Source organism: Antechinus flavipes, chromosome 4, assembly GCF_016432865.1.
Source record: "Antechinus flavipes isolate AdamAnt ecotype Samford, QLD, Australia chromosome 4, AdamAnt_v2, whole genome shotgun sequence".
NCBI classification, from domain to species: Eukaryota; Metazoa; Chordata; class Mammalia; order Dasyuromorphia; family Dasyuridae; genus Antechinus; species Antechinus flavipes.
Window position 1 is genome coordinate 52,341,129 of NC_067401.1, and position 113,353 is coordinate 52,454,481.

Sequence of the window (113,353 nt, forward strand, 5' to 3'; positions counted from 1 at the left end):
GTTACCTTAACTGTTCTGTCTCTGACCCAGTAAAACTAAGGATTATTCGCTCTCGGGTTGTAAATTAGCAAGATAAAAGAGTAGCTCTCCTGACTCTTTTATGGATTTACAATGTTCCTTTAGAATATCCCAAGACCAACCCATGATATCTTTACTTCTTTGTCTCTGGAATTTTTAGGTCTTATGGCTTCCCCTCCCTGATAAAAAAAACTTTCCCTCCCTTTCTCTTCTTTGTCTCCAAAAATGTATTTAAGAAGTTGTTGTTCTTCCATTCATTGCTGGAGAATGGCATCTGGCAGCTGTATGCTGGACGCTGGATTCTTTGGGTCCTCCAGCCCTGGGACCAATATGGATTCCTTGGTCCCAGTATACTTATCTCTGTCTGACTGGATAATCTGAGACATGAGTCCTGTCCAGTCAATCTTACTCTCCCATTAATAAAATATTAAAAACTCTCTAATCTCTCTCCTGCCTCAGTTTCTCTGGCATTACAAGAGCCCTTTACTATCTGGTTTTAGTCTATCTTTCTAGGCTTATCACACATTACTTCCTCCTTCTTCCCCTCCCTCCATGACCTCCACATTTTAGCCAAATTGGCTTCTAAGATCATAGATTCATATTTTTAGATCTGGAAGTGATTTTAGAAGTCATCAAATCCAACTTCTTCATTTCACAGATGAGGAAACCGAGCCCAACAGAATGATTTTTCTACATTTATGCTAGTATAATAAGTGGCAAAAGTGAGATTTGAACTGTTTCCAGAATCTGATGTGCCTTAGTGCCTTTGCTGAAAGACAAGAAACTTTCCCTCCTTTCCTCTCCTAAGAGAGTTCATCATCTCTTAGAATCTTTAGTCTCCTTCAGGTCTTAGCTCTCAGGCAACTACCAGAAACGTTTCTGAATTTGCCCCTCTCAAATAATTGCTTATATACTAACAAGATGCTTTATTGTGTTCCTCTCCCTTCCCCACCCTCTACCTTAGGAAAATATAAACTCCTTGAGGTCAGGGAGCATTTTTAAAAAATTTGTCTTTGTATCCTCAGAATCTATGTGGCACAATGCTCATGGCAGGAATTTATTAAGAATTCATTGGATTGGATTGGGTTAGAAACATATTAGATACTTAATAAATTGTTATTTGACAAATTGGTGAGGAGCAGTGGGATGAAGAGAAATATACACCAGACTTGTAAAGTTGCAGGAGTTGTCCTGTATCTCCTTCCACCTGTTTTTGCTTTGTTCTGTTTCTAGACCAGACTGGTTTTTACTCTCAATCAATAAATAAACATTTAATGAGGGAGACAACAACAACAACAACAACTATATATATATATACACACACACAATCTCACCCTAGCTGAGTGACCATGAACATTTCTTCTCATGTCTCCCAAACTCAGAGCCCTCACTTGTAAAAATGGTTATTATTAATACTTAATAGGCTATAGAAAAGTGAATTATGGCTCCTGTGGAAATTTTTGTTGTCGTGAAGGTGAGCCGCAAAACAAGGTGGGTGGGTGAGTGGGGGTGGGGGGGAAACGGAGTATTAGAACAGGAAAATCCCCATGAAGCCAATTCCTTAGGCAGTTTTTCAAGGGCAGAGACTGCTGGATCTCCCTCCTTACACAGCAAAGTACCAAAAGTACCCAAGATCTAGGGAGGGAGGCGCCCGTTGCCCCTGTGGGAGTAAGCCCCACGTTGCCCCTGGGGGAATAAGCCCCTGCTGGGGTGGCCCCTGAGTTCTCATGGAGGAACAGTCACCTCTTCTATTCAGACGGGCCAGGGAGGGCCCGTCCCTGTAGACGGCTCGGCTCGCCCTGTTCCATTTTCAGCATCTTAGAGGAGGGGGGAGTCGAGCTGGCCCCGGGACAGATCCGCTGCCAAGTTCTCTGGGTAACAGCCCTTGCAGAGGCCTTTTGAAAGAACACTTGAAGCCTGAGAAGTCAGAACTTGTAAACAAAGCAGGATGGCAGTCAGGTGACTGCTCCAGCTGAGCCTTCTTAGACAGCCAGGCTTTTGTAGCTCCCGAGGGGGCCTCCCCACCGCCTGAGTCAGATGGGGTGGGACGGACCACAACTCCAAGTTCACCTTTACATGCCGCCCGCCTACTGGCTCCCCTGCGCTCCCGCCCTCCCTCCAGCCCACTCAGATGCTGTCAGCCTCCCCGGCCAACTTGCTCTTTTAATGTCTATTTTTCTCCCTTCTCTTCTCTCTGGGCAGCCAGCTCCTCTACTATTTACCCCTAAACACACCCAGAGATCATCAAAGTCCGGGCCCAGGGAAGTTTTGTGACTCATTTGTTACTTAGGCATTTCGGGTTTATGGCTGTTCAAGTAGTCTCTCTGAGAAGAGCAATACTGAGCCAAAACAGAGAGGAGAGGGGAAGGTTGGGACTGGGGAGGGGGGGAGGGGGAAGGGAGAAGAAGCGGAGGAGCGGAGGAGGGGGGGAGGGGGAAGGGGAGTGTTAGGAAGGAGAGGACTAATCCTAGCTGTGGAAAAACACCGCGGAGGTGCTGCTGTCAAAGCTGCGACCCGGGGTGTGCGGAGGTTCTAAAAGCAACGGGAAGAGGAAATAATCCCCTTATTAGAACATCAGCGAGGGCCCCCGCATGTACACAGCTCAGCTGAGAAGCAGCTTCCAGGAATCCAATGAGATGTGAGGGAATATTTGGGAGCAGCAAGCAGCTCCATCCAAGCTATGTCTGGAAGGGCAAGGTCAGGTGGAAGGTGTGTAATATTGGGAGGAATTGGGGATGGTCCATCCAAATCAACGGAGATCTTTTGCTTCTTTCTCATTCCTGCCCTTCCCCAAACAGTTGCCTTTGATGGGACTCACTAGATCCTAACATCAGAATTCTGGAGCTGGAAAGGACATTGGACAGCATCTAAATCAATCCCTTTCCCCTTTGCCAGTATCCCATCTAGACATCACTTAGGTGGGGTGCTGTGGGAAGGAGCAGCAAGTTTTGTAGGTCAACCTATTGAAAGTGTTTGGGAGGCTCCTTGAACCATGCAAGCCAATACAACGTAATACAATTGTGTGACTTTATTAGAAGCTCCTGTGTACAGAGCACAGTATTAAGTAATGAGGTAGTAGCAATACAACGATAAAGTTTAGACATAATTCTTGACTTCAAGGAATTTATCATCTGCAGAGTATAAGACACCAACCAGGAGAATACAATATATAATAATATGCACCAAACATATTACAGAGCTTCAAAACAAAGTGCTCTGTGATGTCTGAAAGAGATGTAGTAGGAACTAGAAGAGCTGGATTTACTAGCCTTGGGACTGTGGGCAAATCACTTTACTTCTCAGAGACTATGTTGCCTCATCTACAGAACTGGGAGAATGATGTGGCCACTGATCACCTTCCAAGGCTGTTTACTATGAAGAAAGCACTAAAACTAAAAGCATTATGGAAATGGAAGTGGTTGTTATATTTGGGAGAAGACTTTCTGCCAGTCAATTACCCTCCAAATACTCCTTCCATGTTCCTTGTGTTCCTACTTACTCTCTGAAAGATTTACTTCTATGTTCCCTTAAGACAGAGGCCCTTGCATTGAAACTTTTCATTTCCCCATATGTCTCTAACAATAGTCTGTTGAATTGCATTAAATTTTTTGGAGAGTAACCTCTATTTCTTTGACTGACTTTTAAAAACAAATTAATGATTACTACCTGTGACATTTGTAGGTCACTCTCTAAGTTTGGCTTGTTTTCCAGAGTCTATTTTATTCATAAATATCATTCATTCGGAAAACACTTATTATACAAGTACAATGTGGAAAACTCTCTGCTAGGTAGTGTTTGTGAAAACAATTGAATAAATCAGTTTTTGCCTGAACACAGCTTACTTCTAATTTTCTTGGGGGTTAGGACGTAGACCAAAATAACGACATTATAAAGTAGAATATAAAAAGTATTTTTTAAGTGTTAGCAAATGTTACTGCATAGTTCAGGATGAGGAGAAATCACTTCTAGGTTCAGGAATCAGCTTTCTTTATGAAGTAGATAACCATTTGAGATGAGTCTTAAAGAATGGGTAGGATTTTGGCTCAGGATTAGCTGAGTGAATTTTTTAAAATTTATACCTGAAAGGCAAACCAGGATCAAATTAGGCACTGATTGATGCTTCTGTAAGTATCAATCATTGCCTAATCAGTTGTACATCAGTGAAAAGATTCTAAAGCCTCTATAGTGATTTCTGTTCCTTTAATATGTGTCAGTAATATTAGTTGGTTGTTCATACTGAAATTCTTCAACAATAAATTCTATTTTTATATATCCAGGGGTAGTCAAGGGAGATCTCTTCCCCACCCTAATCCCTTATCTACTGAACTGGGAATTTCCCTTGGAGTAAGTTATGTGTGCTTTGGCTCAGGGAGAAGGGACATAGTCTGGCCACTTGCCAAAGAATAGGCATAACTGGCAACTCTTAATTGGTCTTCATATCTCCTTGTGACTGGGAATAGTGTCTAAAGAGGACTGATAACTGACGTAAATCCACTCGTTCCTTAAGAAGACCAAAACAATTTTTGTAAATAAGGGAGGAAGTAAAGGAAGAAGACTGCTTTCCCTTCCTTTTCTCTGCTGCTGCAATGTTGTCGAACATGGTAGCAAGAATATAGGCTTACCTTGGGGAAGCTGAAATGGGACTTCAAATCCTTAGCTACTTCTTCTATTTTGTCTCTTTCCCTGAGTAGAGGTGATGAAATAATAATGTTGAGAGAAAAGCCTTTTAAATCTTTCTGCTTGCATGAAGTTCACAAGACAGTATTCATTAGTTGTTTTCCTTTGTTCTTAAAGAGGAGCAAAATTATGTTGGAGTCAAGGTAGAGTGTGTCCACTTGTGATTGATCAGACCAATATGAGCTCTACTACAGACCAGGTACAAATGGTTCATGTGAACATTTGAAGTGGGAGACAGCTCTAGATTTGTGCACTTCATGGTTCTTTTGAACTACTAACAACTTCCTGGCTTGCTCATAGAGCAGTGTCTTCTTTGATTCAGGCACAAGATGCTGGGTGGTTCTTTGTCAGTATCTTGTCTTGTCATTCAGATGCTTCCAAAGTTCTTTAGAGACTTTGAGATTGTCCTTGTATTGCTCCTTCTGATCACCACATGAGCATTTGCCTTCTCCGTAAAATAGTCTTTTAAGCAAATGTACATTTGGCATTCAAATACCATGGCCAACCTATCTAAGTTGCACTCCACAGTTTAGTTCAAGAAAGGACTTCAGTGTCTAGTAGCTTATCGTACCCAGTGATTTTCAGAATCTTCTTAAGACAAATGGAAGCGATTCAGTTTCCTGGTATGGAACCATGAAGTCAGCACAACCATTCGGTAGACCTTCAGTTTGGTAGGAAGCCGTTTAACATTTCTTCTTTTCCACATTTTCCTTTGGAGCCTCCCAAACATGGAGCTAGTTCTGGCAATGTGTGTATCAACCTCATCATCTATGTGTACATTCCTGGAAAGTTTATTTCTAGGATAAGTGAACCTATCTATAATAGTCAGAATTTCTCCATTTGCTATGCCAATGGTTCCTCGTGATTGTTAGTGGAAAATCTCTGTTTTCTTGTCTTGTTAGACCATAATTAGCACAAGCAATAGAGAATTGATCCATACTTTATTGTCCTGATCTCAATTATAGAAGCTGCATTGAAAAGACAACCATCTGTGAACTAAAAGTCTCCCTCCATTTTAGTCTTGGCTTGTAGCTTTTAAAACTTACTTAAATAATTTACCATCAATGTGGTAGCTGACCTTGATGCTGTTTTTTGCCTTGTTGAAGGTATCTGACAACACTGCTGAAAACATCATGCTAAAAAGCACAGGAGAAAACACAGAACCTTTCTTCATTCCACTGGCGATGGTAATGTTGAGAGACAGACCTTTTCAGCCTTCTCACTTACACAAACTTCACAGGAGAGCCTAGGAGCAGAGTGGAAGCTGTCTTTGCTTACTCCTTGTAATCCATCGAGCAGGAGGTTCATGATGTCTCACTCACTTATTTTCTTTGACATATTCTATACTGATATCCCTTTTCTCCTTCCTGTCCTATAGAGAGAGGCAAGGACCAACCAGAAATCTTTGGTTGTTCATGTCCTTTGGAATCAGAACAAGTATCTTTTCCAAATAGTGCTTAAATGTGCATGCTTAGCTCCATGGGAGAATGCCTCTCTTGATGATGCTCTCTCTGTCTCTCTGTCTCTTTCTCTTTGTCTCTGTCTGTCTATCTGTCTCTCAATATATATATGGCTATATATTTTTTCTATATGATATATATATATATATACAAAATGTAAATTCATACACACACATATATCAAGTTTAGAGTGTATATGTATATAGCCATAGATATTTTTTAAATGCCTATCTACCTATCTATGTATTTGATCTGGACAGTAGTGCCTAACCCAATTTCTGAAAGATCAGCCTTACTTAAATGTGATTAATTGAAAATAAAGATCAATATGTATATCTGCCACATGTTCATAGGATTTAAAAGTGAAAGGGACTAGTTTTACTCCTTTCTTTTATTTTTTAATTAAATAATTATTTTTTTCTCTCTCCCACTGTCCCTTAACTCCATTATTGTATATAAATGGAGAATTTGTGGCTCATAAAGGTGAAAGGATTTGCCCAAAGTCACACATGTAACAAATAACAAACAGCAAAGAAATGATCTCAGGTTCTCTGATGCTGTAGACCATGCTCTTTCCACCACAAAAAGCCTTCGTCTTTTTCCAATCAGAAACAATATCTGCAATTTAGTAACTCCTAAGTTCACTTGTACTGCTCCTAGTGTTTTTCCTGGTAGCTAAAAGTAACTGATCTCCATCAAATCTGGAGCTCTAGGTTTTATTGCTTGGCTTTTGATACATCCGGCCACCTTGGAGGAAACTTCCCCCTTCTCTCTCCTTCCCTTCCTCCCTCTCTGTCTCTCTCTGACTTTTTCTGTCTTTGTTTCTGTCTCCCTATCTGAATCCGCTGTCTGTCTTGTCTTTGTCTGTCTTCCTCCTTTTATCCCCACTCCCATCCCCTAGAACTTAAAATGGAATACTACAGAGTTTTAAAAATAAACTATAAAATACTTTCCTAACACTGTTGAAAAAACTTTAAGTACTTATAGAAAGTAAGTAAATCTTGGCTCCTCCTGTTAACTAGATTAATCAAAGAAAACAAGGAAATGAGGGAGAGGAAGGAAGTGACCATCTAATTCAGGGCTTCTCTTTTTTTGTGTATGCCATGGACCCCCTAGCAATATGGGGAAGCCTAAGTAAAACAAAATACATAGAATTACAAAGGAAGCCAATTACATTAAAATATTATTTTTTAAAGTTCATGACCTCTAGGTCAAAAACCTCTGAATTCTAGGTAGACTTGGAATTGAATGAAATATTCACTGAATAACGAACCAACTAACTGCCTTTGTCCTTCCTGCTTCATTTAGAAAAAATAGCAAATCTACTTCCTGTCTATCCTTGTGCCCCCCTCTCCCCTCCCCCTCCACACACATACATAAGAAAAATACAGTCAAAAGCAAGATTATGGATGCTTTCTTTTGTAACCACTTGCTGTGCAGTTACAGCCCCAAGGGAGAGGATTTTGTCTGACCAACAGTTTTTATCTTCTTCCTTTAGGCATAAAGGGACCAAAGGCAGAGCTGGGGTTTTTTTTTTCCCCTCATGGGACAAGCTGCTATCACTAGTAAATAATGCTGTACTGGATGCTAAAGTTATAAATTGTCCCTTTTAAATAAATGAAGCCTCCTGGAGTGAGATGGGATCAGTAATGGCCTCTTCCAGGCCTCTCAGGTGCTCTTTCATATACTGAGACAGTCATTTACTGAAGAGTGCCCTAATGGCCTGAAAAAATTAATACACCTGTCAAAGAGCTTCATTTATAAAGCAGAAACAACTTATATGTTCACTGTGTACACTTATTTATCTATCTTATCTCTAGGGGTGGACTCCCCCAGGGAACCACTGGGCACAGACCCAGAAGTCTGCAAGTTACATAAACCTCCAATAGCTTGTGGAGGTTTGTGATTTTCTAGAAGAGGGACTGCTGTTGGGAGGTGGGAGGAAGAAAGAAATAGGTTCTCTTTAGTCCCAAAGCACTTGGTTGCAAGCTTTTTTTTTCTTTTTCCTTTTTTTTCTTCACTATACCTCCCTCCCCCATTTTATTTTTTATTATGTTTGTTTGTATACTGACTGACTGACATGGCTTATCTATCCCCTTACATCATAAACTCTTTGAGGACAGAAATTAAATTTCTCATCTTTGTAACCTTGGTGCCTTAGACAGAATGGAAGCTGGATGATGACTTGTAAAATAGTTTAGAGGAAGGACTCACATTTTGGACAGGGATTGACTTGGATGACATTGGTGATCCGATTTTGCAACTCTGTAATTCATATTAATTGAAAATGGTGGCAGTGCCTTAACAGTGGCTTTGTCTCAGGGTGCTGAATTTGGAGAAAGCAAACAACACTTGTAATCTTGCCACACTGAGGAAAGAAAAAGAGCAAAGTGCTTACTTAGCAAGATTAATTAATCAAAATAGGAAGTGATCATTCGGTTAGTTAGCTGGGGAAGTTCCTTCCCATATCATCCTCCTTGGTGAAGCTTTATGCTTTTGCTTCATTCTTTGACCCCAGGGGCAGCTTATAATACCTCCCTAGTAATAGCTCCAGCCGTAGTCTGTGTCCTTGGAACTCAGAGCTTGGAATTGAAGACTCTTGCCTTGGTTGCAGCTTTGTTTTCACATCCCAGTCCATCCATCTTGCCTTTTCTCTAGTTAAGCTCCTCCAGGGTGGAGTGGATCTGAGTCCTCTTCATGTTCCCCTTTGCAGTGATGCATTGCTCTATATCTTATTGTGACAGACTGCGATTCCAAGGAGAAAAATTCAGAAGCAGGGGCCTGACCCTGGGCTGAGTAATCTTAGAATTGATAGCACAGTTTCATGTGGGACTGCAGATTTAAAGCTGGAAGCATTCTTAGAGATTATTGAGTGCGTGCCATTTGACAGATGAGGAAACTGGGGCCCAGCGAAGAGTGGCTTGTCCAAAGTCACCCTGGAAGTAAATTATGGTCTCAGATTAATCCCAGATCCTCTCTTCCAAATCCAGCCCTTGGGTCCCACGGTGTCCCACCATTCTGTTCACCCTTTCCATTCCCCTTGATAGTCCTTCAGATATTAATTTCCAAAGACAAATGATCAGAAACTCCTAAGTCTTAATTTTCAATATAGCTACTTAGTATTTTCTGTAAACAGGAAATGCCTTGGGAAGTACTAATGAGAACTTATTTTTCATTTCTTTTGAACCTTTAAAAGCCTAAGCAGTTGAGCTGACATTTGTTCAACAACACAGCTAATGAGTTTGAGCTTCACCCTGAAGGCTCTGGCTTTATATAACAAGTATTGGTGTGCTTTGTGCTGCCTAACAGGTGCTTACACATTGCAGAATTAATCTATAACTCATTTTGCCTTGTAAAATGCTTGTCCCAATCAGGGGAGTTGTAAGTCAAACAGTGTGTATTTGCCATTATGGAAAAGGAAAGTATTTACTCAGTCCTAAACCAATATTTAGACACCGCTCTGCTCTGCTCAGGGAGTATGGAAAATTTAGCACCGAGCAGTAGAAAGACAATATTAAAACAGAAGGTGAGGGAGGTGGTGGTTTAATGGTACCAAGAAGGAACTAGGTATCAGGATGGCTTAATTCTAAATCTGATGTTGTTACATGCTTTAGGCCGAGACCGTCCCAATACTAATAGTGTCTTCATACCTATGTCCTGTCTACTTTGTTCATTCTATTAAGAAATTTAATTCCACTTGTTGATTCAATGTGCATAGATCTCATATTTAGAGCACCAACAGCTAAATCAATGTTTGTAAGCTGCCTAAAACCTGTGATTCTGAATATTTTCACACTCTTCCTTCATTCTGCAGAATCTGAAAGGAGATGCACTGGACCAAAGATCATTTTGTATTGTTTCATAGGTTACTATGAGAAATATTTCATCTCTAGTAGTCTAGTAGATCCTGTTTCACTTAAGTTGATTCTTAGAAAACATAGATGTCTGCTGCAAGGACCAAGCTTGATTCCATTCTAGTCTAGTAGAAACTTGTAGTCTTGTGTTCATCTGGCAGAGCCAGTGGGTGGGTCACCTTTATGGTGAAATGTTGGAGTAGGACTTTGTGGAGATTTATCTGGCTGTAGAGGCAATTGTATCCATTCCTCAGCTTCCATGTTGGTAGCCTCATTCCCTTTTCCCTTTACTCAATAAACTCTCCTAGTACCTCCAGTATATATTAGATAATATAAAATATACCATATCATAACATATCACATGATTTATCATATATTCCCTTCTCCTCCTTGTTGTTATTCACCCATGACATTCTATCTTCAGGCTCTGGGCATTTTCTCTGATGGCCCCCATGCTTAGTATCCCTTCCCTCCTTATCTTTTTCTCCTGGCTTTTCTGGCTTCCTTCTTGCACTTCCTCCTCCCATAATAATCTTTTTATTCCTTTTAATTGTTGTGCTTACATTTTGTTGATTATCCCCAACATATTCTGTATATAGCTTGTTTGTACAGAGTTGTTTGCCTATTGTCTTCCCTATTTATTAGATGGTAAAGTCCTTGAGGGCAGGGATCATCTCTTGCCTTTGTTTGGATCCCCAGTGTTTAGCACAGAGCTTGGCACATGATAGGTGTTTAATAAATATTTTTTCATCAACTGACTGCCCTCTGAGTTTTTAAAGATCTTTGTGTTTCTCAGATTCTACGTTGTTTTTTTTAGTATTTGTATACAAACCTTATCATCTCTATTTGCAGAGGTAAGTTTTCACATCCAGGAATGCTTTCTTCTTTGAAACTCCAAGACAATTAATAGGCTAACAAATAATAATAAGAAAATTACACTTTTTTGACTCTTTAATATTTATAAAGTGCTTTATATATTACATGATCTTGCTTGATCAGCATCACTCTGTGATGTTAGTAGTCCAGGTACTATTACCCATTTCACAAATAAGGAAACAGAGGCCAGAGATATAAAAGGATGATTTTGTACATGCCAGATCTGGGATTTAAACCCTGTTTATCTCTAGTACAAATCTTGTACCTTTTACCGGACCTTCCACAGAGAGTTGACATCCAACCTAAGACTGCCTTCCTTATTCTTCAGCTTCCATCATATTTCTTAAAAAGTCTCCCTAATGGGGCAGGGAGGTGATTCAGTGGATAGAGCACCAGCCCTGAAGTCAAATCTGAGTTTAAATCTGGCCTCAGACACTTAACACTACCTGGCTATGTGACCCTGGGCAAGTCACTTACCCAATTGCCTCAGCCCCCCCCCCCAAAAAAAAAGTCTCCCTAGTCAGAGAATTTGTCCCTGACTAATATATGTTACTCTCATTTTGGCCCCAATTTCAATAAGAACAGCTAGCATTTACACAGTAACCTTGAGGTACAGAAGAAGAGAACTTCAAGTCAAAAGGGGTCTGGTTCAGACTCCTGATCTCACAAATGATGGAACTGAAGCTTGCCCAAGATCACACAATCAGTTAGTGGAAGAGCCACGATGGGAACTCATCTTTTCACTCCTAATTCAAATTGGAAACTAGTGGGATAGTTAGTGGTTGTAAACTCCTGAGAGGCCACAGAGTCACTGCAAAAGTTCACGGGAGCACTATGATAAATAAGCAAGCATACCTTCTGTAGACTGATTAATATGCAACAATATGTATTAACTATTTCAAATTCATATGGATGAATATTTATAATTAAAAATAATTTTAAAGGGTCCCTGACATATTTTCTTAATTGATGCTACTAATAAATAACAACATCATGTGGGTATTTGTAAAGTTTTTTGGCATTAAAAATAGTCCTGATGCTAAAAGGGATCAGGAACCTCTGCACTATTGCCTGCTGTCTCTCAGGAGCAGGTTTAGATAGCCTACATGTTAGTGTACCCTTTTTACAGATGAGAAAGTTGAGGCTAAGTAGATAAGTGCTTTTTCTCATGATCGTATTAGTAAACCAAGAATTGAATTCAGCCCTCCTGGAAACAGGAGGAAATAATATTTGATTCCTCTTTTACCTTCTCTTTACTGATCTATTACGTTATCTTCATTTTCAAATGACTGAAGTATCCTTAGAAGAACATGCATAGGCCAGCCTTACAATCAGATAGAGAATTGTACGATTTGAAGTATCCATTCGATCTAGTCTCCTTAAATATCTCCCAGCTATCTAGTACTATGCTAGAAATTCTGCCATTAGAGAGTCTTTCTTTTGGCTCTTGAAAACTTTCAGAATTTAAGATCCCTCAAAAGTAAGGACTTGACAAAGAACAGAGACTAAGATAATGTTTGGGGTAGGAGGAAGGTTAGTCAGTTAGCCAATAAATATTGATTAAGTGCCTACTCTGAGCCAATCGCTGGATTGTACAAGGGATAAAAAGAAAGGCAAAAGACAGTTCCTGTCCTTAAAGGAACTTACAGGCTAATTAGGGAAGCACTTTACAAAAGGAAACAGAAAACAGAGAAGTGGGAGCCAGGTAGAGAGAATGGAGAAGGTATACACAGAGGACCAGAAATGGAAAATGATGTAATGGATATCTTGGGCTCCAGAAATGGGAAATGAAGAGAGAGATAACTTGAACTTGGACCTTAACTTGTGATTCTGGGAGGAGAGGTCTCCTCCTTCCAATCAGAGGGAGGAAAGGAAGCACCAGGGGAGAAGGTCCTGATGAGGTGGGAGTTTAGAGGGCTAACGTGATCTTGCAGAATATTAAGTTATCTCTGGGATAAGAACCAAAGAATGGGAAAACAATCTGTAAAGAGAAGACTCTCCAGGCTTGGATCACTGAAAAGGAAGGCAAGAGAACCAGATAGTGACCGGGAAGTCTCTCTTAGGCTCCACCTCCATGCATCGCATCAGCCGACATTATTCTTCCTGCCAGTCAGTTGCCTGACTTCACCCAGCAATAATCAAACTGAACGATAGCTGTGTGATGAGGAAGAATTTTTCCCATTTGAATCTGAATTGAAGGACAAATGGAAGAAGGGGGGTGGGAGTCCAGTCTGCTAGGCTCCCAAACTGCTTAGTCACAACTCTACTCTCTCTCACAGTCTTTTGCCCTAACATGAGCCCAGGCTTCCCAAGAACTAGAAAAATGGTAGTCAAAGATTAGACTCAACAAGAAAGGGTAGGAATGATCTTCAGCGGCGCGCTGTCAGTTCAGTTACCTTTGTTTTCCTTTCTTTCCACTAGATTACCTTGGGCCCTGGAATAAGTACCTGGAGAGCATCCTACTATAGAAATAGGCTTAGGTCAAACATTACTGTCAATTGTCACCCTTTGTTACCTTCTAGCTCTTTGGGATGGGTAGGAGAAGCCTAAAGCTTCTCCTCAATTTTGCTCTAGCTAGAAAGTGGGCCCCAGTGAACTGTGGGACTGGGCTGAGGCAGCTCGCTGTTGTTTACTGGGCAGACTGGTGGTTGAGCAGTGGAGACACCTCCACCTATTCCTCAAATCTGGTCTGGAGCTTGGAATTTGGAAGGTGTAAAATAGCTTCCAATACTCAGGGAATCCTCTGACCAATAAGAAACCTGGCAAGGAACTGAGCCATAACCTGACTCAACGGGAAGTGGGTGGGTCTTAGCAACACAGAGGTCTTCTAAGGAACCTCTTTTCCTCTCTTGGCTTTCTCTTTTGGCCCCCTTCCTGATGGGTGGAGCAGCAAGCAGCTGGCAGAGGTACTTTCCTTGCAGTTAGAGAAAAACCCAGAAGCAGCTTTTCTCTCTTTGTCTCTTCTATCTCTGTGTCTCTCTCAGATGACCTGCCTGTCTGTCTCTCTCCTTCTCTGTTGGAAAGCCTTGAGGATCTCTTAACAACGCAGGCTAAAAGAGAAGCTAATCCTATTCTTGGTCAGTCAGTCAAAAAACATTCATCAAGTGTGTTCTAGGTGACAGGCACTCTGCTAAGTACTAGGGATGCAAAGCAAGGGAGATAGAGCCCCTGTTCCCAAGGAACTCACATACTCATGGAGGAAGGCACTGGAGAATGATGGGATTGTGAAGGGGACCAGACAAAACTGGGATTTGAGCCGAGGCTTGAAGGGACCCACAGGAGGTCAGAGGCAGAGGCAGAAGTAAGGTGGGGATAGCCTGTGAACAGTTACAGAGGAGAAAGTAGAGTACTATGTGAGAGGAACAGCAAGTAAAGAAATTTAGCTGAATAATGGAAAGTGAAGGGGAGTCTGGAGAGTGTGAAGGGACTATTTAAAGAGCTTGAAATGCCAGAGGACTCTATATTTAATCCCAGAGGTAATAGAAAGCCACTGAGTTTATTTGAGTAAGGGGTGTGACATAGGTCTATGCTTTAGGAAAATTACTTTGGCAGTTGATGGGGATAGATTGAAATTGGAAGAGACTTCAGGCTGGAGGCTGTTGTAGTAGCCTACCTACAAACAGAAGGCTATTGCAGCAGTCCAGGTGTGAGGTGAGGAAAGCCTGATTGAAGACAGTGGCTGTTAGGACATAAATCCATAGATACACACAGTATTGTGTGTGCGTGTGACAAAATTTGACAACAGATTGAGTATGTTGGGTAGGTTCAATGAAGAAAACACCAAAGTTTTTTTTTGAAAGCTTTTAATTTTCAAAATATATGCAAGGATAATTTTTCACCTTTGACCCTTGAAAAACCTTTTGTTCCAATTTGTACCCCTTTCCTCATCCCCTCCCCTAGATGGCAAATAATCCTATATGTGTTAAACATGGTTAAAAAAATATGTAAATCCAATATATTGCATACATATTTATACAGTTATCTTGCTGCATAAGAAGAATCAGATCAAAAAGAAAAAATAAAAAAAATACAAACAAACATCAACAAAAAGAGTGAAAATGCCATGTTGTGATCCACACTCAGTTCCCACAGTCCTCTCTCTTGGTGTAGATGGCTCTCTTTATCACAAGATCATTGGAACTGTCCTGAATTGAATGATACCAAAGTTATCAGTCCAAGTGACTTGGAGGACAGTGGTACCCTCAGCAGTAATGGGCAAACTGGAAAGAGAGAAGAGTTTTGAAAGGGTATATGAGTTCAGTTTTAGACATTCTGAGTTTGAGGTGCTTATGAAACATCTAGTTTGAGATATCCAAAGGGCAGTTGGTTATGTAAAAATGAGAAGGAAGAGAGGTATCAGTCAGGGAGTGTAGACAAATTTTTCAGGGAATTTGGCTGGGAAAGAAAAGTTATAGGATGCTGGTTTGAAGGGATGTTAAGATCTAGTGAAAAATTTGTGGATTTTGTTTCTTTTTTGTTTGTTTTTGCTTTTTTTTTTTTTTTTTTGAAAGTCAACTGGGGCTGTGATTTTTCCACACAATTAGTAAGTGTTAAGTGTCTGAGGTCACATTGGAACTCACTTTCTCCTGACTCCAGGGCCAGTGTTCTATTCACTGAGCCATATTATCTGCCTTGTTATCATAGCTGTTTTAAGAATGAAGAAAAATGGGCATATCTGAAGCTACTAAAGGAGAAACAATTCATAGGGAGAAACTGAAGAGTCCAGAGAGGTAGAATGAGTGTAGTTACAATCTGCTGGGGAAGATGGGAGGGATTGGAACAAATGCCCATGTAGATGGATTGACTTTGGCAAGAGGGACTACCTCATTGTGAGAAACCGGGGAAAGGAGGGGAGAGCCGCAGGTGATGTCAAGGGATTTTGAGATAAAGAGAATGAGAGAAGAGCCAATTCAATTTTAATAACTTCCTTTTTTTTTTCAATTAAAAAAATCTAAATATGTAGTTGAGGAGGAGGAAGAAATGGAGAGGGCTTCAGTAAGAAAAAAAAAAAGTTTAAAAAGGCTTCTGTAGAGAATGAGATGGAAAATCAATTAGTTGAGAATAAAAGAATTGCTGGGCTGCAGTGAGGGCCAGGTGAAGTTGGAGGATTTGAATTTGAAATTTATTCAATACAGTGGTGAGATTTCCTCTAGCTTTATTCTGGGCAAGAAGAAGGAGGGTTGAGACAAAGCCATTCCTGTGTCTCCTATAACTTAGGGTTATTTTGATGAATCAAATTTATGAATCAGTTTCATTGATGTGGGTACTTCCTACCTTAAGATACAACTCAACCACACCTATCTTGTGTAACTCTAGGAAACCCTTTGGTATTGTGAGTAGAGTGCCGGATTTGGAATCCCAGAGATCTGAGTTCAAATACTACCCACTGGATATTAGCTGTGTAAACTGAGCAAGTCACTTAACCTCTCAGCCTCGATTTCTTCATCTGTAATGTGGGAATAATTATAATACCTTCCATAGGGGATTTTTGTGAAAATCAAATAAGATAACATATGAAGTGCTTTGCAAACTTTCAAGTTCTGTGTAGATTTAGCCATTGTTCTTGCTATTATTGTTATGATGATGATGATGATGATGATGATGATTTGATACAGTAGGGAAGGCAAAGAATTTGAAATCTAGGAATCTGGGTTCAAATCCAGATTCTGCTAGTACTACTTCTATTAAATTGGGTAAATCATTCTGGGCCTCAGTTTCCCCTACTGCAAAATGAGTTGGTTGGAATGGATAACCTCTAACATCCTTCCCAGCTCTAAATTCTGGTTCTGTGAAATATTGTTGTTCTACTGGGGAGGAGGGGCTTTCTTTAGGTCTTTCTAAGGATACCAATGGATATGTGCTACCCATGAATCATCTATTACTGACCCACCTTCCCCCCTCCCTCGTCATATAATTCTGGTGTCCTTTTTGTCGTTGGAGTTTCTGTAAGCATTATATTCTATAGAAATCACTTTGGTAAATTTGTATTTTTGCATTGAGATAGAAATTTTACTCAAAGTATTAGAGTTTGTTACTCCTTTTTAGATACTTTTTTGTCTCCAAAAAATTATCTGTTTAACAGTGAAGTTCAGTCGACTTAGCATCCATTGCTAAAAAGATAGCAAGATAACTGAGCAATCTTCTGTATCCAATTTGGTGGGGGAAAAATGTGGTCAGTGTCTTCAACATTGCTTCATAATTTTTTCTAGACTAGGTCTAATGACACCTTGAGCTGTTTTTGTGAGAGATTTGTTTTAAACTATCTGTATTATCTGAAAGGTGTGAATTTGTGAGATAGCTGACCCAGGATTAGACTTACAGATCTGTGGCTGAAGGGAAATATTTTTATTCTGTGCAGATTTAATTGTGGTGATCGGTTTCTTATAATATTAGCTTGCTAATAATACCACACTTTAAGCAACTGAAATAAATGGTCTTATTTCTTTAACATCATTTCCATGATCATTCTCATCATTCGTGGAACCTCAGTCTGGATAATCTCTAGCTGGAGCCCCATTTAGGAATTGATTGATTGACTCATTCAACAAATACTTAATGAATACCTACTATGTGCAAAGCACTATGCTAGATTGCTATGGGGGAAAAACACACACATATAGATATAACATTTTCTTTGTCTTGAAATAATTTAATCCTATTGAGATGATTATATACATGAGAGCATATGGTTAAATTTGTCAGATGAATGGAAAATGAGACTTTGACTAGATCATGTATGAGGCTCTTTTCTAGGTTTTCTGATCTCTGATTCTGATATAGGTAAGAGGTGTTCTAAAAAGATCAGTGAAGAGAGAGGAAATCATTGGTTGATCTATCATTTTGAATTCTTGAACTTTCTTCCTTCTCACTCACTTCAAGCATAATGCATAACCTGAGATGATCTTTTCTTTGTCAGGTAGAATGTTTACCTGACAATAATAGCTAGCATTTACATGACACTTTTAGGTTGGAAAAGTACAAAAAGAGGCTCTGACAGGAGTAGGGTGATATGATTTCAAGGAGTTTTTTGGGATGTCATGATACCTCACTCTTTCCTTCCAATTTCCCTCCTAGAAAAGTTGCCTCATAAACCACAAGGCCAATGACCTACACAGTTATTCCCAGTTTACATCTTGGGCACTCTAGGAAGTCATTTGCCCTTCCTCTGCCATTTACAAAGAATCGATGTTCTGGAACACAATGAATGCTGGCTATAGATCACCATCAGACCAAGGTGAAGTCGGTATTTTAGGCTCTATTAAAGATATTTATCTTGAGTTACCTAGTAACCTGGGGCTGGGTCATTTTCACCCACTCTCCTTCCCCATCTCTAACGTAGAGAACCTGGCCTTTGGCTAGAGTCTGTGGCACAGAAGCCTGACTTCATTAATTATTACAAATCCCGATGTGAGATCAAGCAGGCAAAGGGTTGGCACCAGGACCAATTACACTTCCCCAAGATAAGGAAACTAAACATTTGTTAACTGGGAGCAAACAGTGCTATAAGCACACCCACACAGCCCATCCCCAGCCCAAAGGAGTAACTAATAAATGCCACCTGGACTATTATTTCTGCCCTCACACTGATCATGAATATTTAATCAGTCTCTATGGCCAGCGCCTTCCCTCTGAGATTATTTACATATTTTAGAATTAATTACTCACAAGCTGTCTCCCTCATTAGAATATGAGCTTCCTGAGGGCAAGCAGCATGCCTTTGCCTTTCTTAGGAAGCCTAATGGTTAGCACAGCCTGGAAGATTCTTGTCAGAGAAGGCACTGGGCTTTATGTGCAAAGCAAAACTGAAGAAGCTCAAAAGGAACTGCGGATGCACACATTTAAAGAACCTCCCCCAATTGTTCACATGGACGATTTGTGCCTGACCTGTGGTAGAGCATCCCTAGCTTGTACCAGACTGTTCGGTCCCAGTCGGTCATACCGTAACTTGGCTCTAACACAGGGACATCGTTTTGGTTCTCTTTGAGAACAAAGGACAACCAACCAACCAGCCTTGCACATGGTAAGCATTTAAATGCTTATAGACTGACAATCAACATACATTAATTGTTGTGACTACTCAAGTGGCTACTCCATACTACTTCACTAGCTGCTAGGAATACAAATGCGAAAATGAAATTATTTCCTCTCAGATGGAGTACAGGAGACATCAAGTACCTATAAAACCATTCACAAAACAACTATAAAGAATAAATATATGGATTGTTGCCATCTAGGGGAGGGAGTGGGAGGCAGGAGGGAAAAATCTGAAACATAAAGCTATGCAAGGGTCAATGTTGAAAAATTATCCATGCATAGGTTTTGAAAATAAAAAGCTTTAAAAAAATAAAATAAAATGATAAATTTTAAAAAGAATAAGTATGAAATAGTCAAATACGAGATAGCTTGGAAGGAAGGGAAATAGCAGCAGGGAGATCAGAAGAAACTTTTAATATAGTGATACTTGAGCTCCATCTTGAAGGAGTGGAATTCTATGTGACAGAGGTGAGGAAGAGGTATATTGCAGGGATGGAGAGCAGTCAATCTAAAGTGATGGATTGTTGTGACAAAACCATAATCAGAAGCACACATAGTTCAATAAAGTACATTTTCATATGCCCCCAAATTTATGACTCTTTTTCTCTGCATTTTAATTTCATCCCTTCTGGCAAGAAGTATAAATGGCTTTTTCATGCAGTTTGGCTGAAAAAGAGAGAGAAATATAGGATGATAGACTCCTGTGAGGATTTTGGGGAAGTGGGAGAAACTTGGATGTTCCTAACCTGTAGTTAGGAAAAGATTGGTAATTAGAAGGGGGAAATTATAATGGGAAAAATTGGCTGTAGAAGTTAGTAGTGGATGGGGATCAACAGTACATGTATAGAGGGGGTTGTGTTATAGAGGAGAAGGGTCATTTTTTCATCTAAAATTGGAATAAAAGGGGAAAAAGTAGTAGGGGGAAGAGGATGAAATCAAGAAATTATAAAATGAAGGGGAAGGTTTATCAGCTGAGGAGGAAGGAGGAAGAGGGAAGAGGGAAGAAGTTCTCAGTGTATAGCCAGAATTTATTTTTAAATAAACTATGAGACTTTGCCATTAATTGAGAGGGTAGGAGGAGATAATGCTAGAGGTTTAAAAAGTCAAGAAAAAGTCTGGAATAGCCTTTGTGGAAAGTGGAATAGAGAATCAGAGAGGAAAAAGGTATTGTCTTGTTTCAATGAATGGCCAGTTGAGATTAGATAACATAAATTTGTACTAGATCCAGTTGGAAGAAGCAGAAGGTGGAAGTGATCCAAGGTTTAAGTCTAATGAGTAGACAGGAGAAGGGAGTTGGAATTTGAGAGTAGGAGATAGTACAGAGTTGGACTAATTTATAAATATCATATCTATCTTTGTACCTTTCTTAGAACCTGCCAGTATTTTGCACACAGTAGGCATTTCAAAAATAAGATATACAATGTCCCTAGTAGGCCAATCTATAATATTTTAAGTGCTTACTGTTTACATGTACTATACTAGAAGCTGAAGGAGTACAGTGACCTTAGTGACTGAACCCCAAGCCTGGACAGATGGTCTCATAAAGGACATGTCCTTCACTGAGCCCTTATTAAAAGCACACTTTCTTTTCTTGACTGTTCTGGAACTTCCTGGATTCCAGGTCTAGGAAGGTGGTCATGTACATGATGTAGGAAACACTAAGAAACCCTCCGTTATCAAGGACTTTCCAACATAGTTGAGGAGATGAGGAGTCTCAGGTAGGATCATGAAAAACTAAGAGTATTGAGCCGGAGATGGTAAAAATAGAGCAGATAGCGCAGGAAGCATGTGACACAGTTCAAATTCAGCAAAACATTTATAAAGTAAACCTCTGCACTGAAACAGGTTCTGTGAGAGGTACCTGGGATAGGAAAACAAAAATAAGAAATAGTTGCTGCCTTCAAGGAGCAGCAAATTAAAGGAAAACAAAAGAATTTCAGATTCAGCATAATAAAAAAGATTTTTAAAAAAATCTTGTTTGTATTGAAGGAACTGGAGATGTTTAATGTGGAGAAGACTTGAGTGGGTGAGTAAGTGGGTGAGAGGAAGAAATATGATCACTGTTTTCAGCATCTAAAGTTAGTGAGGAATACGTTGGCTCTGTTTGGCTTCAGAAGGCAAAACAACAGTGAAAAGATGGAAGTGGAAAGATTGCTGCTTTATGTAAAACAATTAGATCTTCCCAAGCAGAATGGACTGCTTGGAATGAAGTGATTTCCATTCCTGGGGGTCTTCAAGTACGGATTGGATGCCTGACCATTTGTCAATTGTAATGTAAAGGGGATTCTCCATCAGGTTGGAAGAGATGCTTTCTGAGACCCTTTTCCCCTGACAGACTCTCCCCCTCCCTTGATATCTCCCCTCACATTTTCAACTTTGATTCTGGACAGTATATTATTAGCCATTTTTACTTTCTACTTCAGTTAGTTTATGAGAAACAGCCTCACAAGGACCCCTAAAAATAGCCTTCCAAAATTGTTGCTGAGGTTAGGACTTTGGGCTCTGTAAAACTAAATTTTCCTCTCTACTATGAGTTCTCTACTTGCCACAGGAAGAGAAGGAAGCACCCTCAAATAGATTTCTCCTTCCTTGGGACTATTTTTAAGAAAGACAATCTTGTCACCCAGCCATCTTCTGATCAAAGGAAATGAGTACAACTAGAGCTGTGAGTCTGGCAGCAAAGAGTGGACTGGCTTCCAAAAAATCCCATTTAATTAAAAATAAAACAAGATATACCGTGTCTGCTTCCAGGAGCGTTTTCCTCCCACCAAATATTGCTTATAATCATAACAGATCAGGGGAAACATGACTGCTCAGGCTCATCCCTTGCATCCTTTATTTCTTTTGGAGCCTGACTCCTGTACAGATTCCTCTGATGAGCTGTTCTTCCTTCCTGACTTCTTTCCCCCATCTCAATACCCACCTTAGAACAATGGAAACAATACCATCATGGGAATCTCTAGTTGTGTATGTGTGTCTCTGGGTGGTGAAAAGATTGCTGAAGAAGTAGCGTTCAGTATATCCTGAAGAAACATTGTGATAAAATTGGAAAGGAAATAAGCATTTTTATAGCATCTACTCTGTGCCAGACACCATGCTAAGCACTTTACAAATATTATCTCATTTGAGCTTTCAACAATGCTGTGAAGTGGGTGCCATTATTATTCCCATTTTACAGTTCAGGAAACTGAGGTAAACCCAACTAGTCAGTTTCTGAGGGCAGTTTTAAACTGGGGTCTTTTTGATTGCAAGTCTAGTACTCTATTCTCTCCACCCCCCAGCTGCCTGGATGTGGATTCAGTATAGTGTGGGACACAAATTGTAGTTCACAGAATCATAGATTTAGAACTGGAAAGCCCCAAGACATCATACTATATTTTATAAATGAGGAAACTGAGGCACAGAGAATTTTAGTGATTTGCTCAGGATCACCCAGCTTAGTGTTTGAAGCAGGATTTGAATTTAGGTCTTCCTGGCTCCAGGTATTATGATCTCTGTACAGTGCTAGCTTAAGTACCTAGTGAGCAGAATCTAAATTTCATTGCATATCCACCTTGGGAATCTGGGAAAATTCCTCCCCTCTCTGGGTTTCCAGTTGTTCATCTAAAGAAATGTGACAACTTTGCCAGATCAAAGCATCTTGAAATATAAATTGAAACCCCATATGGAGTTGTATAACTGAATTTGAAGGTCATAGAAAAATTGACAAATGTAAAAAGTATTAAATATTAATTAAATCTGCCAAGATTTAATTCTTTATAAAATAAACAAATACATCCAACTCATTAGTATGCACATTTCATTTTTAATAAATGGTATAGAATTATATGTATGCCAAAGAATATTTTAAAATTAATTTATGATTATCAGTAAATGTTTGATTTGTATATCTATGCTAGATGACTATATATACGCAAGGTCCTGTAAAAATTTCTCAGGCAACAATGGGTTGCAAGTGGACAAAGTTTAAAAAGCCCTGTGCTAGATGATACCTCTACCTCTCAATCATAGGCTTTTCTGCCTGTTTTTTCTTTTTTTTTTTCCTTCTCAGTTTGTCAGCTTCAAAACAACTTTGGGAATTCATTTCAACAATCAGTTTGTGGAACAGAAGATCCTCAAGGGAAAAAAAGTATCCATGTAGTTACACTATAGATTACATGAAGGAGTATAATGGGTAATGAAACTGGAAATGTAATCTGGAGCCGTGTTGTGAAGGGCTTTAAAAGTCAACAAGAGGAGTTTGTATTCTTTCTTAAGAGGCAGAATGAAGCTCCTTAATTAAAGGAACGACATGGTCATATCTGCGCTTTAGAAATATCAAGTCTCTTGACAAGAATTGTTGGGAAAACTGGAAAACAATCTGGAAGAAATTCAGCTTAGATCAGCAATGTGCATCATATTCAACAACAAAGTCAAAATAGGTGTGTAACCTGAACAACATTAAAAATGAAAAGAAAAACATCAGCTACCTCTCAGCTATGGATAGATGATGAAGGCAGAAAGACTGTTATAAGAGACAAAATTATATAAAAGTGAAAAACTTTAACACAAACACAAGTAATTCATCTAGAATAGGAAGGGAAGCAGTGAACAGGGAGGGAAAAAAATCTTTCAAGTATTTTTGATAAGGATTTTTCATCCAAAACATATAGACAACAAATGTGTATATGTGTTTGTGTGTGTGTATTATATATGTGTGTGTATATATATATATATATTTATACACACACATGCATTTTGTTCAGATAAGCATACATATAATACATACAGAACCACATGCATGCACATGTATATTCAGATATACCTACACATACAGGTGTGGTTACATATGCATATGTATACATATAACCAAAAGTCATTGTAGTCAAAGTATGTGAAAAAATAATTTTCAAAAGACTTGCAAACTATTAGCAAACATAAGAAAGAATGCTTCTAATCATTAATGATAAGAGAAATGCACATCAAAACAGCCATTTGTTCCATCCCATACAAAGCAAATTGGCAAAGATGACAAAATATAAGAATATTATGAATAGTCTATTCTAAAAAGCAATTGGGAATTATGTAATTAAAATGGTTAAAATATTCCTCTCTCTTAATGCAGAGATTCCACCACTAGGTATACCCCAAAGAGGCAATTGATACCCCCTTCAAAAAAAGGGTCATATGCACCAAAATATTTATAGGAGCACTTTTTGTGATGATAAAGAATTTATAATAGATAGATGCCCACTGATTTGAAAATGATTAAAAAATTGTGGTATATAAGTGTAATAGAATATTATTGAGCTATAAGAGGAATGTGAGGAATACTGAGAAGCATTCAAAGATTGATATGAACTAATATGAAACAAAGTAAGACAAACCAGGAAAATGTCAAAAATGGTGATATTGTAAATGGAAAGAACAAAGTACAAAATAATTTAATATAGATATTATAATAGATTATAATGTCTAAGCTTGGCCTGTAAAAAAGATATGGGAAGATACTTCCTAATTTCATTGCAGAATAGCCCACAGGTGTGGAACATTGACTAAAATGGAAAATTTTAAGGTAAATCATATCGTATCCCAACCCTGTCTCTCCTTGCCTCCTTGACCCTATTTGCTGAATGTCCCCATGCTGATAAAGTCTTCCCTCTGTTGATCATCCTATTTATCCTGTAATCCAGCATATTTTATTTGTACATTGTTATTTGCATGTTGTTTCCCCAAAAAAACCTTTTGAGCTCACTGGGAGCAATAATTGATTTTTCCTTATATTTATATCCCTACCACATAGCATCATGTTTGGCACATGGTAAGAATTTAAATAAATGTTTGTTGACTTACTCTTGATTAGTTTTATTAAATTATATTTCTCTTCTTTTAAAAAATTCTTTGTGTGTATATATGGGATTCTGTGTGTATATATGTATTAAGGGATGACTATCTGGAAGGCAGGGAGGGATAGAGGAGGAAATCCATGAGATATAAAAAATAAAAGACATCAATAAAATATATATTTGAGAACCAAATGGAAAAGCAAGAGTCCCTGCTCTCAAAAGCTAACATTCTTTTAGGGGGAACAATACATAAAGGAGGAATCTTCTGCAAATGAAAAAGCTCAATAGCCCTTTAGATGCAGCAGCAAAGGAGATGATGGTTTATCTTCTGTAAAGTCATTTCCATTGCAGGGAAAATCTGTTTCTGATTTTGAACTATTTGACCATGTCAAAGACTGTGGTCAAGAGAATTTTCCTTTCCTGCTCTTCAGGAGCAGTGGCCACTAACCAGATAGAGAATGGACTAAAGGCTTGACAGAAACTATTGCCAAGATCCATCTCTATAAGGAATAAGTCCTTGGATGATGGTTGTGAAGGACAGGGGTGGATAGCAGGGCTGGTGCTCTGGATAGGGTGTTGCTATTTATGGGGCTCTTGAATCCTGGGCCACCTCTACTAGCATCTGAAAGGAGATGATGGTCAGTGGTTTGACCCATCTGACTCATGGTACTTCCTGTATTTTCCTCAGGGTTCCTTGATGTTCCAGTTAGGCTGACTTGGCTGCCCTGCTGATGGCAGTTGGTTGGCAGTTGGTGGTGGTAGGGATGTTGGCTCCTTCTCCACGGGGGTTCCTCCCCTAAATAATGACTGTGGTGGCTGAACTGAAAGCAAGGACATCAGTTTGATGGAATATAGTGTCTAAGAACAACAAGTAAGCCAAGTGGTTGGACCATAGATTACTTGAAGGGGAGTAATGGGTAATAAGACTGGAAATAATTGATGGATCCATATTGTGAAGGCCTTTAAGTCAATCAGAAGAGTTTGTATTATATCTTAAAAGGAAGAATGGAGCTTCTTTAATCAAAAGAGTGATATGGTCAAATCTGTATTTTAAGAAAATAATTAGACAGCTGTGTGGAAGATGGATTGGAGAATAGAAGGGATTTGAGTCAGGGAGACCCATTATTGGAGAGATGGAGGTGAGAGCTGATGAGAATTTGGATTAGTTGAGAGAAGGGAAATAGATCCCAAAGATATTGTGGATCAATTAACAATCAAAAGCTTATTAGACACTTTGAACTAGGCACTATGTTCAACAAAAGTTGGCAACTGATTGAATATAAAGTTGGAGAAGGAAGAGTTGATGGATTCTGAGGCTGTAAACTTAGCTGATAAAGAATAGCGGTATCCTCTAAAGAAATATAGAAAGTTCAGGAAAGGGGAAGAGGTGCAGAGAAACGATGTTAAAATAAATTTTGACAGTGATTCTGAGGGTATAAACTTAGCTAATAAAAGACTAGTGGTACCCTCTAAAGAAATACAGAAAGTTGGGAAAAGGGGAAGAGTTGAAGAGAAAAATGTTAAATGTATATTGAGATTGAGATGAATATAGGATATCCAATTGCTTAGCTATAGGAGGCAGTTGGTGATAGGCAGCTGGAAATTACTATTTTTTTCCTTTTTATTGTACAAAGAGATCTGAAGGAGTGGGGGAAGGGTGAGGATGATGGAATGGGTAGGATGGAAGGTTCCATGACAGTTGGCAGAGGTGATCACCAATTGGTACACAGGATTGGGATCGAAGAAACTCTAGAAGGATCCTCTATTGGAGAAGGAAAGGAAGAAGGTGCCAGGTAGGAAAGTGAATGAAAGGAACAGCCTGAACAAGCTGTTGCTACTCTAAGCTTCCTGCCCATGGGCAAAACACACTGAGGAGAGGAGGAGCTTAAATTTATTTAAAAGAACATAACCATAATTTAGAGGTTTTTTAGTTCTTGCATTTATACCTCCTTATGGAACCGAGAAGAATCTAGGTCTAATTTTGGGAGCTTCTAGGAGATTTGTAGAGGATGGAGTTGTGTCAAGTGAAAGGAGAGATAAGTTTTTCTGGGAAATTAAAAGAAAATAAAGATTTGTGTGGGACAGCCTCAAAGCAATCTTGCAAGTTAGGGAGATTAATTGCTTTATTAAGTGCTATTATATGCTGTTCTTTATTAGTAATAGTTCCCATTTCAGAGGTTTGCAAAGTGTTTTCCTCACACCTAGTAGAGCAGGTATTATTCCCATTATGTGGGAATAATGGATAATAATATGAAGAAATTAAGAGTCCGAAAAAAGGACCTACCTACTGTCACCACATGAACAAGTGTCATAGACAGTGAAAAAGACTTCTATCCAGAGCTCTTTTTATGACATCACACTGTATCATGCCCAGGTCTATGCCTTCCTCCCAATCGAAACTAGTTGGAAATCCCTGCCTATGAGCAGTACTGTCTTATAATTCCTCTGATGGTGGTACAAGGTGTGTTGCTCAGTAAATACTTGTTCATAGATTGGGAAATGAGAGGGAAGCAGAGGAAAAAAAAATAGGAAAATTCAAATCTGCCCCTGGTTTTTGCTTCTTAACATATCAAAGAGACACGAAAGATTTATTGTTGCTTAATCTAGGTTGACCCTTAGTTATCATAGTGAAGGCAAGTATCTAGCACAGATTCTGAGAATTGGTACTGGGTTTAAGATCAGAGTTTGGGAGGAAAAATAAACCAACTATGCTGGAAAGAGATGCTGGGAGATATGATAGATCCTGGAGCTTAACTTCATGTGGAGACAATTCAGTTATTGATTGAGTGCCAATTGTATGCAAGGTACTATTTTAAGCACCAGGTTTAAAAAGGCAAAAATGAAAGTTTCTTTCCTTCAGCAGTCTTTTATTGAGAAGAACAACTTAGACACAGATAATCACGAACAAAATATATGGTTAAGTATTAAAGTAAGAATGGAGTGGGCAGCTAGATAGCACAGTGAATAGAGCATCAGTTCAGAGTATCTGAGTTCAAATCATAACACTTACTAGCAAGTCATTTAACCCCAATTGCCTCACAAAAAAAAAAAAATTAAGGGAGACCAGAACAATCACTTAATTGGAACAGGTAATTTCTGGCTTAGTAAAGTCCTTCTATCAAGCAGGTCAGTACATTCTTTACTACTTAGATCCAGAGAGCTATCCTATGTAGTTAGAGGGTCACACAATCAGTATTTGTCTGATGTGTACTTAATTCAGGTCTTCTAACTATAAGACTAGGTCTCTCCATTACATCATACTGTGTCTCTTATAGAAAATAAAGGCAAAATAACATTGGGGGCTGGGAGAAAAAGAAGCTGTTTTATGGATTAGTCATGTCTGACTTTTCATGACCCCATTTGGGTTTTTTTTTTTTTTTTGACATACTGATAGTAGTTTTGGCATTTCCTTCTCCCCCTCATTTTACAAATGTGGAAACTGAGGCTAACCAGGGTTAAATTATGTCTTGGGTCACACAGCTAGGAAGCATCTGAGGCTAGATTGAATTCATGAAGATGAGTTTTTCTGACTCCAGATCTAGCATTCTGTCCATTGTAACATTTAACTGCCCCTCAGTGAGAAAAGACTTCTGAAAATTGAGAGATCAAAAAAAGACCTTCAGACAAAAGCCCCACTAAGAAGCATCAGCCTAACCTGAATGGAGACATCTGATAATTGCTACCTGTATTTCTGAACTGAGGGAGCTGAGGGTAGGGTACTCCAGTCTGGGGTAGCAAGGGTTCAGAAATCTTCCTCTCTTGTCTCCTGGGTCACCTTGTGATCTTGCACAAATTAGTCCCTGAATCTCACACTGTTCTTGCCGTCTGTCCCTCAGTGAATTCAGATGAGCAAGAATAATGACAGTGGCCAGCTGCACAGGGGAGTGTCCAGCTAAATTAATGCTTGTTTATCTGGGATATGGCTTTGAAGATGAAAAGCCTTAAGTGTTATTTTCCACATTCAGGGAGTGGCACCCCAGAACAAGGCTACCGTCAAAGCTACCGTCAGAGGCTCTTAGAGACAGATGACCAGTGGACAGGGCTAAGATGGTAAATAAGGCTAAGAGAAGCAGGGAAGTGGAAGAAGAAGCTTTTCTAGATAGGCTTGAACTGGAGTTTGCAGCACACATTTTATCCTGAACCATGAAAGAGACAGAGGTGTGGTAGCAAGAGATACAGTGACTGTGTGTGTTTGGAGATACATGATTGTACCAGGCTGAAGAAACATTCCTAGAATCTGAAGTTCTGAAGTTGCCATTGGCTGTAACAATCAATTGATCAGTGAAAAAATAGTTCTTGTGTACCTACTGTGTGCAAGTATTCTATTGATAATGCTGGTTCACATCCTTGGCAAAGTACTTTGCATACATCATCTGATTTGAGTCTTTATAACAGTCCTTTGAGATATATGCTCTTAATAATCCCCAGTTTTTCTTCTTTTTTTGGACCACACAAGTGATTTCATCACGGGGAACTGTGTAGAGGATGCTCCCTCTACATTGTAATTTATATAATCTTAGGGTACTGTCTCAAACTTTGGGAGATAGCTAAAGACCTTTCTGCTTACAAAAGCCCAAGCAAATTTTGAACCCAGGTTTTCCTAATTCCATATCCAACCTCCCAAAATAAGGGTCTTCTAAAAAGGGGTTCTGAGGTCTTGGGATGATTGGGCATGATTCCCCAAGGGTTTGTGACTAACCAGTGGAAGGGTAGGAAGATGGGTCTCATCCCACCTCCTTATTCCTGATGGCTAATCAAAGCTATTTGATTACACAATCCCCCTTTTTGCTCAACCCTCTTACACTTTGTCTAGCCCCACCACTGGCCTCCTGTGGCTTGTGACAGGTGTGCTAGCATCTCGATGGCAGTTATAACCTAATCGAATCGAGGACCCTGAAGCAGCTGAGCAGGCAAAAGTCCCCATCCCCACCCCACTCTTCCCTTCCCCCAACTTGTCTCACCCTCTGCCCACCCCTATCTGCTCCCCAGACTACTTCCTGGCTTCAGCAGGTGCTAGTTTCTGGGATTTGGGGCAATGGCCAAGTGAGTAAGACCCCTTTTTCATTTTCAGTGGGTGAGTAATGAGTCACACAGGATGAATGAACTAGCTTAGATGTGTTGCAATCTGCATAGCAGATCTCAATATTATCTATTCAACTAAACTTAAACCTATTTCTCTTTGGAACTTCCCTATTACTGTCCAAGGCATTATCAACCTTTGCTTCCACTCTCCCCACACATTCAGATAGTTGTCAGATTTTATCATTTCTAGTGCATCATCTGTCAAATCCGTCCCCTTTTCTACTCATGTATCTCACACTCGAATTCAAGCCCTGATTCACCTCTCCCCTAGACTATTCAACGGTCTCACTTCATTTCTCCCTTTTCAGAGCCATCCTCCACACAGCTGCCAAAGTGATTTTCTTCACCATGTTACTATTACCCTTCTCAATAAATCCCAGAAGTTCCCCCTATTGACTTTCAGATCAACTATTTTATCTTTAAAAAAATTTTTTGTCTGTGGAAGCTTTATAATGTACACAGTAAAACTTGAGTTGTTGTTCAGTCATTACTGACTCTGTGAGATTGTGGATCAAGACATAGCCAACACTATCCATGATGGCAAAGATACTGGAATGTTTATCATTTCCTTCTCTAGTGGAGTTAGGCAAACAAAGGTAATCAGTCTCCCCAGGTCATAGTATCTGAAGTCAAATTTGAATTCCTGATTACAGACCCAGTACTTTATCCCTCATCCATCTAGAGGTGTACGTGTGTGTGTGTGTATGTGTGTGACACATACATATATACACATATATACATATATCCATATAGAATTTTTTTTTTTTTATTTATAACATTCATGATTTTAAAAAAGTTTAGAGATCACTGGGCTAGATGACTTTGCTTCCCAAATATCAACATTTAGCATTTATATAGTATTTTAAGATTTCTGAAGTGTTTAAGAAATATCTTATTTTATCTTCAGAATAACCTTGAGAGATAGAGGGTTTTAGATAGAAATTAGTGATTTGTCCAGATTTACATAGCTGGCAAATGTCTTAAGGCTGAATTTGAACTCAGGTTCTCCTGACTTCAGGTCCAGACCATGTATCTCTTAGGTCTCTTCAGCTGCTGTCTCGAAAAAGAGTTCAAATTCCATATTGCTCTATTTAATATGGGGTACAGAAGTGGAGTGCTTTTTGTGATCTTCTGCATTTTTTCTAGATGGCTCAGTAGAGCACATCTGACTCTATGACCTCATTTGGGGTTTTCATGGCAAAGATACTGAAGTGGTTTGCCATTTTCTTCTCCAGTTCATTTTATAGATGAGGAAATGACTTATTCAGGATCACTCAGCTAGGAAGTACCTGAGCCAGATTTAGATTTTTCTGACTTCAGGCCCTGCATTTTATCCACTGTTGCCACCTAATAACTTGACTCAGACCCTAATAACTATGTGATCACAGGCAAGTCATTACTTGTCTCAGGGAATCAATTTCCTCATCTGTAAGATGGGGATAATATTATTTGCTCTACCAGCAGCATTGTGAAGAAAGATCTTAGTTCTATAAAGTGATATCATTTCATGAGTAAAAGCTCATGGGTGAAAAAAAAAATGAATAGGATATAATGGGCAAGACAGTAAAAAGCCCAGCTTAAGGAGAAGAGTCTTTATTGGGAAATAACAGCAAAGAAAATGGGATAGGACAGGGAAAATGAGAGAGGGTTCTGAAAAATACAGAGGAATTGAGATGGGATGCACTAGGAATTAATGAGAGATTATAGGTTTTGAAGCAGAAAAAAATCACATGATAAAAGCAGAGCTTAAGAAGATTAGTCTGGTAATAGTGTATAGGATAGATCTGAGAATAGAGATAGTGGAGGCATGGAGAATCAAGAGACAGGAAATGTCCCTGTATTTGGTGAGAAGCTCATTCATATATAACAAATAATTTCTTTTTTAAAAACTTATATTTATATTTATTTTGTTAAGTACTTCCCAGTTATATTACACAGATTATTAACATTCATTTAAAAAATATTGAGTTCTAAATTCTCTCTCCTGCCTTTTCTGCTCCTTGAAAAGGTAAGTAATATATTAATTATATAAATGAAGACATGCAAAACATATTTATGTATTAGCCATATTGCAAAAGAAAATACACACAAGAAAGCAAAGTAAAAAAAAAAAAAAGGCTTCAATTTGTACTCAGAATTCATCAGGTACATCAAGAATGTCATTTCTCTGGGAGATGGACAGCATTTTTCATCATGGGTCTTTTGGAATTGCCTAGATCATTGTCATAATCAGTAGCTAAGTCTTTCACAGTTATCATCCTCACAATATTGTTGCCATTGTATACAATGTGCTCCTGGTTCTGTTTACTTCACTTTGCAGCAGTTCATATAAATCTTCTAGATTTTTCTGAAACCAATCTGTTCATCATTTCTTATAGCATCGCATTTTCTCACAACCACATAGCACAATTTATTCAGTAATTCCCCAATTGATGGCATGTCCTTGATTTCCAATTCTTTGCAACCACAAAAAGGAGTTGCTATATAACTTTATACAAATGCATCACTTCCCCCTTTTTTTAAATCTCTTTAGGATACATACCTAGTGATGTCAGCAAATATTTCCCAAAGACTTATTTTGGGCAAGTTGAGGAAGAGCCACATAATGCTTGTAGGGCTGATCTTGCAATCAGGAAGATGTAGCTTAATTTAAATACTGTCTCTGATCCAAATTAAGTATATGATCCGAGGCAAGTCATTCAGTCTTTCAGAGGTTCTCACAGGATATACCTGTAAGGTATCAATGACAGAGTAATTATGGATCTGTATTAATGGAGAGAGTTGCATACCATGAGTTCCAAACAATGATGGTTTGTGGTATAAACTGAGGAAGAAAAGGTTTTTAATCCCCAAATGATAGAGAAACAAGAGAAGGTGGGAGCTTAAAAGTCTGGAAATGCCTTTGATCCAATAGTGCCTCTATTGGGTCTGTATTCCAAAGAAATCATAAAAGCGGGAAAAGAACCCACATGTGCAAAAAAAGTTTGTAGTTGCTCTTTTTCTGTTGGCAAGGAAATGGAAGTTGAGTGGATGCCCATTGATCTGGACAAGTCATGGTATAGAAATGTAATAGAATATTATTGTTCTAAAGAAATGATGATTAGGATGATTTCAGAAAAGCCTGGAAAGACTTAAATGAACTGATGCTGAGTGAAGTGAGCAGAACCAGGAGAACATTGCACACAGTAACAGCAAGACTGTGTGATGATCTTAGATTCCTCAGCAATTCAGTGATACAAGACAATTCCAATAAACTTTGGATGGAAAATGCCATCCACATCCAGAGAGAGAATATGGAGACTAAATGCAGATTGAAGCACACTGTTTTCACCTTTTTTTTCTTTCTCATGGTTTTCCCCTTTTGTTCTGACTGTTCTCTTCCAGCATGACTCATATAGAAATATGTTAAATTAAAATTAAGTTAAAATTAAAAATGTTAAATGAATGTACATGTCTAACCTAAATAAAATTTAAAAATTTTTTTAAAAGTCTTGGAAGTCGCATCAGGAAACAAGGACAAGGGGCAGAGGCAAAGATGAGGCACCTGTGAGAGAAGACAGCAGCAGGGCATTTGGAGCTAGCTGTTAGGGAGAGAGAAGGCAGAGGGATGAAAGAAGAAAAAGATAAAGACATTGAGAGACAGTGACAGAGAGAAAGAGATGACACAGAGACAGAGGTACAGAGACAGAGGTACAGAGACAGAGACAGAAACAGGCCACTGCAAGGTAGGCAGAATGTCCAAAAGAAATTAGCAGCAAACATAAGCAAGGAGATACATTTATCCAGCTTTCTATCATTGATGTGCTAATTCTATGGCTCATAGGACGGAGCAGAATCAAGCAGATTGTCAGTGTCAGAACAATGGTATTCCTAGATTGGCGAGGGGGGGGGTGTAATATTTTAGAGGAATGTTTGGAGGTTTACAAGAGCTTTACATATGGGGAAAGAGGAAGACTCATGGCTAGGTGGCTTGCATTCAGAGTGTTGGAGTCAGAGAAAGATTAGAATTCAAATCCTATCTCCATCTAACTGTAGGATCCTGGGCAAGTCACTTCCATACTCTTCCCCCTCCCTGTAAATCAGGAACACCTGTATTTCACAGGTTGTAGGGAGGCTCGAGGGAGATAACGTTTTGTAAGTCATCATGCATTCTAGCTATAAATGGTGGTTATCATTATTGTGTGATGCTATTACTGTGTGACAAAAAAGAAGCTAGAACTCAAATGTCTGTGTTCAGATTCTGGGTCCCAACTTCCTTCCCTGTGACCATCAGGTAGTTTTAACTTAACTCAGTTTGACAAATTAAATTAGGGCCATGACTTGCTGGGTGCTGGATATATGAAGATCAAACCTCTCCCTTCCCCCCCCCCCCCATCCCTAAGGGGTTTACATTCAGTTGGAGGGGAGAGGGATAGGAAAACATTGGGAGAAAGGTAAATTGCAAAGTATGTTATGACAGAAGCAAAGGAGAGATCTAGGTAAGTGTCCTTGGAAAAGATGAGAAAAGGAGACAAGTCTGGCAGTACTAACACCTCTCGGGGGAAATGGCTCAGAGGATCATAGGGTAATTAATTAGCAAGTATTGATTAAGGGACTGTTGTGGCCAGACTCTGGAGACCCAACAAGTGAAATAATCTCTCAAGGGGTTTGCATATATCTGGTGTTAGAAGAGACCTTAAAGGTTACTGGTCTGACTTTTCTCATTGTAGAATTGAGGGAACCTGAGGCCCAAATTGGGGAGGTGATTTTTTCTTAAGAACACCAGAGAACAGGGATTATCTTTGCTTCCTTTTCTAGCCAGAGTACTTAGATATTTCCTGTCACACAGTAGGTAGTTTACAAATATCTATTGACTGACAGGGTACACAGTCATTTTTTCCTAGGACATCTCAGACTGAGTGTACTTTGATGACTTTTAGAAAGAAAAAAAAAAAAAAACCTTTCTCTTTCACAAGAAGTCAATTCTTTTCCCTGGAAATCTTTCAAGGCCCAGAACATTTCCATTTGGGCAGATAAATTATCTCTATGCGTCGTATCTATAGATATCTTTGTCTTTATATCCAAAGACTTGTTATCTCTATCTCTGTATCTCTACACATGTCTATATAAAAACCACTTGGTTTTTTATAAAACTGCAATGAGAAGATTCCCAGACGCCCTTGATTTCTATTCTACCTTCATATTTCAAATGGAAATTTTGTGTTTCTTTGTGCTTTTTTTTTATTCAGCAGAAAGGAGCTGAGCTAGTGGAAGGATCAAGCCCCACACAGCGCTACAGCTGACCAATAATATTACCCCTGGCCAAGTTGCATCTGTGAGCAGCCTGCTTCCAAGGTTGGTAGTAGTACAAGGAGCAGAAACCAAAGGTAATTTTCTTTTCTTTTTTAAAAATTTTTTTAGTAAGGCTTTTTATTTTCAAAACATATGCATGGATAATTGTCAACACTGACCCTTGCAAAACCTTGTTCCAATTTTCCCCTCCCTTCCCTTCATCCCCTCCCCAAACAGCAAGTAATCCAATATATGTTAAACATGTGCAATTCTTCTATACATATTTCCACATTTATCATACTGCACAAGAAATACCAGATCAAAAAGGGGAAAAAAAAACAAGAAAACAAACTGAAAGCAAACAACAAAAAAGTGAAAATACTATGTTGTGATCCACACTCAGTTCTCACAGTCCTCTCTCTGAGTGCAAATGACTCTCTTCATCATAAGACCATTGAAACTGGCCGGCATCATTTCCTTAAGTGATTTTCTTTAAGATGATGTGGGAGTCAGTGCTGGTTGTATGGATGGATCTTCTGGGAGCCTAGAGAGTTTCTTTGAAGGATGAGGAAGGACGACTTCCAACCAGGTAGAAATAATACCTGCCTTCATTCATTGCCTTTTAGTCACACCACCCACTGCAGACAGTCTAAGTCAAAGGCAAGCTGGAATGATGGGTGGGCAAAGTGGGGAACAGAACCCAATAACCTCTGCTCATCTCACTTTGCTTGTTTATAAAATGGGAATAATGATAGCATCTCAAGGTGCTGTTGTAGGGACCATTACATAAGGGCCTTTGCAAATGTCAAGTGCTGTACAAAGGCTAGCTATTATTACAATTTTTTATTTTATTAATTATTTGACTTCAAGCTCCTGGAGGGAAGAAACTGTTTAGATTTCACCTTTGTGCTTCTGTTGCCTGGGACTGTGCCTGAAGTAGCTAGGTGGTGTGGTATGGATTGGGAGCACCAGACCTAGAGTCAGAAAGATCTTGACTTCAATATGACCTCCAACACTTACTGGCTTTGTGACTCGGATAAATTCCTTAACCCCTATTTGCCTCAGTTTCTTCATCTGTAAAATGAGTGTACCCTGGAGAAGGGAATGGCAAATCATTCCTATCTTTGCCAAGAAAACCTTATGGAAAAGTCCATGGGGTTACAGAGTAGGATACAGGCAAAAGACTGGACAACAATAACAATAGTGCAGAACCTGGTATCTAGATGATGCTTAATAAATATTTGTGAAATTGAATTTGTTGAGTGTTAGTACAGTGCCTGGTGTAGATGCTTAATAAATATTCACTGATTGATTGGAAGGAAATGTTCTCTACAAATATAAAATGGACAACCTTGCCCATAACTGGCCCTTCCTAGGCATGCTTTCAAAGGCCTTCAGAATTGTGAGATGATGGATCCAGTCAGGGGCCGTGCCCTTGGGAAGGAAAGAAAGGAGAAGGGGAGCCAAATGGAAGGGAGAGTTGAAAAGGGTTTCTGGAGTTGTTTCCTAGCATAATTGGATATCCTACCACAAGGGCCTGGGAATGCTGCCATCCCAAGGCTTCCCTTCAGGAAGATCTGCTCCCTTGTCTTAGCATCACAAGCATTTGGACCTATCCGTTCATTCATCATTCTTTCAATAAACATTTATTAAGCACCTGCTAGTGCCAGGCACTGTGCCTAGTGCTGGGGCTGTGTGAAGGGGGACCTCTGTGGTAGCCAGTGGTGGAAATCCCTGGCCAGGTTTTAACTGCCCATTTCTTATCTTCTGTTGAATGAACTTCTCTATACTCATGACAAAAATATAGCAACACTTAGAGAGGCACTTTTCCTAGGATAGTAGGTCTGGAACTGAAATGGAGCTTCAAGGTCATCTGCTCCAGCTTTTTTAGCGTGAGGAAACTGAGGACGTGAAGGGACTGGCCTGATGGTGCGGGAATGCCCGAGAAAATGGAGCACGGTTTAGTCTCAGGAGCTGCGGCTGAGGAGCTGAGCGCAGAGCCCTTGGGATGCTGATTCTGACATACCCCTTCTGAGTCTTTTACAGGAGACAGCTTTGGGGTAAAGGGAAAGTACCCGACATGTAGATGAGAAGACCCGAGTTCAGTCTGACTCAGGACCTGGCCCAGATCACCCTGGCTCATTTTCCTCCTAAAGAAAATGAAGACCCTCAAGCTTAAATCCATGATCTTTCCATCTTCTTGCTGCCATAGCGTGGCCTGGCTTATGAGATTTTCCCAGGTTCACTTTCTCAGTGTCTTCGTGAGTATCAGGAAGGGGTTGGACTCTGAGGTCTCTTCCAACTCTGGTGTCTCTCACCTTCCAATATAAATAAACTCTGCAAGAAGAGCTGAATAAAGGAACCCAAGAATGCCAGCTTCAACTTTCCACCACTTACTTTCAAGTTGGTTTCTTCCAGCTTTTATCTGCCTGCAGGCAGCCTCAGGGATGGGAGAGGAGGTGGTACAGCTAGCCCAGGGCTGCCACCTTCCACACCCATAATTCAACCGACAGCAGACCACCCCCTTCACCCCCTCTCCTTGGTGTGATAACAGGGCTCCCATTTGATTAGTCTTGGGTGGTTGTCCAAGAAGTTAAGAGACCATGAAAGATAGGATTGTATGACCTCCACTAAGTTGGCCAGAAAAACAAATGCCCATATTTGCCAGAGCATCCAAAAGTGACTGTTATAAAAATTTCAGATCACTTTGTATGTAGATCACTGAACAAAAACCCAATTACTGCCTGACATAACCCTCATAGATCTGGAGACAATGGAGACCTGTTTTCTTTCCTACAGCACTGACAGGACCATGCTTTCTGTGATTCTAGCACTTCATAACCTATTTCTTGGTTTGTGTTTCACTCATATCAAGTGTTGCTATCTATCACCTGCTTAATAGTTAGATATGAAAAGGGAAATGGCTTGGATGGGCTGGAATGATTTTCTCTGGTTCCTGGGTGATTTTAAGTAAACAAATGTTTTTGACTGAAACAGGCTGAGGCTCTTGAGTCAGAGCTGGTGCCTCATATGTAGTGACTTGAAAGCATGAAAAAAGCTGCCTTAGAGTCAGCAAAAGCTGGGTTTAGATCCTGGATCCTGACACATACCCGCTCTGGGAGCATGAGCAAATGCTTTAAATACTTGGTGCCTGCCCATGCAACTCGAAGACTGTAACTACAAGCAAATTGCCAGGCTACCTTAGGTGAGGGAGGAAATCCTCAGCAGTGAGAAGACAGGATGTCCAGACCCCCAAAATAGAAAATAACTAGACATGCAATCAATGAGTATATGAATAAAAAGCCTAAACAAAATTTCTAGGATGAGCCAGAAAAACAAGCCAAGTCTTGCAGTGAAATTGGCACAAATTCTGTGATAACATCACATTACTCAATATTACTAGCTGTCTTGTCTGTCTGTCTTGTCTGTTTCTCCACACATGTATATATAGATGCATATGCACATGTGTGTATACACAAGTGGCAATTTCAAGAAACATATCATGTTCAGTTTTCCAATGAAACTTTTTAAAAATGACTTAGAAATGTTATATAAGCATACGAGTGATGAACAAATGAATAGTTTGGGCAAGTCTCATAGAAGTTACTTGGTTAGAAAGAAAACCATCCAGGCAGAAATGGGTCTATGATATTGAAAATGGAATAAATAGATGCTTAAATGATTCCGCAAAAAAGAAAAAAAAAACCACAATGAGTTCTTTATTCAACTTAATGATCATGGCCCCTCTGCATCTCATGTTACTAAACTAGACTGTTTTAATCATCTTTAAAATATATTCATTCCAGATTGGCTCTGTCTTCCTTAGGCTTGATAAACAAGTGATGCTTCTCTGGGAAACATAATGTTAAAGAATGAAAATGTTATGAATGAAATCAGATGGCAGGCTTGCTTTTCAGGTCTCAGTTGTTCTTGCATTTTACAGTAATTTTTACACACCCTGCCTTTATATTAGTGTGCTCCAGAACTCCCATCTCTCCTTTGGAGTACCTGGCAGCCTTAGATACAAATTCTTGGTTCCACCCAAGTTGGCTGGATCAGAGTTTCTCCTGGAATGGGCTGAGAGCTTCCCTGTTTCCTACTGAGAACCTCCTTTCTGTGCTTTCCCCTTCCACCTGGCCTTGAAAAGAAGACTCTGATCCAATGGCCCTTGGAAGGAGCTGAGGAAAGAGAAGAAAGAAGGGCCATTCTGCCCAGGACTGAGCCCTTCACCCTGCCAAAGCTGGATGTTTCACATGTCAGATTCCTAGATTCATCAGGGACTTTGATGGTCCAGCTCATCTTAACTCATTCCAGGAAAAAAAAAAAAAAGCTTCAACAGTAGTCACCAGCCTTTGCTTGCAGACTCTTTGTACAGCTGTACAAAGTCTTTTGTCTTTGCCAGCATCAAGCCCAAGTTTGCCTCTGCAACATTCAGGTGTGCCTTGTGAAGCTAAATAAAGCAAGTCTAGTTGCCCTTGTGGGACCAAGAATGAAGGCACCTTAATAGATGGAGCAATGGGCCTAGAATCAGGAAAATCTGAATTCAAATTCAGCTTTAGATACTTACTAGCTGTATAACCCTCTGTGCCTCAGTTTCCTCAACTGTAAAATGGGGATAATCATGGCATCTACCTTCCACGGATGTTGTGGGAACCAAAAGAAATGAATTGTAAAGCACTTAGCACAATGCCTTGCACAGAGAAGGCAACTGACAAATGTTTGTCCCCTTTCCTTTTTCACATGATAGCCCCTCAAGATACTTTCACACAGCTAATGTGTGTTCCCTGAGTCTTTGCTCCAGGCTCAAAATTTGCAGTTTCTTCAACCACACCTTATATGGTACATCTCTGAGTTACCCTTCTCTGTTCAATCTCCTACTTATCAATCTGAAGATAAGAACTCCAGATGTGGGCTGGCCAGGGCAGTGTTCAGCAAATTTGTTTCCTACTATTCTGGAAGTCTGCCTCAGTCAGGTAACAAGCATTAAGTGCTTGCTGAATGCCAGGCTAAACATCTGGGGATACAAAGAAAGGTTAAAAATGTGGTGTCTCACTCAAGGATAATAAAGTCCAAATTTTAAAAAATATTATTTTTCTCAATTACATATTAAAACAAAAGCATTTTTTAAAAAAAGTTTTGAGTTCCAAATTCTCTTCCTCCCTCTCCCTTCTCCCTCTCCCTGACATAATAAGCAATATGATATAAATCATACATGTGTGATTATGAAAAAACATTTCCATATTAGTCATTTTGCATAGGAAGACTTGAACTTTGGAAGGGAGGAAGGAAGGAAGAAATGAAAGAAGAAAGGAAGGAAGGAAGGAAACAAGGAAGGAAGGATAAAAGGATGGAAGGAAGGAAAAGAAAAAAAGGATGCTTCAGTCTAAATTCAGATGGCATTCTTTCTCTGGAGATGGATTGCATGTTTCATTGGGATTGTTTTTATCATTGTATTGCTGAGAATAAGTCATTCACGGTTCTTCATTATACAATATTGCTGTGACTATGTACAATGTTCTCCTGGTTCTGCTCACTTTACTTTGCATCGGTTCATGTAAGTTAATAAGCCATGGTTTAAATTTTAATCTTTTAAAAAGGAAAAATATCAACAAATTCCCTAATAATATGGTATCATTCTTAGAGGATTTCTATTTGCATTGCTTGATTGTGTAGTTTGAGAAAAGCTTCAGCAGACAATTCATCCTAATTTGAGTGGTTCAAACTCTTTAAGGGCTGCATGAGTTGAGAGGAAGAGGATATTTATGAGAACGGGCATAGAAGGTTCCAAACTCTCAGAAGGGCACTTTTGACATCCTGACATTCCAGAGACACTGTGGGTAGTCAGTCCAGCTTGATGCCTCAGGAAATAACCTTCAAGAGCCGTGTCAGCAGTAGCTGAGACTGGGGCTCCAACAATCAGGCCGCATCTAGACATGAACTTGTGGCCAATGCTGTGAAGGGTATTAACCATAGCATGTGTCCCTAAGGGTCTGGGGGGAAATATTTGTACTTTGTTCTTGCTATATCTTTGAAGTCTCTCTCCCTTTGTAAAAGCTGAGAGGTATTAAGTGCGTATATGGAACTTGGGTACTAGTCACTGTTGCTTGCCTAACAGTGGGGTGGGGGTTGAGCCAATAGCCTCAGAGAGACATCCTAAGTTATTTGAGAGTACCCTATAACCTGAGAGGCAGATAGATGCAGCCTGCCTGGCACCGGGAGAATAAACCTGGGCACATGTTTGCTACAAACTGAAGTTATAAAAGTATAAAAAAAAAAACACCACAAGTCACGAAGCCCAGGCCTTTGATGCACTACTCTAAATATTTTACAGCTGAGGAAATTATGGATGAAAGAGTTTCATTAACTTGTCCAAAGCTGCATAGGTCTTAACTGGTTGGACTGGGATTCAGTTTCAGGTCCTCTGAGTTCAAGTTTGGAGGGTTTTTTTTTTTTTTTATAATTTCATATTATGCTCTTTTGATCATAGTGATAGCTAAGGAAAATCATCCTGGGAAAAAAAGTGTCTTGAGGATGTGTTGGAGTTGGAGAATGCTGGACTCAGAGAAGTAACTCAGGAGAGCTTCTGTGGTCATTTGCGTGAATTGTGATTAGGGTTTGGACTAAGCTGTAGCCCTGGGGTCGGCATTAAGGTGAGGGCCTAATAGGCCCTGTAAAGGGATGAATACTTGATGAGATTTAGTGATGGACTAGATAAAACTGATGATCACAAACCAGCTAAAAATTGAATTTAGAGTTTTGTGTCTGTCTGGCAGGATCATGGTGACACTCATAGAAATAGGAGTTTAACAGGGAGGAAGCCTAGAGATAAGTTTGGTTCTGAATGTGTTAAATTTTTGGTGTCAGAGGGATTTCCTTGTGCAAATGTTCAGAAAGCTGTTATGGAGATGGGCTTGCGATTTTGGGGAGAGGATTAGATATATAGAAAATTGAATGCTGTTTGCATAGAAAGAGATAATTGAAACAGGAAAATGAAAACTATATAGAAAAGAGACAACTGTGGGACAGGATTACTTTTCCTTTTCCTCCTAAAAGAATAAAAAGTATAATTCACTTTATTGACCAGATTCCTTATTTTTCACTCTGGTAGATTCATCCTAGTTCCTTTCCTTTTTCTCCAACTGTATAACTACTAACTATATAATTAGAACCCCTGTTCTGGTCAGAAGCACTATATACTCTGATCCATAGTTCATCATAGTATCCAACCATCCAAAAGACAAGATGAGACTCCCTTTTTGGCTTGTTATAGCCTTAACTTTGTTGATACCTTGGGGAAAATTATCTAAAGCTTAGGTGTCAGCTCACATCTAAATTCTCCCCAAAAGAGAAGCAGAAATACACTCAATTTATTTCCTAAGTTCTCAGCAGAGTACAATGATATACTTAAAACAGGATTCAGTAACTTAGAACTACATTATGCTTTACATGCATTGATATAAACTTAAATATAACTGTAAAAAAAAAACTTGTACTTTTCTGGGAGGTTGATACTTAAAATATTAAGACCTGATTATTTGCAGTTTTGCTGAAAAGACATTTTACATTTCATCTTTGCTCTCAACTGTCCCCCTCAAAGTCTTGGTCTTCTGACCAGCCAATGCCAGTTTTTGAAGCTCTTCTGGCTGGGAGTCATTTTCTTTAGGAGCTCTAAGATTGTTTCTCAGGACTCCTCTCAAAATGCAGCCAGTAGCCACTGAGGGTCCAGGACTGGACACACCTATTGCAGGATCGCTGTTTTACCACCTGTATCCAGGAAAGGCAAAATGATGTTGGGGGAGGAAGCAAACATTTATAAAGCACCTATGTGCCAGGAAGCATGCTACCTCATTTGATCAGCAGAACAATCCTGGAAGATAGGTGCTATTATCTGCATTTTAAATTTGAAGAAACGGACTGTGAGGAGGTGGCTTGTCCAGAGTCATCCAACTAAAAAGTGTCTGAGGCAAACTTTGAATTCAAGTCTTCTCCACTTAAAGCCTGGTGGCCCTTTGCCCCTTGGCTGTCTCAAAGCCTATCTTGGCTTTCTCGGCCAAATGCCCCTTCCAGTCAGTTAGGTGCCACATGGGAGCTGTCACCTTTTCTATTGGAAAGAGTCATCCTCTATCTTCCCCCCACCCCCCGCTCCAGGAATAGATTCAAACCGACCTGACGTGATCTACAGCAGGTCCACTGACTCATCTCACTGGCAGATGATCATCTCCAGGGATGAGTCACACTTGGCCGGCCCCAAGTGTCAGCATCTCTAAAGAGCCAAGCCCTTTGATACATGGATAGAGCGCTTTGGAGTTACAGAATAAATTTTAAAATGTTCTCATTTGTTCCTCACAATGCCTAGGAAGAACTCCTATTTTATTGGTACAGATGGGTGACTTGCCCAGGGCCACCCCACTTGAGCAGAAAAGTCTTAAAGGTCCTCTGAACCAAAGGCCAGGATCCTTTTCGTTGCACCCAATCGAGTCCAGAGTAATGTATGTTCTAAACTGAGTCTGTGTTTCTGTGCTATAGGAGCTTGGGTTTGAACCCTGCCTCTGACACTTACTAGCTGGAAACAATGAGCCAATAACCTCATCCAGTTAAGCTGAAGATAATATCCAAGCTTCCTGTTTTCCAGACTGGTTGTGAGGATCAAATGAAAGATCACAGGACCTACTGGGCCCTGAAAACTTGGATACCCCAGATAGGGCAGTGAGGCGTCATTCTTGGCATCGGTGTTTCCCATAAACAAATGGGCTGTGCCAGTGGTGTCAAGCTCAACTGAGAGTTGATCCCTAGAGGAAGCATGTTTAACTTAGAAAATGACAAATTAACCATGTCTCTGGTGTGTTTTAATTTAGTTAAACACCTTTCAATTGCATCTGGCTTAGACCATGGCAAGGAGTTTTGTTGTGAGCTGTCTGGGACTATCTTTGGGTTCTATTATTCCATGAACTTCCACACCTAAGAAAAAGAGATTTATCCTGGGAAACTGGTGCTCCTAAGTGAGAACAGAGTGCATCATGGTTGGAACACATGGGATCAGAGAATAGATTTAGGAGAAGGGACCATCAAGACCATCTAGTTGCACTCCTTCATTTTACAGATGGAGAAATGAGGTCTAGAGAGGAAGAGTGACTTGACAGCAACCAGCTGTGCATCAGGATTCTGCTTTTCTTCAGTCCCAAAGTCAAGCATTTGAAAAGCACTGATCCAGCACGGGCTCTATATGCCAGACCTAGGGTCCTGCCATGTCCAGCTGCCACTCCTCCTTGTCTCCAAAGAGTCCTTTTGCTGTCCCTTCTGGAGCTGTTATCTAGTGGACTCCTTTAAAGGGAATGTTATTGCCCTTTTGTGAAACTGTCCCAGGCTGACATGTTTCTAAGACTAATGGATGCATTTTCTCTTTTTAAATATATTTATTTCATGAAACATATCCTGATTACTCTAAAAACACTTTTAACATTGATTTTTAAAAAGAGTTCCAAATTTCTCTGTTCTTTCCCTTCTCCCTCCTTGAAGAAAACAATATCAAATCAATTATATATTTGAAGTCATGCAAAACATGTTTCCATAATAGTTGCAAAAGAAAACATAATAAAAGCAAGAAAAATTATGTGAAAAAAGTCTTATTTCAATCTACATTCAGAATTCATTGATTCTCTAAAGATAGATGGGTCCTTTGGAATTGTCTTAGATCTTTGTCTTCAACAGATGTAATGAATGCTTTTTCAGAAAAAAAATTAAGGTCTATAGCAAATCTGGATGATGGTTTACTCAGGCAATTTTAAAATGTTCCATATTTTACATTCCTCCCTGCTCACAGAAAGGTCCCTAGGCCTTATTCTTGATTGGGAAACCAGGCTGTGTGCATGGTTCCTCTATGTGATTGTCATTTCCTTATGTCTTTGAGAAGTTGCCGTTAATCACTGTTTTTCATTCACCTGTTTAGCTCTCACCACACCTCCAATAGAGAGTACCCAGGCCATACAAACTGCTTTGGCATTTGGCTAAGCTTTAAGGAGCTTTTGTCCTACATTTGTTCCATCGTCACAAAAAGTACCTGTCCTCTTTGCAAATGTTTAGCAAATTTTAATATGCTATAAATTTAAACTCAGTAATAGAGGACTTTGACCTGCAGTTTACTCAATAAATGTTCATTGCTGAAGATGCTATCCTCACACAGACTGCAGGATCAGCTAATGGGTGTGTATGTGTATGTGTGTATGTGAATTTCACGATGACTTTTTGGTCCTTTGATGCCCTCTAGGCAGCTGCCTCTGGCTCTTTAAATTCCGCTCTGGGACCACTTCACTAATTGACTTCTCTTTAAGAAAAGTGGGCTTGGACCAGATAATTTCTGAGATCCCTTCTGGAAGTAAAGTGCCAGGATTTAGTGATTTGAGAACTGGTTTGAGAACTCTTTTCCTCGCAGAACCACTCAGGAAGCAACTCAAAGTGTCTTGATTAGAGATCACTTCTCCACTAAGCCATAGGAACTTAGACAACAGGAGAAAGGCACAGGGAGAAGCTCAGTAATGTAGCCTGTGATCTCAAGGTTAATTCCTCACTGGTTTGGAAGATACCATCCCCATAAATGGAAGCGGTGGTAGTAGTGTTATTTTTGCCAGAACTCCAGGACTTAAATGGAATTAAGTTGTCTTGCAGAGATGGGGAAGGGAGGAGAAGGAGGGGCCTGGAGTCTTGAGCTGGCAGTGTGTGTACTAGAGGTCCAAGTTCAGATGTGCTTGCAGTCAAATCTTGCCGTTCCCTTCAATCTTTTCATTCCACACAATGAGACTGTTGTGCAACCAAAGCCTAGGAGAAGGCAACTGCATTTCTGGAATATTGATGGGCAGTGTCCTCTTGAACCCATGAAGTCATTCTCTTGGAGACATTCACTGGGGCACAAAGGCTTCACCTGTAGATCTTTAAGATTAACATTTTCTAGAGAGCAAAGTGTTAGAGATCCTTAGAGCCATCCACCCATCGATTCCCTCAACTTAATGAAAAATCGTTGATGGAATAACCCGAATGGACAAATGTCTTAGCTAGTATTTCTTTTTTCCACATTCTCTCTTCTCACACATGTGTACATATGAATATCTACATATATATGTAGATATATGTATATACTACATGTACATATATTTTATATATAACTTTAACTATGTGCTTTTTAGATCTTCACTAAAGTAGTTTTCCAATCCCTTATCTTCATATAGAAAAGACCCTGGATTCATAAAGGTTATGCTAGTAGGAAGAAACTAAGGTGGTGCCTACCCAACTGGAAAGTCTTCCAAAATGGGCTAGTATTGATTACCAAACTCAGATGATTCTAGCTTTTAGTGATCCAGACACTAATCTTATAGAACCACGAAGCTGCTGTGTATTTCTTCCCAACGAAAAGATCTTATTGCATCTTCTATTCATGACTTTTTATCATCTGAGTTGATCGAGCCAGTTTTTGAGAAACTTTTCCTTTTCCTTCTCATTGGGCAGGAAAGGGAACGAACATTTAATTAGTATTTACTATGTGTCAGGCACTGTGCTGTGCTTTTAAAAAAATGTCATTGGGAATATTGTATTTTTTTCCTTCTTAATGTGTGGGAATGGAAGGAGAAAAAGAATCTGAAAAAAAAGTCATCTCATTTGATTCTCAAAACAACCCTGTGAGTAGGTGTTATTTTTCTCCAATTTACAGTTGTGGAAACTGAGGCGAAGAAATTTTAGTGATTTCTTAGGATCATACAGCTAGTCAATGTCTGAGGATAAACTCAGGTCCTTCTGATTCCAGACCCAAGGTTTCTATTTCTATCCTCTGTACTACCAGCTGCCTCATTGAAATAACTTTTATGTCTTCAGCGTTTAATTCTCAAAAACTTCTTGTCCCTCTTTGGTTCACATTTCTTCCCTCTTCTCCAATATTAGACCTTTGGATTATGACCATCTTTTTTTTTCTCCATGCTCTAAAATCTGTTCTTCACAAAGAGAATTTGCATATTAAAGTATGCCCAATTGACCTTTCCTTTTCTGATATGAAATGGTCGCTTGTCCCCAAAGTTTTTGACATTTTTACTTTTGGAGCCAGTCCTTTTCTTGGAAGTTAGAATCAAGTCCAGAATAACAATTCTCATTATCATTTGATTTTACCCTTTGAAAAATGAAATTATCATTATGGCAAATCATGAATTTCTCAGCTGCTTTGATTTTGGAAGAGGAAAAAGCTCTAACATGTGGGCTTCCTTGATGTTTTCCCATCCCTATAACATCCTGCCTCCTCCATGCCAGATGTGATCTGTTTCTCAAACTCCTCAACTAATTACTTCTCTTGTCCAGGTAACCTATAAAAACATACTCTGATGAAATTTGCCACTTTTTTTTCTTTATTCTATCCTGATCTAGTTATATTCAGTCTACACCCCAACTTTATCTTTTCTGTGGCTTTTAAGTAAGATTATCCTTTTGGATTCAAGTTTTAGTTGTGAAACCCATCCCAGATGTAATCATGTGTTTGTGAGGTATTAAAGTAGATTTTGAGAAAGTAGGGACCACATGTTGGTTTTAGTTCAATTTTATATAGTACCATGGATAGAAATACATCTAATTCTTCTGAGAATCCCTACTGTTCTCTATGCCTACTATTTGTTGACTTTAATTAAATGCTTTCTGAAACTGCTCTGGCCTTATCTATCTTAGGGGAAAATTTCTAAAGCAAAGTTGAAAACTCAGCTCAGTCTCTGTATGAATAACGTTTTGTGTTTGTTTCTAGGACAGACTGGGTCCTGGGGAAGTTTTATGAAAAGAACTGCCCATGGGGGGTATAAGCCCTTTAGTGGTGGGTGAATACAGTGGCCATGTCTCTGAATCTCCTGTCTGGGAAATTCTTGTTGCTTTCTTGTTCCAACTTCTGAAAATTTTCTTTTTCCAGGAACTATCTGTTGGCTTCCTGTTATGGTTGTCAGCTACCCAAGGTGGGATTGTGAAAGAATGGCAGTGCTCCCACAAGCCATATGTGTCTCTACTTCTTTATATTAGAATCTCATCAAGGGCATATTCCCCAAGGCTTATTCTACAGCTCTATTCCCCTGACAGTTCTAAACTGCTTTCCCCTATGGACCTCATTCTTTTCACCTGGATCATAATTCAAGTCAGAAAAGAGCTTCCTCTTTGAAAGCCTTCAGAGAAAAAAGATTAGGGAGGAAGAATCTAGCAGGAACTGATCAATTATAATCACCAGATACTGCACATAGCACAATGAGCACCTTTAAACCAAAGAAGGAAATCAGTGCTGCCTCTAGGAGTTTATAATGAATTTAAACACATAAAAACACTGACATGTCTATGCAACGCTTTCAACATTTGTCCTCCTTAATGCAAATATAAGCCCAGTGCTCTTGAAAGTGTTACACTAAGACTGAGTTATTTATAAAAGAGATATACTATGGTTTTCCAGACCTGGGGTTTTAAAAATAATTCCCCTAGTAAAAAAGAAAAACATTGCATTGAGGCTATAGCAGCAGGGTCAGGGGACAAAGGATATAGCACATAGAGCTTCCATGCCTGGTGAGACCTAAGTTGAGTTTGTAAGTGGAAAGAATACTTTGGAGTGTGATTTAATGAGTATAGAGAAGAGAGGGTGAGGACTCAGTGGAGACAACAATAAAAAGTGGAGCCTCTGATGAAGTCAGCAAATTTGTCCTTCAACACTTAACCACCTGTGTGATCCTGGGCAAGACACAACAACTGTCCACCTCAGTTTCCTCAACTGTAAAATGAGCATAACGGCATCATTTGCTTAGGTTGGTTGTGAGAATCAAATATTTATAAAACAATTTAGTACAATGCTTGGTACATATTATTAGGTGCTTAATAAAAAATGCAAATAGGGCAGGCAGCATGAAGATATATTAAGCACATATAAGAAGCATATAGAGTTAGATGGCAGATCAAGGAGGAAGAAGTATCAGGAAAGGCTTCTTCCTGTACAGGGTGACATTTGAAAAGCTGAGTCTTCAAAGGAAGCCAAGGATTCTAAAGTGGAAGGTGAGGAGGGAGCATCCTAGAATGGGGAACAGTTAGTGCAAAGGTGCAGTGGTGGGAGATGTAGTGTTGTATATAGAAGGAACAGCAAGGTGGATGTCGCTGCCTGACGAGAGTGGATGGAAGTAAAATGTCAGAAGATTGAAAAGATAGCGAAGGGCCAGATTGTTATGAGCTTGAGGTACCAAACTGGGGGGACTTTATATTTGATCCTGGAGGTAATAGGGAGCCATCAGAGTTTATTGAAAAGTGGGATGACATATTCATACCTATGCTGTAGTCAAATGGCTTTGGCAACCAAGTGGGGGAGAATGGATAGGATCAGGAAGAGACTAGAGACTTTGTGGTTGTCTGGGGAAGAAGTGATGAGGGCTTCAACTGGGCCTGTGACATTGTGAAAAGAGGTAGAAGGGAGACATTTGAGGCAAGTTGAAGAGGAAGAACATGGCAAGATTTGGCAGCTTAATTGACTATGTGGGGTGAGTGTGAACTGAAGATGGCTACTGAGGTTGCACGCCTGAGTGACTTGGCTGATGGGGACACCTTCGACAAACATAGAGAAGTTCAGAAGATTTGGGGGATAAAGATGAGTTCTCTTTTTAGATATTCTCAATTTGAGCTTCCTGAGATCTGGGACACTATCAGAATAAAAAAACCTATCTCCTGTTGTAAAGTGGAAGGAAGGAAGAAAGGAAAAGGACAAAGGAAGGAAAGGAGGGAGAAAGGAAGAAATGACAGAGGAAGGAGGGAAGGAAAAGAGGGAGGAAAGAAAAATGGAAGGGAGGGAGAGAGGAAATAGGAAAGAAGGAAGGGAAGGAAGGAGGGAGGAAGGTAGAAAAGAAGGAAGGAAAAGAAAGGAAGGGAAGGAGGGAAGAAGGGAAAGAAAAGAAATATGGGAGAGAGGGAGGAAGGAAGGAAGGAAAGGAAAAAGGAGAGGAAGAAAATCTGTGCATCTTTCATGCACAGCAATGGGCGCTGAGCATGATTTTTGTGGTTTTATTTAGGCGGTAACGGCTTGTTGACCACAAATGCTCCTTCCAGCCTGAAAGCAGCCACACAGGCTGGAGGGAGGGTGTTTGTTTTTCATAGCGAGAGTGGGCTCCCTGTCCCTGAGCAAGGACAGATCGGTATTGATTCTTGCTCTGCAGCAGAGGTAGTCTGAGCAAACAGGGCCACCCACAACACCCTGGGAGGTTGGGTTTCAGCTGCCGCTGCACCTTGCTGCGATGTGGACTTGTGGGGCGCTCCCTCCCCGGGCCTGCTGCTCTCAGGTGGCTCTGCGTCCTTGCCAGAGAAAGAGGAGGTCGGGCTGTCGTGGAAGGTCTTCCGAGTCCAGCTCGTTTTGTGGCGGGGGCCACAGGCAGAGTGGCTGCAGGGGTGACCTTTCCCAGGGCCTGGTGTGGGTCACAGTTTAAGAAGCAAAGGGAGCAGCGTTCAGAGAACAGCACAGACCTGTGGGGGGAGGATGGGCCAGAGTGTCTTATACTGATGTTGTCATTGATTTTTTTGGCAGGGGGAGAGGAGGATGGTTTACAAGTGAGATTTTCTTAGATTATTTTTTTAGTTTATGAATATAAATGTATCCTGAATATATGAATTAATGTGATTCAGCCTCCAGAGAAAGATGAGTCGTTACAAGTCAGGTAGTACTTTAACTAGCTGGTTTCTGGGAATAGGCAGCAACCATGGGCATGGGTTTAGAGCCATCTGATCAGAGATAATGAGTCAGATTTCCCCTGTGTTTAAGATCTTCTCTGATTGGTTGGCTGGTACCTTAGGAAGCCACACTGATGCTGACCACAGCGAGGATAATAAATATAACTGATAGCAAAAATAGCTCACATTTATATTGTGCCTGAAGGGTGGGGGAATGCTTAATTTGGTGAGCTACAGTATTATGGACTTAGGGCTAAAAAGGAACTGCAGAAGTCATCAGGCACAGGAGCTCCCTGGGTCAGAAATTCTGCCTAACTGTAAAGGGCTGGGTGCTTCCTTGCATTGTAGGAACGGCTTTACATGGGTAAGAAGCAGGATAAACAGCACTTGGTGGGCAGGGGCTGGGCCCAAGAGGGGCCTACAATCTTGGAGCATGAATTGATTCTGCTTCTACCTTTGCACAGATGTGAGAAGGATCTCCCATGTTTCATCCATATACATGGATGGGATCTGCCCTTTGCCTCTCAGTGACTCAGTTGGTTTCATTCTGCTATAGTCAAAGGGATAGGCAAGTCAGTCAGCAAGCACCTATCAAGCACCTACTATGTGCCAGGAACTGTGCTAAGCACTAGGAATACTAACCCTTCCTCCCCCCCCCCAAAAAAAGTCTTTGCATTTGAGCTCTCATTCTAATGTTTGTATTCATCCCAGGTGCTATAATTTCCAGATTCAGGCAAGACTCACTTGAAACAGAAAGCCATCTTTTTTTTTTTTAATCTTTGCAGAGATTTTTCTTTATTCAATCCAATACTTTAAAAAATTAAGCATCTTGTTGTCTAGAGGAGGGGGGAGGGGAAAGCCATCCTTAAAAAAAAAAAAATCCAATTTATTTTTCCATGAAAAGACTTCTGCAAATTCTCAGTCTTCTATACTCAGCTATCTAGCCCTTGGTTGAAGGCTTCTGATAATAGGGATTCTCAGAACTAGTGAGCCATTTCTTTTCTGAACATTGTGCAAGGAAACCTTTCCTTAGGCTGAGCCAAAATCTTTTTTTTTTTTTTAATCACTTCCACTCTTTATTTTAATTCTTCCTCATTGTGGTAAACAATTAAGTCTGATCCCTCTTCCCAGTAACACTATTTCAGATAGGTGAACATTGCTGATGTGTGTGCCTTTACAAAACACTCCCAGTTCCTTGAACTGATTCTCCTGTGTCATGATCTTGAGTCATTATCTTTATTGCCTTCATCTGCATACATGTCCTTTCAAGGATGTGCTGCTCAGAACTGGCTGTGTTAACTGAACACTGGAAGTATTCTAGCATGTCCTCCAGAACCGTCACCTCCCTCAGGCTGGGCTGGGCGTTCTATGGGCATGTGTGTGAATGAAGCCTGAGGTTACCCTAGATTTTTGGCTGCCATATCCTCTCGCCCCAGAGCTTGAAAAAGTAGCTGAGAGTCAGTTTCTAAAAGCGTCTCATTTATAGCTTAGGGAACAGGTGAGTGACAAGAGGCTCTGCAATAGTCTTCCCCACATTCAAGTCAAGAGATTTATTTCTTCTCTGCTTTCCTCTCTTAGCTTTCTATTCTAAGACCTAATGAATGAGAAGTTACATGTTTGCCAACTGCCGACCGATTGGGCAACATAGTGGCTATCACTTGCCTCAGTGGAGTCTTAGAGCTCACTGCTGATATAGATGGAAACCCCCCCCCCCCCCAAGGAGGAGACGATTGCCTACGTCTTTGCTTGGGACCCCATAGCTAATATTTTTTTCCTGCTGCCTAGAGAAATCAGGTAATGGGTAGAATCCACAGGCCTGAGGAAAAAATGAACTGATTGGTATCTGAGAAGTTATCTTTAAGTTGTCAGTATCTTTGCATATTGTGTGGCTAGTTAACTGGGTAGTGTTTATGATAAGAGCTAACATTTACATAGCACCTACTGTGTGCCAGTTGCTTTATACACATTAACTAATTTTTTCCCCACAACAACCCTGTTGTTCTCTCCATTTTACAGTAGAGGAAACTGAGGCAAACAGGTTGAAATGACTTGGCCAGGGTCAAGTGGCTAGTAAGGGTCTGAGGCTGGATTTGAAATCGGGTAGCACAGTGGATAGAGTTTTTGATCTAGAGTCAGAAAGACTTCCCTTCCCAGATTCAAATCCAGCCTCAGCATGATGTTGTAGTAGTAGTAACCTTTAAAGCCATGGATTTCTGAAGGCCGAGAGCACTGGATTCGGATCACAGTTCTGATACCATGGCTGAGTTTCTAAATCTGTCTGAGCCTCAGTTTTCTGATCTGTAAAATGAGGGGATTCAACCAGGTGGCAGAAAAGGTGCCTTCCAACTCTTAAATCCTGATGATCCTGAGACTGAGAGAAACAATTCTAAACATTTCCCAGAGTATCTCCTTACCTGGCTGCTTTAGGAGACTGTTGATTTGCTTAATCTCTGGCTGGAAAGAATGCTGTGAATGACATCAATACATGGTCACTTAATGGGAGCTTTCAGAGGAGATGCAGGAATGGGGCCATTTTCCTTTGATAAAGGCCGCCCTAAGGTATAATTATGGGGAGGGCAAAGGGACCCTCAAGTCCCATCAGCAACATTAACTAAAGGAGTTAAATACCAACTAACAAAGTAAAAAAATAATCCATATGAGCAATTTAACTCCTTTTCCTCTACAATATTTTATTCTTTTAAGACTGAGTTTATATGGAAAGTGGTTCTTGGTTGATTAGGAGCAATCAATGACAAGTCATTTAGACTCTCTGGTCCTCAGTTTCCTCATCTGTAAAAAGAGAGAATAGTATTATATGGTCTCTTATTAAGATCTTTCCAATTCATTCTTTGAGTCTATAACCCTGTAGTTTATGACTAAGGTCTTGGAGAGGGGCTTTAGGAGTAGAATTAGAAAAGGTTGCCTACAGAGAAAAAGAATGCAAAGACTAGAATTTAAAAAATACCCTCTCCCCCCAGGTTCTCTGTGGTTTCAGTTATAGTGGGGTAGACTTCGTCTATGAATGAGAGAGAGAAAGGGAAGTGACAGGAAAGTGTTAAAAGATATGTTGGTATCTGGATAGGGCTATTTAGGTGGCTAGAGGAGTTCTACTTTGCAAACCTAATCTGTTTTGTTTTCCCTTACATTTTATTCCTGAATTCTTAACTGCAAAGGAAACAAAATTCACAAATTAGAAGTTCAACCCAGTTATAAATTGGATCCATGACCCTTTCTGAACACTGATTTCTGAAAAGTGCCCAGAGTTACAGCCATTTTTTCTCTGAGAGCTTTGTTTTCTCTGGATTGTATGTAAATTTACCACTAGAAGATAATTTTAAGGGGATCTTTGGAAATCACTGTTCATTATTGGTAGACCCCTATAATCTCACACTCTGCACAAAATCAGGTCATCTTGCTATGGCAGGCCTCTGGAAAAATGGATTGTCAAACAAATTGGACATTTACCAGCTTGGAAGAGTGGCCTAGGACACAGAAGGAGCCTCATTCTAAAAGTCTAGGATCTAGAACCTGCTTAGATAAGTAGTACTTACAGGTTGAACATTTGGATTTAAGAAAGCTTTAGTGGAGAGTTGGAGAACATTGATAGCTAGTAGTGAGAAGAGCTGTGCTGAGAGACAATGTATGATTCTGGCATCAAGGTCAACTTCTTCATGGAAAAAGAGATCAGATATCCAAGTCAGTGGGTCTGGCTATAGACCAGCTCCTAGAGAGCAGAAGGTTATCACAATTCTTTCCTAGATTCAAGACAAGTTCTAAACAGCAAATTGTCTCCTTTCAGTGGAAAAAAAAAGCTCTCAGTCAAACTGAGAAGAAAACTGGTCTTGACTTTTTCAACTGTTCTGATCTTCATTCAGTGAGGAATGAGTCAAAACAAAAGTAATGAATTAAATTCAGAAAGATCAGAGAAACTGCAAAGTTCGGGGCATGAAAGGGTCAAAGAGTCACCATTTTGACTTCCAGAAGGAAATCCAGAATCTTGTGTTTGGTGTATCATGATTGAGGAGAGTAGGAGGTATGCACAGGTGGGTTTGAGGAGGGAGGAGATGATAAAGGCAATGATTCCAGGATTTTTTAAAAAAGCATTGTTCCACTACCAGTTGCCCCAAACAAAGATGATACTTAGTCCTTCCTGAGTCATGTGCAACCCTGTGTAAGGACAGAGTGGGACTTGGTTGTCATATTGTATTGCTGCCCATACTGACTTTGAAGTTCAATAAGCCTCCAGATCTTTTTTTACATCTCACACTTATAAAAGTGATAATTAAAAAGGAAAAAAAATAAGCCTAGGACTTTATATTTACCCCTACTATGTTTTGCCTTACTAGATTTGACTTTACATTCTAGACTGTCAGTATTGTTTTTAATTTTGAATTAGTCATACAATATGTTAGCTCTATCATTCAATTCTATTTTTTTCCTGAAAATTGATGTTATAAATATCATCATCTAAATCATTGACAAATATATCAGAATCAAGGAAAAAATCCAAGTTGACAGCAATCCATTAACTATTTTTTAAGGTTCAGCCATAACCCAGTTTAAAGTTCAATCTAATTGCATGAATGCTGAGCAAATGTTCCTGTTTTATTCCAAAGTATAGTTGATGGATGTAGCCAAATGTTCTGTAAAAATCTAGATAAACTATATCTAAATCCTTTTTCTGATGCTCTATGGTAACCTTAGCACAAAAGGAAATGAGGTTAGTCTTGCATGACCTTTTTTGATGAAGTCATGTTGGCTTTTTGAGATCATTCTTCATTTCTAGATGAATTTAATATTCCAGATATGGGCTGGCCAAGATAGAGCATATTGCATCAATAACTTTCATTGTTCTGGGTTATGTTTCTATAAATTCCTTGAGGAAAGGGACTGCTTTTCATTTTTTGCTTTTGTATCATAAAGCCTTGTTGTTTAGTTGTATCCCACTCTTTGTGACCCGTTTGGGGCTTTCTTGGCAAAGAGAGTGGAGTGGTTTGCCATTTTCTTCTCCAGATCATTTTACAAATGAGAAAATTGAGGGAAGCCCAGGGTCACACAGCTAGTAAGTATCTGAGGTCAGATTTGAACTCTTGATTTAATGCTCCTGGCCTAATAAGTCTATCCACTATGGCACCACCTAACTGCAATAGGTAATATATGCTTGGTTGAATTGTTGAATTGAAATGGATATTTTAATTGTTGAATTGAAATGGATATACTTCATATTACCGATTCATATGGCTTTATACCATTAGTTATACCTATTCAACTTACAGAGCTTATTTTATCCAGATACAAGATTTTATATTGAATCTTTTTCAATTTGGTTTAGTCCAGAACTCTTACCTTGTTGAGATCCTGTTTAATACTGATTAATACCTCCAGCAGAGGTGTCAAACTTTAGGCTCACAGACACTTGCTTTCCAGCAAAATTCCAGAGTGTGGCTTGAACCAGAAGAAAAGATAAGTGGGAAATGTGACAAAATAAATTAACATACTATGCAAATGATGTCAATTTGTAGTTTTCTAAATCAGTATGTGGCTAACAGGGATCCCTTTCTGTTTGAATTTGACGGGGCAACAGTTCAAGCTTCTCCTCCCAGCTTTGTTTCACCCAAAGTTTGGCACACAAGCTCTCTATGCCCTTACCATGGAAGCTGTGTGGAACCATGGAATGGGCACTGTGTCCCTGGAATCAGAGGATCAGGGTTCAAACCCAGCTTCTGACACTTGGGTGGTCTTGGGGTGGGGGATGAGGAAGGTGAGGTAACTTTCTAGGACATTAAGTTACTTCACTTGTAAAATGAAGTTTCAATGAGACTGAGAGCTGACAGGGACCATATTTTGCCTTTCTTTGTATTTCCAGCACTTAAAAGGGTGTTTGGCACATAGTAGGTGCTAAATAAATGTTAAATTATCTACTGCAGACACTTAGTAAATGTTTATTGACTGACAGACTGATTGTGTACATGATTTTTGAGGTCACTTCTAGCTCGAAGTAGCTCCTATGATGTACGCCATTAATAAAAATGCTGAAGAAGTAGTTCCTTGATGTCTTCAGAGTCCCTCTGGGGCTTCTTTCAACTTACCTGAGTCTCATTACAGTTCCTAGAGGAATAATAATACTAATGATAAGAGTTAACAACATTTTATGGAGTGCTAACTATGTACCAGATATTATGCTAAGCATTTTGATTATTTTCTCATTTAATCCTCCCAGCAACCCCCGGAGGTAGGTGCTATTGTTGTATTCTCCTCTGTGATGACCGCTTATTTAAAATCAGCTGGAGTCAGGAATTCAGGTTAAGGGAAAAATCTTCAATCTTTATTCTTTTTGAGGTGAAGGGGGATTGCGATAGCAATATGGGCAGCTGCGACAGGAAGCCAGCCAGCAGAGGTGAAGGGGCAGATGAAGGGGGGGTCGGGATAGCAATGGAGCAGCTATGTCAAGAAACCAGCACACAGTCTCTCTTTACGCTTCCCTCTCCACTCCCTTGCCTCCACCCACCAAAATCATCATTTCCTATACAACACATCAGGACTTGCACAAAGAGTGGGCAGGGGCCATTCTTTCTCCAAGCATATATATTAATAGAGTATGGTCCAATTGCTATTTAGCCTCATGTGCTTGGGACCTCAGTGCATCAACTCAAGTCTCAGCCCATTACACTCCTCCTCCCTTGTACAGATGAGGGAACTGAGGAAAACAAGCAGAGGCTGTCACTTGTCTAGGATTATACAGGAATCATTAGAAGGTAGATTTGAACTCAGGTTCAAGTGTTTCTTGGATCAGTGTTCTATCCACTGCCTTACTTTGCTCCCCCTTTTAGGAATGAGATCTCTAATATTTTACATGAGGCCTAATACATTCCTAGAGCACAAGACTGGAGAGCCAGGGAGACCAAGGAAAGGATCTTGGTCTTTTCTGACCCAAATAGATCTCTCGTCTGGAAAGATGTTACTTTCCCAAAGCTGAGAATTCATTTTAATTACATTGTTTCTACATTTATCCAAGAAGTTTCTACATTTGTCTGGAGTTTAGTTCTTAAGTCAACAGGCCAAGCTTGAATAGGATATTTCATTGGTCTCTGAGACACCGGGATGAGATTTCTCAGGAGGTGTCCTGAGCCATCCAAGACAGAAAGTGGTCTTGTGTCCTTCCTCCCTCTTCCCCAAAGACAGCATGAACTCCTAGCTTCAGCTCTCCTCCCATCACTCTTCTAGATTTAATTACTTCATAATATGCAAAAGCTCAGCCTCTCAATTTAATCAGCTTCAGTGTAGAGGGAAGAGATTCTTGGCAGAAGCTATTGAAGAGAAAGAATATCCAGATACCAGGGAAAGCTTCAGCTTTGCTGCTGCTTCGTGGGTTTCCCCAGGCCAAGGCAAGGCCATACCATAACCTCCTTCTTTGGGAAGATCTTCCCTCAGTGCCTGAAATACTCTTCCAAGTTCACTAACCTGACTATTTAAATTTAGAACAGGAAACAGATGCTAGACCAGTACGGAAGCTTCTGCAAAGAAGATGGGGATTTTGATGGCAACTTTGCCAAGGCAGATAAGCAGGGTCTGAACAGCTTCTTTTGGCCTTTTCTAAATTGCTCTGGAGCTAACTGTTCTGGGTGGCCTGAACTTGGCTCTTTCTGAGCTTCTCACTCGTGATTGATAGGGGAAGGCAACTTTTAAGTTAAGTCTTTTGATGACCTGTATTTTCTCAACTCTCTTAACTCTCGACCCCTCTGAGATCATCTTTCTGCTCAGACTAACTTTGTCATATAAGAATAAATGAATGAATGAAAAGGCATCTATTGAGCATTGCTCTGTGCCAGAAAGGAATACAAATACCAAAGCAAAGACAGTGCCTGACTTCAGGCTGCTTCCATTCTAACACAGGAAGAAAAGACACACATAGGGATGGATGGCCAGAGAGAGGCGTTTTGGTCAAAAAAGTCCTAGAATTGGAAATAGAGCCACAGGGGAGTAGATTGCCTTCTCAGAAACACGGGGAGAGTTGATCTATTCATGATTCAAGAATTGGAGGGCTGCTGGTGGGGAAGTATGAATATGGAAACAAAGCTATTGTTGAGATGATAGCTAGTAGGGAATGAATAAAGTGTGGCTAAGGCCTGCCTGGGCCAGGTGAGGCAGTCATCAAGAAGGACAGTGTGGACTTCTGACAGATGAAAAGACCATCTCGGAGATACACTAGCAAAGCTTTTATTGAGATGTCCCAGGAGTAGGTCATCAAGGAGCATTGTATGAGCATGAAGCAGCCCAAAAACTGAGGAATCACATCATGGGATAGTGAATAGATCAGAAGACTTGAGTCCAGGATGAACTTCCCTCTCACATTTACTAGCTGGGCAAGCTATTTAAATTTTCTGGGACTCAGTTTTCTCATCTGTAGCAGAAGCTGGACTAACGTCTCTTCATATTCCACATTATTAGGGTCCTATGTGTGGGGTCATGGCGGGAGGGGGCTGGCCAAGCCAACGCCAAATAATGCTCCAGCCCAGACTTAATTCCAGTTCTATGCGTTGTGTTAGCTAGAGACACTACTTTGAACTGTTGTCATTTTCTAAGAGGAAACAGTAGCCTGACCGACCTTCTATACAGCTGTAATAGAGACTGCAAGTACAAAGTACTATCTGGTGGCGACTGCTTGACCAGAGACACCATCTGGGCCCATGAGGATTTGCCTTTTGGCATGCTTTCATTCTGAAGAAGATGGGAGGATGTGGGCTAATTTGTGGCACATCTAATTGAATTAGAAATGATTGAATGACTAACCTCCGAGAGGAGTTATCAATTGGCTGATTTTAACTTGGCATTTTTGTTAATGGTTGTGACCCACCAGCATTGTCGTCTCTTGTGATGGCTCCCAGAAGGGGAGCATAATTCTATTATCTATCTTAATACAAATCAGGTGCTGTTTGGCCTGGCTCCCTATCCTTTTTAAATAAACCCTACTACCCATCAGCTGGAACTGAAAGTTAGTACAAAAACCACCTACTTCTTAAGTTCTATAATTTGATCATTTTGTATGGTCTGGGAATGACATTATAAATATCCAAATGGCCCTTGGCAGAAAAAAAGCTTCCCCCACCCCTGCTATAGGGGAATGCCCCAACCCATGAATCATGGGAAGGCTGGTCTCTACATTTCAAAAAGTACAGGAAGAGCATGGTCTGACTTTGCATATGTCCCAGTATCCTTAGATTGTAAGAATTACAAGAAGGAATTACGTCTCACAGTGTCATTCTCCTGTGTATTTTTGAGATACAGAGTGATGAAATGTTGACATTATGGCTTCTGTGGGGGGGATGTGGATATTTCCTGCTTCTTCAAAGAATGAGAATATCTTAGGGAGACTGTATTATGGGAAGGTCTCATCCAAAGTCAACCTAAGCAGTTTTCACTTTTTTGGAAACTCAGCAGGAGTACCCCAAAACCAACAGAGCTCAACAACCCAACTCCAATTTTTACAAAGGGCTCTTACAACTCCAACCTACCAGCACAAAGGACATTTTCTTGGAAATAGTGTTCCTCAGAACCTGTGGGAAGAAGGCTGGCTTTTGAGATTCTTCAAGATGAGTGCTCAGCTCCTAGTAGGAAAAGCCCAACATTTTACCCATCTTATCTCCCTTCCATTAGGTTACTGGCTCACAAAATATAGCTATATAGTCCTGGAATGTGATTTCCTCATTAAATCATAGTGTTCTCTGTTTTTAGAAGGCCTTTTCCTGTTCTTCTCTGGTAAAATCTGATCCAAGTTTGAAAGTCTGACAAATAAATGGGCTAAATAAATGTGAAGATTTCCCTGGTTCTACCACCCCATCCCTATCTGAGCAATTGATGCTTCCTCCTTGGACCTCATCAACATTATGGCTATCCTCTTCTCTAACCCGCCTTTCAGACAATCTTCCCTGTTTCTGTGGAGGGTACCCCAATCTCAGTCACCAAATTCAGTCTTGGGATCACCCTAGACTTTTTCCCTTTTTCTTGCCCTCTCCAATCAATTGCCAAGTCTTACCAATTTCATCCTCATATATCTTGCATTTATTGCCTCCTTTCTATTCATTAAACAGCATTCCAGTTTAGGTCCCATTATTTGTTACTTGGACTATCCAAGAGGCTTTTCCTTGCCTTCCACAACTGTTAACGAACACTTTCTCCTCTAAGCTTGCCTTCCATCAAGTGTACTTACTGATTATATCCTCCACATACACATACACACATATATAAGATGCCCATGTATGGATATGAATGTATCTCTGTGTATATAAATGTGTGTATGTATACATAGAACAGTCTTCCACATTAGACTGTTAAGTGGGCAGGAGCTGATTTTGCTTTCTCTTTGTATCCCCAGAATTTATCATGCAGTTAGTACTTAAGAAAGCTACCTGTTGATCAACTGATGATAAAGTACTGACCCAAAACCTTTCACTCCCCTGGTTGCTTCTACTATAGCCAAATAGGCTAACTTGCTACTAGAATTTGAGGCTTCACCTCTCAACCTCATGTCTCTGTGCAGGCTCAACTTTCACACCTGCTCACCTTTGGCTATTGAAATTCTAACTTCCTTTTCTGCCCAGCTCAACTCACCATCTCCAAGCTTCCTAGAGGAAGTCTTTTCTGATGCTCCATCTTTATCCTCAGATTTTCTTAATCTGTTTACTTGTTGCATTTCCCAGTAGATCGTCTGTAATATATGAAATGGTTTTGGGAGGAGTGGGTAGGAAATGTCGCCTATATTCTCAGCAACTAATAAAACTGCGTGCAGTAGGTGCTTAATAAACACTTGCTGAATTTAATTGCATATATATAAAGAAATGTTAAGCTCTAAGAGAGGCTAAGATAATACTCTGTCCAATCTTTCTATCTTTGCTAGGGTTAGAAAAGCATTCAATACGTGATAGGTAATTAGCAAATGTTTATGGGGTGAGTTTATAAGATTCATACGGTGGCCATTGGGTTCCAGTAGAACCTTTGTAGTCAGAATCTGGAACTAGGTCTTAGGGAATGCAACTGTTCTTTCTTTCGATATTACATGGACAGGAGAAAAGCTAGTCCTGGGGATGCCATTCAGTTGAAAATAGACAATTCTACTTTTTTCTTGGGTATGACAAGGATAAATGGTTTTTAGAAAATGAGCAGGTCTACACACTTCTGATCTAGTAAGAGTCAGTACAGTAATCTTGAACTGGAAGATTCAAGGAAGGAAGGAGGAGGGCAAGATGGAAGCTGATCACTGACTTAGGGAGAGGGAGGGGGGCTCATAACACTCTTGCAGATCCCGGAAGATTTCACTTGGGTCTATCTTCCGTTTTCTATTTCTGGCTCTGCAGAAGTTTCATCCTTTTGTCCTGTCACTAAGAGCTGAGACCTTCATCCCCATCCCCTTCCTTTTCCCCAGCCCCCATCATCATCTAGCCTTCCCGTGGCTCCCAGCAGATGTTTCCACTTTGCGGATTGTTCAGAGTTCACATCAGTCATTTGTTCCACTTGTTCTGAAACAACGGGCAGCATTATTGGGAGGAAACAGAGAGGATGCCAACTCTGGGGACAGCACAAAAAGCCCTAGTCATGGGCAATGGGCAGGAGGGGAGGCCGAACAGCCACTGTGATGGAACGTTCCCATAGCCCTGACTCCAATCAGGGCCAATGACACTTGCACCAGGCTCCCTTCTCGGCCTACCCCAAAATGACAAGAAGGACCTTTTGGGCCATGGGGCACGATCGTTTTTGGTGAGACTTGAGAGCACATGGAGTGTCTGACTTGGAGAAGGATAGGTGGGTCACAAACCCAGATCCATGTCCTTTCTGCTTGTGACCCACGGATTTGGAACAATCCTTTCTGTGCATTTTTTTCCTAAAATGGGAGGAACAGCCAATAGTGGAATGAAGCAATCAATTAATTAACAAACATTTGTTAAGCACTTACTCTGGGCCAGGCACATATGGGACAATGGGACAATGATCAAACATTCTCTATGTTCAAGGACATGGCTGTTCTATGAGGGCAATAAGATATGTGTATATAGTGACATACAAAATATAAACAAAGATGAGGTCATTTTGGGAAGGAAGCTGGAGGGAGGCGGCCATCAGGAAGGACCTCTGGTCAGAAAGTTGGGCTGAGCCTTGATGGACTTCTAAGAGGTAGAGTCGAGAAGTCTTTTCAGGCATGGGAGAAGAAATAAAAGGGGGAGTTATGAAGAATCTCTAAAAGGATCTAGGGGAAAAAATGCAGTTTGCTTGCATCCTAGAGTATGTGAAGTTCTAATAAGTGGTTAGAGCCAGACATTTGACCCTAGAGGTAATTTAATAGGCAGGATCTGGAGTTAATTGAATAAGAGAGTGACAACATCAGGTGATAGTTTAGGAAAATCACTTTGGCAGTTGTGTGGAGGGTGGACGGACAGGAGAGACACTGAGGCAGAGAGATGAAGCAGGAAGCTACGGATTTAGTGGAGGCAAGAAGTGATGAAGACCTGAACTGGCACAGAGACTGGGTGAGTAGAGAGAGAGAAGTTATAAGTGGTAGTGGAAGAATTGACAATACTTGGCAACTGAGTTGGATTTAAGGGGTGAGGGAGAATGAGGAGTTAAGGATGACCCTGTGGTTTCAGAGAATGAGTACTTGGAGCTGAGGAAGGAGACTGCTGAGCAGACTGAAGTTTGTCACTTTTTCAGGAATTTGCCTGTTCTTCATAGCTATCCACTATCCCATGCCATAGCCCAGAGGTGGCCGAGTCCCAGAGGGAGATGCAGGGTGCCCTGTGTGAACCCCTAAGAGAACAGGAAGGACCTGGGAGTGCTGATAATTCCTTCTAGCAACCTGGTTTTTTAAGTATTTATCTTCAGTGAGATTTTTCCTTCTGGGACTCCCACAGTATTGAAAACAAAGGGACTGGCGACAATCGATGCCAGTTGCACGGAACAGTTAACATCTGGGAGGAGAATTATGGCTCTGAATGTCCCTTTGTCCACTGCCCCCCTGGCTGAGGCGCCAGCCACTGGGCTCTTTGGAGTGTCCATCCAGGGGCCCCGCCTGCGTTTCCTTGGCATGTCACTGAGGAGCAAGGGGAAGCACTCACTTCCTGTCAAAGGCAGGGCAGGGAGAGGAAGAGAGGACTGACTTTTCAAGGACTCTGGACACTTTCATTTTCTAAAACCATCAGCGGAGTGGGTCCTCTCCTTTGGGAGGATGACCATTACTAGAACCTGCCCAGGGGGTCGCCCGTCCAGATCTGGTGAGGGCTGCCCCTTCCAAGCCCAGGAAGCCTTGCCTTGCGCTTTCAAGGGGAGACAGACACATGGGAATGCTGGCCAAAGGGGCTTCCGACAAAGGCAGGGACTGCCTAGGCCTGAAGCCTCATCTTGCCGGGTGAAATGCTCGCTCGGCAACCACTTGTGCATCCGCTGTGTGGAAGTCTCTGTGCTGAATACCTGAGGGTGCAAAGCTGGATCATGCAGAGACTGAGCTCAGGCTTGCATTTCTAGAGATAAAGCTCTTAAGTGCTTTCCTCCAAAGAGCTCCAGAAGATCGGTCAGTCAATAGGCAATGACCATGTGCCAAGCTGAGCACTTGTATCTTTGTATTAACCTTAGTTTGTCATGATGTAAAAATAAAACAAGAAGTAATTAAGAGAAATTTATTGAGCAGGAAGTGAAACCCTACCTTATAAACCTCAAAATGATAGACCCTTGGACACCTGGAAGCCATTGACCACTGTTGGGAAGTATGAAGACTGTACTCATTTTTTATATGTGGAAAGGATATATATATATATATATATATCCAATTTTGCATCCTCTGGGTATTCAGCACAGAGACTTCCACACAGTGCTCAGAGTAGTGGAATAACTCACAATTCCTGATTTTCAAGACCTTAAAAGCTAGTGGGGGATATAAGACAAATACAAAAGTACAAATACCAATTATAAGTGCATGAAAGGGGTGCCCAATTATAAGTGCATATTTATAGGGATGGGATATATATATATATGGAAGGATAAAGGTCTTTGGGAAATATAAGGAAGTTGAATTTGTCTATGTTATTTAATTGTGTCTGACTCTTGGTGACTCCATGGACCATACTGACTTGCCCAGAGTCATACAGCTAATAAGTATTTGGGGGTAATTTTTGAACTCAGATCTTCCTAATTCTATTACTGCCCAGCTCTATCACAAATCACGAAGGGCCTCTATAGTTTGTCTAGCTGAAGGGAATCAAGATGTTTCTCCTGGAGCAGGTGGCATCTGCACTTAGAACCATAATTTACAAGTTTCATGTCCAGGGCAAAGAAATCCAGTCAACAAAAAGTCATTAAGTGCTTACTATGTACTCGAGGCTATGCTCAGCTGAGAATACAGACACAAACAGAAAGAAGGGATAGTTCCTGCCTTCAAAGAACTTACATTCTAATAGTGAAAGACAATATAGAAAAGCTGGAGGGCAGAAGGAGAGAGATTTATGAAAGTACCCAGTAAGTGGGTAAAGAAAGTCCAGAGGGTAATGAGACAGGGCTCTCCTGGTTTTCCTACTTAAATGAAGGTTCTTAGAGGAGTCATCCAATCAGAAGGAGAGGCAATAAGCACCAAGGGTACTTCCAATAGGGTTGGAGAAGCCTCCAAGATGAGGTAGTATCTGGAACACTGGTAGTGTTCCAGTAGAAAAAATCTGGAGTGTAGCTTGGTAAGGAATGAGTGTTGGGATTATAATTTGTAGTGTAAAAATAATTTTAAGAGAAATTCAAATGAGAGATTAGGGAAAGCCTGGGATACAACCTTCTTCCCATCCCCCAGTCCCCCTTCGGGGAGACCCTTGGACACTTAGCCCTTCCAGCTGGAGTCATTGATTTCTACCTAAGTAGGTCAAATGGGCAGGGCCAGGTCTGGGGGCCTTATCTGTGGTGTGGCTAGAGTGGAATAAGGCAAAAGGAGAGACAAAGGACATTGGTTACTTCCTATTTTAACTAATTATTGGGTCTAAGTGGGTATTAAACTCAGCAAATCCTAGCTAGTAAAAGATTGGGAGGGCTGTCAAACATGTCAAACATATAAATGTAACAAATTACAAAATGAACATGCTGTTCACATTATTTGTACACCGTACATTCTGATGGCCTGGTGGTAAAGGCCAGATCTGACTTTGTCAAAGGGAGCAAGAGGCAGATTAGATTATGGGGGAGTGCTTTCCAAAACACCAGAAGAGAAGAAATACTAGAAAAAAATTAGGAAAATAAATTAGAGCCAGATTGGAAAGGGTCTTGAATTGGAGGCTAAGGATATGTTTTGGATTCCATTTAGTAGGCAATTAAGAGCTATCCTTGAAATAAGCATTCCTGAAATTTGGAGAACTTAGATCTGGGAATAATATCATTACATGTACTTGGGACCATGGCTAAAGAGTACAATTAAAAGTTGTCCTTGGATATTGATATTTCAAATGTTGCCTTAAAAACTATTCCCAGCATTTGTCCCAGAGATTATTTACCATCAGATTTCCTTGTGCTCAGACTGAGCTTTCCAGATGTTATTCCTCCTGAATCACATGTGTAAGTTTAACCCCAGTCAGTTTGGGGTCAGGACAATCTAAATATACTTCTTTTATAGATGTGAATATTTAAAAATTATTACTGGGAGGGAGAGAGAGTGAGCTCTTGAGTGTGTGGGAATCTAGGATAAGATGAGAAGCTTTGGATGGTAGGTAGCACTTGGAGCATTTAAGTTGTAAATTCAGGAAGTATCAAACAAACCATCTACTATGCACAGATGCTTGGGTATGAACTGGAGGAGATGGCAAAGTTTAAATAAAAAAGAGACCCTGCTCTCCTGGAGTTCAATCTAGCACATTAAAAGAAAATAACATATATATACATATGTATATATGTATATATATATATATTTAATGCAGAATAAAATACTGAAAAGCATATGAGAATATAAAATACTATCTGGACTCCGAGGAGGAAAGAGATAATATCACAGAAAGAATCATGAAAATAAGGGGCCATGGATTAGATGAGTAAACTTTGAAAAGGTGAGGCAGAGAATAGTGTTCTTGGTGTAAGACCATAGACGTAAGATTTTCTTTTAGAGGAATTTAGAAGTCATCTTAATTGAATCCCCTCCTTTTATAGAAGAGGAAACTGAATCACGGAAGCAGAGACTTACCCAGTGTTTCATGTGTAGTAAAGTAATAGAAGCAAGATTAGAGCCCAATTTTCTGGATCCCAAATCTAGTTCTTTTCCCATTGTAGTCATGCTTCAAAGAGATCAATCATTTTGAGCAAAGTTACAAAAGCAGTTATTTATGGGATACATGTAAAAGAGCCTTATTCAATTTTTTTTTGCTCTTTTTTTTTTTTTTTTTTTTTTTTTTTTTAAAGAAGAACAATGGATTACAAAAAATAGGACAGCTTCAGAGAAAAAGGCAGCTCAGGGAAGTTGACTGGGGGCTATTTTATTGAAAGAAGGAAGAAATGAAGGAAGTTGTGTAGGCAGAAAGCAGGGAAGAAAGACCCGAGTCAGGCAGGGTTTGAGTGATTGCAAGAACACTGCTGACTTGAGAATAAGAAATGTATCTGAGTCTGTCCATAAAGGACTTTTCTACCAAACTGAGCAAGGGGAATATTAACTTAAGCTAGGGCCTCTTAAACTTTTTCCACTCTTGACCTTTTTTTGCCCGAGAAATTTTTATGTGATTTGGGCCACATAGATATGTAAAATAGGTATACAAATCAAACACTTAATGATAATAAATCATAAATTCATGATGCCCCACATTCAGTGCCATGACCCCACATGGGATTGCAAACCATGAAGCTTTGAACTAACAAACTACTTGGGAAAAGTCAGATCTGTATATGACCTCCTGCTAAACTGAGTAATGTTTAACTGAGTACATGTGACTTAACACATTTTTGTAAACAGCGTCCAGCTTAGTGGAATTTGGGAGTGGCAGGTATAGTTCCTCTTGTTTGGGATACAATTCCAAAAAAACGGTCTGGGAGCATCAGGGAATGGACAGCCACGTGATAATGTAGGAAAACTTAAAAAGCCGCTATCTTATATGGGTGAAAAGTCACAGATTCACAGAATCGTTGGCTGAGAGTTAGGAAACCAGGAGTTGGACACAAGGCTAAAACCTCAGAGACCATCGAGTCCAAACAATACTTGTATAAGAATCACCTCTTTATTTTTCAATGCTTGTACAAAACTGCAAAGATTGAAAAGCCCGTTTTGGGGCAGCTCTAATCCCTTCTCCTTCCTCGTATATATTCCATCTATATCCCCAGAAGCAAGCCCCAGTTAGCTGGCTAATATTTTAGAGTTTCAGTTTAATACTCCATAAATCTCTTTTACTTTCTCTCTGGCTTATCAGGATTTGGAAAAAGGGCCTGGAGCACAAGAGTGGAAGTAGGAACATGATGCCATCTTGTGGTCAGTGATTAGAATAGCTCTATGGCGAGCCCTTTTAATTTCCAAACTTAATGGGGCAGTTTTTGAGCCTGGGTGACTGGCAGGAGGATGGTAATAGGATTTGGGGGGAAAGATGAGCTATGTTTTGGATGTCGAGTCTTGAGATGCAAATTTGATCTTCAGTCTAAGATGTTCAAAAACGGCAGTTGATAATTCCAGACTGGAGCTTAGGAGAGAAGCTTTTTAAAAGATCTGCAAATTATATTCATAGAGATGACCAGGGTCAGTGATCAAGATGTGCTGGAGCCAGCTCTAGCCAGCTTCAAGAATCCATTATTAATTTTTTTTGGGGGGGAGGTGTGTATTCAGAAATGGGCAGTGGTACAAATCAGGACTTGATTTATTTCTTTGTTGCTTATCTAGATTTAAGAAAGTGCTAATAAGGAAGATTAAACTTAAAGTGTGGGTCTACATTCCTCTTCCTGTTATAGTCCAGTTATTTTTACTAGCACACTTCCAAGGTGCTCTATAAATATTGCTTGAACTCAGCAGGATTGTAGTAGAAGGTTGGGGGGAATAAAATCATCACCAGATGCAAAGCCTGGTGACTGCAGACTAGGTATCAATATAATTCATTAAGGTTTACAAAGTTCTTTCTATCCATTATCTCATCTGAGCCTAGCTATATTAGCTCTGGTTGGGTGTTTCTTAACCTCTGCCTGATCCACTTTTTTTTTTTTTTTTGGTGGGGGGAGACCTGGGAGAGGAGGTGGAGAAGAGGTATGCTACTACTGTGAGTTGGGCCAAATTCCTTATACTTCCTTACACTTTTGAGTTCTTTTCTTTTCTGCTACAACTCAACTTTCATCATATATAAAGTAGGAATAAAAATAGCACCTATTTCAAAGGGTTCTTAAAAGATTTGAATCACTGTATATAAAAGAACTTTAATGCTTTTATATTTATATTATATGCAAATATTAGCTATATTATTATAATTATATACTGACCTCGTTTCCTCTTCATATTTTTTGAGGGGTTAGGAACCAGATCAAGCATTTCTTTATGAGCCTCTCTCTTGGTTTAGGGTAGAGAGAATCCAAGGCATAAGAGTCCTGAAATCAACCCTAAGGTAGCTGTGAATGGTCTCCTTTTTTCTCAGGACAGAAATTCCTGCTAATTCAAGATTTTATAATTCTCATGTCCCTTTCCCAAGTCTACCCAGAAAATAACTTACATCAAAGGTCCCCACACATTTTCCTGCCCTGTCTTCCTCCTATCAAGTTTAAATACAGTCACACTAAAGACTCTGTGAATAACTGGCCTTCTGATAATTGGAATTAATCTAATGATACAGCAGATAGAGCATCAGGCTTGGAGTTAGAAAACTGTGTTCAAATCTGACCTCAGACACTTATTGGCTGTGTGATCCTGGACAAGTCACTTAACCCTGTTTGCCTCGTTTCCTCATCTGGAATAGCTGGAGAAGGAAATAGAACACTAGCTTGGTATCTTTGCCAAATGGCATCCCAAAGAATTGGACACGACTGGACAGCAACAACATATAATATCCTAGAAAGAAAATGCCTCAGGACAGTGACCAAAGAGGCCTTGGCCTGGAGATCCTGGTTGCAGCTTGAAAGGCAGGGGCTGTGGACCCTCCATTTTTTTGCTCTCTACAAATATGGTCTTAAAGACCAGGACACCTGGAAATCTTAGAAAGCAAAACAAAACAAAACAAATCATTGCACACAATGTCTCTTCATTGCACACAAGTTTATAAAAAAAAATGCTTATTTAGCTTCCTTAAATTAAGGAAGTTAGAAAAGAGGGAGAATTGGGGGAGGTGTATAATGAGTTTTGTTTGGGAAATGCTGCATTTATGATGCTTATGGTATATCTGGTAATGTTATTGCCTGTCTTTCATTCTGAAAGAAAACCATGATATCAGGGAGGGGATGCCATGACATGCAAGTGAATCGGATTTGACTGAGGGAGGCTGGTACAAGGTTACATGCCTCACTTTCCCCTCCAGATACATTTGGATCCAGGGGCCAGATTTGTAGTTAGTGATATTGGACCAGACTTCAGAAGAGATACTAGGGCTGACTATGTAGATCTGGGATTCATCTTCATAGAAATAGAGTACATTAATAAGATCATCAACAGAGAGAGTATTGGAGAGATGAGAGAAGTGAGCCCAGATAAGAGTGTATGAGGGACATGAATGATGATCCAGCAAAACAGACGAAAAAACAGTTGTATAGGTAGGAGAAAAAATAGAATGCCATCTGGGGATGACCAAGTATCCAGGAAGAGGAAATGGTCAGTAGTGTCCAATGATCAACAAAGAAGAGGAATGAAGAGAGATCATTTTTACTGGTAACCTGATTGGTTGTAAGGATTATTGGTAATTTTAAGCAATTCAGTTAAGTGATGAGGACAAAAATCTGATTGAAAGAGGGCAAAAAGTGAGAGGAGAGGAAGTACAAACAATGTGTATAGACAGATTTTTTTTTTAGGAGTTTGGCTATGAAGAGGAAAGAGAAATGGGACAATAATTGCTTGAAAGGGTGGTAAGATGAAATTTTCAGATGACACAAAGAAAGCTGAGAGGGCTAGCTTATACATCCAGCCATACAGACAGCATCCAAAAAAGATCTTTTTTTTTTTGCCTTTTAAAGTTGTGCTTTATTTTTTAAGTAACTAGAATTTTTTTTCATTCTTCTGTCTCTTCCACTATTTCATCACTTCCATCTGCAGTTACATCTTCTTTTTTTTTTATTAATAACTTTTTATTGATAGAATGCATGCCAGGCTAATTTTTTACAGCATTATCCCTTGCATTCACTTCTGTTCCGATTTTTCCCCTCCCTCCCTCCACCCCTTCCCCCAGATGGCAAGCAGTCCTTTACATGTTGAATGGGTTACAGTATATCCTAGATACAATATGTGTGCAGAACCGAACAGTTCTCTTGTTGCACAGGGAGAATTGAATTCAGAAGGTATAAATAACCTGGTAAGAAAAACAAAAATGCAAGCAGTTTATATTCATTTCCCAGTGTTCTTTCTCTGGGTGTAGCTGCTTCTGTCCATCTTTGATCAATTAAAACTCTCTTTATCGAAGAGATCCACTTCCATCGGAATACATCCTCAAACAGTATCGTTGTTGAGGTATATAATGATCTCCTGGTTCTGCTCATTTCACTCAGCATCAGTTCATGTAAGTCTCGCCAGTCCTCTCTGTATTCATCCTGCTGGTCATTCCTTACAGAACAATAATATTCCATCATATTCATATACCACAATTTACTCAACCATTCTCCAATTGATGGACATCCTTTCATTTTCCAGCTTCTAGCCACTACAAACAGGGCTGCCACAAACATTTTGGCACATACAGGTCCCTTTCCTTTCTTTAGTATCTCTTTGGGGTATAAGCAAAAAAGATCTTAACAGGTTAGAATATTAGACTTAAAAAGTAATTCAAGAGAGTAAAGTTTTGCACGTGGGTTTAAAAAAATCAATGTTGCCAATTCAGCATGAAAGAAGCATGGTTAGATAATAGTTTATCAGAAGAGGATCTTGAGGTTTTAGCAACTTCAAACTCAACAGAATGGTGATAAGGCAGCCAAAACAGCTGATACAACATGGACTTGATTACAAGAATCATCGCTTCCAGAAATAAGTGATGGGCCCTCCTTATTCTGTCCTGGTCAGATCACATCTGTTCTGGATTGCAGGGTTTAAGAACACGGATCAACTCGAATGTCCAGATGAACACAACCAGTAACGTGAAAGACCTAGAAGCCTTGCATGTGAGAATTGGCTGATGAAATTGAGGATGTATGACTGGAGCAGAGGAGACAAAGTAGAGATGGGGGCAGGGAAGGGAGGAATGCAATAGCTGTGTTCAGAATCTGGAAAGGTTGTCATCTGCAAAAGATTAGACATGTTTCTGTTTGGTTTTAGAGTGCAGAGCCAAGAGTAGTGGTTGGAATTTGTGAAGACACATATTTTGACTAGATGTCAGGAAAAAAATTCCCAATAGTTCAAGATGTTCAAAAGTGAAATATGCTGCTTCAGGGAGTGTGGTGAGTTCTCTGTCATTGAGGATCTTCAAGCAGAAGTTGAATATCGACTTTTCAAGTGTGTTGTCATGAAGACTCCTTTGAGGTGTAGGTTGGAATGGATGGCTACTGAGGTCTCTCTTAGTTCTCATGGCCTGAGTTTGTGTGATCCTTATTGTTACTATAGCAATAACTGTCCCTTTGACCCACATGTGCCAAAATGTTTGTGGCAGCCCTTTTCATAGTGGCAAGAAACTGGAAAAGGAATGGATGCCCATCAGTTGGAGAATGGCTGAATAAATTGTGGTATATGAATGTCATGGAATATTACTATTCTGTAAGGAATGACCAGCGGGATGAATACAGAGAGGACTGAAGAGACTTACATGAACTGATGCTGAGTGAAATGAGCAGAACCAGGAGATCATTATACACTTCGACAACGATACTGTATGAGGATGTAATCTGATGAAGTGGATCTCTTCGATAAGAGAGCTAACTCAGTTTCAATTGATCAAAGATGGACAGAAGCAGCTATACCCAAAGAAAGAACACTGGGAAATGAATATAAACTGCTTGCCTTTTTGTTTTTCTTCCCGGGTTATTTATACCTTCTGAATCCAATTCCCCCTGTGCAACAAGAGAACTGTTCGGATCTGCAAACATATATTGTTTCTAGGATATACTGTAACCTATTCAACATGTAAAGGATTGCTTGCCATCTGGGGGAGGGGGTGAAGGGAGGGAGGGGAAAAATTGGAACAGAAGTGAATGCAAGGGATAATGCTGTAAAAAATTACCCTGGCATGGGTTCTATTAATAAAAAGTTATTTAAAAAAAAGAATATACATGTATAACCAGAAAAAAATTAGCCATCATTTAACCTTACCATCTATCTTTAGCTAGCTTCCTTCCATCCAAACTCTCAGAAAGTGATTGGATTGTCATGTCTACTTACTCACTCCTATTCACTTCTCAGTCCTTTGCATTTTGATTTTGAACTTCACCATTTAATTGGAACTATTGCTTCTAAATTAAGGTCCCTATAAGTTTTTTATTCTTGCCTTTTCTGCAGTTTATAATTGTTGATAACTCCATCCATTCTCCCTTGGTTTCTGTGAAGCTATCCATTCTTGGTACTTATCCTACCTGTCTGCTGCTTGCTCCTTTTCATTTTCCTTTGGGTAGGCCATCATTTCCTCTTCCGACCACTAAAAATGAGTTGTCTTCCAAGGTTTTTCTAGAGTTCTGAAACTTTGCCAAATCAAAACCAACCTCACTGACCTACAGTTTTTGAACCCTTTATTCTTTAGCTAGCTTCCTCCCATCCAAACCCTAAGAAAATTAATTTAAATTAAATTTATCAAATAATTAAGATTTTAATTAAAAATGTAATAATGGGTACTTTTGAGAAGTTCGAATTAGTTCTAGGATACCCTGAAATTGAGGCTTCAAAGATCCAGTGACTTGGCTTATGTCACACAGCTAGGATTTTAGCCAAGGTGACTTGATTCCAAAACTGATGCCACTACTACCACCAAACATTATAGTATAGCTTTTCATTGGCACCTGCACAGACTCTAATAATGTTTTCCTATAGCTCTCCTTGCCTACTTTCTTCCCCCTATCTTTCATGTATGACTACCCCAGACATAATCCTGATGCCTAGATCTGATATACTCCTCCTCCAAACTCTTTCAGTGGCTTCCTATTGTCTACTAAATGAAGTTGATGTTTTTTAATCTGGAATCAACCAACAAATATTCTGTGTCTGCTGTATGTATGCACTAGGTCCTAGGGATACAAAGACAACCAGTCTCTAGTTGAAACAATCTCCTTTGGAGACAATATATACATGTATAAGCATATATAAAATAAATGTGTATGAAGTAGACACAAATTAAATACAAGATAATTTAAAGGGAGAGATTTTGGCAGCAGGAAGGCAGGGGGCCAGAAAGACTTCCTTTAGGAGGTAGACTTTGAGCTGAGCTTTGAAGATTTTATGAGATTGTAATGAGAATGAGGGACAAATTGAAAAAAAAAACCAAAAAACCATGGAGATGGGAGATGGAGTGATAGTGTCACATATAAGGAAAAACAAAAAATGTCAGTTTTGGGTGAAGAGGATTATTGTATAATAAATAAGGCTGGAAAGACAGGTTGGAGCTACGCTGTAAAGGGCTGTAAATGCTTTTGATTCTAAACATACTACAAAGCCTTTGGGTTTATTGAGCAGAAAAGTGATATGTTCAGACCTGTGCTTTGATAGATGTGTGGAAAATGGATTGGACAAGGGGGAGATTTGACCAATAAGGAGATGGTTGCAATCATTCTGTAAGAGGTACTGAAGATCTGAAATAGAGAAATGGCTGTGTGAGTGAAGAAGAGGAGGGAAATGTCAACAATGTTATGGATGTAAAAACAAAAAAAAAATTGATTGGATGTGTGGGGTAAGGGAGGAGTGAGGAGTTGAGGATGATTCCAAGATTGGGAATATTAGTGACTGCAAAAATGGTCTTATTCTTGACCCAGGATACCTTGATTACAGAAGTTAGGGAAAGGGATTAGTGGATAGGAAATAATGAGTCCTGTCATGTTGAGTGGCTATCCAGTTTGAAAACATCCAAAAACCAGTTGATGATTTCCTTGAGCACCTGGACCCTTTTCACTATCTTGCTTTTCAACTCTTTAATCTGTTAGCTTTTCATTAGAGTATAAACTCTTTTAGGATTCTTATGCATTTATTATGTATTTCAAACTCTTTGAAGACAGGAATCCTGTCTCATTAAATCCTTGTATTTTTCGCAGTGTCCTGGAACAGGACTCTGAACATAGTAGGCATTTTGACTATATTTATTGACCAGAAATTCTCTTGCAAAGTCAGCAAAAAGCCAGGAATTCTATTTGCCTCTTCTTCCTCCTCAAATCTAGACTCATGCCCTGTTTTACCCTTCCCTTAAATCCCTGATGGGGTTTTAAATACACAACAATCTCTACATCAACCTCAGCTTCTTTCCTTTCCCAAAATCTTCTCTCCTCCCCTTTGGGCTTCAGACTGAGATCCTTCTTGGCCCAATACTTCCTCTTGATTATCTCACTTCCTGAAATGCCACCAAAAGTAGAGCTTATCTTGATGGAGCTTGAAGAAAAGTCTAAGGGTTTTAGTAAACAAAGAGCTCGAGACAGTCAGTTTGGATAATAAACAGCAATAGCTTTGTAGAGTCACGCTCTGAAGACCATAGTCCACAAAGAACCTTCTATCAAGACTTCCAGGATACCCTAGAGAGGGATATATGGCTTTGCTCTTCAGTGGATACTCTGTAAAGATCAGGGTGTCTCCAAGAGTTCTCTCCAACGGCAAGGAAAAGAAATGGGTGAATTATGAATCTTGACAATTGCTGACCTTGGATTTCTGGGGAAGTCTTTTAACAGAACCGATATCTTAGTAACTGTTTCACCACTTCCAAGTGGTTCCTTATTCATCTCCCAAATGGAAAAAATGCTTGGAAATGACATGATTACTCTGACATCTGGGAGTATAGTATATATCATTGTAGAGATTGTCATTGGACTTTGTGCCATTGTAGGCAACGTGCTTGTCATCTGGGTGATCAAGTTGAACCCAAGCCTGCAGAATACCACTTTCTATTTCATTGTGTCTCTGGCCTTGGCTGACATTGCAGTGGGTGTGCTGGTCATGCCTCTTTCCATTGTGATTAGCTTGGGCATCGTCATTCACTTCTATAGCTGCCTTTTTATGACCTGTCTGCTGCTGGTCTTTACCCATGCCTCCATCATGTCCTTGCTGGCCATTGCTGTGGACCGCTACCTGAGAGTCAAGCTCACGATCAGGTACTATTCACCTTCCTGTGTGGTGGATTTGGGGAAGGGAATGGGGATTTGGGAGAGTGAGGTTGCTATGGGGCATGAGGATGGCATCTTGCAAAGCTCCACTCTGGGACTATATAGAAAATGTGGTACAGTGGTTAGAGCATGTAATGTGTAAAAATGTGCTGACTTTAGAGCCTGTGTCTTTGGTCAAGTCACTTAAACTGTGACTTTGTAAGTCACAGTTGCTTTATAAAATGAAAGGGTGGGACCAGATGGCTTCAAATCTAAAGAGCTTCCAAGTGACATTGAAGGTGAGGGGAGGGAGAACTAGAACTTTTCCCAAATGTCTAGTTTTGTTGCTTAAGCATAAATGAAGTTCTTCTCCCTGTCCTCCATCCCCATTCTCAGTCCTACACTTTGTTGTCTGTCTGTTCATGATGGTATTCCCTATACCTATTTTAAGGGCAGAGTGCATTCTTTTTGTCTCAGCTCTGTTCTCACAGATTGGCTGGCTCCCCAATCAGTGTATCTTCTACTCAAAAGTTTCAAATTCATATGAAATGTTCTAGAATTTTTAAGTGACTGCACTATTTGCTCAGGCCAATATTAAAGGAACAAAAAGGTAAGGAGACAGAATATGATGCTAATTGGTCTCCTGCCATAAAAATGCATCTTTTCTCCCTTTCATTCCCCAACTGGCTAAGTGGTCTCACAAAAAAGTTTTAATTTGTGCTTTGAAAATGTATCCCTTAAACCAGATTCTTTCCTTCTGTCGAATGTTTTAGATCTTAAGTTGTAAGAAAAACAGTGGAAAAATCCAAGAGGAAAAGTCAAACTTCCTCAAGAGATCAGTTGGGCTCCATCTCTTGGTTTGTTTTTGAAGCATAATTGATTTATTTTTATATTACATTAATTCTGAATATGCTCCTATTTTCTTTCCCAGCAAGTTTTACCTAGAAATAACCATATAAGATGCAGCTTGTGTTTTGCATAATATGACTCTCAGAGTTGTTCCCCACTTGGCAAATGAGAATAGTATATTTTCTTACCTACTTCCTTGGGCCAAGCTTGGTCATTATACTCATATACTAGTTGCTTGCCTTTTATCGGTGTTTCCATTTCCATTGTTGCAGTCATTATTTATGTGTTTTGTTTTTTTTTTTTGGTTTTGTTTGCTTTACTTGGCATCAGTTACTCTGTTTTTTGACATTTTCCAAATTCCCCACCAGATTTATCTTTTCTCATGGCACAGTAATAATTCCATTGCATTTGTGTTCCACAGCATGTTTGACTAATTTCCCAAAAGACACAGTGCTGTTTTCTACATCCCTCTTTCTTATGAAGATGAGAAGTGGGAGTGGAAAGCCCCCTACTGCCAAAATAACTATTGCATTGTTCCTGTCAGTTCTTCTCCCCTGACTAGAAACTCAATCCTTTCACCAAATACAGCAGACAAAAGAGTTCTTAGAAAAAATATCTTTATGAATTTTGGAAATTTCTTGGAATGGAGCTATAAGACTTAAAGATTAAGTCCAATCTCCTCTTATTACAGATGAGGATACAGAGGTACTGACAAGTGATGGTAGTTTTCTTAAAGTTACACCCGTTATGAACTGTCAGAGTCCAGGCCCTTCTGGCTATAGAGCCAGTATTCTTTTTGCAACACCTACCCTGCAAATGTTCTTGTGAAACCATTGGGCTAGTTCTCTACCCATTCAAAATGTAACTCTTGCCTCAAGGAAATATCTTCAAAGAAGATTTGGAAATTTTTGTTCCAACCTACTCTGTTCCTCCTGCTCTTATATCTATGTTGTTCAAGCATGGAAACAACAGACTGTCAACCTGTTATTGAGCATCATCTAGACTATAGTATATCTATATTGTTTAAGCATGGAATATCAACCTGCTCTTGAGGAAGTTCTGAGGATAGAATATTCAGTCTCCTCCCTCCCCTTTATCTTTTCTGCTTTCTATCCTCTTTGAATTTTCTGCCTTAAAATCATCAGTTCTTTCCCCTCCCAACAGATATAAAAGAGTGGTTACTCAGAGAAGAATATGGATAGCCCTGGGATTCTGTTGGCTGGTGTCTGTCCTGGTCGGGCTGGTCCCCATGTTTGGCTGGAATGAGAGACTGAGCCCAGGGAATTCTGGAAATACCAGCTCCCTTGCATGCCGCTTCCGCTCAGTTATGAGGATGGACTACATGGTCTATTTCAGCTTTTTCACCTGGATTTTCATCCCGTTGGTCATCATGTGTGCCATCTATGTCGACATTTTCTATGTCATCCGGAACAAGCTCAGACAGAATTTCTCTGGCTCGAGAGAGACTGGTGCATTCTATGGGAGGGAATCCAAGACAGCCAAGTCCCTGCTTCTCATCCTCCTCTTGTTTGCCTTTTCATGGCTGCCTCTGTCCATCATGAACTGTGTTTCTTATTTCTTCCCTAAGGTTATCATAGACCAAAATTTGCTCTGCTTGGGCATCCTGCTATCTCATGCCAACTCCATGATGAATCCCATTGTATATGCTTGCAAAATAAAAAAATTCAAGGAAACCTACCTTTTGATCCTCAAATCCTACATCCTACATATACCATCTGACTCCTCGAGCACTGAGCAGACTTCAGAATAGAAATCCTGGAAATCACAATTGTCCATTCCCTTGTTCTCATCATTTCCTTTGTTGGAGATTGAGGGGGTCATTTGGCTCATTTACATCTCCCCTTCTGTCTTTGCTCTACAGAGGACTGTACTCTAGATGGCAGCTAGTGAAAAACTTAACCACCTGTACTTTTTTTCTCCTCTGAGCTTATGAGGGAAGTTGGAGCAATAAGTACTAGAGATTGCTCCATTTTTTTATCTGTAAAATGGGAACTACAAGACTCAGTGGATGGTAAACATGTTGGACAATGATTGAGTTCTGTACCATTGTATCTGCCCTCCTCCTGTTCTTAATAGGACTGTTCTTAATACCTACTGGGAAAGATGGGAGGGAAGTAGAATGAATAGAATGATGGTTTGAACTACTGAGTTAACTTGTTGGTATACATGATCAAATAAAAGATGATACCTTAATATGTGGCACAGCAACTTGCCTGGGGACGGGTTGCCTGAGACATAATAGCACAGCTAGTTGCAGCTAGCACATGATTAGCTTTTTAAAGGAGGGCCCTATCATTTTGTCTCCCTCCCCCAAAAAAAGAAAAAAAAGGAAGGGAAGGAAGAAGGAAGGAAGAAACGGAAGAAATGGAAGAAAAAGAGAAGAGACAAGGACAGAAGAAGAGAGAAGAGAAAAGGGAAAACAGGGAAATTGAGAGGAGAGACAAAGGTAGGCAGAGGAACAAAGGTAGGCAGAGAGACAGAAAGAGAAAAGAAAAAGAGTGGGAGTTTCTTGGTCCTCTTCCCCAAAATATCTGGCTCTTTATTCTTGGGTTAAAAGAAGTACATTTCAATTTCTGAGCCATTTTCCTATGTTACAAACCATAGGATAGAACCTCTCTATTACAGTGTAGCTCCTACTGTATATTTTCATTTTTCATCTCATGGAAGATTAATTTTTGAATTTTTAAAAAATATCAATCTAGCCTCAGATATTTATTATATCTGTGTGTCTGTGGGCAAATCATTTAACCCCATCTCCTTAGTTTCCTCATCTAAAAAATGAACTGGAGACAAAATGTCAAATCACTCCAGTATCTTTTCCAAGAAAACCGCAAATATGATTGAAAAGAACTGGATATGACTGAAATGACTTGGGTAACCACAACAATCCTGAGGGGGAAGGGGAAATTTATTAAGGTAGGTAGATAGGTTGTCACAAAGTTGTCAGCTTAAGGTTTTGTGCTATAATGGAAAGCCCTGGATTTTGAAATTAAAAAACCTGAGGTTGAATCCTGGCTTTACCATTTAGTTGCTGTAAGAATTCAGGTAAGTTACTTCTAGTCTTAAAATCCTAAGATCCCTTTTAAAGTCCTGCGATCCCATTGGCCTGTTAACCTCCTGAAGAAGAAAATAAAGCCTGGAAAGGTTAAGGACTTGCCTGATGTTACATAATTATTATGGGTAAGATTTGGACACAGTTGGTGCATCCCTCTGTACCATGCACAGATTTTTACTTTCATGTTAAACTTACTTTATTGAAACAAGAGACTAAAGAGCTTTTGATTAAATAATAGAAAGAACACTGTTTTTTTTAGAAACCAATTCAAGTGTGAAAATTATACAAAGAGAAAAACAATTACTTTCTAATTTAAAAGCACAGAAACCTGAAAACAGATCTTGCTCATTAATATTTAACCATTAAAATTCATTTTAATTGTTAGATAAAAAAGGCAAATAATGCCTGTTTTAAAACAATGAAATTGAGGGCAGATTTTTCACATGGATACATACCAAAGTCCCAAAGCATAATGTACTAGGAATTAAGCATTCAAAAACAAAAAACAAAAACCAATTCCTGAACTTTCCTTCTGCGTAATATGTAAATAAGATCCTTCAATTCACACCATCCCTTGATAACTTTCCTTCTCTCTGATTGGATGTTTTTCTGAGTAGGTACTGAGTTTTTTCCAAATGTTCATTTGAGGAGGGCACCAAGGCTAGCCATTTTTTCATGTTCAATTCATCAATACTTACTTGAATTTATTTATCATGCCCCTGAGCTATACATATACCTTCTCTCCACTATCCACTCCTTTCTTCCTCATTTTTCAACTACCTTCCTCATTTTTCAATTTCTTTTTTTGTATTGTTTATTCCAAAAGAGTTTAAGTTTCTCGAGGACAGGAACTATTTTTTTTTCTTTTTATCCCCAGTATTTGGAATAGTTCCTAGTACATAGTGTTTGTTGACAGATTAACAAGATAATTGAAGAGGGAGGATAAAGATGACTGAAAAAAGCTTTCCTTTTGGAGATGATACCTAAGCTAAACCCTGACTGACCATAGATTTAGAAGAGTAGCAAAGATTGCATTCAAGGGATGGGAAAACAGCCTATGTGACAAAGTCACGGAGTTAGAAGATGAAATGTCCAGTTTGGGCGACAGTTTAGCTGGAAGGTAGAATGCATGAAAGGAGGAGTAATGTGAAATAAGTCTCCAAAGCAAGAGGAAGCTATATTTGTGGGAGGCTTTAAATGTCAGACTTATGGAGATATGGAGAAAGAGGAAAAAAAAGAGCACTTATGTGCTATACGTTGTGGTAAAGGCTCTACAGATATTCTCATTTGATTTAAGGAGCCTGTATCTTATCCTAAAGGCAATATTGTTGTTGTAGTTTGTCCTTCTTAAAGATGACCATGCTAAAGATGACATGCCAGTGAATTGAATTGAAGTGAGGGAGGGTTGTGCAAGGTCATCTGCCTCACTTTCTCTTCCAGTGCCATTTGAGTCCAATGGCAAAATATGGACTAGGATGACTGGAGATGGCCCTGGATGCACTGGGAGCCTAGAGGCAATAAGAAACTTCTGAAAAAAGATTTTTGACCAGTGGCATGAAATGGTACAATCTGTCTCTTAAAAAAAAAGGTTGGTTGGAAACCATTCCCCAATTGATATGTGATCAAAGGATTTGAATTTTTAGATGAAGAAATTAAAACCATTTCTGTCATATGAAAAATGTCCTAAATCACTGTTGATTAGAGAAAAGCAAATTAAGATAAATCTGAGGTACCGCTACATACCTCTCAGCTTGTCTAAGATGACAGGAAAAGATAATGATAAATGCAGGACATGTGGGAAAAGTAATTTCTAACTAATGCATTGTTGGTGGAGTTGTAAATTGATCCAGCAATCTCTCTACTGGATCTGTATCCCAGAGAGATTATAAAAGGGGGAAAAGGACCTCCATGGACAAAAATGTTTGTAGTACCTTTTTTTTGTAGTGGCAAGGGACTGGAAATTGAATGGATACCCCTCAGTTGGGAAACAGCTGAATAAGTTAAGGAATGTGGTCATAATGGAATATTATTGTTTTATAAGAAATGATAAGCAGACTGATTTCAGAAAAGCCTGAAAAGATTCATATGAACTGATGCTAAGTGAAGTGAATAGAATCAAAAGAACTTTGTACACAGTAACAACAAGATTATGTGATGATCAACTGTGATGAACTTAGATTGTGATTCAAGACAATTCCAATAGAAAGTGCCATTCAATCACCTCCAGAGAGAAAACTATGAAGACTTGAGTGTGGGTCAGAGCATAGTATATTCACTTTGTTGTTGTTTGCTCTTTTATTTTCTTGTGTTTTTTTCTCTTTTGGTCTGATTTTTCTTGCACAGCATGATGAATATGGAAATATATTTAAGAGTATTGCACATCTTTAACCTATTATCAGATTGCTTGCTATCTGGGTAGAGGGAAGGAAGAAAGTTTGGAACACAAAATTTTGCAAAGGTCAATGTTGAAAACTATCTTGTATTTATACTACTATTTTAAAAAGATAAGTAGTTTTAAAGGAAGAAATCAAAACTTTCAACAACTATAAAAAAAGGTTTGGTAGCTGTATGGAAGATTGATCAGAGAAGATACTTCAGGCAGGAAAACCAATTAAAAAGTTGTTATAACAGTCTAGGCAAGAGGTGATGGGAATGGGGAAGACCTCCCAATGACTGACAAAAGTCCCTCTATCAAATCTTGCCTTTTGCTCCAGAACACTTTAGAGAAGAAACTTCATGTTTCTCAAGGACCATTGAACACTTTTTTTTAAACAATTAGTAACAAGAGTTCTAGAAATGGAGCCAAATGGCAGGGTAAGGCCAGGAAGCTGCTGGAGCTCTCCCATTTTCCCTTCAAAACCACAAGAGGTGATGGGAATGTATGTGAGAAACATATAGATAAAAGTGACAGGAGGCAATTGAGAGGCATAAAACATAGAAAGTTGTAGTGTTGTAGCACCAGACTTGGTGTCAGGAAGACCTGGAAAAGTCACCTTTATGTGCCAGAATCTCAGTTTCCTTCTCTGTCAAAAAAGAGGCTCAACTCTATGGCCTCTTAGAGTACCTGCAAGCTCAAAACCTGTATTACTAATAATCTCCTATGGAACCAATCAAAATGCATTTATTAGGTGTCTACTAAATACCAAACACTGTGCTAGGTGCTGAAGATATAAAGAAAAGCAAAACAAAACCAAAAATGAAACTCCAACCCCCACCCCAAAAAAGACCCTCGTGAAACAAAAAATAAATTTAGGCCTTGTCCTCATGAAGATCACAGTCTAAAAGAAGAGAAAACATGCAGTAACTATATCCAAAGAAGATAGAAAATTGGGGGTAATTATCAGAGAGATGGCAAGGAAAATTGGGAAAAGGCTCCTATACAAGGTGAAGCTAGGAGGTAAAGAGATAAGTATTTTAGGTATGGGAGACAGGGAAAGTGCCTGAAATGAGAAAATGGAGTGTTTTATGCCCATTATGCCCCACACTGAGGGTGGATGGGTCTGCCTTCAGAACAGAGGAAGGTAAGATTTATATATCGAGAGAATGTGTTCTTAACTTAATGTTCAATTTGTTGAAAGGTTGAAGAAGATTCATGCAAGTATCTGAAAATTATGGATAGATACAAGAAGTGAGAAAGACATTATGGCAATACAAATAATTGGAAGTACTAAAGATGAGAAAATTTGAAGTATTCAGAAGAACTTCAAATATGTGTTTCTGCTATATTTCTTCCAATAAAATCCTTTGCTTGGTTTGATAATGCAAACAAAAAAAAATCTAACATTTCTAGAGGGTTGACATGATGGTAATTGCTGTTTTCTACTTCAAAGAATTAGTCATATGCAGAGAGAAGGTGACAAAAGAATTTTCTAAGGATTCAAAGGAGTTTTCATTGGATTTAGAGGTGGCAAGAAATGTGGGAGTTTTTGTTTTTGTTTTTACTGTGCAAATGAGGAAGTTTGGATTAAAGTTATGACACTGGCCGAGGTGTCACAGATAGTCTAATTGTGCATTTGGGCTGGAGAGCGGGAGGCCAATTGGGAGGCCATAGTTACAGTTGGGAGTGCGAGAAGGTTTGGATGAGGACAGTGGCAGTGGCAGCAGCACACTGAGCAGCACTGCCATGTGCAAATTGTTCAAGGCACTTTCTCAGTGAGAGAGTACCTTCTAAAGTTTGTTTCGAGGAGGAAAGAGATAGGGCTCCTGCTCACATGTGTCTGTGTTCCCTTAAACAGATCCAGCCGTCTGCAGAGGCCCAGGAGTCCCTGGAGATTGCTCTTTCATCATCTTTCCTTTCAGGGGGTTGCTTCTTGAGTGATGCAGCTCTTCCTGATGCTCCTGAGTGCTCTTTTATCAGGTAAGAGGCAGGAAAGGAGCATGTCAGCACTGTGACTGATGATGGGCTCAGGATGCACATTCTATCTGCAGACTATAAAAGGGAGGGTCCTTATTGCTCCTTATTCCTATCTCTGATGAGGTTAAATAGGGGAAGGAATTTGAAACCATTAGTCAAAATGAGAGTAGAGAATCTCTCTTTTTCTGCTCTGTAGGCTCCTGGCATCTGATGTTAGTACTCACATGCACAAAAAATAAAACATGCTTCTCAGAAATGGAAGCAGCACTGGATCTAGAGTTTGGAAACGTGGTTTTTAATCTTGGCATCGATGCTGTTCAGTTGTTTGTGCGATGGTCTACCCAGCCTATCTGAACCCCATTTTAAAGTGAACATGTTCATTTTAAAGTTCTCTTATGGTTCAAAGTCCCCTCTATATTCATGCCCTTCAGGGATCCACTTCAGAACTTCTGAGACGTGCCACTCAAAATGAGCCCCACATACAACAACTTGAGAAGGGCCAACAGGCTACACTAGGCAGGGTGATGCTAGACTGAGGTGAGGGATGCTTTGGGAGTAGGGGACCTGGGTTCAAATCTCGGATCTGCTATTCATTAACTTTATTGTATCTTTTTAAAAAATATTTTTCCCAATTACATTTAAAAACAACTTTAACATTTTTTCCCTTCTGAATTCTGAATTCCAAATTCTTCTCCTTCTCCCTTCCACCTCGTTGAGAGGGCAAGCAATTTGACAAAGATTATATATGTGGAGTCATACAAAACACATTGTTACACTGTACTTGCTAACTTTGTAACTTTGTGCCCAGTTATTGAATTCCTATGAATCCAATTTTAACATCTGAAAAATGATGGGGTTGGACTTGATGTCCCTTTTCAAAAACTGATCTTTTCACTGTTATTTTTCCTTCTGAACTCTGTTTGGGGGAGAAAAACTTTTTTTGTGTGGCTCTATCACTAGTTGATAATTGCTCTAGAGTACTTTTTACTCTACCACCAAACTTTTTACATATTGAAATTCAAACTAGGGAAACAGTGCTGGCTTCTTTGCACATATTATTTTAAACTTTTTTCAGTGACAGGAAGAAAAAAAAATCCCCAACCTTTTTCATTTCCCCTTTCTATGACAGTATGTGAAAGAGGCACTATCTTTTTTTGTCTGTGAAGTTAAGAACTAGGAGGATGGTGAGGGGACAATAGACAGTACATGCTTTTCAAGACATAATATGAATTTTTTATGTACTCTGTCTAATAGGAAGTAATGGTTCAAAGTCTGGAAAAGGGTTTTGGCCAACACATATTCAGAATAAAGGCAGAGATAAGAGGGAAATAAGACAACAATGACTTTGTCTTATGGGGTTTACTTTCTCTTCTTATTCTTTACATGGGAGATCAAAAGAACCTTGGAGTTGAGAAAACTGGGTGACCTTAGGTTAGATCTAGAGATTTGTTGGCAAACTCTTAAAACTGATGCTACCCAGGTGCACTGTTGAAATTATACATCAAGTGTAACATAGATATTTTTTAACATGTTTAGCATATATTGGATTACATCACATCTAGGGGAGGAAGCCAGGATAAGGGGTTGGGGAAATGGAACACAAAAGTTTTTCAAGGGCCAATGTTGAAAAATTATCCTTGCATATGTTTTGAAAATTAAAAAAAAAAAAACCTTGATGTATCATCAAGGACAGGAAAAAAAAAATAAGGAATTTCTAACCTTAAGTCAGAATGAGCCAACTGATAAAAGAGGCCAAATACAGATGGGCAAACTATATAGAAAATAGACTTGGCTGGAATGCTGTAATAAAAAAAATCATTATTAAAGGCAGGAAAAAGGTACTGAATGATTTGTTCACAGGGAGGACAGGCCCTATTATGATGCTTGAAAGGATGAAATTTTTTTTTTCCCTTACAGATGCTATAGTCATGGATGGAAAGGTCAAGGAAGCCTTTGTACAGGATAAGGCTTCTGTCACCTGCAGCTATGACCCCTACTACAAGAACTATCCCAAATATTGGTGCAAAGGCTATTACCGTAACTACTGCAATGTCATTGCTTCCACACCTAACAGCACCAACCGAGTGTCCCTGAAGGACACAGGAATGCAATTCATCATCACTCTGACATGCCTTACCAAGGAAGATACAGGGTGGTACTGGTGTGGTATACAGAGAGACTACGCCAGTGACTACATGGATTATACAGAACTGATTGTGTTTGATGGTGTGAAAGACACAGGTAGTCTTGGGCTGAAAAAGAGGAAGCATCAGGGGGAAACCCATATGCTCAGATATTGGTGTGGCAAACACACAATTGGACCAACACTCTAAATTGCTTTTAGTAGCATTCTTCATCTCATTCATTCAATAAATATTGAGAGCTTTATTATGTGCAAGGCACTCTGCTATGCTCCCAGGATATAAAAAGAGAGAAAATGCACTCCCTGCCCTCAAGAGTTTATAATTTAAAGAGGGAGACATGTAAACAAATATATGCAAAGCAAGTTATGTACAGATAAATAATAATGAAAAGAGGGAAAATGTTGGAGATAGGAGGGGTTGGGGAAAGCCTCCTGTAGAAGATGGAATTTTAGGTGGGGCTTGAAAGAAGCCAGGGAGGTCAGAAGTCAGATTAGAGGAGAATGAACATTACAGCTATGGGGAATGGCAGAGAAATTGCCCAGAGTCAAGAAATGGAGTGACTTGTTTGATTAATAGAAAGGAGGCCGGTGTCCCTGGATTAGGAAGCACTTGATGGGATATAAGGCATAAGAAGACTGGAAGGTAGGAGGGGACTGGGTTCTGAAGATTTTGAAAGCCAGAGAATTTAGGAATTTGGACTTCGAAGTGATAAGGAGTTATTGAAGTTTATTGAGTAGGCTAGTGACATGGTTGGACATTTTACATTAGGAAGATCACATTTAGTGGCTGAATGGAGATGGATTGGAATGGGGAGAACCTTGAGGCAGGCAGCACCTTCCCTTTCCTCCTCTCCTCCTTCTTTCTCGCCCTCTTCACAGCTTTTGCATATTTCAGGCATGTGATAATAAGGGCCTGGACCAGAGAATGGGTCACATTAAAAATGTTGAAAAGATGAAAATTGAAAGGCCTTGGCAACATCTTAGATATGGGGTAGTGGGTGGCAGTGGTGAATGGTTGTGAAGAATCCAGGATGATTTTTAGATTGTAAGCCTGGTGGGATCTCCTGGTGGGGAGCCTCCCTAGGCTGAGAAGATAGTGTTGCCCTCTACAGTAATAAGGAAGGTAGAAATGGAACAGGGTTTGGAGGAAATATCCTAAGTTCTGTTTTGGATATATTGAGTTTGATATCTATTGAACATTCAGTTCCTTATGTCTGAAAGATAACTGGAGAGACAAGATTGGAGGTCAGCAGAGACTGAAGTATGAAAGGTAGATTTGAAAATAATCAGCATAAAAATTAAATCCACAGAAGCTGATGAGATCATTAAGTGAAGTAGTATAGGAGCAAAAGAGAAAAGGACCCAAGACAGAACCCTGAAGGACACTTAAAGTTAGAGATAGATCTGTAGGAGAATTCAGCAAAGGTGAGTGAAGGAATGATCAATACCTGGGAAAAAATTAGACAGTGATGTTCTGAAGCCTAGAGAGGAGGAGGAAACTGTTCAACAATGCCAGAGGCTGTGGAAAAGTCAAGGAGAATGAGACTTGAGAAAAGGTCATTGAATGTGGCAACTTAAGAGATCGATGGTAACTTAAAAGAGAGCAGTTTCAGTAGAATGATAATGCTGTAAACCAAATTATAAAGATTTAAGAAGAGAGTGAGAGGAGAAAAAGTGAAGGATTTGAACTACAATTGGCAGAATAGAGAAGGCAGAGGAATGGAAGAATTTCAGGTTGGAGGAGGACTCTTGGGCAGCATGGGAAAGAGCAAGAAAGTAGGCAAGGAGAGAGAAAATGAATGAACATGATAGAGCGGGCCATCTGTCAGAGGAAACAGAATGGAACAAAATTAATTGAACAAGTAGAGGGATTAGTCTTGTTAGAGTAAGATTGCTTGATCTTGTGAAATATGTAGAGGAGGAGAAAATGACAGAAGACACTTAAGTGATAATAAGTGAAGAGACTAGGGAGTTCATGGGCAAATGGCCTCAGTTTTATTTGTAAAATATGTGACCTGATTCTCAGCTTAAAGTAGGGGGAGGAAGACCCATGAAGGTATTGAGAAGGGATTTGGAAGAGGAGTTGTGGAGAGTGGAATAGTGGTTGCTTGCCAGGCAGCCGTGAAAATCCTAAATTTGTAGTGGACCCATCCAGAATGGTTGAAAATTTTTTTTCCACCTTTGTTCCATGGAACTATTAAGGAAAGCTGAGCTCTGCATAATCAACACTTCTGCGTTTGTTGCTGCAGAAGACTTGTCCCTTGGACATCAAGATCATCAATTTGATTAATCTTAAAGAAATTAATTCAGGCTATTCACTAGAAGGTCAGATGCTGAAGCTTAAATACTTTAGCCACATAATGAGAAGATGGAACACTGGAAAAGACCTTAATGTTGGGCAAGATTGAAGGCAAACTGAGAAGGTGATAGCAGAAGATGAGATGGATAATGTCATGGAAACAAAAAACATGAACTTGGACAGACTTTGAAAGATTACAGAAGGTAGAAGAGCCTGACATATTACTGTCCATGGGGTCATGAAAAGTCATAGGTGATTGAACTACAACAAAAACAATATTTATAGATGTATAGATGTATATGTACATACATACATATGTGTGGTGGATTTGGGATAGCAATAGCTAAGCATTAAGTATTTTGGAATTGGGTGTATTGGAAGATTGATGATCAGAAAGAGCTTTAAGGTTGCTAATTGAAAGCTGTTCTTCCAAGTTTGGCCCTGAATACTTGAAGCCTCAATGGCCAGTCCACCTAGGGATGATTGGGCTCTGAAAAAACAAAACACCCGATTTATGCTGATTGTGTGAGTCCATTACCTATGTAATGGTTTAGCTGGGAAGTAGAAATAAGCAACTGACTTTCACTTTGGTTACTTAGCAAATTCTTAGTAGATGAGCCAAGTTAGGGAGCAGAGTTAAAGTCAGAAAGTTGATGAAGACACTAAACTGAAACAAGGCAAAACTCATCAAAAGTGACCCAGTGTTTCTTCTGGCAAGTCTCATTTCTACTTGGGGAGGAGTACATTTCCAGGGACAATAGCTCTAGGAAGCTCTGTGTCGGTGCTTCTCCTATTTCAAAGTCCCTAACTTGTGATTAGAAGGACTACTCTCTTCAGCTGTTGCTGCCTTCTGATCATTTCCATTCAAGTATGAAACACATGACCCGGTCTGATGGCATCTAACCTTCACCACACAGATGGGTGCTGATAGTCTGCACCTTATTATAGCTAGTACTAAGCAAGCATGGAAGCACAGTGCCTGGCACCTAGTAATCACTTTGTAAATTGGTCCTTCCCTCTCTTCTTTGTCCCCATGAGCTGTGTGTGCTGCCTGCTCCTTCATGGTGGGCATAAGGAAGACCCCTGGGGGACAGCATTTGGCTCCCAGGGCTTCTGATATATTATCCTTCTCCAAAGCACTAAGTCCAGTGCCAGTGCACCCAGGACACTAAGTTTGTTGTGAGCTGAGTATTTGCCTCCAGGCAAAGGGAGGCCTTGGAGGAAAGTAGCACACACTAATGTTAAATATTTTTTGATGCAGACCTACAAAGGAAACAGAACAGAACTTGCAAGGATGGCAGTTTCGGCTATAGTGGAAATCACAGCAGGTGTGTCAAGAGCTTAAGGGAAAAGAAGGCATGAAAAGATTTAATTCAAACTTGAGGTCATAGGTTTAGAAGTTAGAAGAGAACTTAACAGATTGTTTAATTCAGAGAATCCCTAAAGGGTCCTTGGATAGATTTAAAGGGTCTGTGAATTTGGATGGGAAAACTTAATCTCTTTGTTGAGATAGAATTGATTTCCTTATTTGTAATATGATGTGTTTTGTTTCATATATTTAGAATTTTTTTTTGAGAAAAGTTCTAAATTGCATCAGAATGCCAAAAGTGGTAGGATTGGGGAGTAAGATCTGTGACTCAGAAAAATGGTTAAGAATTCTTGCCCCTGTGGTCCTATTTCCTGTTCCCTGCTGGTTCCCTTATTAAAAATTACTTGTCCATAGTCATACTGTAGAAGTAGATTCGGGATCTGAACTCGTCATTTGATATCAGATCATGTATTTCCCAAGACATTCCCTTCTAACTAGGCAGTCTTAACTTGCCTAGATTGTAAACTCCTCAAGGATGGCTATTGTTTTCTTTTCTCATCTTCTCAACCCCTAATATTGTAGTCATGTGTATAACTGATAAATCAGGTGATTTCTTTTTTTCCTGAAGGCCTTGTGATTTACAGGAAACACTCAGAGCAGACTTGGTTTGGGCATGGTGGGGTTTAGAATGAGGGGTGGAAGTGAAGATGGAGATGTCATGAAAAGGGGAAGCAAAGAATAAACATATTAGTGTGTTGCCATGAACTTTTGAATGAGGTAAGCACATTTTTTTTTTCTTTAGAAGAACATGTTACCAGCCTGTACTCCCTTTGAGGCTATCTGTCTTGTCCATCTGCATCCTGATCATGGGGATGGGGATCATCACCACTGCGATTATTTTACTCAGGAGGAAAAGAATTAAAAAATATAATCGGGGTAAGTAGTTGGGGGCAGGGGTAGGGGAAAAGCGGAGAAGCTCTATAAGTACTCTGGCGAATGGCTACCACAACAAAGATTTGGCCCCCAACAGATTAAAAGACCTGATCAAGGCAACCGGTGAGCCAAGGACAATGGCAGGTCCTGGGTATTTTAGCTGATTCCATGGGACAATAATAATAGCACACTAAAGTTTGCAAAGGGCTCTCTTTACATATATTCATTTTATCATCACAACAGCCAAAGGCTGTCTCAATAGAAGAGCTAAGGGAGGAGTTTCTACCCTTGTCTAGACAGAGTTGTTGGTTCCCTTTAAAGAAGTCCCAGCCCGTTCCAGTGGGGTGATTTATTCCTGGTAATATTGCAGGAATGAAGATTTTCAGGGTCCTTTTATGCCTCCAGACTGAACTTGTGAGCAGGTGGATGAGGAAGTAACTCTGGGCTTTGGCATCCAGAGTTCCTATGTTCTAAGGTTTCCTGTGTCCTTCCATAGGTAAAGTCCTGATTAGACTCGGAGATCACAGCCTTGGACCGTCTCCTATGATACCCACGCCCTTGGTAAGCTGCCAGACTTGATGGTCTATTCCCAGCCCCAGCCTGGCAGGGCCTTTTTGCATGGGCTTGAGAAGTTTCTCTGTTCCTCAGCAGAGAACAGGTATTAAGGCCCTGACCGCAACGGGGCCTCTGGGGCACTCCAGCTGCAAGGTTTGCTTCTGCTTCCACTTAAGTTGCGATGTGCCCCAGAACTATTTCTGGATTTTCAGTTAGCACAAAATTCTTCAGTGTCAGAAAGTTCTAAAAGTAATTTGTCTTCTTTTTACATATGGAGACACAGAGGGAGCATGTAGGCAAGCCTGGGGGAACCAGGAAGCCCTCTCCGGTAGCCCCATTAGTTTATCATCCCTCACATAAAAATCCTCTTGAGCAAGAGAAGCTTGGAAGCAATGTCTAGCAGCTCTTGTAGATTAGCTGTGCAATGTTTTTCCTAATACTTCTAGTATTTACAGAGGAGAGGAATAACTTTAAATGGAGCTGTGAACCTGGAGGCTGACTAATCCCAATAACCCAGAAATAGCCTGGCCTGGATGAAGAGGCTCTAGAGAGAAGGCATTCATGTTTTTCTAGTAATGAACCACATAATCAGAAATCTGTATTTATGCAGCCCACACAAATGTAATTTTAGAATTAATTACTTTCAACTTCAAGGATAATTGCTCATTGATCTAACCCTACTACCATCCAGTTACACAGCTGTAGTGTACAAGTCATTGGGTGCTGATGGCCTGCTAAATCCTTTGTGCTAGCTAATTTGATCAACTAAAAAAAAAAAAAAGCTTAGGTGATTTAGGATTAGGAGAGCTGAATTTGCATATGACCTACACTACTTGTTGAAGGCTAGTCTGTAAAAGCTGCAGATATACATTGGGGGACAGAGACTAGTTAGATTGAGACCCCCTCTATAGAATTAGAAGTGATGGCAACTTAACATGATAAATCCCCTAGATATCTGAAAAGAAAAACTCCTCAAAGGTTTATTTGTAGCTGAATGATAAGAACTGATACTTTTAAAATGCATCAAGATCTGCAAAGTGCTTTTTATGACTTATCTTATTTGAGCCTCACAAAAACTTTTTGGGGTTATTATTACTCCTCTTTTATATGGAGCCTGGGAGAGGTCGGGTGATTGCCCCTTGTCACAGAAGCAGAAAATTTGGAGGCAGGATTTGGGGCTGGCTTGTCAATATTCTGTCCACTATGTTACTCTTTATAGTAGGTAAGCCCTAAGCATGTTTCAATTTATGGTTTTACTTTATGCTATACTTTGGGTTCAGTAACTCTTCAGTTACTTCCCAAAACTGTTGGTCAAATGAGTTCTTAGCAGGCAAAGGAAAAAGGAAAAGGCTCTGGGCTTCCCTTCTCATCCTTTATTGGGCAGAGCTGGGGATGGAAGACTTGACCTTTCTCAATTCTTATAAACAGAATTTCTAGTGATTGTCCAAGGTCATCGGGATGGTTTAGCTACAGGCCTTCTTAAACTTTTTCTATTCCTAACCTCTTTTTGCCAGAGAAATTTTTATGGCATCCCAGGCATATAGATATGTGCAACTCCCACATTATTATGTGACCCCCCTATATAAGGTCATGACTCACAGTTTAAGAAGCTTTGATTTAGCAGAAAACTCAAAAGGATTTTCAGTGGCTAGGAGAGGAGCTCTGAGTTCTCTCAAGCTCGATCATTAATCATTAATTTCATTGAGACCTTGAACAATCTATGTAAGTCTGATTAATCACCTGTAAAAAGATGGCATTTTAGCATTCTCTATTTTACTTCTAGACTTGCTACAGGTGTTCTCACAGAATCCCAGCCCATTCTTTCCCCTGGATCTCATTTTAAACATTCAACAAAGATTAATTAAATAGCCACCATATGCAGAAGAATTGTGGGCTAGATGCTGAGGGAAATACAAAGTTTAGATCAGACAAGAGTCTTTGCTGTAATGCAGTTTCCAATCTGGGGAGTATGAATGGGCAGTAGTTGAGTGATATAAGGAGTAGTGCTTAATAGCCATGACTTGTTTCCCCAAACTCTGGCTATTAAAACCCTGGAAATTTTCTGAATGAACTCAGTTGAATGTTTTCTCTTCAAAACCTAATAATGCATCTATCTATATAGCAATTCAGGGCCTAAGCCAGAACAATTCAGAACAAGCAAGGTTTTTCTTGAATGGATTAAGCTGGAAAAAAGTAGCCTCTGACAAGTCCTGAGAATTTTGCAAATTTGCAAATTCATTACCCTTAAAAGATATGTGCAAAAAGTTTGTAGCTCTTTCTTCCTAGTGATAAATGATCTATCTCAACTCAACCATCTCTTTCTTTCCCCAACAAAGTAGATGACTCCATGAAGTCCTCCTTGGGCCAATCGATGATGCAGGAAAAGACTCATGGAAACAGGTGTGATAGAAGATTTCTCAAACAAAAATCAGAAATAAAATAATGCCATAGCAGAATCACATAGTAACTGGCCCAGATCTCAGGAACTGATATCAATCTCTCAGCCTTTAATTCCATTTGCAAATGATTGTAAGTGATTGTATGGCTATAGGTAAGCAAAACATCCTCAACAGGCCTGCAACCAGAGAACAACTCAAAGACCTCTCTCCTTAGGTGCTTAGAGAAGGGCAAGGGGGTGAACTCTCATTATTGGACCTATAGGGCCCAGGACAAGGTCTAGATTTTCTCTGTATGCCTTTAAATTCCTGGATAAAACTGTAATGTACTGAAAGGTATAACAGATTTCTCTAGGAACCTCAGTAGGTTATCTCAATAGAAATTTTCCTGAAAATAGCTCTATGAACCCCAGGTAGGATGTCATAGAACCATAAAATTTTAGAGGTGATTAGGAATCAACCCTATCTGGAGTGTAGGTGATGGTGTTTAATGGGTCATTTAATTGTTTTATTAAACTTTTTTAGTGTGCAAACTTCTTTAGGAGGGCACCAGCTTTCATCAGAATTAAAAGGCATTGCCTTTGATGAGTGAAATACCTATAAGATGTGCCACAAGTAAATTATAAATTCATTCTGGAAACAGAATTAGAGATATGGTCACATTACAAACATTATTAATACCAGGGGACGTCAGCTTGCCAATAGCTTAAAATTAAAGGCATTGCTTTTGATGCATGAGATACCAATAAGTTATGTGTCACAAGTAAATTATAAATTCATTCTGGAAACAGAATTATAAACATGGTCAGATTACAAACATTAATACCAGTCTGCCAATGACCTAGAGAAGCTTGGAATCAAAACCTTCTGGTCAAATGACCCACCAAGGTGCCTAGGATTCCATTTGGCTCTCACAGAACCAAATAACAAAAAGCTAGAGGAGGCTGGACAAAGCTCTGATGTATCAGGGAACAGTTTTAAGAATGATTCACTTGAGTTTTTGAGCTAGAAATTTTCCACTCCTCATAGGGTCCAATCTTACCCCAGGTCCCACAACCACAGAGAAAGAGAAAAGGAGGGAGGCCTTTCTATATACGGGCTTGGTATGGTCCTGTGCTTTATCTCTTTATAAGGTATGGAGGATGAGGAAGAGGACGTCACCCAAAGCTCCCTTGCTTAAACAGCTCAGCAGAAAAAAGGAACAGTTATGTTATCCTCCACTGCCATCATGGGGCCAGTTGACTTAGTTTATGTTCCTCTTTGCTGCATACTGTTGAATTTTCCCAAACCTGATTTCCATCATGGTGGCCTCTTCTCTGCCTAAGAGTCTACTATAAGAAGAAAGGTATAATGATTTTTACCCAGGTTTTCTCCTATCTTTTTTCTCCCTCAGATTCCTAATCCCTTAGAAATTGAACTTAATCCCATTTCTGGCTTCTGTCTTTTCCTTGCCATTGTGGCAACTGATGCCCTTTCCTGAGGGTTTATAATCTTTTGGGGAAGAAAAAAATGAGAAAAAACAAGGTTGTACCAGGTTTCTTTATTTGGAATTTCCCAGCTGCTCCTCCAAAGTTATTTTAAAGGATTAATTGAGCTCACAGAGCTTTATATGCTGTTTATAGCTATAGCAGTCTACATAAGAGACACAGTCCCTACTTTCCATGGTCTTACAGATGGAGTCAGAACCAGAGAATCAGCAATCCCTTCCATGGCTAGAGAATGCTTTGTCTAGCAGCTTTTGAAATTATTAGATTAAGTATTTAAATATGTCATAACTATACAGGAATTGTTGGGATTCACAGAATGAAAGGGACTAAAATCTGTAAGAGAAACAGTCCAGGGCTAAAGCCATCAGCTCTAGTGTATCTCCTCACTTCCATTGCTAGGAAGGCTGGTTCAGGTTTGCACTTTGATTTTTGCATAGACAATGGAATCTGAATCTCCATCCTGGTGCTGGGCAAAGTAGACTTTTTCTTCTGAGTCTTGGAGAGACGTGTCCACATAGGTAAGGGCTTCCTCAGTGGTGGAGCAACCCTGTAGGGTAGACATGGAATAAGAGAAATGAGTGAGATTTAATTTGAGTCTGGAGCCATGAAAACAAAGGGATATTTGGTCATCAGAAAGCAGAGATCTGGAAAGCATTGGACTGAAGGGTTAAGGCCAAGTAAAGATATCAGAAGGGGTCTTCCTCAAATCCTCTGCCTTAGCATCCAAGAAAATACAAGTTGCTCCTGCTGCTGGTGCTGAAAAGTCTAGATGGAAGTGTTGGCGCCCAACTTGTCCATTCCATGCAACAAATAAAGGCACTTTGAAGTTCAATGTCGTCTAAATGGCAGAATGCTCTTACCTTGTGGCAAGGGTCTGAGGTCTGGGAAATCTGCTGGGAGCTCCTGGTTGGGTCTGTCAGAAGATCAAAAAGAGACCCCTCACAGTTGTAAAAAGCAGCAGCTATCTCCCCTCTAGCACATACTTAGGGCTATAGTGTGAAATAACAGGACTAAGAACCTCAAATCTGAATATAGTAGTGAGAGAGAAAGCAGGTTTTTTTCCCCAATAATTCACAAAAATATTGAAGTATTTACTATATGTCAAACACTAAAATAAAATAGTGGACATAGAAAGGCACAGTCCCTGCCTTCACAGAACTTTCTGACTTTCTATATTCCAAAATCTTTCTCTCTCTCTCTCTCTCTCTCTCTCTCTCTTTCTCTATATATATATATATATATATATATATATATATATATATATACACACACACACACACATATGTATAGATATATATAGAATTATATATATATATTATATATATGTAATTTACAACTGCTGCTTTATGGAGAAAGAAGGGTCTTTGAACCCCTCTTAAGGACCACTTACCTTTGGAACAGTTCTTCCTGATGAAGCAGACAATAACAGTGACCAGAAGTGTCAGAAGAACCCCAACAAAAAATGCCACAAGTAAGTAGGGATATATTCTGTTTTGGCAAAGAGGGAATAAATTGAGTCCTTGGAAATCCCAAGCCCCTGTTCTCCAAGCCAGAATGTAGCCTTGTCTTACTATAGCATAAAATGTGAACATTATTCATTGAATTTAACTTTGGCTTGTTACCCTAATCTGATCTCTCCCTAGTATTAGTCTAGCATTAAGTACATACTATGTACCACCTTGGTACTAAGCACTGGGGATGTATGAATGACAATCCCTGCCCTCAAGCAGCTTACATTCTAATGGGAAAACTATGGAAGTTGGGAGGGAGGAGGTCTAGAGAATGAAGTTCAGGTAATAAGGAAACTGGTGAAAAATTTCAATGTCCCTTTCCTCTTTGAGGTATTATCTCCCAGTACAAAATAACATTCTTGACCCCAGGTAAAGAGGATCAAAGATCAACTTACTCATAGAGATCATTTTTAGGAGTTGGGCAATTTATAGTATCACAGGATGGAGATTCTGCTGTTATAGTATCACAGGATGGAGATGCTGCTGTACTCTGTGGTTTTTCTACAATGGAATATAAATACGTTAGGGAACCCCTTGTCCCTCAGAAGTTGGCTGCAGGCGAAGACAATGCAAGTAGAATTGGGAAATGGGTTAGTAAGTATTAGTAATTAGTAGATTCCAAATCCTGGATCCAACCCCACCCCCAAATCCAACAACATACCATCTTAGACAATGTTAGAGAATACACTAGATTTAGGAAGCCCTTATATTCCAATTTTGCTCCAGATAATAGCTATCTGGCCCTGGACAGGACATTTGAGCTCATTCTGTCTCAATTTTCTCATCTGTAAAATGACCTTACTAAAAAGAGTTGTTAGGATCAAATGAGAAGCATGGAATTGTGAGCCTGTCTTAATGTCAACTGTTTTAAAAATTTACAAGCATTGTGCCAAGACAGAGTTTTGTCTTACTGAAATAACTTGAATTTATCCTTATCACCCTAATCTGATCTCTTCCACCTATCACTGAGTCTTAAGCCACAAATTAAGCACATGAATACTATGTAAGTACATTCTATTTTTATAAAACATCTATGCAAATAAGCAGCACATAAGTTCATTTAGACTTTGACTAATGCTTAGACTTTGACTAATGCTGCCTTGTATCTTTCATACTTTGGCTGACGTGGGAAAAGAAAAATTTATGTGTGTGTCCACAATAAAATATACACGTGTGTGTATATATATATGCCAAAGACTAATGCAAATCTTACTGAACCAATATATATCCCTCAACTTGTTCACCTATTTTGGTTGTGGATGGACATTTAACATTTATGATAAAAACTTTATTACATACTCCCAGATATATCTGTCCTTAATCCTATCTCCAGAAGTTTTCTTTGATCATCACCCCCAAGTCTTCAATCTCAATACCTTTTCCCCTACTGTTTACAATACAAACATGCCCAAGTTCTAACCTTTAAAAACCTCAATCTAATCTTGGCCCTGTTATCTTTCCAAGCTTTCTCATTCCCCATCATCCTTGGTCATCCTTTACTTCTGGATTCTCTTCTACTGGGGTTTTCACTCCAGTTCTTCCCATCTTATCTGATTGCTAAATTCTTTTTTTCTGGATTATCAAGGCATTACCTAACTTTGGAGATAAATTTCATTCTTATCCCCAAACTCATCTCTCATCCCGATTCCCTGAGGAAAACAGCATCCTAATTCAAGTCGAGACATATAATTGCTCTCCATCTTGTCTAGTTCTTTGTTGTGCCTTCACAAATTTTGGGCATTTATCTCCACTCCCACAGCCTTTACCCGGCTCATTCTCCATAATAGCTGCCTCACCCTGTTCACTTTGCCTCAGCTGTCCATCTTAGTCATCAAGATGGTTTTCCTGATTTGTACCTCAAATTCTAAGGGGGGCTCTATGATCTCCAGAATCAAATATAGAAGTCTTAAAACTGGAAAACTTCTGGGACAATGCGTCTGAATCTTTGATGAAGTTCTTACCCTATGGCCTCTCTTTGCTGTTGTTCACAACACATTCTTTGCACCTCTGCTCTGGCTGACCCGTTTGCCTGAAATAACCCTCTGGAGTTCCCAGTTTCCTTTTGAGACCTATAATGTATATGCTGCTTGGGTGCATGCTAGATAAAATCTGAGAAAAGCTGCTGTCGATTATATCCCTAGCACTTAGAAGTGATTCGGAGCTGTGTGTGTTCCAATTTGGTTGTTCCTCATCAGTGCCGAGTCTTATTATATTCATTATACTCCCAAATATAATTCTCTTTATCCTCCACCCGCTATGTTCGTTTGCCAAGTTCTGTCAATTTTATGTTCCCCAGATCTCCCCCCATCTGCCCCCCTTAATTCAGTCATTTTAGTGTAGGCCTCTTCACCTCCTGGACTAATGCACTAACCTCCCAAATGGTCTTCAGTTTCTAACCCATCCTCTACATAGTTGCCAAAATATGAAGAGAACATATATCTCTGATAGTGATGCTTCTTTGAATCCCTGGGATAAGTCTTATCAGACCACCTCAATTTTTCTAGAATGATTGTACATGACTTCCCCCTCATATACTCTGTATTATATCTTAACCTACTTTTCCATGTGTTTCTACAAACTTGATTCCCATGAGTTTCCTTAAACTCAGAGAATCCCTAGTTTTAGCTCAGTTTACCACCTACCATCTTTAGTAGGCCTTTTTCTGATTTCCTCATTTGTTCCTCTTTCCCTCTCCCTCTCTCTCCTTTCTCTCCTTCCCTTCCTACTTTTTTCCCTTCCTTTTCTCCCTTCCTCCCTCCCTCCCTCTTTCTCCTTCCCTCTCCCTCCCTCCCTCCCTCTGTCTCTCTTGGTCTCTTGTCTTTCCATCCCATCCCTATCCCTGCAATTACTTTGTACTGACTCAGAATATATTCTGGATTTCTCTTACATTTTATTTCTCCTCAGTAGAAAGATCTTGACGACAGGAACTTTTTTTTTTTTGTATTCCCAATAGGTAATATAGTACCTATTCCAGACAAGTAATAAATGCTTGGTAAACTGAATATAGTCAAAACTCTGCAAATTATCTGCAGTAACAGAATGGCATAATGTGGGTGAACCATAAAGAACAAATAGTTATCAAGATGCAAGTTTTCCCCCTTTTTGGTTAAGGAAAGGGACATGTGCATTCTTAATAAGGTTTTAATAAAATTGAATAATTTATGAATTAAAAATGACTTAGTCCTAAGTCTATTCAGATGTTAAAATCATGGGAGATTAGAATTGCAAGCTAAAAAAAAAAATCACCTGGTCCATCTCCTTTTACAGATGAGAAAATTTTTGAAGTTGTTGACTCACAGATCAATTTAAAGAGGGAATAGACCTCAAGGATCATTTAGTGCATCCAACTTGTCTTGGAAACTAGTTTTCTAGTCATAAAGCCAGAGAAAGTTCAAGTGAACTTCAAGTTCAAGTTGAAACTCAAACCTGAGTTGTTATAAATATATAATATATATAAAGCCTTGTTTCTTAAGGCTGGGGTTCTTTCCAACGAGAAACCCCAATCTCATCCCAATCTCAATTTCTAGCTCATTTTTTCATTTCTGCTAGATTTTTGCATCAAGACTCCTTTGACAATCTGTTGAAGCCTATAGATTACTCAGAATTACTAAGAATTTTTAATAGCTTTTTATTTTTCAAAACATGCAAAGATTTCAACATTCACCTTTGGAAACCTTATGTTCCAAATTATTCCTTTCCCCCTCCCCCCTGCCCTAGATAACAATATAGGTTATACATGTACAGTTCAGAAATGTTTTTAAATGCATAAAATAGAATTACAAAAGAAACTGAAATAAAAGAAAAAAAATAAAAAAAATAAATAAAAATAAAATTCCTGGATCCCTGTGCGAGAATTTTTGTTCTTAACCTACTGAGAATTGAGGACATATAATTTCCAAATTCCTTTTTAGTAAGCATGGTTATTTGCATTCCATAAACACTGTTTGAAAATAGGTATATGTTAGTATATATATGTAGTATATTAGTAGTATAGTAGTTATATATATGAAGAAGTTATAGCAGTCAAAAGTGGGGAGGGAAATACTAATTCTGTAAATATTCCCCTCACAAGTAATTGGGAAATTTTATCTACTCAAGGCAAATGAACTATACTTTAGCTATTACATAAATGAGAATAGGAAACATCCCAATTTCATAGGCCAAGGGCAGGGTCATTTTCATTTCCCTGTTTTCACCTCTTAAGGCTAGAGTGAAACTTTCTTCCCAAATCTTCAGGGATGTAATGATCAGTTTCCCATAACCAGCAACCCCAGACTCAAATCATAAGAATTGAGGTTCAGGATAAGGGCTGGCAACAGAAAATATTGGGGTTACACAGCCAGAACTTACCAGTGGTTGGCATTGATTTGGAGCCACCTGATCCCATTCTTTGTTCCTCTGAGGCAAAAAAAAAAAAGACAAAAGTAATACTTTGGCAAGTAGAAATGCCCTAAATTGCCTATGTCTGAGATTGTGTGCAAGAATCTTAGAATTGAATCCAATCCTACTCCCTTATTTTGCAGACCATATATCTTGAGGATTGCTCAAAAATCATGTAGCAGTTTGCACCATCAATGTTTATCCCAGACTTTTTCTTGCTCACACAATCAATTGCCAAATCTTGGAATTTAAAAAATATGTGCATATTATATATGTCTATACATGTATATATACATATATACTTTGCACAGTTGGTCCCTAATCATCTCTTGCCTAGACTGTTGCCATACATAGCTGCTAATGTTTTTTTTCCACTACAAATTCATCAATTATCAATTTACCTGAAGTGAGAGTGTGATAATTTGATTACCTCCCTCAGTCCCTGACTCAGTGAACTTCAGTGCCTCCCCAATATCTCAAGGATCAAATATAAATTCCTTTGCTGAAACTCAAAGGAGAGGTTAATAAAATTTAAAAAATGAATTTTATTTAAAAAATTACCAGTATCAAAAATGAAAATTCACTACCAATGAAGAGCAAATTAAAGCAATAATTAGCAATTTTGCCCAACTCCATGCCAGTAAATCTGAGCTAAGAGAAATGAATTATTTACAAAAATATAAACAGCCCAGATTAATAGAACCCCATGTTAGAAAATTTTAATAAGCCATCAGTAGACCCACTAACATTTTCAGGGCAAAATTGATTAAATGTTTGGTAGAAGTCACTTATAAAAGAAAAATTCCAATACTATATCAACTATTTGGAAAAATGGGCAAAGCTTACCAAATTTCTTTTATGACACAAATGTGGTGCTGACAGCTAAACCAGGAAGAGTCAACAAAGAGAAAATTAGACCAATTTCCCTAATGAATGTGCAAAAATTTTAAATATTAGCAAAGAGATTATAGCAATTTTTCATAAAACTCATACACCATGATTATGTGAGATTTATGCCAAGAATGTGGGACTGGTTTAATATTAGGAAAACTATTAGATAATTGACCATGTCACAATAAAATCAAAAGAAATATGATCTCAATAGATGCAGAAAAAGCTTTTGACAAAGTACAGCACCCATTCCCATTAAAAACACTAAAAAGTTTATAAGTATATCTTTAAAACCAAGTAGCATAATGGGGATAAGCTAGAAGTCTAGCCAGTAAGATCAGGAATGAAACAATTGTCACCTTATTATATTCAATTTTATACTAGAACTTTTAGCTTTAGCAATAAGAGAAGAAAAGGGAATTAAAATAGACAACGAGGAAACAAAACTATCATTCTTTGCAGAGATATGATTGTATATTTAGAGAATCCTAGAGAATAAACTGCTTGAAATGACTTAGCAAAATTGCAGGGTATAAAATCCACATAATCATTTTTATATATTACCACTAAAAATCAGCAATAGAGAAATTACATTTAAAATAACTGTAGACAACATAAAATATTTGTAAAACTATATGAATACAATTACAAAATACTTTTTTCACACAGTCAGATCTGAACAATTGGGGAAAATTTCATTTGCTGGTAGATAAGCCAAGCTAATATAAAAATGACAGTTCTACCTAAAATTACTTATTCAGTGTCTGTCATACTAATTACCAAAATTATAGAACTAGAAAAAATTCATCTGGAAGAACAATAGGTCAAGAATATCAAGGGAATTAATGAAAAATAAATGCAAAAGAAGATGGCCTAGATCTAATACTGTATTAAAAAGCAGCAATCAAAAACTATTTGGTACTAGCTAAGAATGGTGGATCAATGGAATACATTAAGTACATAAGACACAGAAGTAATCTATTGTTTGATAAGTTCAAAAACTTCAGCTTTGGGGATAACTCACTATTTGACAAAAACTTCTGGGAAAACTGGAAAATAGTATGACAGAAATTAAACACAGACCAACATCTCCTACCAAGATAAGTTCAAAATGGATATATGATTTAGACACAAAAGCACCCATCAAATGAAAAGATCAAGAAATAGTATTCCTGTCAGATTATGGAGAAGAGAAGAATTGATGATCAAATGAGATTGAGAACATTATGAAATGCAAAATATATCATTTTGATTACATTAAAAAGGTTTGTGAAATCAATCCGATCAAGATTAGAAGGAAACCAGAAAGATGGAAAACAATTTTTACAGCCAGTGTTTCTGATAAAGGTCTCATTTCTTAAATGTGTGTGTATGTACACAGAGTCAAATTTATAATACAAGTTATTCCCTACTTGATAAATGGTCATACAAACAGGATATGAACAGTCAGTTTTAAGATAAAGTAGTTAAAGTTATAGCCTTATAAAAAATGTTCTAAATCACTATTGATTAGAGAAATACAAATGAAAACAACTCTAAGGTATACCTCATACTTATCATTAGCTAATATGACATAGAACATAATATTACAGAAAACTGGGAAAATTTGGATGCCAATGCATTTTTGGTGGAGTTGTGAACTGATCCAAACATTCTGGAGAGCAATTTGAAACTATAAAACTCTGATACACTTTGATCTAGCAAAACTACTCTTAGGTCTGTAATCAAAGAAATTAAAAATGAGAAAGGATTGACATCTGCAGTTTTTTTTGTGGTGGCAAGGAATTCGAAATTGAGGGAATGGCTGACCAAATTATGGTATATGAATGTATTGGAATATGAATGTACTTTTTAAAAAAATACAAAGTCCGGAGCACCTAGGTGGTGCAGTGGATAGAGTACCAGCCCTGAAGTTAGGAGGACCTGAGTTCAAATCTGATCTCAGACACTTAACACTTCCTGGCTATGGGACCTTGGGCAAGTCACTTAACCCCAATTGCCTCACCAAAAAAAAAAAAAAGAAAAGGAAAAAAAAAATTACCAAGTCCACAGATTTCAGAAAAACCTGGAAAGACTTGCTTGAACTGATGCTAAGTTAAGTGAACAAAACCAGAAGAACATTGTACACAGTAACAGTAATACTTTGTGACGATCAGCTATGATTTGATTTAGCTTTTCTCAGCAATACAAATATCCAAGACAATTCCAAAAGCTTCATGACAGAAAATACTCTCTATCCATATCCTGGGAAAGAACTGTGGAGTCTGAATGCAAATCAAGCATATGGGTGTGTGTGTGTGTGTGTGTGTGTGTGTGTGTGTGTGTGTGTGTGTGTCTGTGTAGCTTTTCCCTTTTGGTCTATTTCTTATTTCACAATATACCTTAATGTGGAAATGTTTCCATGACTGCACATGTATAACCTCTATCAGATTGCTTGCCTTCTTGGGGAATACACACACACACACACACACACACACACACACACACACACACACACAAATAAAGATATATGTGTATATATGTATGTATACATAATCATATATACACAGATGTGTATTTCTCTGTTCTTTTCACAACCTCACCCCTTCCTGCTTTTCCCAGTGTTTAACCCATTATTTCCTGTTATGCACTCTAGCCATACTGGGCCACTCACTGTTTCTTACAAACCACATTGTATCTCTGCACTGGCTATTCCCCTTTCTCCTCCCTTCCAACTTAGACTCTCTAGCTCCCTTCAATGTTCAGTTCAAGTGCCACTTTCCATGGGAAGCTTTTCCCATGGTCACCAGCTGCAAGTATCTTCCCAGCTGTGGTTTCTATCTACTGTGTATCTTGTATGTATACATTTATGTATATGGTATCTCTCCTTTTAGAAGACAAGCTCTGTAAAACCAGTTACTGTTAATGTTTGTAGCACTTATCAGAGTGTCTGACACAAAACTGGTGATTGATACATGTTTGTTGATTCATTGATTGGATTACCTCTGTCCCTGTGAAATAATATTAAAGCCACTGAAATCATTCTGTAAATTCATAAAAGGAAGAAGCCATACAATTCTCTTGGGTGCTTGCTTCTTATATACACAAAAGAGAAAACAATTAAAAATTAATTTTAAAACCCCAATTTCTGGCAATATGAAAGCATGGAAATATACCTTAAAACAATTTTTGTTTGACTAAAATCTGGTGCACTTCAGTCATACAAATATCACCCTTCAGGATGCTGGTATTTCCCTAACCTTTTAAAGATAACCTCTTCCTGAAAACAAACAAACAAATACATACACACACACACACACACACACACACACACACACACACACACACACATATATACACACACATATATAGACATATATGTATATATGTGTGTATACACATATATGTGTATATACAAACAGGCAGAGATTTACCACAAATAAACAGAAAGGTTACTTAGCTGATGATTTTGTTAGGAGAACAATTTGTTTTAGACTAACGAAGAAAGAATTATAAAAAATGAATTTACCTTAAAAGCAAAACTCTGGTAAGATGATTGAAGAAAAGTCAGACTGCTCGTACTTGCTTCCTTTTTTAGGTACTCAGCTCATTTTTGCAACAATGAGGAAATATTGTTGTAAAACCACCAATCATACTACCCAGCCACTGAGTGCAAAGCTTCCACATGTGTTCAGCATTAAATTTCTTCTTACAAGTAAGTCACTGGGAGGGTGCTTTCAAGTGGCTTTGTTTCATAAGCAGAGCTTCGTGCTGAACCATTTTGGTCCTTAAATGTCCCAATAGTCACTTGTCAGTCTAACTTGAAACAGGAACAGAAAAGAAGAATAGAAAAAGATAGATTTTTTTAGTCAGCCAAATGTTTGTTGAATGCCTTAAGTAGAATAGTAGACCACCCTAAATAGGTGGCCTACCTAAGTAATAGAAAGGTCACTGAGTTTGAGGTCAGGTAAAATTCTGATTTTGATCCTAGTTCTGCCATATATTCTTTGTGTAACTTGGGGGAAAGTTGTTTTTCTTTATAATGGCTCAGTTTCCTCATCTGCAAAATGTGGGCTTTGGACTAGACAGTTTTTCTTTCTTTTTTTAATAGTATTTTATTTTTCCAAATATATGCAAAGATAACTTTTATCATTCAACTTTGAAAAATCTTGTGTTCTAATTTTTTTCTTCCTCTTTCCTTCCCTCCTCCCTCTGAAGACAGCAAGCAATCTGATGTAGATTATATGTACAATTCTAAATATCTTTCCATATTTGTCAAACTGCACAAGTTAGGTTAGAAGGAAAAAACACGAGAAAGAAGAAAATACCCAAGCAAACAATTACAAAAAAGGTGAAAATACTATGTTTTGATCCATATTCAGTCTCCATAGTTCTTTCTCTGCATGTGGATGGCACTTTCTGTCACACATCTATGGAACTGCCTTGAATCACCACATTATTGGAAAGAGCCAAGGCCATCACAGTTGATCATCACATAATCTTGTTGTTGCTGTGTACAATGTTCTCTTGGTTCTGCTCACTTCACTTAGTATCAATTCATATAAAAGTTTCTAGGCTTTTCTGAAATTAGCCTGTTCATCATAGACAATTTATGCCCCTTCCATCTTTAACTCCACTTAATGTGGGTCATCCATCCAACTGATGATCCTACTTAGTTTTCAGCATCCAACCAAGACATATAGCCAGTGCAGAGACCCATAGATCCTGAGTTTGTATGAGCCAATTCAATTTAATTAAACAGGCATTTATTAAATGCTTGTGCATAAGCACTGGTAATTCAAGGACAAAAGCAAATCCAGTTCTTTGTCTTCAATTCCTCTGAGGGAAGGAAAACAACATGGCCACAGAATAATAAATATGTAAGACACAAGAGGCAGAAAAACATAAGGGCCTTGAGTATAGGTGCTCTTTTCATTTCTCTCAGAGAGAACTTATCTATCTGTCTCTGTCTCTCTATTTGTCTCTGTCTCTTTCTCTGTCTCTATTTCTCTCCATCTCTCTCCCCAAACCTTCCTTATCATAATGCCTGGCACAAGACATTTAAAATTTTTTTTATATTTTATATGTATTTATGTATTTTTTAAATATATTTTTAAAGACTGAGGAAGATCAGAGAGGTCTTGAAGAGAATTAAGGATTCTGAGAGGTAGAATATAAGCTTCAGAATCCATGAGGGCTCTTTTATATACACAGTCCCTGGAACATAGTAATAGATTAAGGCTTGTTGATTGATGGAAGAAGTGACAATGTGAAAAGTATGAGCATTTCCTGTATGAAGAAAGGCTCTCCAAAGATAAGCAAGCCAGATATACATATATATGGAGAGAGAGAGAGACAGAGAGACAAAGAGACACAGAGAGAGAGAGACAAAGGCTTGATTAAAATTTTTTTTAAATTGATATTTTAACCTTCAATTTCTAATATGACTTCTTTCTCACACTTCATCCACAAAATATAAATAAAAAAGAATAATAGAAAAAGCAAAACTAATGAATACATCAAGCAAGTGTAACAATCACAATGTCCCCACATCTCTAATCTTTTATCTATGTGAAGAAGGGAGGGAGGTGTTTTTCATCTTTTCTTCCAAGCCATATTTGGCCATTACAATGACAAAATTTAGGACTGTTGGTTGTCATTCTTTCCATTTACAATATTGTTTTCCTGGTTCTGTTTACTTAACTCTGTTATCAGTTCATTTAACTTTCCCCATTCTGCCCTAAATTCTCTCACTACCCTTGTAGTGTAGTACATTCAGGTATAATTTATTTAGTCATTCTCTGGTCAATTTACTTTGTTTCTAGCTCTTTGTTTCCACAAAAAGTGCTATGATGAATATAGGCTATGTGACTGTGATAATTGGGATATCTGGGGTTGAAAAATGGAGCCATTTTATTCACTTTTTAGTATAATTTCAAATTGCTTTCTGGAACAAGGCATATGCGGGAGTGAAAAATGAGAAATCAATCTGTAAAGACAGATGGGTGTCATTTATGATGATCTTTTGTGGTAGAAGTAATGCCCTAAACACTATCTGCCCCTATTCCTCCTCACCTTCTAAATATTGACTAGTTTTTCCTTAAAACAAATTGAAACCATCTTCAGGATTTAATTTGCTCAATTTAATGGTCATATGATCAACAAGATGGTGGACTAAACATTTTCTCCAAACCCCACTGATTCCAAAATCTCCTAAAGAGGAATTATGTACATAGAACATAATTAGAACAGAGCTGATACTAGAGGAAAAGAAAACAAGAAACCCTACAAAGTTGCAGCCCAAGAATTAATGGGAAAGAATGCCAACCTCACTTAGTACCCAACCAGCTTGCACATTTAGATAGAGTCCTCAAAATGACTAACAGGCTGGGGAGCTGTTGTTGTTTTTTTAAAGCTGGCACTTTTAGGAAATGTTTATTTGACAGGTCAACCTTCTCCTCCCATCTCCCTCCTCCCTCCCAATTTCTTCTTGTTTTCATGCTGTGTGTGAGTAATGACAAAGACAATTCCTGACAAAATTGAACAGAACAAACTATTTCAACAGGATGTGACTAATAGAAGCTTTATTTTCTTTTCTAAAGACAAAATATAAACTATATATATATATATATATATTGTTTGTATGTATGTATAAATACACATATACACTCTCTACAGATCCCAACATTGGTTTAGACACACTAGAGAAGTTCCAGTGAGATCTGACAACAGGCACACCCAGGAAACACAAAGTTGAGCCCAGCTGCTTCTGGTGCTCTCATTGCTCCACCTCCTGGTCACTGGTTAAGTCTTGAGGGAGAAACTTGCCTCAGGCCCAGGAAAGGAACAGGAAGTACTGCAAGGGCATGTGGAAGTCCAGCAGGCAAGACTGTGACATCCCTTAGACATTGCCCAGAGTGGCCTTTGATTTCTAGCAGCTCCAGGCTGGCACCAGACTGGCTCCAGCGGCTGACTCTGTCCTCAGGGTTCCGTTTGGCACAGGCGGTATCCCCACTATGTTAGTCATGTAGCTCCTCTTGGTGGCCTCCACCACATTGTTCATTAGCTCTTTGGTTTCCCTTCTACTCAAATACTCCAATACCATCTGTTTAGCTTGGACCACAACTTCCTCCTACTTCTTGCTGCTCTTGGGGTCCATCCATCCAGCAGGGATGCCAGAAACCAATGGGGCTAGGCCATTCTTGGCCCATCAAACTTGCCTGCCATTTCAAAGTTAACAGGCAAAGTCTTCGTGACTCCATTCTTCTCAGCCAATAATGGCCATTAGGTCATTGACAATCTTGAGCTCTTCTTCAACAAAAAGAGAAGTTCCAATCTTCATGCTGTCGAGAATCTTGAGAAAGCTGAAATCCACCCACCACCAATGGGAGCAAACATTCTCCAACAATAGAACTCTTATAGATAGATCCACACAATCCTTTAGGAATAGATCATCTTTGCCCAGCAAGGATCTGAGCTCGGCAGCCATGGACTCAAAGGAGTGTTTATCAGAAATGGGGTTACCATCAGGTTGGCCTAAGGGGCTTATGAGAATGGTGGACTTGATTCCATTATTTAAAAAGTATTTGAGGCTAGGAAGAACAGTCTTGAGTTTTGGGTTATCTCTTTGTTCTTTATGGGAACATCAAATTCTACTCTTATGATGACCTTTTTCCCCTTCAAGTCCACCTTGTTCAAGGTCATTGGTAGAGAGAAGATCACAGGCTGGCTGCAGCTGTACACAGGACAAGTATTAGAGGGAAGATACTGGACTTAAAAGGAGATGGAACTCAAAGGAAGCCAGGGAGGTCAGGAGTTGGAGCAGAGATGGAAGAAGCTTTCCAGCTGGAGATAGGGGACAGCCAGAGAGAATGCCCAGAGCTGAGAGATGGAGGGTCTTGTTCCTAGAACAGCCAGGAGACTAGTTATCACTGATTACCTGCTGCAGCCATCACTGTGCTGATCTTGTCCCAGTTTCTCTCCCATCTCATATCTCCATTTGCCCTTCAGATATCTTGAACTAGATGTCCACTAGTCGTCTTAAACTCAACATGCTGAGCTCAGCCTGCCTGACATAGGGACTGCTCTGCACATTGGGGTCACTGCCTACTGCACAGGTTTTGAGATCTACCCAGGGATTCTCTTATACTGAAGTGATTCTGGCAAAACATCCCACCCCCTGCAGCAAAAAGGAAGACATTTATTCTGCTTTGCCACCAAAAAAAAAAAAAAAAGGTAGATAGGCTCTTACAGCTTCCAAGGTTAGGGATTCCCAAGACTCTACACAGTACCTATTTGTAGGCTCTGTCCAGAATACCTATTTCATCCTTCCCAAATCTTCTAAAAGCAGCAGAAACTGACTTGGCTCAACCAAAGAAACAAGAACTAGAATGGAACTGGGAAGGGGTCCAATGTGAGCAGCTTCATCAGGCTTGAAGAGTGCTGAAATCATACTGGAACCAGGCCTAACATCCCAGAAGCTACATGGGGCAGACACGAAAAGTCTTCAACAAGAGAGCAGCTCAGGTCTACCATTGATGAATCAGTGAGCCAAACATTAAGGCACAATACTGAACACAGGGGATACAAAAAGAAGCAAAAGATAGTTTCTGCCCTTGAGTTTACAATTTAATGGGGGAAACAACATGCAAACAAATTTTTATATAGTAAGCCATATACAGGACAAGTAGGAAATATTAGAAGGAAGATACTGGAATTAAGAGGGGTTGAGACTCAAAGGAAGCCAGAGAGGTCAGGAGTTGGAGCAGAGATGGAAGAGCTTTCCAGCTGGACATAGGGGATGGCCAGAGAGAATGCCAGAACTGAGAGACTGGGGAGGGTTCCATGTTCATGGAACAGCCAGGAGGCCAGTTGTCCCCGGATCAAACAACGGCTAGTAAGGTGTCAGAAAAGGGGAAAAGTAGGAGGGGGCAGGTTATAAAGCTTAATGAGTGCCAAAGAGCACTTTATATTTGATCCTGGAGGTTATAGAAAGCCCCTGGTAGTTTGTATTTGATCCTGGAGGCAATACCACTGAACCCCTGAAGTTTGTTGAGTAGGGAAATGACACAGTCAACCTATGTTTCAGAACAATCACTTTAGTGGCTGAATGGAGGATGAATTGCAGTGGGAAGAGACATCAGGCAGGCAGGCCCACCAGAAGATTATTGCAATAATCAAATATGAGATGATAAGGGCTGGCCCAGAGCAATGGCAGTGCCAGAGGAGAGAGAGGAGATATCTGAAAGAAAGGTGTTGCAAAGGGGAAATCCATGAGCCTCGGCAAATGGGGTGAGTTTAGAGATAGTGAGGAATACAGAATGACTCCTAAATTGTGGGAAAAGGAAAGAAAGGTTCAGAGGCAAAGATGAATTATGTTTTGACATGTTGAATTTAATTTAATTCAAGATATCTGAAGAGCAAATGGAGATATAAGATGGGAGGTCAGCAGAGAAATTGGGACAAGATTAGCACAGAGATGGTAAGAAATTCATTAAAGGGGAAGGAGTCAGAAAGAGAAAGATAGGTGTTATTGTGAGGAATTTTTTTTTACTCAAGTCTAAATTTGTTTCTTTGCATTTTCCAACCAATCATTGCTCCTTGCTTTGCCCCCTGGAGCTAAATAACAAGTTTAGTTCCTTTTCTAACTAAGTGGCTGAACTGGACTCAACCAGAGTTCAAATCCAGCTTTCAATACTGGCTGTATGATGTTTCCTCAGTTTCCTTGTTTGTAAAATGCAAGAGGAGGCTTGAAAACCATGGACTCAATTTTACCACCTTCTGCACTTCCTCATAGAGGAATCAATGCATCTTATGCAATTAAATTATAGAATAGAAAGGTACAAAAATGAATGATATATGAGATACTATAATAAATTTCACAAGTAAACAATGAGAGGAAGAAACCCAAGTAATAGGACAAGAAGAGAGACTTTAGAATAATGGGAGAGGTGGCAGAAGAGAGAGATTAGAACAAGGGAAAAGAAATGGGGGAATTTCAAACTAAGGGTAGAGAGATTTCCATGAGAGAGCTTTCCTATATTGGGGGGGGGGCTTATAATAGGTCTACTTAAGGCCTACTCAGTGTGCAAGGAGACCACTTTCTTTGAGAGAGTGTTGTAACACAGAGTAATTTCTGCTATGGAACAATGCTTCAAGCCTCATGATTTCTCAATTTTATGAGTGAAACACGATAGAAAAAAGGGACAATGAAATAAGATCTATAAAGACAAAAAGGAATTTTAAAGGGTAGTTTAGCTGTGGTATTTTAAAAACCTTAGTTACTTGAAGAACATAAAGATTAAAGAAGGACTAAATAGCCTGAATCAAAAATGAAAGTTCAAAATAGGAGAATTAATAAAGTCAATTGAGTAAAAAAAAAAAAGTCCAGAAAAAGGGAAAAAAAACCATAATAAAACCAAAGAAGAGAGAAAGGGAGATTTTGAACTAATCACTAAAGGGGGGAAAGGAAGGAAGAAGGAATTAGACAATTAAAGAACATTATCAATAAGTAAATCCACAAAACAAGCAAAGGTTTAACAAATGGGAGAAGGGTGGTGTTGGATCTGGAAGAGAGACTATGAGATTAGGATTGCATCAAAGCAGATTAAGCCTCTCTCTGGTTTATAACCACAGACCAAAAGCATAAATCACTTTGGCAAATTGTGTTTAATGCTTGATTATGGATGAATAATCCTTTCTCCACTATGAATATCCCTTCCCAGTGAGAGCTAAGTGAACTTTATTTAAAAAAAAAAAAAAACCTATTAGATAAATTATAAATGTCTAATTTCCAGTTTTAAATCCAAAAAATAAAGGGATTAGGCTAAGTGAGACTTTGCTTATGACAGTTTTAAATGCCAGGGGAATTTGTATCCTAGAATATAAGTGTAGTTAATCACTACATTTTGGTAGTGTATACTCAATGTGCTATAGAAATTGAGAAGAGAGGAAAATCCTTTCACTATAAGGAAAAGCTTATTTGAACTAGGTAGCTAGCCAGCTTGAAGAGCAGATAGGATTAAAATGAAGAAATGAAAGGGAAATGAAAA

General features: G+C 39.3%; 3 protein-coding genes and 1 pseudogene across 5 annotated transcripts; 2 read left to right on the forward strand and 2 right to left on the reverse strand.

Annotated features, from left to right (window-relative positions):
* The first annotated feature begins 25,440 nt into the window (after window positions 1–25,440).
* On the forward strand, window positions 25,441–94,114 carry TMIGD3 (transmembrane and immunoglobulin domain containing 3). 3 transcript variants are annotated; one of them, XM_051993036.1, is made up of 8 exons: window positions 25,441–25,615; window positions 35,055–35,192; window positions 84,301–84,422; window positions 86,337–86,660; window positions 90,123–90,189; window positions 90,973–91,106; window positions 91,600–91,664; window positions 93,995–94,114. In XM_051993036.1, the coding sequence occupies exons 3-8, from the start codon at window positions 84,383–84,385 to the stop codon at window positions 93,995–93,997; spliced, it is 633 nt and encodes a 210-aa protein (XP_051848996.1). In that variant the 5' UTR covers window positions 25,441–25,615; window positions 35,055–35,192; window positions 84,301–84,382; the 3' UTR covers window positions 93,998–94,114. The 3 variants fall into 3 exon arrangements, with proteins under 3 accessions (XP_051848996.1, XP_051848994.1, XP_051848995.1); XM_051993034.1 differs by having other exon boundaries at window positions 93,998–94,114; XM_051993035.1 differs by having other exon boundaries at window positions 35,058–35,192; window positions 93,998–94,114.
* ADORA3 (adenosine A3 receptor) lies at window positions 75,408–79,203 on the forward strand. The gene is made up of 2 exons (XM_051993032.1): window positions 75,408–76,149; window positions 78,154–79,203. The coding sequence occupies exons 1-2, from the start codon at window positions 75,788–75,790 to the stop codon at window positions 78,758–78,760; spliced, it is 969 nt and encodes a 322-aa protein (XP_051848992.1). The 5' UTR covers window positions 75,408–75,787; the 3' UTR covers window positions 78,761–79,203.
* Window positions 94,115–95,579: 1,465 nt separating the features above from the next.
* On the reverse strand, window positions 95,580–106,046 carry LOC127559330 (transmembrane protein C1orf162 homolog). Its single transcript, XM_051993037.1, has 7 exons — window positions 105,832–106,046; window positions 102,279–102,314; window positions 101,403–101,450; window positions 97,448–97,553; window positions 96,932–97,029; window positions 96,402–96,454; window positions 95,580–96,088 (listed from the first exon to the last, which is right to left on the reverse strand). Exons 3-7 carry the CDS (start codon window positions 101,437–101,439, stop codon window positions 95,951–95,953), a joined length of 432 nt encoding a protein of 143 aa, XP_051848997.1. The 5' UTR covers window positions 101,440–101,450; window positions 102,279–102,314; window positions 105,832–106,046; the 3' UTR covers window positions 95,580–95,950.
* Window positions 106,047–109,099: 3,053 nt separating this feature from the next.
* On the reverse strand, window positions 109,100–109,791 carry LOC127561251 (phosphoglycerate kinase 1-like; annotated as a pseudogene).
* Window positions 109,792–113,353: the final 3,562 nt, after the last annotated feature.

Excerpts from the sequence above, each read along its gene's own strand:
- LOC127559330 (XM_051993037.1), bottom strand. The coding sequence starts at position 101,439 with ATGGGATCAGGTGGCTCCAAATCAATGCCAACCACTG. Across the intron at positions 97,030-97,447 it reads CCTAAAAATGATCTCTATGA|AATATATCCCTACTTACTTG; the intron begins GTAAGTTGATCT and ends TTGCCAAAACAG. Across the intron at positions 96,089-96,401 it reads CCTCAGACCCTTGCCACAAG|GGTTGCTCCACCACTGAGGA; the intron begins GTAAGAGCATTC and ends TCTACCCTACAG.
- TMIGD3 (XM_051993034.1), top strand. The coding sequence starts at position 84,383 with ATGCAGCTCTTCCTGATGCTCCTGAGTGCTCTTTTATCAG. Across the intron at positions 84,423-86,336 it reads CCTGAGTGCTCTTTTATCAG|ATGCTATAGTCATGGATGGA; the intron begins GTAAGAGGCAGG and ends TTTCCCTTACAG. Across the intron at positions 90,190-90,972 it reads TATAGTGGAAATCACAGCAG|AAGAACATGTTACCAGCCTG; the intron begins GTGTGTCAAGAG and ends TTTTTTCTTTAG.
- ADORA3 (XM_051993032.1), top strand. The coding sequence starts at position 75,788 with ATGGAAAAAATGCTTGGAAATGACATGATTACTCTGACATCTGGGAGT. Across the intron at positions 76,150-78,153 it reads AGAGTCAAGCTCACGATCAG|ATATAAAAGAGTGGTTACTC; the intron begins GTACTATTCACC and ends CCCTCCCAACAG.